Here is a 144,179-nt window from a genome sequence, read left to right as displayed (position 1 = left end):
GACTTCCACAGGCCCCTTCATTCACATGCATCTGCTCACCCAGACATGCAGGTGCATATAATTGAAATCATTCAAAGATATTTAAATTAGATAATGTAAAATCATTTAAAACTTGCTGAGCTGGAAAAGGGTCAGTTAATGATCATTAGTGTATATTATTTGTGTGTCCATACGTGTGTGTGTGTGTGTGTGTGTGTGTGTGTGTGTGTGTGATTTTGCTGGCATGTGCATTTCTGTACTATGTGCATGCAGAGGCCAGCAGTGCCTGCAGAGGCCAGAAGAGGGCGTCAGATCCTCTGAAACTGGAGTTAAAGGTGGTTGTGAACGGGTGAGTCATCATGCCAATACTGAGAATTGAACCCAGGTCCTCTGGAAGAGCAGCCAGTGCACTTGACCATTGAGCCATCTCTCCAACCCCCTGGGTGGCCATCCTTGATAATTATTCCAGGTGCATAAAACACCGGAAGACAGAAAGTGAGTGCGATGTGGGACTAAGATTTGCATTGTACTTGCAACCGATAGCTTCTTCCTCCTTCTCTTCTTCCTCTCTCTTTTCTCCTTCCCCCTTCTTCTTTCATGACTTCATGCTGTGTAATTGACTCCCGGGGCAGAAACTGTCAGCTTTGGATGTGATCTTGTCTTCTGAGGCTTTAGTGAGAACGACTTGCCCATCTGAGCGTGTTCTGTGGTATGCAATGTTACCTGCCTTCTACTCAGCTGCTTCTCCCTGTGTTCAAGGAAGCCTAACATGTTGGCACGCCTGCTGGCTTCCATGGCCTCAGATTGGATGGGCGAGAAATCTAGCACGACACGAGGAACATGGCGTCCTGAGGTAGCCTGCACACCAGCTAGCTTCTCAACCCAGTCTTACAGCATGCAAACAAACAGGGCTAGAGGAATGGCCTCAGCAGGGAAGAAAACTTGCTGTGTTAGCAGGAGCACTTGAATTCTAATCCCAAAGATGGGTTTAGAAAGCCTGAAGTGGCTGCAATCCTGTCTGTAACTCCACTGCTGTGTGGGACAGAGACAGGAGGATGGCTGAGACTTGCTGGCTACCAGCCTGGCTCCAGGTTCAGTGAGAGACCCTCTGTCAAGGGAATTAGTGCAGACTTCCAAGATCCTCTTCTGCTTCTCTGACCTTTGTGAGTCTCTAAACTTACCCACCTCCCCTGCTCCCACTCCACCCTCCCAGCACGCACACAAAAACATACACAGATACACAAACACACATACACAGACACACACACACACACAACACACACAGATACACAAACACACACACACAAACACACACAGATACACAAACATACACACACAGTCAGACACATGCAAATACACAGATACACACAGATACACACAAATGCACGCAGAGACACAAACACACACACAGACACACATACAGACACAAACACATACAGAGACACACAAACACAGACACATACACACATAAACATACACACAGACACACAAGACACACACATGCACACACATACATACACACAAACACACACATAGACACACACAGACACACAAACACACACATACATACACGTATACACACATACACAGACACACATGCCTACACACACTCATACACACACAAAAACATACACAGACACACACACAAACACACAGCCACACACAGCCACACACACAAACACACACAGAGACACACACAGACACACACGCATACACACACACACAAAAAACAAACACGGACATACACACACACAAACATACACACAGACACACAAAGACACACACAGCCACACACACATACACACACACACACATACACACAGAGACCAGAGATTTTAGATTTTTTTGATTTTTGTTGTGCACCTCTCAGGACTGAGCATCTCCACTTCCCTGGAGAGATGCAGGGTATTCGAGTCGGGGACTTGGGTAGCTTTTCACATCCAAGCAAGTCTCTTTCTTCACCCCACATTACCAGAGCAATTACTTCATCAAGGTTTCACATCTTTTGGTCACCCCTCCTGACCTCTGAGCATTCGACCCAGACTATGGGTTTGGATTAAGTTGTCACAGGTCTTGATTTGATCAGGGGAAAAGAAATTAAAATGGACAAAAAGAAAGGAGGCGAAGCAATTTTCTCTTTTTCAATCAGCTAAACAACACTTTGTGGAGACGGGGGAAGCGTCCTTCAGCACTGAAGCCTGTACTCATGATTGCCTGGAGAGCCCTGCCTGTGCCTCAGCCTAGTATCATCCTTGGGAATCTAATTGCATCGGCTTTGTCGTGAGTGCCCATACACATTTAAGAAGATTTATATGCCTGCGCTCCAAGAGTTCTAGAACCTCTCCTCATTTCATCTGCAATCAGTCTGACGTTGGCTGTTTTCCAGGCTTAATGGCTGAAAGGTCCCCTCGAAAGGGGGGGAAAGAATTCACTGATAGACTTTAATGATGTTTTGTGCGAGGGCTAATTCTTCATAAAAGCCTGAAAAAGAAAAACTGTCCCCCCAAGATCCAGACACCAACATGACTGCAGACTTTCGGATCTCCTCTTTGCCAGCCTTCCTCTCGGCCTGTGGACTGTCAGCAGTGGATCTGCTTTTGTAAATAGAGAATAGCTTCCTGACAGTTTAATGGGGTTGAAAAAAAGAATTGCCTTTTCTTTCACCCCATGTAGTGCTGATGAACCATAGTGGGGGATTTTCGAGAGAGATAAGATCCTAAATACGGGGCTACAACAAACAGAGATAATCTTACCACATTTCTTGCCGTAGTCTGTCTACCAGGCAACAGCAAGTTCACTTGATGGGGTGGGAGGAGGACCCGGGGCAGATCGCCAGCTGGACAGTCTGAAGGGAGGCGATCTGGGAGGTGGCAAGAGGGGACAGAGGCAGCAGCTGGTGGCCTTTCTTGGTACGCCCGCTCTGCTTCAGTGAGCCCCCTGACTGCCTTGGATGACTCCCTCTCTTCAAACTTTTTCAAGTGCTCTTTGCATCCAACATCGTCATCTGAGATTTGCTTTTGAACTTGGCAGTCCTTCTGTCTGCCTTTGCTTTTTCTGCACACGAAGCAGTTTTAAGCACCCTGGCAAATGCTAAAGGAAGTAGAACCAGGACTCAGAGACATGGATCTCACTCACCAAGAATGCTGGTTCATGCCTATAATCTCGGCCCTTTGAAGACCGAGGCAGGAGGATTTCTGTAAGTTTGAGGCCAGCCTCGGCTACGGGGTGAGGCCGTCACTCAAAACAAAACAGAATGCCCCAAAACAACACCCCCCATTGAAATTATAATTTTGATTACGAATTGAAAGTTTCCCCCAGCTTTAATTATAAAAATGGAATTAATAGTAATAACTTGCATTGAGTACCTGAACACCAAACCACAATAATCAGGGATCGGATGAGATGACACACATGAGTACATTTGAAATACTTTAGATACGTGCAATATTTGGTGGTTAGTACGTGCATCCCAGTACGAAAGATTGGCTTCCTGTTCATCGGTTTCTTCTGGTAACTGAAGAGATACATTTGAAGGTGGCCGCAACGCTTGCTGTCCTACTAGTTCTGTGTGAGGGAGTGCCGGCTAGAATTTAGCCCTGCTCTCAGGGCATCCCAGAACCCAGCACGTCACATTGGGAAGCGACTGCTCCTACCGCTTTAAGGCCACTATTAATTCAGGTGCAAACCAAACACTGCTGAGTTCAGTTTTGTTTCCTTACCCAGGAAAGTGGATTGACAGCCTCAACTGAGAGGAATCATTCAGCCGATTTGAGAAATGCTAAAGACCGAGCCACTTTTGCGTGGGGATGTTGGAGTCAAAGAGCTCCCCCTAACTCTAGCTGCTTTGGTCCATAAGCTAAACTGTGCGATTTGAGAATGTCACACAACCTCTCTGAGACTTATCACATAGCCATGTTCTTGCAGAGAGATTAGTAACATAGCCATGAATAGTCAAGACGCTTCTTATATTCTGGGCAGAATATGCTAGAAATCTATGCAGATAGAGGAAGTCTATGTGGATGGAAACAGAAAGACTAAAGAGAAAGTCACATTACTTTTTGCTATAGAGAGGAAGAAAGTGGGGTTCTGGCTGGCATAATGCAGGCTTAGTGCTTCCAGAGGCAGTATTCAGAGGCTGGAGGGATGGCTCAGCAGTTAAAGGCACGGGCTGCTCTTTCAGAGGTCCTGAGCTCAAGTCCCAGCAACCACATTTTGGATCACAACCATCTTTAGTGTTATCTGATGCCCTCTTCCGGCATATAGGTATATGCATATACAGTATTCATAGACTTAAAAATAAATAGATCTTAAAAAAAAGAGATGTCGCTCTTTACAAAAATGTACACGCAGAGACACACACAGACACACATGCACACACACATACATATACACAAACACACACATACACACACAGATGCACACAGACACACACAGGGACACACAGACACACAGACATACAGACACACAGACACACAGACATACAGACACACACACACACACACACACACACACACACACACACTTATGCAACACCTATGTGAGTGCCGGCACCTGAAGAGGCCAGAAACATCAGATCCCCATGGAGCTGGAATTACAGGTAGTTGCGAGCCATCCTAATGTGGGTTCTGTGGACTGAGCTCAAGGCCTCTGAAAGGTAGTCTGCATGTTTCAGGATGCTTATGCACTTCTCACTGCAGAACTCCAACCATCTTACTCTAACCACCCACATTGCTTAAATCTCCACTCATCAGTGACCCAAAATAGAGGTTCAAGTTTAGCATGTGAGTCTACTGGGAAGCACACAGCCATGTCTGTGCTGTAGCAGGCATTGTAGACCAAGTGCGATGACTTCTTTCTCTAACCATCGCCTCACAGTGGCTTGGTGAGATAAAGGCTACATTTTTCTCTCATGAACGGGCTGTGTGGTGGGTAAGAATGTGCCTAACACATTCTGTCATGCATCTTGGGGTTGGTGAGTTCCCACCGTCCACAGGTAGTCCCTCTGGGCATTCACACCTTCTACTAGAGGGGAAAGAACGTGGGAGATAGTCCACACAAGCATTTCTCCAGAGAGGCACGTGCCCTTTCCACTCATAGTCTGTCTGTCAGAACTTAGTCACATGGCCACACTCAATGCTACGGAGGCTGGTCAAAGACTTCTTGCTTGGTGTCACAGCACATTGTCCCCCCAACCCCCAACACACATGTACTTCATACACTAAGGTCTCAAAGTGAACTTGCTTTGTCTTCCCTGAGTCTGTTCCTTCTCCAGAATTTTCCATCTTACTTAGTGTCAGAGCTGCTCAGTTACAGGTATGAACCCATTTCCAGTATCCAATAGACAGAGTTCACCATCCTAACCACCTGTGCAACCCCTGTTCTTCTTATCCTCGGAGTCGCTGCTGTAATTAAAATCCTTCTGTTGGTTGCCCACAGTGCTACGCTGACTATTGCTGTCTAGTTCTCCTGTGGTCCCCATCATCTTATTTTGATAAAATCTTATTCGGTACAGAAGGCATTGCTTTACATGGAAAATGGAATAGTTCTATTTTTCTACTTAACCTCTTGCTTTCTAGCTCCGATTTTTATTAAATTTGCAAACTCAATGATATATGCTAAGTTATTATGCACAGGTACAAAAATAGGGACTTTGGCCGAGCATTCATACCAAAACTGTCTAATTTTATCCCTAAGCCAATGAGGTGCTCACCCACGTATACTCTGGAAAAATATGAAGAACACAGTGGAGGACCAGGGAGCATGAACAAAATCGGGTATTTTGGAGGGAGGAGATTGAAGTCTGGAGAAAATGACCACATAGGACAAGCTGCCATCTTGTTGCTCTTGTTGCTGCTGCAGTTCTTGTTCTTGCTGCTGCTGCTGCTGCTGCTGCTGTTGCTGCTGCTGCTGCTGCTGCTGCTGCTGCTGTTGTTGTTGTTGTTGTTGTTGTTGTAGGTCTGGAGCAAGGCCATGGAACAAAGAGACAAAATGCCAACAAAAAGCACGGGATCAGCAAGAAAGCTTCTAGGGAATGTGGGGTGTGTGCCAGGGTAAAAAGAGCCAGAAAATAAGAGCTGCAAGTTCTGTGTGTAGTCTGCCCATGTCTCTGACTGAGCCTTGAATGGATGGAGTGGATTTGTTGTGGTAAAAATATAAAAAATAAAAATGCTGTCTTTCATTCCCCCCACTAGGTCCGGCACCATAATGCCCCAAGATACCTGCTAGATATCTTAATTCTTAGTCAGCAAAACCTCTCACCCTCTTTGTTCCGTCCCATATCACACTGCTGAAGGCCTCTCTCTGAGCCTGGCAGCAGTCTCTCTACCTGTCTAATTCCCAAGGCAGGTTTCCATGCCAGAAACACACATCCCAGTTCCACAGCGGCCCAGTGTCTTCAGCGGCCGCCGCATACTTTCCGACACTCAAACCATCACATAAAAGAACACACAACACAATAACCTTTGATCCCATTGATAAGATATAATTGCCCGCCTGAACATACAAAGCCCTGTACACATCCATCCCTTAAGAACATTCATAACAACCTGTAAAGGTACAGCATGGAATCCTAACGTCAGCCTCCATGTTGTCTCCCAAGCTCCTCTCTCTCTCCTCCTCTTCCTTCCCATCTCTTCCTCTCCCACCCATCCTTCCTTCTCGTCCAATGACAGGCCTCCTTCTGTCTTGTACCTGCCTCACCTGTGACATCCTCCACACAGATTGAATACAGACTGAAGTGACACGTGATAGGTTTGCAGGTAGGCTATAACCAACTTAACTGCTAACTAAGAAAAAAGTGTGAGATGTCTTTAGAATTTTTCACAGAGTCTAGAATCTTTACAACATAAAAAAATCACAATAAACAGGACACAGGAGAAAAACATTAATATTCAAAGAGCTAAAAAAGAATGCTTGGCGCCAATCTTAAGAAATCAAGAGATGAGCAGATGCCAATAACAGCAATGTGATCTGTTATTTTGTGATTATATTTCAAGGGTATCGAAGTGGACTTTATGACCATATTCAGGATGAAAAGAAAAATTTTGTTGATACAAATGAAAAGGTAGGGAATCTTATGAAACTGGGGATATAAAATTTTAAAGTGAAAAGTTTAAATTTTGCAGAATTTGTCATCTGCAGTAAACCTACTCACTGGGTAGACTTAAGAACAGAATGGAGAAAGCAAAGAGAAAGAATGTGAGCTTGAGATCAATATACCTTACTCACTTTGAAAAAGAGAAAGAAAACCAAGAATAACACCAATAGAAACATAAATTTGAGAGACAATATAAAATCCTAACATATAGATGTTTGGGTTGTTGGGAGAAAGGAGAAAGAACAGAAAACAGAAAGATATATTCAAAGAACTCATCATGAGGATGAATAGCATCATAAGTGGATCTAAGAAGTTCAGAAAGCACAAACAAGATAAATAAAACAAACCGTGTGTGTGTGTGTGTGTGTGTGTGTGTGTGTGTGTGTGTGTGTGTGTGTGATTTATAACAAAGAAAAATCTTGAAAATAATTAAGAAAAGCAAGGTCACAACACACACACGCACACAGAGACAGAGAGAGAGAGAGAGAGAGAGAGAGAGAGAGAGAGAGAGAGAGAGAGAGGGAGATATTTCACTTGATTGTAGATGTCCCTCCCATCAGAAACCACAGGAGACAGAAAATAATGAGAAACCACTTTTAAAGTGTGTATGTGTATGGGAGTGGGCGTTGCTTTGACAAAGCTAGAGTTATATACCCAGCAAAACTATCTTACAGAAGCATAGGCAAAAGAATCAAATATTTTCAGTTGAAGATAAGCTAAGCAAAATAATTCCTATCATAACTCTTCAAGACAATAACTGCTGATCTTTAATCTGAGGGGAAAAGAGAATTCTGGACTCTAGGAGTAAATTAAAATCAACAGAAATGACAGGTATTTGAGTAAGTGTGGTCTGTGAGAGCCACAGTGGCTCAGGGAAGTCATAAACACTCAAAAGTTCTACACACTGAGGACTGGAGAGATGGCTCAGCAGTTAGGAACTCTTGCTGTTGCTCTGGAGAACCTGAATTTGGTTCTCAGGACCCACACTGGGCTGCTCACAAGCACCTAAACCCCAGGTCCAGAGGAACCGACACTCTTCAGGCATGCCACCTGAACAAAAGCTAAGTCTTTTTTAAATAGTTACACACAATGAAGACATAGCAGAGAGGTTTAAAGACTTAGCCAAGACCATGTGTGGAAGGGGAGGGGAGCAGGGCTTTTATTTGAATGGGTGTTTCTTTATTCCCTTAAATCTCATAAGAGGTTTTCTGAGGTTAAAAGAAGATTTAGAGGAGAGGGCATGCCTGGATTTCTCTCTTCTCCTTTTGATGAAAATCTCAGAGGTGAGGTCAGAGGGATTGGGAAGGGAGCCTAGGGAAGAGGGTAGGAAGCACTATGCTGAGTCGGAGGTTAATGAAACAGGTCCTTGTCAGTAACGAGCACACAGCTTCAGTGTAAAGTATCTTGGGTATCTCATACACGAAGATAGGAGGACTCATGGAGCCTGCTGTCCCCAACACTGGAGGAACTAATTTCTTTGATTCTTTCTAACTTGTGACTTGCTTTTAAGTGATGAAGGCTAGATATCTTAGCATTAGCTTCCCACCAAGGATTCTAATTATCTCCAGAGCATCCCACCACTCACTGGACTGGACTCCACGAGACTTCTGTGTAACATTACTGTTTCCACGAGGCTAAGCTCCACCTGTCAGGCTGAGCTTTCATTTCTGCTTTCCCCTTGTTCTTAGCCCTCTTTCTAGTCTTATTCCCAATCCCCAAACTTCTTCTAACTCTCCTGCCAATCCAGTTCTTTTCACTCTTTAAAGGGAATATCCTGCTTCACTTACTCCAACTGGCCTTTCTTGATTACCCCAACCTGAGAGCACTTGACATTCACAGAGTTTTGGACTTTCTTGTAAAATGCTACAAATGCCTTCTTTTCTCTGTCATGGTGTTTACCATGTACTGGTGACCTACTGTGTGCTGAGAACCATGTTAAAACTATCCACATTTTAAAGATTTAATTTATAGGTCTATGTATAGTTATGTGTCTGTATATGGGTATGTGCATGTGCTAGTGTCAGTCCCCGTGGTGTCCATAAGAGAGACTTGGATCCACTGGAGCTGAGGTTATAGGTGTTTGTGACTGACTTGGCTGTGGGGAACTGAACTCAAGTCTTAAGCAAGAGCAGCAAGCTGAACTGCTGAACCATCTCTCTGTCACACATTTAGAAATTTAATTTTCATAAGGAGTTCATGCTGCCTCCCATTTTCACAAAAAAAGAAGCCGAGGTTCACTGACAGTTGTTCCCTTACTGAAGGGGCCTCCACCTACCTACAGGACATTCTCAGCATACAACTACATCCCAGATTCCTCGTGTATCTAATGCAAGCTAAAGGAGTCATTTCCAGGAAAGTTTTCACACACACTTTACCAAGAGACTGCACCCCAGTTCAGAGGTTCGTGAAGCTCCCTATCCCAATAGTTTTTAACAGTCCCCTGCCCCTTCCCTGCTTTGTGCTGCAGGCCTACTATTCTATGAGCATCCTGAGACCCATGTTCTTGCTTTAGTCATGCCTTCTATCTGTCTGGATTAACTGAATGGGCTTCAGTGACTATATTGTTTAAAGTAAGCAGTTTGACACTCCTTCGGTAGGTCTGATTAAAGACACAAAAAGCAAACATTTCAAATTCAGCTGATCAACAGCTTGAAGTTACTTGTAAAAACGGACATTAGGCTAGATCAAGCTCAACTACTGTGACCAAAACTTTTAATCAAGAACGTCCTGATGGCCTCTACCCTTTGCTCATTTGGCAAAGTTCCTGAGTGCTGGTGTTACGTGTGCACATACATTCTGAGCCAGCGTAACAAACAAGGGCGGATCCCTAATTACCCTCAACACCTGAGGGAAGGAATGCACGCCGATTCTCTTCTAGGCCACGGATGAGCCCAGGACAACTGAAACCAAGATGAGAAAATTTCAAATATGGAAAAGTTTATTAGTCTGGGCAGAAAGTCAAAAATCACGAAATTTCCCTACAGACATGTTTTTGAGCCTCCTCCTTGAAGGTTTTAGGCTCCAGCTCACGCTGGCCTCTGTGGTGGGCAAGAGGCTCATTAATTTAGTTTTACAAGACGGACATAATGGCTTGCATTCTACTAGATCTCTGGCTTCCACATCGGGCCTACTTCAGAGATGCCATGGCCTTGTGGCCCCCAGCATGTGTCCACTGTCCCTTTCCTACTTCAAAATGGGCGCAGATGGCGGAGGAGCCCTGGCACCTGACAAATTACCCACACTGGTTGTCAAGTGCCTTCTGTTTGCAAGGAAAAGAGATGGGGTCCACGAGAATGCTGGAGAGTGGGAGCTGCTGTAGAGGATGGACTCCTGTCAGACCTGACACACTGATAAGCACATGCCTTTACCATCCCACAAGCTCCCAAGACCCTTCCTTCCCCCACGATGGTATTTTCTTTCTACTGCCCTAGAAGGCTGTTATCTCTCTTCTTCCTTCCTTCCTTCCTTCCTTCCTTCCTTTTTCCTTCCTTCCTTCCTTTTTCCTTCCTTCCTTCCTTTTTCCTTCCTTCCTTCCTTTTTCTTTCCTTCTTTTTTCCTTCCTTCCTTCCTTCCTTCTTTTTTCCTTCCTTCCTTCCTTTTTCCTTCCTTCCTTCCTTCCTTTTTCTTCCTTCTTTTTTCCTTCCTTCCTTCCTTCTTTTTTCCTTCCTTCCTTCCTTCCTTCCTTCCTTCCTTCTTTTTTCCTTCCTTCCTTCCTTTTTCCTTCCTTCCTTCCTTTTTCTTTCCTTCCTTTTTCCTTCCCTCCTTCCTTCCTTCTTCCTTCCTTCCTTTTTCCTTCCCTCCTTTCTTCCTTCCTTTTTCCTTTCTTCCTTCCTTTTTCTTTCCTTCCTTCCTTCCTTCTTTCCTTCTTTTTTCCTTCCTTCCTTCCTTTTTCTTTCCTTCTTTTTTCCTTCCTTCCTTCCTTTTTCTTTCCTTCCTTTTTCCTTCCTTCCTTCTTCCTTCCTTCCTTTTTCCTTCCCTCCTTTCTTCCTTCCTTTTTCCTTCCTTCCTTCCTTTTTCTTTCCTTCCTTTTTCCTTCCTTCCTTTCTTCCTTCTTTTTTCCTTCCTTCCTTCCTTCTTCCTTCCTTCCTTTTTCTTTCCTTCTTTTTTCCTTCCTACCTTCCTTTTTCTTTCCTTCTTTTTTCCTTCCTTCCTTCCTTCCTTCCTTTTTCCTTCCTTCCTTTCTTCCTTCTTTCCTTCCTTCCTTTTTCCTTTCTTCCTTCCTTCCCTTCTTTTTTGAGACAGGGACACACATGGCTCAGGCTGACCTTCAACTTTCTAAATTTCTACGTATCTGAAGATGCCCCTGAACTTCTGATCATCCTGCTTTTACCCCCAAACGCAGGGTTTGTAGGCATGGGCCACTGTGGCTATGCTCAGTTCACATAGACTTGGGGGATTGATCTTCGGGCTTTGCACATTCTAGACAATCACTCTAGCTACTAACCCCGCTAGGTGCTCCATCCTCCCAGTCATGTTTCTTTCCGGTTTGCAGCAAGACCACAGTATACCGACAGATCAAAATCTACAGAGGCTGCTTGTTTCCTGGAGCAGGAAGCTAACATGATTCCTTCCCATCCCTCAGAGTGGAAGAAACGTCTGGTTCAGGTGTTAAGGCCTGTGCCTTCCATGATCAAGGCTCTAGCTTCATGAAGGGTCCTGAGGTGGGCATTAGACACACACACACACACACACACACACACACACACACACACACACACCACAATGTCCCCTGGCATGTCTTAAGAATCAAATGAATATCCTATTCCAACCCTTCTTTGGGATGTGGGTGACTTAGCTTGTAGCAAGCTTAACATTGTATTTAAGACAGGAGTTTCCTGGCTGTGGACCACACCTTTCAAACTGTCTACCTGATATGGAAGCAAGGACTGTGACACAGCTGCCAGCTGTATCTTCCCTGGTCACGTGAGGACAGCTCGCTTTCTGTTCGTTTTCGGACATAAGGTACGGTATATGGCGCCGCAGTGTATGTTGCAAACAGACTGAGGATCTGGCTCGGCTCTGCTTTCACTCAGTCAAGATTGCCCTTGGTCACCAGCATCAGAAAAGCTGGCTGCCGGTGGCTCAACCAGAAGCCCACAGGGAGGCAGGCTAGGGCCAGCTTCGTGGCTCAGGCGGTCCATGAAGATCAGCCCCTTCTAGCTTCCTGCCTTGAATCCTTAGAGGTTTGTCTCAGGACAAAAATGTAACCCCAAAGATCTCCGTGGAATGTCGTTTATTTTCAGCAAGAGATGCAGTGATGGCGAAATGAAGAAGCAGAGCGCCCAGGGCTTCTCGGTGTTCCCAGGGGGAGGCTGCTCTTGGTTTCAGCAGGGACTTTCCCCAAGCGTATTGCAAAGCAGAGGCACAGGGGGAAAATTGCCAGAATCCCCTCTGGGTCTGCCAAGAAGTGAGCATTCACACACCCACATCAAGAATGACTTTAGCATCCTTGAGGACTCTCAGAGACTGAACCACCATCAAGGAGCGTACACGGGCTGGACTTAGCCTCCCCGTCCCCTCACTGGACATATGTAGCTAATGTGCAACTTGGCCTTCATGTGGGTCCCCTAACAACTGGAGCAGGGGCTGTCCCTAAAGCTGTTCCCTGCCGGAGGATCCTGTTCCCCTAACTGGGCTGCCTTGTCTGGCCTCGATGGGAGAGGAAGTGCTTAGTTCTGTAGAGATTTGATATGCTGCAGGGATAGGGGGAGATACCCAAGGGGGAGCTCTATTCTCTTAGAGGAGAAGGGAAGGGGTTGGAGGAAGAACTGTGGGGGGGGCGAAGAGGGGGCAGTAATGGGGATGTACAGTGAATAAATAAATTAATGGGGAGAGAGAGAGAGAGAGAGAGAGAGAGAGAGAGAGTAAGAGAGAGAGAGAGAATGAATGAATGAATATGACTTGTTCAGGGGATGAATCATTGCTGCTGAGACCAGAGTTCTATACCTGGGCATCCAAATGGTACAAGGGGAGAACCAACCCCTGGAGTTGTCTTCTGACTTCTACATGCAAGACATATCATGGGAGATGTCCCGCCCCCATACACACAGGAAAGAAACTTCAAAAAGAATGACTTAAAAAAAAAATAAGGGCTGAACTTACTTAAACCCAAGTTAAGACTCTCTAAGACTATTTTAAAATATTGTTCTCTACTGCACAGCCATATTTCTGTATCCTAGTGGTGATGGGTACCAAAGGAGGGCAGTGGGATGGGCTAGGGAGGAAAGGCTGCGTGGGGGAGAAGCTATCTGAGTGGAGGATTGACTACAAGGTTGACTGGATACTTGAGTTCAGGAGGTTGGGTGGATGGCGAAGCCATTGCCCAGAATGACGAAGCAAGGGAGGGATTCTATCCACAAGAGATGGGAAAGATGGGAGAGATGGGAAAGAAACCATTTACTTGGGGATACACAGAGATTCTAAGGTTGATTGTGAGCATTTCTGGTGGCTATGCTCATGCTTGGAACTTGAGAGGGAGGTCTTCAGAGACAAATGTGGAGTGACTTCGGTGACACTGAGGGAAGAAGGTAGGTTTTCTTAAATCCCGAGACGGTGTTGCAGCTTTCTGTCAACTGTGGGGGATTCATTCCCTGACCTTATCCACAGTTGGGTATAATAAAAGCTGCAATTATCAAGGGAGCATGAGAACTCTCTGTGGAGAGTCTTCTGAGGGAAAAAATCACAAACTTACCACTCCCTGTGACTGCAGGGGACCTGGGGGAAGGCTGCTAGCTCTGAGTTCCCAGGAGTAAGTAATTCCTTGGCTTACATAATGGTTTAATGTTTTGAGTAAATCACCTTATTTGCAGGTCTTCTGATCCCCGTGAAGAAGGCCAGGGAGGGCTTTTCTATACCAGCAAATGAGGGAAAAGGTGCAGGTGAGCCTCATGGTCTACTGTGTGAACTCAGAATAGGGACTCCTACCAGCCCATCCAGCGCTGTTCCCCACCCTTGTCATGAGAGTGGCATCCAAGCCTGCTACTCCCTCTTGTACGCTAATCTCATGCCTAAATTCAAGACCTTAAATGTGAATTGCAGGACTCCCTCAACTCCATCAAATTCACAGGGAACCAGAGATATGGCCCTCAAGTTTTAGTTCTCCAGAGAAACAATACACAGATTCTTGAGCTCCATCCACAGGTTCTGTTTCAGTATGTCTGTGGGGAGTCTGGGAATTTGCATCTTGCGTGTAATGGACAGATGGCTCATCCACTCATTTCGTCAGTCAGTAAAGAAAGGAGGAGGGAACAAAAGGGGTCTCCTTCCCTCACATTACAGATGAGAAGTTGTTGGATAGGTGAGGTTATGGGACATGGACAAAGCAGTCACCCCTGACAGACACTGTCACTGGCCTTTGAAAGGTCAGATGGCTGCATGTTGTCCCTCCCTCTGATTCTTGGTGCTTCTGAAATGGAGTACAGTCTGTTCAGCCGAGGTCTCCCAGCATCAATCTTCCCGGTCTTGTCTTTTGTTTCTCTCATATACTTTCCTAACTGTGGTCATGACAACTGGTTCCCCTGGACATAAGGAGCAGCCATAGGAGATGAGGCACAGATGTCGAATTGGAGGGTAGAGGGATGACACTCAGATGGGACTGAAAGCTGTCTTTCCTCTCGATGCTGCCCCATGTTGGGTGTGCCTGCGCAGCCACTGCGGGGTTGGTAAGGTCGTAGTCCTACGTTGTTTAAATCTCGTCTCCTTGGTTGGTGGGACACTCAGGAGGAATGGCTAAAATATTGAGTGTGTACTCTGTGCCAAACAATGAATATTCTGTGTGAACTAACATGCCTGGTCTTCAGAACCTTGCAAGAAGCCACTGTGACTGTTGCTTTCTTTTTTTTTCTTCCCTTGATGAAAAATATTGCCTGACGTTTTCTCACAGTGATGGAAAGAGGCTGTGAAGCCAGACTTTAGACTCAGCCTTAAAACCCGCCCTCTTTCCCTGTCCACTTCATTTCTTTTCGTTTTGATTGCCCAGATGAAAGGAAGTCTGGGGTGCTGGCTAGGTTGTTTTTGTTGTTGTTTGTTTGTTTGTTTGTTTTGTCAAGTTGGCACAGGATAGGGTTGTCTGGGAAGAGAGAGCCTCAATTGAGAAGATGTCTCCATATGTGGAAATTTATTATTATTATTATTATTATTATTATTATTATTATTATTATTATTAATGATTGATACAGGGGGACCCAGATCATTGTGAGTGATGCCACCATTGGTCAGTTGGTCTTAGGGGTGTGGTGTAAGAAAGCAGGCTGAGCAAGCCAGTAAGCAGAGCTCCTCCATGAATTCTGCTTCAGTTCTTGCTTCCAGGTTCCTGCCCAACTTCCCTCAGTGATGAAGTGTGATCCAAGAGTTTGAGATGAAGTAAACCTTTTCCTCTTCATGTTGCTTTTGGTCATGGTGTCTCACCACAGCCATAGAAACCATAACTAAGATAGCTGGATACTCATGGAATGCTTGTGCTTTTGGGCATCCTGGACATACACTCTCATGGTATTGTCAAAACTCTGCACAGTGGGCTAGGGAGACTGTCCAATTGGCAAAGTGCTTGCTGCACAAGGATGAGGGCCTGAGTTTGTGTCTCCAACAATCTATCAAAACTGGGCATGATAACAGTTCCCTGTGGTATTAGCTTTAGGGAACCCTAAAGTCAATAGGATTCCCTAGAGCTTGCTGGGCAGCCTACCTAAACAGATTGATGAATTTCAGGTTTATTGATAGACCTTGTCTTAAAAAAAATGTGGCCAGCAATTAAAGAAAGAAACCCAACATATGCACATGTATTTACACACACATACCACACACACACACACACACACACACACACACACACACACACCCCTCTTCACACAAACCAATTCTTAGGAAAGCAGACACAAGACAGAAAAGCCATTAGTTGACTAATTAGACTCCATCCCTTGTTTTGACTTGTTATCTGGGTAACATATTCCTTTGCTTGTCCAATCTCTCCTGAAGGAGAACGTGCCACCATGACTCCCCAACTGCCAGCATTGCAATGTCTACCTCAGCGATTCCAAGACCCGCACAGGACGAACCCTCTTTAGCAATTCCGCTTTCTCTGAGCCAGCTGCCAGAATATTGGTCCCTGTCTTAGAGCAGACTCTGCACAGAAAGAAAGGTTGTACCCTAAGCTAACAGGAATCAAGTGTGATGGTCCCCCATTGGTTTTGTCCTGCCAAAAGTATGCCACGCCTTCTAACATTGGTGGACACTGGCCCCAGCCCAGCGGTTTCCAGATTTTCTTTATGGAGGCAAATAGACTCAACTCAGCAGTTTTTCAGTCTCTCAAGTTAGTACACTGACGTCATTTGGAAGTTGTAAGAATCCACATATTAGGCCAAATTCCACCCTGGGTTCAGCATCCGTCACCCTGCCTCAAATCAAACCCCAAGAGCACAGTGAAGTGAGAGCAGAGCTTGGCCGGAAGCTTGTTACTTTTTTTTTTTTTTTGCAGTTTTAATTACGCATACCTCATCTGCTTGCCCGAATTAGGAGAGATGGTTTGCTGGGGGAAACTTTGCTGATTGGCTTGGTTCAAAGTCTGGTTCCTCCAGTACTTGAGTCAGGAATTCCAAGATAACAGTCAAGCGGTCATGAGCTGACATTTCTACACGCTGGAGCCTGGAAAGCACGTGGAATATAGGGTATCTAGTCTAAAACTCCCATGGTTTTATACCTAAATAAAATAAAATAAACAAAACCCTGGAATCTGGGAGAAAATGTGTTTAAAGTCATACTAAGCCAGCTGATGAGCTAAGCAAAGAAAAAAAAAGAAGAAAGAAAAACGAACCCAGCATCTGCCCCCTTTAGTTAGTATCCTTTCCACAGGCCCAGCGGGAAAAGATGATTGTGCCCAGAGATCTGATCTAACTGTGCACAGCACTGGAAAAGACCCGAGGTTTTAGAGCCAGGAAGACATAGATTGAATCCAAGTCTGACTACTTCCTAGCTGCCTGTGGCTAGTTTCTTAACCTCTCTGAGTCTCGATTCCCTGATTTGTACTGCGAGGGAGAAGAATTTGTGTCACTGTTGGGATGTGTCGACAGTTAAGTGAGCACCTCCTGAGACAAGAAGAACATAGCTGGTATTTGGTGAATTTTGGTCTCTCTTCCTTAGGACTCTTCTGTCTCCAGAAGAAACCCCCTGGGCAATCTATGGATACAAGGGAGTGTGGGAAGTCACTGTAATGTTAGTGTTGACTCTAACTTGAGAGAACCTGAGATCACACAGGAGACAAGCTTCTGGGCATCTGCTCACAAGGGATTATTTAGATTAGGTCAGCCTCTGGATGAGTCTGTGAGGGATCTTCTTGATGAAATTCATTGGAAGGACTCACCCTAACAGTAGGAGGTACCATCCCCAGAGCTTGGGTCCTGCTCAGCATAAAAAGGAGGAAGCAGGAGGATTTTTTTCCCTGCCTGCATTCGGACTATGGCTGCAACATGAACAGCTGCTTCAGGCCCCTATCTCCATGGCTTCCCTGAGTGAATATTGTACTCTTGAGCTGTGAACTAAACCAAGCCCCTCCCCCGAGAACTAAAATAAGCCCCTCCCCCTGGGTATTTTTTCACATCAAAAGGAAAAGTCACTAATATAGTCATCTACAGCATTCCGGGTAGAATTGCGCCCAAGAGAAGCTGTTTCCACAGTGTCCTGAGAAATTACAGCTTTCTTCGACATCAGTGACATTCACCCAAGCTTTGTGTGACAAGATGGCTGTCAGGCGTGACAACGGTTCCTCCTAGAGATTTTAGACCAGGAAAATAAAGAAAGAAAGAAAGAAAGAAAGAAAGAAAGAAAGAAGGAAAGAAAGAAGGAAAGGAAGAAAGAAAAGAAAAAAATAAAAAGAAAGAAAAATGTTTGAAAAAATGGACATGCAAACCCACACTAACCCACGAGACACAGATAAAATAAGACAAACCAATGAGAAATAAACGATCGTGCATGGTTGGAAGATTGGAAGATGGGGCTAAGTGCTTCTGTGTCTTGGCAGGTACTGGTGAGAGGAGATGGGATGAATTACCAGAAAGGTATTAATTGATGATGGAGAGCCTATGCTAGTTCTACATAAAGAAGTCCAGATGCTGTGAACAGGAAAAAGCAGGACTAGCAAAGCCAAGGTCTACTTCCTGTCCCCTTGCCCAAGGTTTGTCATTGAGCAGGGAAGTTTGTTTTCTTAAACTCTGTGTTCAAGGAACATAGGTAGTGCTACAGTTCTTGGGCTAAATAGTAAGACATTCCTGGTTTAGAACAAAGAAAGAGAATATGCCTTCTCCCCTTTCTCACACACACACACACACACACACACACACACACACACACACACACACACACACAATGTTAAACAGAAAAAACATGCATTCAAATAGGGTTTCAAAATGCCATTGGCCGTCGAAGTTGAGCTGGCATATTCTGCAGAAGTGTGATTGACTTAGATAGAATGTTGCATATTAAAAACAAAAACAATCGCAAAATGACTATGACCGAGGACTGCAAATAAGTATCAAGAATGAAAGAACTTTAAACATGTTTTTACCCCAGGACTGTATTGCAAGCATTTCAGCAAACTCAGGGAATACAGGGGTACTTCTCAAGAGCTGCTGGTATGGTTTCCATCTGCTAGGGTGCCCTCCAGGGCTCATAGGTTGGGAGCTTAACTCTCCTGCACAACAGTGTTGCGGGGTGAGGCCTAGGAGCTGGGTCATCTGACCTCTGTCCTTGTGACTAGATCAAAGTTATCAGAAGAGTGAGTTAAAAGCTGGTAATGGTGATATGTAATCATCATCATGGGTAATCGTGACCCGAGGCAGGAGGATTATGTATTAGAGGTCAATGACTTCATGGGAACCTTCTTCCCATTTTAAGTTGTAAAATAAAGGCTAGAGCTCGTGATTGGGCAGGGGAAGGAAGGTGGAGCTGAAGAGTTGAGGGGAGAGGAAAGAGGAGAGAGCAGGACAACGAGGAGAGGGGGACAGCATAGGAGAGGAGCTGGAAGGAAGATGGAGTTGGAGTACTTGGCATAAGAAACCACAGGTTATAAGGGAGCTCATAGCTGGGGGGTACAATAGTGTAGTGGTAGGTCTGCCCAATCTAGGCCCACAGCTTGTGTTCATATTATTGGAGTTGTGTTTCCATTGTACTGGCTTATCTGGGTTGGAGAGTTTACCGCAACACCTGGCCATCCTCCCTTTATCCCTCCTGCCCTTCTGACATTTATTGTTGTGGACGATGCACCATGACTGCCCTCCTTAGCCACTGGGAGTGGAAGAAAGATGTCTTGTTTCTTATAGAGTACTCATTCTTGATAGAGTACTCATTCTTGAGTGTCCTACATTAAGCAGCGTGAAACAAATTAGAGCACTGTCCTCCAGACAAGGTAGGAAGTTGAAATGTAAATTCCAGAAAAGCATAGTTGACAGGTGGATAAGGCTGTGTAGAAAAAAAAAATGTGTTCAATACCCAGCTTCCTCACAGATCCTCTGTGTGACCTTGAGGGATTTGTCCTTGAACTCTCTGTTTAGGCAGCACCAGAATCACATTACATTTTCAAAGTAATTATGAGCATTACGTGCTGTAACGTATTTTAAGTCACTTGACACATGTTTATTTATGTTATGTCATGAAGCAACGATGAAAAGGAACATGAGGTGGTAAGTTGTGTTTTTATTTCCTACCAAACATCTCTTAGCTCCAGTATTCACGTGGGACACACAGACACAGACACACACACAGACACACACACAGACACACGCACACGCACGCGCACGCGCACACACACACACTGCAAAGGCCAGCTGGGTTAATTTTAAAAGTCCCGTGTCTTTCTGCTGCAAAGCAAAGAATAAATAGACATGCTTCGATGGGGCTTGGAAATGTTCTAGCCACCTGCAGTTGCTCTGGGCTATCTGGTGATCTCCTCTTCCAGCCAGAAGCTTCCATTGTGGAACAAGTGACCAAGGACACAAAAACTGGAAATATTCACAACTCGTGGGGAAACAGACAAAGTATTTGGGTCTCTGTGTAGCTCATGCCTGAGACGTTCACAGAGTAAAAAAATCTTTTTGCCTTGATGCTAGTCCAGCTTGGTACCCGTGTGACAAGAAGATAAAACAGGAGAAGCGGAGGGGGATGGACCCATGACACCTTGACTATTTTTGTCTGGGATTTGAGCTCTGTTGTACAGTGTAGACAACATTAAATGGTCAAAATAGCTCCTTCCTGGGGCCACTCATTTCTGTTTATTCTTCTTTCAAATCAGCCAAGCTGCCGGGATTTGGTTGTTTGATTGGCAGTCGGTCCCTCTACTCACTCCTTCTGCTCTGAGTGGGGAATTTTAGTCAACCAGCCTCTCTTTCAACCATTGCCATGCCAGTCAGCTGCCTCGAGCACTCTACCAACACTGTGGAGAAACTAAATGTAAGCTGTAAGGAACCCCCAAGCCTGGGCTCATGGAGCTCCACTCCAGTATCCACCACTCCAGACATCTAGCTTTAGGAGAGTTCATCCCAGTAAGATACCCTTGATGAGTCTTAGATAGCCTTAGATAGCCTCACTCACCATGAAGATGTTGCCGTCCACGATGGGAACACTTCCCAGGTGGCTCAACAGACAGTCACCAGTGGTGCAGGGTCAGGCCTGTGATTGGCTCTCTTAGAAAGTTGTGATCAGTGGAACTGGAAGCTGTGTTGTGATTGGTACACGTGCGTGTCTGCCTGTGCACGAGTGTACACAGTGCGTGGAGGACAGAGGACGGTTTCGAGACTTAGCTGTCTCTTTTCATCACATGAGTTCCAGCAAGGGTCTTTACCCTTTGTGCAACCTTGAAAGCTCAGTGTTACTATTGAGCAAACCGTTGTTGGGCAGGTCAGTAGTAACCAAAAAGGTTTTCTTTTCATTTATTCAATGTTTGATGCAGTGTTCTTTGTTATGTAGGACCCAGTTTCTGACTTTTATCATTTTCCCCCTCTGTATACATTCTTAAAGTTTCCTCAAAGTCAAATGTGCCAACAGTAAATGCCCCTACCTCCTGCTCATTGAAAAAGTGTTTCTCTCTCTTACAGCTGATGGGTGATTTCATATTGGCGGCAGACTGATTTTGAGTACCTTGACTATTTTTCCTTAACTCGCCTTTGTTTACTGTTTAGAGGGGAAGGAAGATGTCAGTCTTCCCTTATCTTTCCCATGGGGAAGGTGTTGTTTCTCCCCATTGGGGTCTTTCAATATTTATCTCTGAACACTTGAGCTTTCACTTACCTAGGTGTCATCCTGTGGCATTTCCTATTGGTGTTTTCTGAGCTTCCTGGGTCTGTGAGAATTGGTTCTCCGGGGAGAAACCTTGGCCATTATTATTTCGAATATGATTTTCCCCACCTCTCTCTCTCTCTCTCTGCTACCCCTTCTGGAGTCATCCAAAGTTATGAGGTATTGTGGTGCTTTTAGTTTTTTCTCCTGCTCAGTTTTGCAAGTTTCTTTTGTCAGATCTCAAGCTTGACTGTTTCTAGTCTGCTTGTGAGTGTGTCTGCTCATCCGTGGTTGGAATCACGGTCTCCCGTTTCCAGCTCGGCAGTTCTTTTTGATCGTCTCTTCAGTCCCCTGGCATATATTATGCATTTGTCCTTCTATAATGTCTTCTTATCACGAGAGCCATTACCTTAACAATCATGCCAACTTGGCTGCCATCTTGGACTCCAGTTCTGATGCTTGTCAGCCTCTTCAAACTGAGTGTTGTGCCCTTTGTTGTGCCTCATGGTTTTCTTTGGAAGGTAGATATGACCTTTAGGACTTTAGTAATGCAATTGTCAGGTGTGTGTTGGGTGTGTTTAGGGGCGTGTTTTAGAGTTCCATTCTTAGCTGTCTTGTTTTTTGGAGATTCTCTAACTCCTGGGCTGTGAGTCTCATATGGATTTATTTTCAAAGACATGTTGTTTTTAAAGATTTACTTTATTTGTAATTGTGCATGTCTGTATATGTTTGTGTGTGTGTGTGTGTGTGTATGTGTATGTGTGTGTGTGTGTGTGTGTGTGTGTGTGTGTGTGTGTGTGTGTGCATAAGGGCAATGGTCACGGAGTTCAGGGGAGGGTGTCAGATTCCTCCTGGAGCTGAAGTTACAGGAAGTTATGAACCACCTGACCTGGGTGTTTAGAACTGACTTCCAGTTCTCTGCAAGAGCTTTACAGATTCTTAACCACTAAGCTATCTCTTCAATTCCCACTTGTACTCCTTAAACCACACCCTTCCCATTCTCAGCTTCTGGTAAAACAAGAACTGGAAGGGTCTGGAGTTTGTATTTCCCCTTCTCACTGGTACATTAGGCTCTAATAAAAATCCCTGCAGACTGGGCTCTGATAAAAGAGTTGTTTGTGAGGTATTACTGAGAACAGAATGTTCTGGTGTACTTCAAGATGAGGGTTCCCCGTTAATGTTCAGTCTAAGGATGTGGTAGGGTTCTTAGAAGTAAACCTTAGAAAGAGTGTGACTGTTAGCTTGTGACTAGGTCCCTTAATGTTTTAAGCTTGTCTGCCTAGACCATTCCTCCAGCACTCCCTCAATAATGTCAGCTTTTCCTGTTCTTACTGTTTCCTGTGGTGCTTTTCCTCCAGCAAGTCATGGCTCTCTGTGTCCACCTGTCTCCACAGTTCTACTGGATGGTTTTTCCTTGGCTCTCATTTCTCAGATAGAGCTAAGGAGCATCTGTTTCCAGAATGCTAGTCTGTCTAGGATAAAGTGCTCCCATCTAGGTCCCTTCCCTGGTGCCTTGGTGGTGGCATAACATTTTCAAAGTCCATGAGACTTGATAGTCTACCTTTGTGAGGTTTGCTGTTAACACTATCAGAAGAATTTAAAAAAAAAAAACCTTTCCATTGTCTGCTTTTATACAATAATTAACTTTCCCAAAGTTTTCTATGATTGTTGCAAGGGACTCAAAACCACCATGTTGAGGAGGCAGGAATGAGCAGCCAGCCCCATTTTGTGATGAGAAAAGGAAGTCTGTTTCCTTCCTAAGGCTCAGAGCTGGCTGCAGTGTTTAGCAGAAAGCCTGTCTCCCTGGTCCTGTGCAGCCATGAGCCCCAGGGAAAACCAGAGGTATGGGTTTATATTCAATGCACTGTTGAGTCCTTGTTGCCTGGCCTTGTCCTACCTAACCTGGGAGATCTTGCACATAAACCATTCTCTGAAAAATAAATAAAAAGGAACCTCCCACAAGTCATGACTATCTGGAGATCAGAGAAGGTCGAGCCTTTAGGATTTGAGAACCGTGGTCCTAGATAGTGTGGGGGAATTCTCTGTGGGGTCTGGTGCCTAGTGAGCAGATTTTTAATAAAAAGACTATCTACAATACTACAATGATGGAGGATGTTTGATTTCATTAGTTTCATTCAGAAAGAAAGGACCCAGAGTTAGAAAGAGAATAGACGCGAAGTTCAGTCTCCATGTTGCTTAGAGCTGTTGACTTAGAGTAGCTCCTCAGAGCCCACTTCTCGGTACTGTTATCTTTGCACCTGCCCTATCTTTTCCTCCCCTGTTGGCCAATACTTTAAGGTTCCCGATCCTTAGTCACCTTCCTCCCACAACAAGAAGCTCCTTGAAGACTCAGTTTGAAGAAAAACTAGCAGCTCTCCTTTACTCCTTACACGGTGGGAGTAGGGCAGAGGGCTTTGTAGACGCGTGGTCTTGGGCTATAGTGTCCCTTAATACTCATCATAACCATCTGCCCCCACCCCAGACATTCTTAAACTTCTCTGCCGTGGCCTCTGTCCTGGCTCTAGCCCAGGCCCAGGTGTGCAGTTGGATGAGTCACATTGGCCTGTGAGGGACAGGTGGGGCGAGCCATCTACTCCTCAGAGCTGATCGGGCATGCAATCCCGAGCGGCAACCTAGAGCTGGGAAAGAAGATACTTTGTTCTCTCCCCACCCACCCCCTGCCTCGCCTCAGGCAGGCTGCTCTCTGCCCGACAGCCAGGGATGCCAGCTTCCCAGATGCCAAACTTGCGTGAAGAGGTATCTTGGCTGTGGCAGCCAGTGCAGGTGGCCTGCTTGAGGAAGACTCTCGGTTTTGAATATTTAGCCTGCCTTTGCCCAGAGCCTAATCTGTTGAGTGTGTCTGTTAGATGAATAACTACCAGGAGCCAAGAGCCATAAGAACAGTGATCACAGCCTTCCACTGAACGTGGGTACTGGCCAGACACTGCTTTAATCACACGGCATAAGTTATTTTGCTGACGTCCTCATAGGAAGATGACAGGAGGTTGGTATAGCAGATAAATTTTACAATGAATAAAACCTACCGCTCAACACAGCTGCGTAAGTGGTGTAGGGACAACATACGTGGTCTTCATTCCATGCTACTAGAAGATGCTACAGATTGGGTAGTTTATAAAGAACACAAATGTAGGTTTCTCAGTCCAAGGCTGGGGCGGGCAGATCTCCGCCCGCATAGTGCCTGCTGTGCAAGTGTTAGGACCTGAGTTTGGATCCCTAGCATGCACATGCAAAGCTGGTTACCATGGTTATGCCTGGTGCCCCACCACTTGGGATCAGGGGAGAAACCCGGAGCTTGTTGCCAGCCTGTCTAGATAATGAGTGAGCTAAGGGGATCATTGGGAGACCCTGTCTTAAAAATAAGGTGGAGAGTGGGAGAAAAAGGCACCTGGTGTTTATCTCCGGCCTCAACAGGTATGCATATATGCATGCACGCAGGCACACGCGCATGTCCAAGATTAAGAGGTCAACATCTAATGAGCTGATAAGGACTTTCTTGCTACATCCTTATGTGGTAGAAGGTGGAAGGTTCAGAAAGGAATAAACTGTCTCTGTGTTGTGGAAGAAAGGGAAAGAGAGTCCATTCATGTGAGTGCTACACCAACCTCTTGTTTTAAGTATACAGAAGTGATAAGTTGTACTTATCACAGCATTTATGTATTTATGGAATATAGTATGATGTTTAGTGGATGTATGCATGTGTCCTGATCAACCCAGGGTCTGTAACTCTTCTGTCTTTTTCATCATTACTGCTGTGTTTGGAGCCCTGAAGCTCCTGCTCTCCAGTTCTTCATGGAGTGCGTAGTGGCTTGTGGTGACCCACAGCCTTGCCGTGTGCTTGCTGCGTCATTCGATGGTCCTCAGTCCGTCCACTGGAAAGAAAACTCCATGACCCAAATGCCTTCCAACACTTGGGGCTGTTTCCGACATATTCATTTTGGGGGCCCATTCAGACCATAGCAGTCTGTGATGGCAAGTTCATGTCAGAATCTGGATTCTACCTCAAGGTCTTTCTGGCCTCCCCCCCTACCCCATGACCACTGTGTCACACAACTTCTCTTTCTTACATGGGCAACCTCATTTGTGTCTGTAGGCACATACTCACTCCTGGATGGAATTTGAGGATGCAGGTTTGAGTGTATGTGCACTGTATCTCTGCAGAGCTTCTGGACCTCTGACCTCACCCCTGCCCTCAGGATATCCCGACCCCTGACCTCACCCCTGCCCTCATGCTATCCAGACCCCTGACCTCACCCCTGCCCTCATGCTATCCAGACCCCTGACCTCACCCCTACCCTCATGCTATCCAGACCCCTGACCTCACCCCTACTCTCATGTTATCCAGACCCCTGCCCTCACCCCTGCCCTCATGCTATCCAGACCCCTGCCCTCACCCCTGCCCTCATGTTATCCAGACCCCTGACCTCACCCCTACCCTCATGCTATCCAGACCCCTGACCTCACCCCTACTCTCATGTTATCTGGATGACCCTTCCTTCTGCTCTCATCGATTTCTTGTTCTTCAACACAGCAGACCTTCAACTCAAGGATATACTATCTTCCGTTTGCCCATTCTGTTACTCATTCCATTGGCTGTTGGCTGCTTCCCTCCCTTTTCTCAGTTCTAATAAAAGCTACAACAGCTGAAAGATTGTCTTTCTCTAACTCATCTCTCTCAGCGCACGCGTGTGTGTAGATAACTACCTACATATTTATATGTAGATATATGGGGATATTTATTTCCTTATATATCTATATATCTCCATATATAGTCTTCATATAATATATATGTCTCCCTCTGCTCTCCCATTCCATAGCCCTGGGACTCTAACCCTGCCACTGCTTCATTTTTTTTTCTTCCTAGCTCTTGCTACCACCTGGTAGCACCTGGTGCTGCATTCTCTGTGTTTAGAACAATTTATAACCCACAAAATACCCAGCGAATAGTTGTTGAATGACTGTACTGGCAAACAGAGTGGCACAGGTGCTCCCATCCAGACAACAGAGCCACTCTCCTATTATAACTTAGAGCAGATGCTGACACGTCAAAGGTAGAAGGGCACGAGTCCGGCTGGTGAACGTGGTAGCCAAGCACAGCAGCAAGCATTTAAAAATGAGAAAGAGTATTTTTATTACATTCAGGTACAGATGGTGGGATTGCCACCACGAGTGAGAAGTGACAAATTTGGGCTTCCACGTCTCATAGAAAACGTTACTTGTTATCCATACGGATGCGTGTACTTAGAGCTCCATTACAGAAATTGCACACTCCTTCTCTCCCGAGTCTCTTCAGTCTCCCAGAGACAATATGGATGCTTCAGAAATAACTGAGCACTTTTCTCTGAGCCTCTCAAACAAATAGAGAGAGCTGGGTCAAAGTGGTTTGAAATACTGCAATGAAGTCCTCCGGATACAAGTTCGAGTCCTCTTTGGATGCAGTCCCTAAAAGTGGGTGCTCTTCATTGTGACCTCAACCTCCATTACCAAGTAAACACCAGAGGATAGCAATGTGTGAGAAATTCATTCCTTAATTCACAGCTCTACAGCACATGGCCGGTCCAGCCCCTTCTACATACACAGAACCAGACATGCAGACATCCTTGATTCTTGGAGTTCATACTTGAGTGGCCATGTCCAGACACCAAATCTGGAATTGGCGCAGTCAAATTAGGTAACAAAGGACAAAAATCAAACTGTATATATAAAGAAATGGGTTGGGTCTGGGTTCTCAACGGTATCATCATCCACAGGCTCGCCCATCCTGTACTTAATGCTATGTATGCCATTGAAATCAGTGCGAATCAGCGCCTTCTGTTACCCGTATTCTAAGACGTCAATTGATATGTTCTTATGATCCAGTTTTCCTTGTTAGTAAGATCTTGGGACATCGGGTGTATTTCATATATTTTTGTTTCGTATTTATATTCCTGGCAGTAGGTAGTCCAGTATTATATGTAGAGAGAGTGAATGGTTAGTTCATAGTTCAATGAAGATATATGTTTATACACTGCTATGTATTCATATTTTGTACACAAAATCCTTTATATTTTTTAGGTCTTATATTCAGTGTTTTATACACTTATATAAGAAAGCAATAAAAATTAACTTCTAAGTACTTGAATGTAGCAGAGCTAAACATTGATAAAATTTTAAATTTATGTGATTTAAATCCAGGGTCTCAGATCTAGGATTCCTGGGGCTGGTTAATGGGAGGCCACGACCTATGACAAACTCAACACACATTTCTTTTATAAATCCTGTAAGTGTGTCTGAGGCTGTAAAAAGCCAAGGAGTGTCAAAGCCCTGGTGTCGGCTGTTTTTCACAGTGAGCAGAGATGAGGGTGGTGTCCACGTGCCCTGGGATCTCGTTTAGTGAGATCATGGGAACTGGACGAGGTTTGTCCCGAGTTCTGAACTGCTCGCCTGAGGTCTGGTGATGTAGTGTTGACATGTTATAGGCCAATTACTCTGCTCTTTCGGCAGCGGAGGGGATGAGACAGAAACTACAGGGGCACATTTGTTTCATGAGCCTCTGCCCAGGAGGATGGCTAGACAGAGTTGTCATTGCTGCCTGGAGCATTCCTACCACAAAACTGCACTTTACTTCAATTCTGTTAATACTCAACATCTATTCCATGTTGTGTACTGTGGGGGATAGAAGACAGGAAGTATGTAATTCTTCCTTTAAAAAATAATCTTTAAATACAGTGACTAGGACTAGGTGGTGCCTGAATAGAACTCTAAACTGAGAACACAGAGCGTCCCATCTATCTGGGAGGATAGAAATGACTTCTGGAGGGGGGTACCATCCATTTCCTATTCTTATGTCCCTGAAAGGACAACAGAGGCGTTTGCACATGGAAAGGGGGAGAGACAGAGAGACACAGAGAGACAGAGACAGACAGAAACAGAGAGAGAGGGAGAGAGAGAGAGAGAGAGAGGCTGAGAGACAGAGACAGACAGAGACACAGTGAGACAGACTGAGAGAGAGTGTTTGTGTTAAAGGGGTATTCCAGGTTGACAGAGGCATGAGCACAGAACTGGCAGAGTGGTTACCTAGGTTACCTCCTCTTCTTGCTGCATCTGTTTCTTCTTCTTGCTCAACATCATGCTGGTAGACATGCTTGAGGAAACAGAGAAGCAACTAGTTGCTGATCAGTCAGTTCTTGACAATGCCTTCATGTCTTATTTCACTTCATCTAGACAAGGGACAAATGCCCAATGTGAACTAGCATGAAAAGAACATGCCGACGATGTCAGCTAATTCATGAGATGGTTACGCCCTGAAGAATTTGGAGAGCAACAGTATTCAGTCCTACCTGGAGCTGTGATCTTCCTTGGCATGTGTTTTCCAGGTTTTAAGTACCAGGCATAGATTCTTCCCCCGTGAAGGCAGGTCTCAAATCCAATCAGAAAGCAGCTGGTTATTCCACAACTCCAGTGTATTTTACAATGGACACATCTTGATTTGAAGGGTGATCTTGTAGATCGTAGAGTTCACAGCTGGGTAAGATCACCGATGCTTTTCCCTCCATAGCCCCTTCCACAGCAATGAAAGCCAGCTAGCAGGGAGGAAACTTGGTGCAGTTCCAGTGCACACAGTGTCCAGCAATAGGGTCTTAATTCTGCAGGACAACCAAGAGAAAACAGCAAGAGGTTGTACTGGTGTGTGTGTGTGTGTGTGTGTGTGTGTGTGTGTGTGTGTGTGTGTGTAGGTAGGTAGGTAGGTGCTCTAAGACCTTTCTGACCAACAACAGCACATAAGGGGGCGTCCCATTTGTGGACTTAGGCTTTTTGATTAATAACCCTCAGTTTCTGAGAGCACATTTTTTTCAAGAGATCTATTGGCTGAAAGCCACAATGGGCAGAGAATGTCCTGGCTTCCCAGAAGTAATGTATATGTCTTATATGTGTTGAGGTCAGTGTTAGGAGCTCTCATCTCAAATGAGGCTCCCTTTTTGCATCTCAAACTAAGATCAGAGATCAGTTGGGAAGCTCAGAGAGACAAATTGACTTATTGTTTTCAAGTTCAGGTAGACAGTTTATTTTTATTTAACTAATTAGTTTACTGCTGAGGCTTCAGAAATTGTGTGTGTATTTGTGTGTGTGTATTTGTGTGTATGTTTGTGTACGCGTGTGTTTGTGTATATGTGTGTATGTGTATACGTGTGTATATGTGTATGTGTGTGTTTGTGTGTGTATGTGTTTGTGTATATGTGTGTATGTGTGTGTTTGTGTGTGTATGTATATGTGAGTGTATGTGTGTGTGCCCATTGGTATGTGTGGGGTGGCGGAGTCCATCTAACAAGGATGCTCCTTCACTAACAGAGCTTCAGACACATTTCTCAGAATCAGATAGGCCTCCTATGTATGTGACCCTGGGTAACTGGATTGTTAACCAATAGTTGTGTGGGGGGACATGAGGATATTTCTGCCTAGCCCAATGTCTGCTTTTATGGATTTGCTCCAGTGTTTAATTCTCAGATTTACATTAAATCTGCTCTGTTGGACCAATGTTACCCTTTGCTTATTCAGTGTTATCCATTGGTTCAGGAATAGTCATCTGACCCAAGCTGGGCCAAGCACAGGTCTTCCTTGGGAATTTAGAAGCTAACTGTGGTGTTGAAACTTGGAGGACTATTGGCTGTTCATTTTTGGGCACATGGCAGAGACAAAAGAAATCAGTCTACAGAGAATGAAGTAAGACTAAACTAAACTCACACTTCGGTCAAACTTCCCTCTAAGTATTTGTTTACACCCACAGACAAACATGGCTCTCAACCTCAGGCAGAGAATTGCCTTCGGCTGAATGCGATGAGTGCATTCTTAATAGGTTTGGCCCTATTAAGAGTAAATGCATCACAAAACAGAACCGAAAGCCGCCATCTTGGAAAGGAACTGGTAACGAGGGCATGGCGCTGAGGCGTGGAGATCAGAGGGGATTGGGTAGGGGTTTGGAGCAACAACCAGAATACATTACATACACGCATGAGTTTTCTAAAGAACAAAATTTATCAATAAGAGAATTAATTAAAAAGAAAGGCTTCTTGACCTTTGCAAATGCAACAGACCATAAAGCATCAGCCCAAAACTCTCATCCGAGTGCCTAGGAACTGAGTCTTAGCAGGGAAAGTGACTCCTCCAAGGCCAACGTGGCCATCACAGCCCAGATTCCCATCATCTGACCTCAGCCCAGGAACGCCAGTGAATCTCCCGATACTTGGCATGCAGGCTCATTATCTTATCCCCGTGGTGTGGCTCCGCATTGCGGATGTGTTGCTCTGGCCCCACCCACACCTGTGCTTCTGTAGACTTCTCATATTTTGTTTGTATCAGGTGTTGACCAGAACCACTGATTTTTAAGATTTTGATAATTGATCCTTAGACCTCACCATCTGTAATGCTAAATCTCTCTTGTGAGTCACAAGTAATCTTTTACCCCCTTTCCCCTTTATAGATGTAGAGGCCATGGGCAAGTAAATATCCACCCCAGCTCATGTGTCTGGGGTGTCTGACTGGTGTGTCTAATTGAGCCAGGATTTTTAACCAATGACCACCTGACTGAAAGCTGACATTCATACCCAGCCACCCAGAGAGCTCTCCCACCCCCATGCCGGCCACCTTTCCCCTAGTGGAAGCCTGATCTCTTGTAGACTAGAAGCGTTGATTGACTGGATGTCCGCTCATTTCCGGAGGCAACCATATCCTCATATGAAAGTAGCAAGCCACTTCTTCTAAAAGAGTCCTTCCTTGTGCCATTGACTTTAATAACACGATAGTTGTCAGGCAAGAGTAGAATAGAAATCCGTCCTGTATCACAATGCGTTCTTTTCTTCCTCGGGGAGAACTGTGCACTTTCTGGACACTACCTTTTTGTCGCTTTCTTATGCAAAACCTACTGAATCCTCAGAACTTCATGGGAGAGGGGAGTCAACACTCTTCCAACCTGTGGCAATGGTTGGATTTCCATATTTCATATATGAGGAAGATAGAAACATCTTTACCCCAAAGTTATAAAGGGAACACTGACAGATTTTAATATTCGCTATGACGTTCCCAAGTGGCTTCAGCAGTAGCTCCCACTCTGGATTCATTTAACCAGAGCGGGCCCAGAGAACATCATCTCGGCTCCTAGGACGCTCTTGGATGGGGCTACCTGTCAGGTTCCTGCACATTACCCAGGAGCACCAGGACTCTCGCCGCTTACTGTGAATTTACAGTTCTTTGTCCTCAGCCAAACTCCTATCATGGTTTTTGGTATGCAAAGGCAATTTAAAAATGGACCATATCTAATATAACACACGGACCCGTTCACCACACACATTCACTGTGATTTGCTCACAGTTAACACCAACGCTTTCATGCCGTTCTCTCTTATTGATTTATGAGGTGCGTGCTCAATGCAAATTGGGGGATAAATCACCAATGACGCTGATTTGCTTACCAGCCCTCCAATAAATGTGGATAATTAATTGTGGGCATGGGACCTTTCTCTGCTAGCAAGAGCCCTTCCCTGGGTCCTTAGCCTTTCCTTTCAGCTTTGCTGCTTCCCTGCTGGGCTTAATGGAGAAGGATGTGGAACAGAACTGTCAGTGGGGGTGGGTGAGGCCAAGCCATGGCTGCATCTGATATCCTGAGCTGCGTGAGCAATTGCTGCCCGTTCCTCAGGAGAGGGGTGGGCGGAGAGGAAGTTTCCACTTGAGCAAGGCAGCTAGTTATTGCAGTGACTTTCTGTAACACCCCAGGAACTGATTGCTTCTACACCGGGCTGGCTGCAGCCTCAAGTGGTCATGTTGGGAAAGAGCTTTAGTGGGTAGGTGTCCTAGGGGCTGCGTGTTGTTTGATTAACAGGGTCCGTTTTGTCTTTCTTTTGAAATAGTTTTCATTTTCGTCTTAGTTAGCCTACAAAGTTGTCTGTTTCATTTTGGCACTCTCTTACGTGTGCATCATATTTATTTGTTCCTCCCAACTTCCTTTTCCCTCCCTCCCTGTTCTCTAAGGTTCCTCTCCTTCCCTAGATAGGGCCCCCTCTGCTTTAAGGCATAGAGTTCCATTAGCTTTTCCTTTTGCCCCTCCCTGCTGCCTTTAGGCGTCTTCTCCCCTCTTACTGCCCCCTTCTACTTTCATATCTTTCTACTTTTAGATGATAGATGATATATAAAGACATAGAGAGATGATGGATTATACATATATAGACAGATATAGATGCATGATGGATGTATTATAGATAATAGATACGTAATAGTTATAGATACATGATAAATATACCATAGATATGTGATGATATATTATAGATAGATGACAGATGATATATAAATACATAGATAGATGATAGATAATAGATACATGGTAGATATGAGAGATGATAGATGATAGGTAATAAATAAGTACAGATAGATGACAGAAAGATAGATGATAGATACATGATAGATATATGATAGGTACATAGACAGATGACAGGGAGATAGATGATAGATGATGGATGATAGATACATGATAGATATATGATATGTACATAGACAGATGATGGGGAGATAGATGATAGATGATGGATGATAGATACATGATAGACATATGGTAGATGATAGGTAGATAGATAGATGATATATATATATACATATATATATGATAGATGATAGAGAGCTAATAGAAAGATAGGTAGATATAGAGATCTATATGTAGAGGATACAGTGAGTGAGCTATGGCAGAAAACACATGCTGTTTGTTTCTCTGAGTCTGGTTCACTTTGTTCAACATGATCTCTAGTTCCATAGACTTCTTGAGTATTCATTTATTCCTTTGTTCATTCATTCACTCACTCAGCGATTCATTCAATATCCCAGATTGTCCTCAAACTCACTCTATAGCTGAAGATGACCTTAGATTTATAATCTTCCTGCTTCTACATACCCAGGGCTGGGATTATAGCTGTGTACCACCATGCCCCCAGTGACTGTAGTTCTAGGAACCAAACCCATGGTTCTGTGCACCCTAGCAATACTCTGTCTGCTGAGCTACATCTTTATTCCCAATATAATACTTCTTCTTCTTTATGGCTGAATGCAATTCCACTGTGTATAGGTGCTGCCATTGCTTTACCAAGCTAATAGTTGGTCTTGAGTCTCAGAAGATACTTATGAATTCTGAACAGTGTTGAGACTGTCGAAAGCTATGAAGTTGGAATGAGGTTTATCCCGAAATGACTATGAGCCTCTGGAGACCAGTGACAGAATATTATGGCTTGAATTGAAACTGTCCCCATCGGGCTCAATGCTAGACGTTTAGCCTCCAGTTTGTGGTGCTATTTTGATAGTTGTAGAGACTTTATGGTGTGGGGCCTGGGTGAAGGGCAGGTCTTTGAAGTTTATACCTGCCTCTGGTACCAGTCTCTGGTACCTGTTTCCTGCCTACCCTTAGTGGGAAGCGCCAACATTTTCCTCGCATGAGCTCTGCCTTGCCTTCCACACTGTGATGTGCTGTAACCCTCTGTCACTGTGAACTGGAATCCACCTTTCCTCCCTCTGTTTGGTCACAACACTGAGAAAGAGATTAATATGAATACTTACTCTGGGCTACCTTAATGCCTCATTATCCTCTGCCCCTCCCTTGTTCTCTGGGGTCCAGCAACGTTAGTTGTTGTCTAGTTCTTTGTATGTGACAAGTCTCGTCTTGATATACATTGCTGGCAGTACTGATTCCTCTTGGAGTGCTCTACCACAGGAGACTCCCAACACTACCTCTCCTCCAACATCGGTGTTTCCACTCAACAGTCCCCTCCGCTTGAAGGTTTCCCTGACCGTGCTCAGAATGACCATCCCACAGTAACTCCTGTACATGTCCCTGTTTCCCCCATCAGGAGTCTTCTGTTCTCCCACTCTGCATAGTTCAGCCTCTGTGGGTTCTAGCATCCTCTATTAGCCTGTATCCCAGACCTGCATTCTGACTACAGATTATGTGATCAGAGCCCTCCACCAATCCTCAATGGATAAGAAGCATGCCCGGAATAAGCCTCGATAGTTTTAAGACATTTAAAGCCATTCTGGGTTGATTTGTTACTGCAGCATGACTAAATGCCTTCTAAGTGGTAACCCTCAGGATAAGGGTAACCCCGAACACAGGCAAGCACTCAGTGGTTGCTGATTGACCGTGGGCAAACTGAGTGAGGGGAATGGCGGGGGTCCGGGGTAGACAACCTTAGAGGCAGCATGAAGGTGAAAATGACTCAGAATAGCCCATCATCCCCAGGATGGTGGCTTCAAACAATAGAAATCCACCCATCTAGAATAACGGTTTCTAATTCTTCTAAAAGATTCAAGCAGGTTGGGGGTTTATGATGGGGTTCAGAGGTCTTGGGGGCATCTGTCTTTTTCTAGGTGGGGGTCATGAGGATCCTGAAGTTTGGCATCACCAGCCACCCTAGGTGTCTGTAGTCTCCTGGGGATAGACTATGAGGATGCCCTCTTGTATCTGGGCTCTTGATCTGATACTGCGTTCTGAGACCTGAACAGAAAATGTTCTTGCTTTCCTGCCCGGTGCGGATCATATGTGGGTTGCTGTTGGAATGGAGCTTGCAGCTCTGGGATTAAATGTAGCCTGAAAGCTCTCGGTAGTAACGTACAGTGGAGTCCAATTCCTGACCGTGTGGCTCCTTGGATGAAGAATGAGAACAATTAGAAACAGATGCCCCCGACAACCACCAGGCTTCTTCTCTATTTCTGACCTCCCAAGCCACACTGCCTTGTTTCTCAGAGTGCAGGAAGTCTCTGGCTGGTGACATAGCAGTGTGAAGGACTGTCGAATTGTTGGAATTCTTTTGTTCTGAGGAGAATAAATGAGTTTCGGTTAAAATAAGATCCAGATTGCCCGAGAATGTCCAAGTCTAAGGACCCGCTGGTGCAAAACAACTTCTAGAGGGTTTGAATGAGAACTTTTCCCAGGGACGACTTTAGCGATGGAGACGCCGCCAGACACTGCATCATTAGCTAAAGATCATGGAAAATGGTTCTGTGTTTTATTGCTGTGTGTGTTAAATGGCAGAGAGCAAGGAATTGGAAAGCTCTAAACTGAGGTATGCTCAGGGAATGGAAAACGAAGTACTCTGGCTGCTGGGTTCTGGGAAGGATATTCAGAAAGAGAGATGCAACGTATATTTGGACCAATCTCAGCAAAAGCTGGGTACTGTCATTCTGGCAAAGAGCCTCTGGCCACCAAGCACCATTCCGTACCTTCTCCCTCAGATATGCCTGATGCTGTGTGCTACTCTAACCTTGGAAAAAGTCAGGGGTGGGGAACACATGGGGGTGTTAGCCTGAGTCCTTTGAGTGATCATTTCTTGTGGGTGTGGGCTTTGCAGAGAGTGAATCTCACAACTTGGGGTTTCTGAAGTTTGAATTTTAAAAGAATGGTGTGTGTGTGTGTGTGTGTGTGTGTGTGTGTGTGTGTGTGTGTGTATGGGGGGGGGTGAACCGTCTCCTCTTAGAAAGAATCCTATTAGACCCCCATTCATGTCTGGAAAAAATCACCAGATGACATTTGCCTGACCCCTTGGGAAATGGAAGAGGGGTGGGGCTTGCCAACCTGATGGCTTCCTTCTTCCTCCACTTCCTGCAGCCTCTTGCTCCAGTAAGAGCCCATGGCTGTCTTCCAGCTGGGCCTGGATCCTTGCTATCATGGACTCCACCCTGCACGTTCGTGTCTGTGTCTGGAGGCCCTGCAGCCTCTGGCTGTTGGCCTAGTAGAGCAAGACAGACTTTCTAAATCCAACAAAGGCTTTGGAGTGGGGAGTTTGTTGAGAACGCCAGAAGCCAAGGGATAAGGAATCCCCAGGTCTTTGTGGAATTTCTAGTGAAAACATGGGTCAGTACTGATTGCCTGTTGCTGTTGCTTTCTGAAAGGGTTCTTGTTTTAGGAATGTCAGATTCCGTTATCCCCTTCGGAAAAAATGATAGAATAATATCACCCCACCCTATTCAGATTTGTTTGTATGTTCATTCTTGTAAAGCCAGCACTCTCCCCTACTGTATTATTTGTACGAGATAATACTACTGTATAATTCGAACACTGTCTTAGGCACTGAGAAGAGGAAGAAAAGTTGAGAAAGGGCCCTGGGGTGGGAGAGGTGGTCAGAAGCTGAGTACTTGCTTCTCTTCAGGGGACTTGTAGTATCCAGGTTCATGGAACTCCAGTCCCTGAGGACTCCAGCACCCTCTTCTTGACTTCCTGTGATACTGCACGCACGTGATGCCCATACAGACAAGCAGAAAATCTTTTCTTAAATGCCCTAAGAGAACACAGCACCTAAGAAGGGAAGTGGGCAGATGGGTGACACTGTGATTAGTGTCACTGTAGAGGTGTGTAGGGGCCAGAGCAGAGTGTGCCAAATCCTGTTCTGAAAGAACATAAAAGATTTCCAGAATCAGTTTTTATATTATTATTCCCCCCTCCCCACTCTCTCATGTGTATGTCATGGTGCACATGTGGAGGTCGTAGCACAACTTTGGGAGTTGGTTCTTTTCTTCCACTATGTGGGTCCCAGAGATTGAAGTTGATGGCAAGTGTCTCCATGTCTTGAAGTCAGATGGGCTTCGGGATTGTTTTGACTAACAGGGGACAATGGAAGAGTGCCATGTGGCTCCTGAGTACAGGTCATAAACGGTGATGCAGGCTCTGCTGATGCAGGCTCTGTTGCACTTTATCTGGAATTCTTCGGAGTCTAGTCTCCGTGTGAGCCACATGGCTGACCTGAGGCCACCATGCTATGAGGGAGTCCAAACCAGTTCAGACCTAGGTACCACACAAAAGGCCTAAGACCCCATGAAATGAATGTTACCTGCTGTCCTGCCGCTGCCCAACAACTGCTCCTGGCCCATGCTCTTCCCACATTCCTTGTCAGACAGCAGCAGTGCAAGACCCAGAGCCAGACTGAACCGAGCTTCTCCCATCTTGCCAACCCACAGACAGTGGCAGAGGTAGTAAGACCATTATTGCCATTTTGAGCTATGGCTTTATATAGTAGTAGAACACAACAGAGTATGGTGGCTCAGCCAGCAGGCTCTAAATGAGATATAAAGCCTGCTCACACACAGTGGTTTTGAAGATAATGTCCTGTTTCACTTTACAGCTTTTGAGCACCTACTATGTGTTGGGATCTATAGAAGACTCAAGAGGGAGGAAGGGACTATCACAGTGTCTAACCTTATGGAGTTCATAATTAAGAATAGACATGCACAGCCACAATGTATGATGCATTCTGATTTCATTCTGCCACTGTCACAAATACCATGACCAAAAACAAGAGAGGAAAGAGCTTGTTTCACGTTCAGGGTCACAGTTCATCATGGAGCAAAGTCAAGACCAGAACTCAAGCAGGAACTTGGAGGCAGGCCTCCTTACCATTCTACGCAGCATTACCCCTGACTGAGGCAGTACATCAGAAATTAAGAAGGAAATGCTGCTTGCTGGATGACTTGAAGGCAAGCTTTATACTCAGCTGTTTCTGTATACAGTTCAGGGCCACCTTCCTAGGGAATGGTGCCACCTACAGTGGGCTGGGCCCTCTTATAGCAATTAACAATTATGACATTCCTATAAACACGCCCATAAGGCCAATCTAATCTAGGCAATTTTTCAGCTGAGGATCTCCTCTGAGATGACATTAGGCTATGTCGAATCGAAAGTTAAAAAACTAACCAGGACATTATGTTTTGCTAAATGATCGTTGGGATAGAGAACAGGGACGTAGTTCCTGGGTTTGTCAAGACATATAGGATGACCCAGATGCATATTGCAGGATGAGTACTGATTTGGGAGACTGGGGGAGGCAGATATCTGGAAACACAGGGTTTGTTTACATGTCTAGGGTGGGAGTGGGTGAAGGCTGAAAGAGGGAACTAAGGTCAACTTTCCAGAGTGTCACGAGTGGAATGTCATATCTGTTAACCTAGATCTGGTTGCCCTTCCAGAAACTTCCTAAGAAGCCAGTGTTTAAGTGTTGCTCACTGGAAAGTAAATTTGAACTCAATCGACACAAACAGTAGTAGCCCAACTGAGTAGAAGAGTAAACATTGGAAATGATCAGATAAGGGTGAGGATTTGAAAACTCTAAGCAAGTCCGTCAAAGTCCCGACCAAAGGATTGATGAGGTTTCTATTTCCAGGGTTTGTCTTTCCACGGAGCCAGCTTATGGGGGCGGGTAGGGGTGGGGTGGGGTGGGGGAATGAAACCATGCGTTTTTGAAAAAGCAAACAGGACTTAGGTGAAATGAAGTAGAATAAACTTTGTGAGTAATGGTTGAGGTTGGGATGGAAAAAAAGGGGTGTCCCTGGGTGGTGGGGGAAAGGGCGTTAGAGGGGTGGGGCAGGGGTGGAAGCCCGTGATTTGGCAACTGAGCTGTATACAGATGCTGCTTGGTCTGAGATTGTCCCTGCTTCTGCTTAACCTGGTTTCCAGTTTATTTCTGTCCAGGGCAAACAGAAGGAAGGGTTCTGACCAACTCTCCAGGCTCATAGATCTTCCCTCATTTGATTCTCTCCAAGACACAGGTGCCGTGGAGTGGAAGTGACTGCCACAAAGTCATACAGCGGGTAACTGGCAGATCCATGTGACACAGATATTCCAACTCCAGAACCGGTGTCCTGTCTGCAAATCAGGGACAACTCTATGGCCACTGCCCTTGTCTGCCATCTCTCAGGCACTCTGGCCTTTCTTTCCTCATCCCCCTCTCTTGTGAGCCCTAGATGATGCCCTAGAAGCTTTCGGACACACCCGAATTCTGCATAAGAGACAGAGGTATTGCAGGAGGTGATACCACCTCTCCTCTACTTTTGTTTCTTCAGCTCGGACACACACACACACACACACACACACACACACACACACACACACACAGGGGCAGGGGGACACCTTGCATATGTCACCCAGGGCAACGTAAGGAAGGTTGTACCATGGCTACTTCACAGGTTTGGGAGCCTGAAAGAAGTGGTTTCCAAGCCAAATTCTCAGAGCCAGCAAGTGGCCAGGATTGAACTTGAGATGAAATCTCTCTAGCTTTCAAATCTATAATCTGCGTATTCTGTGCTGTGTGCACACACAGGCTTATGCATGTGCACACACAGGCTTGTGCGTGTGCACTCCTATGTACATGTGTGGGTGGGCATGCACATGGATGTCAAAGGTCAACCCCGGGTGTCTTCCTCAATCCCCACATCTTATTTGGAGACAGGGTCTGGCTCCCTGAATCTAGTGCTCACAGATTGGTTGGCATAGTTGGTCACTATGAACCAGGGATCCAGCCATCTCTGCATGAGCATGCCAAACGCCACGGCCAGATCCAGCTGATTTTACACTGTGATCTAAACTCGGGTCATCATGCTTGTGCACACTAACCAAGCTGTCTCCCAAGCCCCGCTCTGTGCTTCTGATGTAATGCCATGATGACCGGTAAAGCCGGGCAATTAGCTAATACTGTTTAGGGCTTTCTAGTAGCTTACTGGGGCTGTTGAATACTAGAGGTATTCAACGATGTCATCCTCATCACAATCCCATCTTCTGTTCTGAAGGTGAAAAGTATAAATGAAAAATTAATTGGAAACAAGACTTCAGGCCAGGTAACCTTTAACTTAGAGCCTGCCCACCAACCCTGTTTTGTGCATGTGACTTGGACTTGCTCCCTTGGGTAAGAGGAGGGGGTGTTGGAGAGTCTGGATCCTCAAATAAAGGCCTGTGCTTGCTTTTTTGCACTGTTCTTGATTCCCTTGTTTCTCCTATTCACACCCTCTTCACCTCTTCAAGTTCCTGGCCAGGGGCCCTTTTCCATTCGGGTCTCATTTCCTTACCTCCCTTCCCGCCTTGCAGCCAAGACCTATCTGTCTCTTTGACAGCTGGATCCCTGTGCCAAGAGAAATAATACCCCTGTGCGCTGCATGTCACCTAAGGGAATAGGGCGGGAAGGAAGGGAAGAGTTTCCTGCCAGGTGCCTTGGGGCGGGCAGGGGGTGGGGTGGCAAGGAAGAGGAACGAGGACTGTCCTGAGACACAGAGGGTGCGTGCAGGGGAGTGCGAGAGGTCCTGGGACAGCCGAGAAGGGTGAGGTGGAGAAACCAGGATGCACAGGGAAATAGGAGGATGGCTTTCTTGCCACTTTAAGGGCGGGGTGGGGGTGGGGGTGGGGGTGATGAGTCAGAGGCAAGGAGAGATGAAGAAGGGGGCAGAGGGGAGGAGTGGTGCTAAATTACAGCTGTGCAGCATTCATTGCTTACACAATATTTTTACCTTGCTATATAATACCAAGAAGGCCTCGTGGGGCTACCCATTTAATGGGCATGTAAGCAGAGGTCCAAATACATAATGGGGTAATTAAAGCTATGGGATACCGTCCATGGCCTTGGTGCTTTTTAAAATCTGTTTATTGAAGCTATCCTCAAAACGTAGTCACTGGAGGGGAGATGGGAACAGCTGGCTGTGCTTTTTATAGCTAAAGGAAAAGGCCGTCGTTAGTGTTCACATTTTATCCATATGAGGCAAGCTCTACATCCCAGGGGCCACACAGGGGCTGGGGCTGAAAGAAGAAACACTTATTCAGGGCATACCTGTCCCAAGCATTTTGAGAACATGCCTTCTCCAGACGAGAGAAGCACATTTCATCAGTCCCTGCTTTGTACAGTTAGAGAAACCGAGTCACAGAGAGACAAGGGGGCACATGGAGGAGTTAACTATGTGTGGGGTTGAGTGGAGACAGTCTTTTCACCCGAATCTGTAGCAACTCAAGAAACGAGGCTGTTGTCTTTCACCCCCTACGACTGAGTTTAAATCCTACGCCCTTGTCACTAAGGCAGATAGCCTTGAAGGCTTCCAATAGCCACAGTGAACATCTTAAACCTAGTGTCAAGGACTTGATCGTGGACATTTGATGTTCTGAATATCAGGTGGTCCCTGATACTTGGTATAGGGCATAATATATAACAGAACCCACACCAAGATCTTAATGAACACCTATACCAAGGAAGGTCCCATGGCCTTTGGTTCCCTCCTCTGGGATAATCTGTACACTTGGGAGAAGGAACATAATGAAGCTTAAACGTTGGGCTCAGATAACAAGCCAGGCTTCAGCTCTCAGTTTCCCCATTTACTGGCTTGCGACTTTTAGCCTGGCCTCCCTGGGTCTTGGTGTTTTCTGCTTTAGAACTGCTCACAGGGTAAAACTAGACAGTCCCCGAGCAGGACTGGACTCCACAGCCTGGCGCATCCTTTAGTGAGGAAGATGTGGGGTCAAGAATAAGCACTTGAGCTATGGCCCCAGATTGTATGAGGAGTCTGTTTAAGTACAACTTAACAGGTGCCTCACCAAGTCCGCATATTTCTGGGAAGATGGATGGATGCAGCCAGAGCCTTAGAACCTTGGAGCGGTGCTTCCTTGGAGCTTCCCCCACTGTCTGGCCTTCTCGTGCCGCTAATTCCTCTATCAGCGGCCTTCACAGAATGAGTTCAGTTACTCATGGAGTCAGAGGGACCCACTAGGGCAGGGGGTATGAGGCTTCTGTGGTTCTGTTGAAGGTTCCCACAATGGGGACTTAGGGGAGCACACCTTTCAAGGTAAGATCCCTGCACTCTAGAGAAGCAGTTCTAAGTTACAGATTCTGGGGCTGGCTGCTTGCCTTCCTGCTCCCCTGTGGGCATAGCAGGGACTAAAGTTTGTATGGTTTGCAGAACTCAGCAAAATGAACGAGCCCAGAGCACACACAACACAGACTGAGTATCAATGAATTGATAACCATCAGTCTTAACCATGGATATATAACTGTTCGTTTCCTTTTTCGAGTAAACAATTAACAAAGAAGGCTCAACCCTTTTGGTAAGAAATATGTGAAATCTTTATATCTTATGACTGTCACATGATAGATAATGACCACTACTTCTAGTGAAGGTGAAGTAGATTAATTCATCTGTAAGCTTGTGTGCACGTGTGTGCCAGTTTGTGTGTGCTGTGCTGTACGTGTGTGTGTGTGTGTGTGTGTGTGTTGTGTGTGTGTTTGTGTGTTAAGGGTGGAGGAGAATGGTATTCTAGTCTACCACTCTTTGCCTTATTCCCTTGAGACAGGGTCTCTTACTGAGCCCAAACTCACTGGGTTCCTTTTTTGTTTAGTAGGCTGTTGGCTTGCAAGCTCCAGCTATTGTCTTATCTCTGCCTTCCACAGCTTTGGGGTGACTGGCATTTGGACAGTCATGCCTGGATTTTTACACGGGTGCTTAGAATTTGAGCTCAGGTTCTCATGCTGTACAGGAAGCGTTCATATCTATGGAACCAACCATCTCTCCAGCCCACAGTTCCTGCCACAGTCCCATATCCTAACTTCTTCTTCTTCTTCTTCTTCTTCTTCTTCTTCTTCTTCTTCTTCTTCTTCTTCTTCTTCTTCTTCTTCTTCTTCTTCTTCTTCTTCTTCTTCTTCTTCTTCTCCTCCTTCTCCTTCTCCTTCTCCTTCTCCTTCTCCTTCTCCTTCTCCTCCTCCTCCTTCTCCTCCTCCTTCTTCATCTTCTTCCTCCTCTTCCTCCTCCTCCTTCTTCTCTTCCTCTTCCTCCTCTCTCCCCCTCTCTCCCTATCTCTGAGACATATTCCCTTTTCATCTTGTCTATATTCTTTCTTTGACTCCCCCATTTTTACATTATTGACTCTCTGGCTGTCTGCTGCCCGATCCCCCCTCCTCATCCCGCCTCCCGTGCTGAAGCCTGAACTCAGGGCTTCCAGCATTTGAGGCAAGTGCTAGACCATCGAGATGTCCCTCTAGCCCTACTTCATGTGAACACTTACTTTATGTGAGGAGATGGACACTATTCACCCAGGTCCTCTGCAGCCAGGAAGGCTGAGTCCTAATGCAGTGTAATAGCCAGCGTGACAATGTAGCTACTGACATCTGCCGAGAACTGAGAAAGTGAGTTAAGACAGGAAAGCTCAAGATCTGGTGGGGTGTGTTCGCTCTCCCCGCAACCTTCTGAACTGTTTGTAACAAATCCAAGCTCTGAGAGGTTTTTATTTAAATGAATCATCTAAGACATCCTCTGTGGGCCCCGCTGTTCCCAGGACCCGACATTCCAGGCAGAAATTTGGGGGCAGGACCCATCCTGCATGTCTGAGCGTACACTTCAGATGCGGAATGGAATTTGGAGTCGCTTATTTTTTTTCTACCCTGAAAGCTTACACTCACTCTGGCTTCCTGAGTATGTACGCGTGATGTGAGCCGCGGCAAGCCCTCCTCCATGTCCCTCCCTTTCTTCTGTTCCTTAATATACTCTGCACTGAGGCATTGGGGTGTTGCTGGTCATGGATGCGAAGGAGGTCTCTAATCGGAGCACACCTGGCCCTCACCACTGCTTCCACCCGACTGACTCTAAGCTTCTAATTGTGATTTAATTGCATTAACAGCCACGCCCCAGCACACCATTTTGCAAGCCTTCATTGTGACCAAGCACCTTCTGTAGAGTCTTTCCCAAAGCAGACTTTTTTTAAATTTTGATGAAATTTGAATGCTTTATTTCTCCATTTTGAACATGAATCGTCCAAAGAACTCTCCTCTAAGTCTTAAGTCTGAGAAATTTTTTTCTCTTTTTTTTCCCCTAAAAATTTAAAAGGTTTGTGCTTTATATATAAAGACAACCTCTATTTTTAGTTACGTTTTAAGCAATTTTAATTCTTAGGCTTGGATTATAGTTCTTAAGCTATGTATATATTTTATGTGTATGTAGAATTCTTTTTTTTTTTTTTATTAACTTGAGTATTTCTTATATACATTTCAAGTGTTATTCCCTTTCCCGGTTTCCGGACAAACATCACCCTCCCCCCTCCCCTTCCTTATGGGTGTTCCCCTCCCAAACCTCCCCCCATTGCCACCCTCCCCGCATAGTCTAGTTCACTGGGGGTTCAGTCTTAGCAGGACCCAGGGCTTCCCCTTCCACTGGTGCTCTTACTAGGATATTCATTGCTACCTATGGGGTCAGAGTCCAGGGTCAGTTCATGTATAGTCTTTAGGTAGTGGCTTAGTCCCTGGAAGCTCTGGTTGCTTGACATTGTTGTACTTTTGGGGTCTCGAGCACCTTCAAGCTCTTCCAGTTCTTTCTCTGATTCCTTCAACGGGGGACCTATTCTCAGTTCAGTGGTTTGCTGCTGGCATTCGCCTCTGTATTTGCTGTATTCTGGCTGTGTCTCTCAGGAGCGATCTACATCCGGCTCCTGTCGGTCTGCACTTCTTTGCTTCATCCATCTTGTCTAATTGGGTGGCTGTATATGTATGGGCCACCTGTGGGGCAGGCTCTGAATGGGTGTTCCTTCAGTCTCTGTTTTAATCTTTGCCTCTCCCTTCCCTGCCAAGGGTATTCTTTTTCCTCATTTAAAGAAGGAGTGAAGCATTCACATTTTGATCATCCGTCTTGAGTTTCCTTTGTTCTAGGGATCTAGGGTAATTCAAGCATTTGGGCTAATAGCCACTTATCAATGAGTGCATACCATGTATGTCTTTCTGTGAGTGGGTTAGCTCACTCAGGATGATATTTTCCAGTTCCAACCATTTGCCTACGAATTTCATAAACTCGTTGTTTTTGATAGCTGAGTAATATTCCATTGTGTAGATGTACCACATTTTCTGTATCCATTCCTCTGTTGAAGGGCATCTGGGTTCTTTCCATTTTCTGGCTATTATAAATAAGGCTGCGATGAACATAGTGGAGCACGTGTCTCTTTTATATGTTGAGGCATCTTTTGGGTATATGCCCAAGAGAGGTATGGCTGGATCCTCAGGCAGTTCAATGTCCAATTTTCTGAGGAACCTCCAGACTGATTTCCAGAATGGTTTTACCAGTCTGCAATCCCACCAACAATGGAGGAGTGTTCCTCTTTCTCCACATCCTCGCCAGCATCTGCTGTCACCTGAGTTTTTGATCTTAGCCATTCTCACTGGTGTGAGGTGAAATCTCAGGGTTGTTTTGATTTGCATTTCCCTTATGACTAAAGATGTTGAACATTTCTTTAGGTGTTTCTCAGCCATTCGGCATTCCTCAGCTGTGAATTCTTTGTTTAGCTCTGAACCCCATTTTTTAATAGGGTTATTTGTTTCCCTGCGGTCTAACTTCTTGAGTTCTTTGTATATTTTGGATATAAGGCCTCTATCTGTTATAGGATTGGTAAAGATCTTTTCCCAATCTGTTGGTTGCCGTTTTGTCCTAACCACAGTGTCCTTTGCCTTACAGAAGCTTTGCAGTTTTATGAGATCCCATTTGTCGATTCTTGATCTTAGAGCATAAGCCATTGGTGTTTTGTTCAGGAAATTTTTTCCAGTGCCCATGTGTTCCAGATGCTTCCCTAGTTTTTCTTCTATTAGTTTGAGTGTGTCTGGTTTGATGTGGAGGTCCTTGATCCACTTGGACTTAAGCTTTGTACAGGGTGATAAGCATGGATCGATCTGCATTCTTCTACATGTTGACCTCCAGTTGAACCAGCACCATTTGCTGAAAATGCTATCTTTTTTCCATTGGATGGTTTTGGCTCCTTTGTCAAAAATCAAGTGACCATAGGTGTGTGGGTTCATTTCTGGGTCTTCAATTCTATTCCATTGGTCTATCTGTCTGTCTCTGTACCAATACCATGCAGTTTTTATCACTATTGCTCTGTAATACTGCTTGAGTTCAGGGATAGTGATTCCCCCTGAAGTCCTCTTATTGTTGAGGATAGCTTTAGCTATCCTGGGTTTTTTGTTATTCTAGATGAATTTGCGAATTGTTCTGTCTAACTCTTTGAAGAATTGGATTGGTATTTTGATGGGGATTGCATTGAATCTGTAGATTGCTTTTGGTAAAATGGCCATTTTTACTATATTAATCCTGCCAATCCATGAGCATGGGAGATCTTTCCATCTTCTGAGGTCTTCTTCAATTTCCTTCTTCAGTGTCTTGAAGTTCTTATTGTACAGATCTTTTACTTGCTTTGTTAAAGTCACTCCGAGGTACTTTATATTATTTGGGTCTATTATGAAGGGTGTCGTTTCCCTAATTTCTTTCTCGGCTTGTTTCTCTTTTGTATAGAGGAAGGCAACTGATTTATTTGAGTTAATTTTATATCCAGCCACTTTGCTGAAGTTGTTTATCAGCTTTAGTAGTTCTCTGGTGGAACTTTTGGGATCACTTAAATATACTATCATATCATCTGCAAATAGTGATATTTTGACTTCTTCTTTTCCGATCTGTATCCCCTTGACATCCTTTTGTTGTCTGATTGCTCTGGCTAGAACTTCAAGAACTATATTGAATAAGTAGGGAGAGAGTGGGCAGCCTTGTCTAGTCCCTGATTTTAGTGGGATTGCTTCAAGTTTCTCTCCATTTAGTTTAATGTTAGCAACTGGTTTGCTGTATATGGCTTTTACCATGTTCAGGTATGGGCCTTGAATTCCTATTCTTTCCAGGACTTTTATCATGAAGGGGTGTTGAATTTTGTCAAATGCTTTCTCAGCATCTAATGAAATGATCATGTGGTTTTGTTCTTTCAGTTTGTTTATATAATGGATCATGTTGATGGTTTTCCGTATATTAAACCATCCCTGCATGCCTGGGATGAAGCCTACTTGATCATGGTGGATGATTGTTTTGATGTGCTCTTGGATTCGGTTTGCCAGAATTTTGTTGAGTATTTTTGCGTCGATATTCATAAGGGAAATTGGTCTGAAGTTCTCTTTCTTTGTTGTGTCTTTGTGTGGTTTAGGTATAAGAGTAATTGTGGCTTCATAGAAGGAATTCGGTAGGGCTCCATCTGTTTCAATTTTGTGGAATAGTTTGGATAATATTGGTATAAGGTCTTCTATGAAGGTTTGATAGAATTCTGCACTAAACCCGTCTGGACCTGGGCTCTTTTTGGTTGGGAGACCTTTAATGACTCCTTCTATTTCCTTAGGAGTTATGGGGTTGTTTAACTGGTTTATCTGTTCCTGATTTAACTTCGATACCTGGTATCTGTCTAGGAAATTGTCCATTTCCTGAAGATTTTCAAGTTTTGTTGAATATAGGTTTTTATAGTAAGATCTGATGATTTTTTGAATTTCCTCTGAATCTGTAGTTATGTCTCCCTTTTCATTTCTGATTTTGTTAATTTGGACGCACTCTCTGTGTCCTCTCGTTAGTCTGGCTAAGGGTTTATCTATCTTGTTGATTTTCTCAAAGAACCAACTTTTGGTTCTGTTGATTCTTTCTATGGTCCTTTTTGTTTCTACTTGGTTGATTTCAGCTCTGAGTTTGATTATTTCCTGCCTTCTACTCCTCCTGGGTGTATTTGCTTCTTTTTGTTCTAGATCTTTTAGGTGTGCTGTCAAGCTGCTGACATATGCTCTTTCCTGTTTCTTTCTGCAGGCACTCAGCGCTATGAGTTTTCCTCTTAGCACAGCTTTCATTGTGTCCCATAAGTTTGGGTATGTTGTACCTTCATTTTCATTAAATTCTAAAAAGTTTTTAATTTCTTTCTTTATTTCTTCCTTGACCAGGTTATCATTGAGTAGAGCATTGTTCAATTTCCAAGTATATGTGGGCATTCTTCCTTGATTGTTATTGAAGACCAGTTTTAGGCCGTGGTGGTCCGATAGCACGCATGGGATTATTTCTATCTTTCTGTACCTGTTGAGGCCCGTTTTTTGACCAATTATATGGTCAATTTTGGAGAAAGTACCATGAGGAGCTGAGAAGAAGGTATATCCTTTTGCTTTAGGATAGAATGTTCTATAAATATCCGTTAAGTCCATTTGGCTCATGACTTCTCTTAGTCTGTCTACATCTCTGTTTAATTTCTGTTTCCATGATCTGTCCATTGATGAGAGTGGGGTGTTGAAATCTCCCACTATTATTGTGTGAGGTGCAATGTGTGTTTTGAGCTTTAGTAAGGTTTCTTTTACATATGTAGGTGCCCTTGTATTTGGGGCATAGATATTTAGGATTGAGACTTCATCTTGGTGGATTTTTCCTTTGATGAATATGAAGTGTCCTTCCTTATCTTTTTTGATGACTTTTAGTTGAAAATTGATTTTATTTGATATTAGAATGGCTACTCCAGCTTTCTTCTTCTGACCATTTGCTTGGAAAATTGTTTTCCAGCCTTTCACTCTGAGGTAATGTCTGTCTTTTTCTCTGAGGTGTGTTTCCTGTAGGCAGCAGAATGCAGGGTCCTCGTTGCGTATCCAGTTTGTTAATCTATGTCTTTTTATTGGGGAGTTGAGGCCATTGATATTGAGAGATATTAAGGAATAGTGATTATTGCTTCCCGTTATATTCATATTTGGAAGTGAGGTTATGATTGTGTGCTTTCATTCTCTTTGTTTTGTTGCCAAGATGATTAGTTTCTTGCTTCTAGGGTATAGCTTGCCTCCTTATGTTGGGCTTTGCCCTTTATTATCCTTTGTAGTGCTGGATTTGTAGAAAGATATTGTGTAAATTTGGTTTTGTCATGGAATATCTTGGTTTCTCCATCTATGTTAATTGAGAGTTTTGCAGGATACAGTAACCTGGGCTGGCATTTGTGTTCTCTTAGGGTCTGTATGACATCTGTCCAGGATCTTCTGGCCTTCATAGTTTCTGGCGAAAAGTCTGGTGTGATTCTGATAGGTCTCCCTTTATATGTTACTTGACCTTTTTCCCTTACTGCTTTTAATATTCTTTCTTTATTTTGTGCATTTGGTGTTTTGACAATTATGTGACGGGAGGTGTTTCTTTTCTGGTCCAATCTATTTGGAGTTCTGTAGGCTTCTTGTATGCCTATGGGTATCTCTTTTTTTAGGTTAGGGAAGTTTTCTTCTATGATTTTGTTGAAGATATTTACTGGTCCTTTGAGCTGGGAGTCTTCACTCTCTTCTATACCTATTATCCTTAGGTTTGATCTTCTCATTGAGTCCTGGATTTCCTGTATGTTTTGGACCAGTAGCTTTTTCCGCTTTACATTATCTTTGACAGTTGAGTCAATGATTTCTATGGAATCTTCTGCTCCCGAGATTCTCTCTTCCATCTCTTGAATTCTGTTGGTGAAGCTTGTATCTACAGCTCCTTGTCTTTTCTTTTGATTTTCTATGTCCAGGGTTGTTTCCATGTGTTCTTTCTTGATTGCTTCTATTTCCATTTTTAATTCCTTCAACTGTTTGATTGTGTTTTCCTGGAATTCTTTCAGGGATTTTTGCGATTCCTCTCTGTAGGCTTCTACTTGTTCTCTAAGGGAGTTCTTTATGTCTTTCTTGAAGTCCTCCAGCATCATGATCAAATATGATTTTGAAACTAGGTCTTGCTTTTCTGGTGTGTTTGGATATTCCGTGTTTGCTTTGGTGGGAGAATTGGGCTCCGATGATGCCATGTAGTCTTGGTTTCTGTTGCTTGGGTTCCTGTGCTTGCCTCTCGCCATCAGATTATCTCTAGTGTTACTTTGTTCTGCTATTTCTGACTGTGGCTAGACTGTCCTATAACCTGTGTGTCAGGAGTGCTGTAGACCTGTTTTCCTGTTTTCTTTCAGCCAGTTATGGGGACAGAGTGTTCTGCTTTCGGGCGTGTAGTTTTTCCTCTCTACAGGTCTTCAGCTGTTCCTGTGGGCCTGTGTCTTGAGTTCACCAGGCAGGTTTCTTGCAGGGGAAAAATTGGTCCTACCTGTGGTTCCAAGGCTCAAGTTTGCTCGTGGGGTACTGCCTAAGTCCTCTCTGCTGTGGCAGCAACCGGGAAAATCTGTGCCGCTCCTTCCGGGAGCCTCTGTGCACCAGGGTTTCAGATGACGTTTGGTGTTTTCCTCTGGCGCCTGGATGTGCACAGAGTGCAGTCTCTTCTGGTTTCCCAGGCGTGTCCGCCTCTCTGAAGGTTCAGCTCTCCCTCCCACGGGATTTGGGTGCAGAGAACTGTTTATCCGGTCTGTTTCCTTCAGGTTCCGGCAGTGTCTCAGGCGCAGGGGTCCTGCCGCTCCCGGGCCCTCCCCTACGGGAACCCAGAGGCCTTATACAGTTGCCTCTTGGGCCAGGGATTTGGGCAGGGGTGGGCAGTGTTGGTGGTCTCCTCCGCTCTGCAGCCTCAGGAGTGCCCACCTGATCAGGCGGTGGGGTCTCTCTCCCACGGGGTTTGGGAGCAGAGAGCTGCTGCGGTCCGGGATCCGCCGGTGTGGGACTTCCGGTAAACACAGGAAGTGCCCGGCCTTAGAGGAATTTTGCCTCTGTGTGTCCTGAGTTCACCAGGCAGGTTTCTTGCAAGGGAAAAGTTGGTCCTACCTGCAGTTCCAAGGCTCAAGTTTGCTCGTGGGGTACTGCCTAAGTCCTCTCCGCTGTGGCAGCAACCGGGAAGATCTGCGCCGCTCTTTCCGGGAGCCTCCGTGCACCAGGGTTCCAGATGGCGTTTGGTGTTTTCCTCTGGCGCCTGGATGTGCACAGAGTGCAGTCTCTTCTGGTTTCCCAGGCGTGTCCGCCTCTCTGAAGGTTCAGCTCTCCCTCCCATGGGATTTGGTTGCAGAGAACTGTTTATCCGGTCTGTTTCCTTCAGGTTCCGGCAGTGTCTCAGGCGCAGGGGTCCTGCCGCTCCCGGGCCCTCCCCTATGGGAACCCAGAGGCCTTATACAGTTGCCTCTTGGGCCAGGGATGTGGGCAGGGGTGGGCAGTGTTGGTGGTCTCCTCCGCTCTGCAGTCTCAGGAGTGCCCACCTGATCAGGCGGTGGGGTCTCTCTCCCACGGGGTTTGGGAGCAGAGAGCTGCTGCGGTCCGGGATCCGCCGGTGTGGGCTAGAATTCTTATTATAGGTATGGTTCTAGCCATACGCCTGATAGAGGATTGCTATGGAGAACATATAAACTCCCCAAACCCAAACAACTAATCCACAAACGGGTGAACGGGTTTGAGCAGACACTGTGTTTGAGCAGTGTCTGCTCAAAAGGCAAAACACAGATGGCCAACAAACACGAAACAAACAAACAAAAGATCGCCCAACATCCTTAGCCTGGGGAAATGAAATCAAAGCCACATAGAGACCGAATCTTACTCCAGTTGGATAATTATGTCCTTAAGGAAACAACAAGTGTTAGTGAGGTTGCTGGGGCAAGGGGACATTTATCTACTGCTGGCAGGGCTGTAAACTAGAAGAGATATAAAGAAGTAATCATGGAGCTTAAAAAGCTGAAAGACCAAGTATCATGGGACCCAGTGTGCCCCTCCTGGTTTATGCCCAGAGGAATCTTACGTCAACAGATCACTTACATATCACAGAGACACTTACATGCTGGTTCACTAATGACAGCCAGGCTATGGAATCAGCCTGGGTGTCAGTGAACAGGCATAAGGGACAGTTTTGGCTCAGGATCCCCAAGACTGAGTTCTCAGTACAAAGATTTATTTGACCCAGAGGGACAGAGAGCAGGGAATAAGAGACAACGATAGGAGATAGAGGGTGAGGGAGAAGGGGAAGGGGACAAGGGAGACAGGGGAAGAGTATTTGTCCTGAGGACAATGGACTGCCTCTGGTTGGGGACAGACATGGCCTGTAGGAAAATGGCAGTTTATAAAGGTACGAGGGGAACATTCTCGTTTGGACGAGGTGTTTAATTTTTATTGGACATGCTACTTAAATGAGCCGAAGGGGGCTTTGATTTCTGGACTCCAATACTTTGATAGCTGGACCTTGGTAGTCAGCCTCAGGAGGAGGAGGTAGCCAAATAAGAGAACACACATTGGTGGCTGGCTGTAGGGTGTAACCTAACGGCGGGAGTAGAGAAGGGCAAGGCCAGCTGGAGCCATGTTTGCCCCACTCAAACTACATAGGTCCACACATCATTTACATATAAAGATCACACTCTTTATATATGAACATGCTCATTTGCATATAAAGATCACATGAGGATCATGTGTGTTACATAGGTACATGAGTCATTTGCATATAAAGATCACATGAAGATCATGTATGTTACATAGGTACACGAGTCATTTACATATAAAACCACACAAAGATAATGCATGTTATATACGTATAGGAGTCATTTGCATTTAAATCTGTGCTTTATGTATCACATGAGAGCATATATGTGTACACACACATATATGGCATGAACGCAGGAATGAGGATGTCAAAGGTAAGGAAGAAGTGGGGCAACAAGGAGGAGTAAGGTCAACATACAGGACTACAGCCATCACGATGGATGATGAGAATGTGCTAATAATTGTTTTTTAGCTGGGAGTGGTGGCACATACCTTTAATTCCAGCATTTGGGAGGCAGAGGCGGGTGAATTTATATGAGTTTGAGGCCATCCCGGACTACGTAGTGGGTTCTAGGCCAGATAGAGCTGTGTAGTGAGATCTTGTTCCCCACTCCCCAAAACCAGGAAATCTAGAAAATAATGCTTCTACTTAACCTGTGACATCCCTCTCTGTCCCTAGTAACTTCCTTTGCTCTCAGATCTATAATCTGGCAGTCGACACCTCGATTTCTTTAGAACAATGTTTGCACGGCATATAAACCCCCTCCTTTCCATTTTAAGCTAGCCCTTTTACTAGATTTGAAGCAAGCTTCTTGTCAACAATGCTTCAAGCCCATCCACCACTGCAAGGTGTAGACCATTGCGTTTAGTGCATTCCTGATGCATTAAAGCTTAAAACCACCACTTGATTTTTTCTATTTCTTTGTGTTCTGTTTTGTTCTCTTTCTAGAAGGTGCTCTTTCTTTCTTTCTTTCTTTCTTTCTTTCTTTCTTTCTTTCTTTCTTTCTTTTTTGCACGCTGTTACATGCCTCTGTCTTCCTCATTTAAAATATAACTGTCTTAAATATGTCCGTTGAAACAGGCACGTAATGTTTTTGTTCCAAGGTCATCTTCCCTTTGTCCTCTCCCTTTTGTACCCGAGCACGTCCGTTTGGTTCTTAATTTGGTCACTATACAGTTTGGTCATCAAATTTCATTTTTAAAAACATGTTTCATTTTCCCCTCCAAGATTTTCTTTTTGCTGGTGTTTACATTTTTAAAACATATCTCTAGAAGGTTCCTGATTGGCTCTTTCCTGCATTTTTGTAACAACATATTACAAACCTTCTCAGCTAGTTCTGCTGTCTCTGCCGTTTCAAGCTGCATCTGTCGACAGCCAGGTCTTCTTTTTTCTTTGCTTAATGAACGTTGTTTGACTCAAAACCTGGACATTGAGATGTTGTCACAGACTCTAGATCTTATTTAAGCGATTTATTTTAGCAGGAACCCTTGGACACTATGTGGGGCTGGGTAGAGCGATGCAGCCTCGTTACTGGTAGATTTGGTTAATGTTCGGGCTGGTCTTTGAACCCAGAGGGAGTAGTTTCCTCATTATTGCTGTGTGGAGGTATATGAAGACATTAAAGTTCTCTACCAGGCCCCTGATGATTTTTGTAGTGGAGAGAAGGCGCCTCATTATGGTTTCTCACTGTCCATGTTGCCTGTTGAGGGAGCCCGGGCTCAGTAGACCAGTGCAGTGGCTTAAGCTGACTATCTGCTGGGCCTCTTTTGCTACCAGGCCTAGAGGAAGGGGATTGGATTGTTTTGATGCCTGGCAAGAGCAGAAGTGCAGACTCTCTGGATGGTATTAAGCAGCACAGGAGGGATGGAGGGCCTGTTCCTGGCTGCCAAGAAATGAAAGCCCTGGTTTCCTCCTTAACAGCACTCTGCCCTGGACCTTAAGACCCTGCCATAGCCTGCAATGCAAGTCCACCATTAATCTATTTATTTGGATCTGTTTCCTTCAATGCAACAGCACTAGGGAGAGAAGACAGCATAGTTTCTCAGAACCACAATGTCCCGGTTCTACCAATACCGGTCTTGGACCTCCTTTCTTCCCTCAGCCTTTCCAATAGCAAATCACTCTTAGATCTGCCTATCTGCCGAGGACCTTGTCTATGCCCAGCTCACGCCAGGTCTCTGGTTCTGTCTCCTTTCTGCACACTTCAAATCTGTGTCTGATACGCTCTAAAACGGGGCAACTAGGCAATAGAATAGATGTGAAGACTCCATTAAAATTCTGAACTTGCCACTTAACTTGTTCCTGTGCTGAGCCTCTTTCCCCATCCCTCCAGAATCGCACCACACCAGATACTTCTGAGCATGAATGGAGGGGAGTCATGACACCACAGAGTGTCCGTGTTAAATCACAGCAATAAGGTCTGGTGTGGATACTCTCATAGAACCCAGCAGGACTCTTTTCCCACAGGGAAGTTATGTCGTCGCTGCTAGTTTTAACCCGATATTTGGTATCTGTTTTTCTAAGTAAGGCACTTCTCTGATTTGAGTAGGTCTACACAGAGTAAACACTGAAGGTTTCGAGCCTCCCTTTAAGTAAGCATGGCCAATGGCATGTAAGCAGAAGCAGCCTCCCATGAGTATGTCTTAGGAGGAAGGAGAACGTTACCTTCCACCTCCGTTTAGTTCTCTTGTGCCGAGTGGAATATGGATGTTTGCAGCACTTGTTGCAAACAATGAAGATTATTACCCTACTCTAAGAGTCTCAGAGTGAGTGGAAGTTCCCTCACAGTTTCACAGGATTACCGTATTTGACCTGGATAGTTGACCTCGGATGTTTGCAAGAGCCGGTCTTTTCAAATGGAATTGCTGGGTTTGGTTTTCCCGGTTTCCCCTTTCCTATAGTTAAACCCAGTCCAAAACCATGCATAGTACAGTCCTGTAAAAATGTTAGGTTTAGAATTGGCTGTCTGTGATTGAAGTGAACGTCGTTAGATGTGCATCTCACAGCGCTGGCCAGGGCAGCATGGCTAGAAAGCTACATCTTTCTGGTGTCTCCAACTCTTCTATCAGGACCTTCTCAAAACCCGATCAGAGAAACAACCGACAAAGGAACAACTTGGGGGAGCCATTTTTTTTGGTTCTTTTTTTTTTTTTTTTTTCGGAGCTGGGGACCGAACCCAGGGCCTTGTGCTTCCTAGGCAAGCGCTCTAACACTGAGCTAAATCCCCAACCCCAGGGGGAGCCATTTTTAAATGTTTTTTTCTCAGCAGCTCTCCCACCCTATTGCAGATGGTAGAAATGGATCTAGAGAAATGGATCGCAGATCGTACAACCAAATTCTCACAGGCTTCTTAATTATTACAAATCTCGGGAACCAACTTAAATATTGACCCCTATCAAGAAGCAGCCAACTGCTTTGTGAAGAGAAGACAGGAATGACATCTTAAGGGTTCTTCGGAAATCAGACGGTCTCCATACATGGAAGTTTCATGGATATGAAAGAGCAAACACATATGAGCTGAGTTTCCTTGCAGTCCATTTCACCCCTCTTTGCTACCAGGAGACTCAGAGGCTGCTGTAGCCATGGCTCGAGATCATCCTCTTACTTCTGAAGCTTGGAGCAGAACATGGTGCCATCTACATAATGCTGGCTTGGCAGGTGTGAATAATGCAAGAATTGCAAGGACATATAGGCTTCCATCTAGAGTCCAAAGAAGGCTCGGGGGACTGGGTAACCTATAGCAGGCTTAGACTCCCTGCAGGAAGGCCATGGGAAGGCACTGCATGAAGCCACAAATTTGTCTCCTTACCTTTACTGTATATCTCAAGATTTGGGTGGTACCAGGAACATGGAACATGCATCTGAGGGAAGCCCCAGACACTGGGTGGAGCCAAGCCAAGGCAAAGGCCTTGTGAGCTTCAAATGACAAAACAGGAAAAAAGCTTCCTAAGGCTTTGGGGGCTCACATCACAATGCTACACACGCTGGATGCCAGACACAGATCTGCTCGGTTTAGTATTTGCCCTGCTGGGTTTGGGGCCATTCTTTGATAGGATCTTTCTTTATCATTGTCTCCTTCACTACCACCACCACATTGGGAAAGCCACCCCCCAGCTCCGTGCCCTTCAATTGTGGAAATAGTGGGTTTTTCTTCTTTTTCTATTTCTTATTTAACAGGAACTATCATTTGTCACATGTCTCCCAGGGGATTTGAACTTCTGACTTTTTGAATGCTGAACTGTTAAGAATGTAGGGAACTCTCGGAGATGGACTCAAAGCAGTTTTTATTACGGGATGGCCAAGGGCAGGATATTATTGCTAAATATGAAATGGATCCCCACGGGCCTGCATTCACTGTTTAGTTGCTGTTTATGATGCTAAATTGGGAGGCTCTGGATACCTTAGGAAAGAAGGCCCAGTTGGAAGAAGCAGGCTGCCGAAGGCATGACTTTGAGAGTGTCATGGTGTAGAATCCCTTCTTCCCACTCTGTTTTCTGTCGGCTATTGAGGTGAAGAGCCTCACATGGGACCCCTGGGACCCATGATATCAAGTGGGTACCGAAACTGCTCCAGGATGGGCAAAACACTGACAGATGCACTTCTGTGATGCTCTGCCAAACACGTGGGACCAGCAACCATGTACTGGATGAGCCCCGTGCAGCTAAGCAGCCAAGTCAGTCCCCATGCCTTCAAGTTGTTCTTTCCCTCAGGTATTTGTCACGGAGACAATGAACTATCACGGATCCCTTGAAAGTCTGTACTACATTAGCGAGACCTCACTAAACACAAACCAGCCCTTCCAAACCTTCAAATACAACTTCAACTCAATCCTAAATGTTTTGTAGAATTTAAGACATAATAAGATGCGGCACGTGACAAGATCTGACCTCAAATAATGGGTGAACGGACTAATACTTTTAGGTTTGTTCAGAGAGCCAGTTTAGATCTGACTTTGATAAGTTAAATATTCTTTTAATAAGTCCTAGATAATAGCTGAACTAATAGTAGAATGATAGTTTATTGATACTGGTAAGGGGAGATGCTGTAATCATCACATAACTTAAGAGGAAAAAATGTGGATAAGGGGATATTTTTGTTGCAAGAAGAAATCAAGTGACATCGGTTGTCGTGAGAATCCCAAGTGGACCCTCCGATTCAAGCACATTGCACACAGGCAGACGGCCAGCAAAACATGCTGAGGAGACAGTAACAAGCACACTTTAGGAAGCAATGTGCAAGAGCCAATCTACTTGGAATATACAACTCTACCATGGGGGACATCTGGTAATAGATGACTAATCCACAGGTCAGGAGGAAAACACGAAAAATCAGTGATCCAAGGAGCGTCTACCGGGGTTAAAAGTTGCATTATCTTTAGAATCAAAGAAAAAGTGTTTCCTTTTTATTCAAGTTGTACTTGTAATATTCACCATTTGCTTACTTATGAGATATGGGTTATCGATGAGGGACTCGAGTCACTCAGAGGATGTTCTCTGACCATGGGAGAATTAGGCTAGGAATTTAAAGATACCCAGAGAAAGCTCAGTGTCCGTTGAAAATTAATCTGTGGTCAAGTCGAAGTTGTGCTGGCGATGGCGTGCTGTGTCTACTGCCTGACCACTGGCTCTGCTTCTCTCACTGACCCGAAAGTATTAGCCTGGGGATGGGTGTGCCAGCTGGCTTGAGAAGCAGACCTACATGAAGACAGGCTCCTAGAGTGGAGGGATGAGTGAAGGGGGTGTGGGTACGGGGAGGCAGGGCTGGGATCTGCAGAGACTTAGGAAATGGAGACCCAGGGCATCTTCACTAAGAGGATTCCACCTCATTCTCTCTTTCCCTGATATACATATAATTTTATATATTCATATATTTACATTTAAAATACATATTATGAGAGAGACAGACAGACACACACACACACACACACAGAGAGAGAGAGAGAGAGAGAGAGAGAGAGAGAGAGAGAGAGAGATGCTAGGGCAGTGTTTAGAGCTGCAGACTCATACATTATACTACGAAGGGAAAAAGGCCAGAAGCAATGGTTCAAAAGCTGTCTAAAAATTAGCAGGACAATAGCAAATTGGATTAGAAGAAAGCAGAGAGGAGGACACAATAAAGACAGGGCAGAAATTAATGGGATGGAAAGGAAACCTTCAAGGGAAAATAATTAATGAATGTAAATTCATTCCCTTAAATAGACCAACAAAATGAATAACCCCCAGAAAAATTAATAGGGAACAGAAAGACAAGGCATGAGTTTCCACTACAAACAGAGAGGGGTGTCAAAGAGAGAACAGTAGTTCCTACAAACATTTTAGACGAGTGAACTTAGCAGGTGATGGATACTGATGGCTAAATTCCCAGAAACAGGTAAGAGGGCACAGGCACCTAAGTAAGTCTAATAGGAGCGATAACTTAAAAAACAGTGGATTCATGATGCAAACCTGCCACAGAAGCACCCAGCTGAAGTGGTCTCAATCTGACCAAGTTTTATAGCCTAGAAGTTGAAGGCATTCCTCAACTTCATAGGCAGGCTTTTGTACTGGGAAGGGTATTCATCAGTGTTGTCACCTAAAGTTAAGTACATATTATGTTTTATATACATCTAGGCTCTCCTCTATCATGTCGCCATCAACTTAGCATCAGAAAATTACCAACATGGGCTGGAGAGATGGCTCAGTGGTCAAGAGCACTGACTGCTCTTGCAGAGGTCCTGAGTTCAAACCCCAGCAACCACATGGTGGCTCTCAACCATCTGTAATGGGACCCGATGCCCTCTTCTGGATTTGTCTGAAGACAGCTACAGTGTATTCATAGAAAGTCAATAAACAAATCTTAAAAAAATAAATTGACCAATACAATTTAGCACATTGATAGAAAATCAACTAACCCTATTGATAGATGATGGAAAATATCCCATAAAATTCAACATTAAGTAGCTACTTAATAAACTGGTAGGAAACTATTGGTAGAGGTAGGAGATGACTGCGGTTAAAGCTCTTGCCTAAGCATGAGAACTTGAACTCAGACCCAGGACTCATGTGGCGGCCTGACTCTGCAGCGCTTGCTACCTGACATCCTCACACTGGGAGCAGAGGCAGGATCGTCTCTAGGGCCAGCTCGCCTGGCCAATCCAGAGAGGGAGGAACAGTTTGGACCTCATACACTGCTGGGTATCAAGAATTACAGAACCATAGCAAGTGAACACCACAACATAAGCACGCACAAACAGGGCTCAGGGACAGCTCAGCTGGTCCACTGCTTGCTGGCGACCTGTGTTTGGGTCTCCAGAAGCCAACTGTGGCATCCTGGCCCTATGATTCCAAGGCTGGGAGAGTGAGGAGACAGAGGGATCCTCCGATGCTCCCTGGCCAATGGGCATTGCCAAATTAGCAAGGTTCAGGTTCAGTAAAAATGTGTCTCGAAAAATAAGGTGGAGGGCACTAGGGGAAGATGCAAGACGTGACCTTTGACGCTTACACATGCGTGTTTGCACACGCAGCAGCTCAGCATGTACACACAACATACATACAAGCATGTATGCACACATGCAAGAACTCATACATATGCAACACACACACAAGGTAATGCAACGAAACAGAGTACAGACAGAGATCTTCTCCCACACACATGGTACTGCTTTATATAACCAAGAAAAAACATAGACAAACCTGGAGAGAAAGTCTTCCGATGAGACTCCGTCCTTTTCATGTGTGAAGAAAAGGATATTGAACTGCTGTCTTGTGCTTTGCTAAAATATAATCAAAATGCATTGTGGATCTCAACATGAAAGAAAAGCAATTCCTGGATTGCCAAATTTATGGAATTGAGGTAGGCAAGAATTCCTGAAATCAAATATAAAACCATTAGCCATAGTGAACTTGATTGTTAGCCTTGGGTGTATGTCTTAAAAATCAGGAGATATTCATTGTTCAGGCTGTGAAAATGCAAGCCACAAATGGAGACCTATTTTAAATACATACAACACACATGTGTCCAGGTTTATAAATCAGACTTTAAAAGACAGATAAACTAATCTAAAAGCAGGTAAGGCAATTAAACACTATATTAAAAACCATATTGTATATCACATGTACTATATACGAATAAAGCTGTATACATATATGTTTATGTGTGTATGCATGTGTGTGGTGTATGAACATTAAGCAAATGACAAACAATAAGATCAAGGCCATCTGGGGGTGACAGGTGCGATTACAAATTGGTATCATTGTGAACCAACTAGAACGACACCAGCCGTGGGTGAGGAAGTGGAGAAACTGGAAGTTTCAGAAATGATTGGTGGGAGTTACCTGTTGCGGCCATGTGGGAAGAGTGGACTTTTTGATAATCTATGACCCAGTGGTTCCATCCCTAGACACATGCCCCAGTACACGCTCACATATGGGGGTTTAGAGAGGTAGATCAGTGGTTAGCGGCACTTGATGCTCTTACAAAGGACCCGTATTTGGTTCCCTGCATCCAAGCTGTGTGCTCACAACCACCTATAAACTCCAACTCCAAGGGATGATGCCCTCTTCTGACCTCTGCTGAGTACTGCTTGAACATGAGCACACACACACACACACACACACACACACACACACACACATGCACACATGCACACACATATGTGCCCGTGGGGAGCACGTACACACCAATCAATAAATAACTCCTTTCAAAAATGCTATCATATGTTTGCCAAAACTTCCAGCAGGTGATGCTGTGTCATTCAGTGTACACAGCATTGCCACTAAAGAATTCTCTCCCAGACACTTAACCCAAATCTCAATGGGCTTGTAAACCTAACTTCCATTTACAGCAAATTCAGGATAAAGGAAAATCATACGTCATGAGAAAATGCTCAGGTAAATCCAGAATGTTGGATATTATACGCACTGGTCCGAACTCTTCTAATACTCAGATTAATGATAAGATTAAAAATAAAATAAAAAGAATCCCAAGTGCAATGGGTGAACCAAGATCTTAGTTGAGGAAAAACACCCTCCAAATGACCCCTGTGACACTCAGGGAGCTTATAAACTAGATCGCAGATATTATTAAATGCTTATTTTCTTGAAGGGTGGAATGACGTAGACGTGTGTCTTCACTATTGGGAGCTATGAGGGATGCATCTCGGAGGGAAGTGATATGGGAGCAGACTTAATGGACCAGTGGGCGTAGAGGCCGATTGTAACAGACAGTGGGAAGTGAGAACATACCAAAATGATTGTCATTTTTATCTATTATTCTCACTTATTTTTGTGGCATTGGGGCTTGAACTTGGGTCCCCACACAAGCTAGCCAGAGTGTTCTAGTGTGAGCTATAGCCTCAGCCCTAGTTTACCCTTGTCTTTAGACAAGAGTCTTAGTTAAGTTGCCCAGGTTGGCCTTGAACTTAACCTGTAACTCAGGCCACTCCATCTCTTGTCTCAGGCTCCTAAGGAGATGGTGGCACACATGTGCCACCTGGACTTGTTTATTTCAAAATATTTTTTAAAAATTAATAATGAATTCTTTGGATAGATTTTAATGGAATTTCACACCCGTGCTACTTCAGAAACTGCAAATAAACTCCACACAAGGGAAACAGTAACTGGAAATCCTGGACTCGACGTTGGGGGTATAGTTGAATTAGACAAGATGCTGAAGTCCAGGGAGCATAACACAGAATTCCTTGGCTCTCGTCCAAAGATCTAGTACATGGACGTATGTTTTCACATGTCTGATTAGAATGAAATACATCTCAATGTACACATCACTCCTTTAGCTATGCCTTCCCGACCAGCCAGCCAACAACTCGTGCAGAAGGATGCTAAGCAGGGCATCCGCTCTACTCTTCCTGTGTGGGAAGATTGCGGCATCCAGTCCACAGTGGGTTCAGTGGTTAGGGTCAGACCATCTTCTGAGCTGAGACATTTGGAAGTGCTCTTGGGCATCCAATTGGTAAGAAGGTGAGTCCGTTCTGGGCCTCTGGTGAAACCCAGACAGCAAAATGTAGAGAAAAATTGAACATCCAGAAACAGAAGAAGGTGGGGTTACAACCTTGTCCAGCATTTCTGTATTAGTTTGCTCATCTGAAATGGAGAAGTCCACCTGGCAGTGACATAGACAGACAGAGAGGTCCACCCAGCACTGAGACGTCCACCCGGCAGTGACGTAGACAAACCAAGAGGTCCACCCCGCACTGAGAGGTTCACTCGGCAATGATGTAGACAGAGGGATAAGTCCACCCAGCAGTGACATACACAGACGGAGAGGTCCACCCGGCACTGAGAGGTCCACCCGGCAGTGATGTAGACAGTCCCTCTGTAGCTACTGTGAACAATGGACAACAAATGCAGGAATTTTGCATCATGTGTAGAAAATCTGGCAAAGGGCAGAGGGCATCAAAGCTGGATTGTTACTGAAGATGCATAAGAGAAGAGGCTGTGCTCCCAGGTCAGGGCTGTGTAACTCAGGAAGTCCGTCTGCAGACGCCCCTTGAGGATGTCAAAGGCCGGGCTGTGACACTATATACCTCAGTGTTACGGGCTCTCTGAAGATCAGGTGGAAAGAGAAAAGCCATACTTAAATTCTAACAGCACTGGGTTTTAAACCATTCTTAGATCCTCCGGGCGTCTTGAGTAACATGGCATCACATGGGGGCGCTGCAGATGAGCCAAGAAGAGCAAAGTCCTCAGCAGATGTGGGGGAAAGAGGGTGTGTTAACGAAAAGCTCTTGTTTTTAGTTTTATCACGTTTCTTTACAAGGACCCACAGAGCTTCCAGTTGTGTGTGCACAACATTTCATGCTCAGCACGCGCACATACATGTCTGCATGCCTGTATTTATGCACACTGCACATTTGGGAGCTGAGCAGGCACCGGAGTAGGCAGGAAGAAAAGTCGATGAGAGACAGAAAGGGGACCTCAGACAAGAGGTCACTCCTGATGATTTTGTTTTTGGTTCTTTTTTTCGGAGCTGGGGACCGAACCCAGAGCCTTGCACTTCCTAGGCAAGCGCTCTACCACTGAGCTAAATCCCCAAGCCCCCACTCCTGATGATTTTGAAAGACAGTTTTCTGCTTTGTCTTTAAATGCCTCCTGCTGGTTTTCATAGTCTCCCAGACCGGAGCAGCGGCAGGCGGCAGAGAGCAGGCAGTATGATGCATCTCTCTGGCTTTGCTTTGCAAGAGTTCATTTGGTCTGACCTTAAGGAACCCCGCCTAACCACCTTCCTTCAGGACCTGATGATGGATCAGGCACCCTCTCCACAGCTGTCCTGTGAGGCCCAGACCCCAGAAAAAGCAACCCCAATTACAGGTCAGTCACAAAAACAGGGATCAAAAGAAGCAATGGGTAGGAAAGGGCTTGGTTTTCTAAGGGTTTGATGGGAGCTACAAGAAGCTGGGTTTTAGCTTCTGCTAACTAGTTGAATAATACTGGGGACTACTTTTATTTTCTGCCTCCCCCCTCTCTTCTTACCTCTCCTCAGTATAAATGGTTAATGGGCCATTTTGAGTTCCTCCTTGTGGATGCAGTAGAGGAAATTTACTTCTGCCCCCTTTCACATACAAAATGCTACTCTGGAGGCTGAAGGGCTGTATCGGAGCCCTCGTGACAGGTGAGTGATGAGGGGAATTGTCCCGGCAGCAAGGGCAGTGGTATCATCATGCAGGCACTCAGACCACTGAGACCAGGGGCCACATTGTTGGATCCGATGACTTGCTCTGAAATGGTTCAGTTTACAGCGCTCAGGTGTCCAGGCACTGCGTGTGCTGTTTCACTGAAAGACACAAATGCAAGCTACTCCAGGTGTCTCTCTGACCTCATATCTTCACGCACATATGTGCGCACACATGCATACACACATGCATGTGCCCACGCACAGACCTTCCTTACCCAAGGCCCTGGATCGTGAGAATGAAAAGAATGAGACTGAGGATGTCCTCGTAGAGCTGACTCTGAAAGCTGTTTAATGACACTGATATGAAGAGTTGGTTCCACAGTGGGAAGGCCAGCTGGATTGGCTGGGCTAGCCGTGCTGATGAGAGGGACTTCTCAAGCCTGTGGAAAATTCAGTTGGGACAATGTAGCAGGATGGTTTCAAGCTTGAATGTGTAACCCAGAGGCAGGAAATGACTAGAACATTCCAGATCAGGGCACTGGTGTGTTCTGTGAGTGGAAAGAGAATGCTCCCCCTTCCTCAACCCCCAGCTCCCAAGCTTGATGTCTTTCCTCTGAGCAGCTGCAGTTTCTTTGAGCTCAAGGATATACTATCTACACATCTCTGGGGCTTAGGTAACCAACCTTTCAGTCTTTTTATGCGACCTCTGAGCTTCCCTTGTACACTGCTTTGGGTCTCATTTTGGAATTTTACAGAGCCTTGAGGTCTAACTTTAACACAGTGAGTCTTTTTTCCAGCCTCCAAAGAATGAACTCACACAGGTGCTTCTGAGAGGAGACAGGAGAGAGAGATTGAGAGAGAGAGAGAGAGAGAGAGAGAGGGGGGGGGGAGTTGTCCCTTGTATACCACAGTGTTTTGCAAATACATTTAAACCTTTAAGACTTTGGGTGTGGATTTTAAAGCACACACATTTCCACGCGCATGCCCACGCACACATGGAAATGCAGGTACACATGAACTGTGACGCCCATATTGAGGCTGAAAGTACAATTTCCAGTCTCAGGCTTTGCCTGTCACCTTGTTTGAAACAGGGTCTCACATATTTTTGCTGTGGAAGCAAGACTAGCTGGCTCCTGAGCTGCTGGGGAATCTGCTGCCTCCACCTCCTGCTCTCTTGTCAAAGAACTAGGACTATAGAGCAGCGATTCTCAACCTGTGGGTCACGACCCCTTTGGAGGGGTCTAATGTCCCTTTCGTGGGGGCCGTTGGGAAACGCAGATATTTTCATTATGATTTATAACAGTAGCAAGATGGCTAACATCACAAAAATCATAGCAGTAGCAAAAGTTAGGAAGCAGCAGTAAAAATAATTTTTATGGTTGGGGGATCGCCACAACATAAGGAAGTAACTATATGAAAGGGTCCCAGCATTAGGAAGGTTAAGAACTGCTGATTATCGACTTTTATGTTATGTATCTGGCTTTCATGTGGGTTCTAGGGATTCGAACCCAAGTCTTCATGCTTGTGTGCTAGGCACACTTTGATTCACTGAGCCATATTTCCAGCCCTAAAGCAGAGTTTCAACTTCATTCTTTCTCTTTCCCTTTCTCTCCCTTCTTTTCCTCTTCATGCCCTTTTCTCTTTCTCATCAGTCCTCTTTGTCCCTCATGTTAAAGCGTGGCTCTGGCTTTCATACTGTGCGGCCCACAAGCAAGCAAAAAGGCGAAATGGATTTCCCAGCCATCTTCTATTTGGCCTTTCCTCACAGTGATGGGCTCTTCCTTGTGGAGTGAACTTGTCTTCTGTATTTTTCTTTTGGAAAAAAAAATTAAACAAAACCCAAAGTATGATCAGTGTGAAAAACTATAAGGAGAGACTCTGCAAAGAGATATTTATGCGTCCTCTTAACTTAGGGCGGCAGTTCTCTACAAACTCATTCAAGGCTGATTTCACGCAGAGGTAGAAAACGCGCATGCTCAGAATTGACAGTCGGCCTCATGTGCGGGATTTATGCCTTGTATTTTGTGTGATGCACCCAACAGTGTAAATAATCACACGAGAAAACCCTGCTTGGCGCTGGCAGACAAGAACACTGGTTATTTATGTACAGGCAAAGGAGGGAGGAGAGAATTCTAACCTTGGAGTTCTCTGCCTATTAACTGTTCGGGGACTTTTCTCAAAGCTAGATGCATGTGGGTCTTTATTTTGGTCATGTTTAATATCTATATTTTTCTTCAAAGGTCAAGAGAGCAGAAGAGAGGCTTGAATTTTCTAACATCCTGAGTCACTTCTGACTTAATACAGCGAGTTTTAGAGTGGGTTCAACTTTTTTTTTTTGGTTCTTTTTTTCCGGAGCTGGGGACCGGACCCAGGGCCTTGCGCTTCCTAGGTAAGCGCTCTACCACTGAGCTAAATCCCCAGCCCAAGATGTGGGTTCTTAAGAGTCTACCCCATAAGTTTTTGATACTGCATGTCGTACTGGGCACAAAGCTACTTTAACTGGCACTCCACCGTGGTCCATACACTTCTAGTCTGGGGAGTGCACGCTTTATGCGACTCCGGTGTTTCCCATACTCGATTTTGTACAGTTAGTTTTCTCTTTTAATTTTGCGAGCCAGGGAACTCACAGGCTCAGGAGCATTGTTATCCTGGGTGAGCTCTGCTCTGTAGCATTCTAAGTATTTCACCTTACGCAACCCACCCCATCCCCCACCCCGCTCACTCTAAGGTACAGCTGTGATTTCAAGAGCTGTGACCCAAGGCTCACGACTCTGAAAGAGCAATGGCGCCGCAGGACTGCCCTGAGCTCAGTGACCCATCTGCCCTACGGATCAATCCTCATTTCCCTTACCGTGCACCCTCAGCCAACCTCTCCTCCCATTTTAGAGAGCTGCTCGCCATATCCCCCAGTTTAAAGGAAAGTAGGCGAGGGCAGACACGCTGACATTTGTCCCTTCTCTTGTCATCTCCCACATCCCGGTTCACCTGCCCACAAGTTTTCCTCCACTTCTCCACCTTTCTGACTTTTACTTGGCATGCGGAGCTTGGCTCTGGTCTCTCTGGGAAGTTCGCCTTCGCCATTCTAAGTTCTGATTGGTCTTTGAGGACCGCTTCCTTCCCTGGAACACATCTGAACTGCCCCTTCCTGTATCTTCTCCCCCGGAAATACTATCGGTAAGATACACCATCAGGAGCAGGAGGTGACCAATCACAGTGCATCAGTGCTCAGGAAGCGGAGGACAGCGAATGCTCATGCTTGACTCAGTTTCTCCTCTCTATTCAGTCCAGGATTTCAGCACATGTAATGGGACCGCGCACATGTAGAACGGTATTCCGTCACCACCTAACCGGACTCTCAGTAATCGCCCCCACACACATGCCGTAGACCTCACCTGGATGGCAGCCAAGACGAACCATCACAAGCAGACAACGCGAATGACTTCTAAATCCAGGCCAGGGATGAAGGAACTGTATCTCAAACTGATTCTGCCTAGGTCTTACTTGCCTTTTCTCCTACAGCTCTTGCCACCATGCTGTCACAGCATGTGTCGAGATGGCCGTTATCTTTCTGAATTGTAAATCAAAACACTTCTCCTTAAGTTGATTTTGTCCAAGTTTTTTTTTTTTAAATCACAACAACAGATATATCACTAAGGCAGTAGAAATATAAAGCAGATACTCAAACATTTACTGGTGATAAATCATAAAGAATTTATTTTAAAACAATTCTTTTGTATAACTTTTAACATAATACATAATTTATTAAAGGCTAAGACAATTTGGCACACCAATGAGATGGTTGGGCTTGTTTACTCTCATGTGAGGAGTTAAATCTTAGCTGAAAATTTGACACTGCGGGGCAGAGGTCAATGTTTTCCCCCGGAGCTCATTGATGTTTTGATTTTATAATCGTCAGTGCTGAGAAAATTGCGTTGTACAAATAAGCGACACGAAAGGCAGAAGTATATTTAGGGACATTTCCGAAACTGTTGGAAATGCCATCCCAATACCAAGCCAAAATTCATTCAACGATTCAAAAGAACAAAAGAAATGAAACCCAAGGCAGCAATTCAAACAGAAATGCTTAAAAGAAAACATTTTATTTTCATCTAAGGAGAAAGGGCTCTGAGGTTCTGAGCACTTGCTGTCTTCCAAGGGTCCCAAGTTTGACTTCCAGAACCCACTTGGCCATTCACAACCACTGAGGACTTCAGTTCCAGGGAATCTGATGCCCCCTTCCTTCTCCCACAGGTACCAGGCACTCGTGTAGTACACAGACACACATATAGATATAAATCACCCCGACACCTTTAGCTAATTAATTAAACATTCTAATCTGACCCGATCCAAAGATATACCCATTCAATATTTACATATTGAGGAACAGCAACCATAGGGAAATCCTAAATCTTTATTTTCTGTAATTTAACGGTTCTGATTCTTTTAAGTGTAGAAAGCTGTGTATGCAGCAAAACCCTGCCGTTCCCAGTATACAGCAGTCTAAACTGTGTGTTCAGGTATTTCTGGCAGTGTTCCCTGGCATCGCATAGGATACATCACATGGTATGACAGCGTGTGCTTGCTGTATGTTCAGAACCAAGGCTACAGTGGAGCTGCAGGGTAAAACGCAGGTAAGCACTGTCCGAGAAATCTTGGGTTCATTACGTACTTGATTTAGAATTTGCGTATGGCAGCTGTAGCACCCCTGTTGCTAGAGTTTTTACAGCTCTCACATTCAGTAAAATTGTAGGTGCTGCTTCTCCTCTGACAGTGCGCATAGAACCCTTCAGCGCTCTAAGAGCTGACCAGTGGGGGCAAAGCTTCCAGACTGACACCCTCTGGCCTCCTCGTGTCCTATGACTCATGTATGTGATGTGTTCAGCGATAGACATACACAAACACGCAGGGTCTCACCATAAAGTTCTGAGAGGTAGCTCAGCAGGAGCCATCGCCTACGCTGCCTTTTGAGGGGACTCTCCGTGTTCTCACTAACCAACAACTTTAAAAGACGTGACGCATCCATGGGTGGTGAGCTTTTCTTAGAGAGCCTGTGGCATCTGGGGTGAGACATGCCCCATGTAGATTTTAAAGTCTACTCATCCCATCCAAATGCACCCCAGTTTAAGAAAAACACTTCCAACTGTGCTCTAACAAGGATGGGAAGGTCACTCTTATGAGCCACTAAAATTAAGAATAATTTTCTCTGTGAGGTTTGAATGAACATTAATCTAATTAGAGGAAACTAAAATATGTTGACACGGAAAATTCACCACTGAGGAATAACTCCTTTAGATGAAGTGCCATGAACTTGGGGGTAGTTAGAGAAGCAGGGGCGTGTAAGGTCTATGCAGGCAGGAATGACGCTTTGAGGTCTAGAGGTGATCTTCATATATATATATATATATATATATATATATATATATATATATATATATATATGAATCCCAAGCTTTGTTATTTGAACTGGGTGGCAATGGTCTTAATTCTAATCAAGTGCGGCTCTTGAAAGGGCTCGTGGTGAGCAAACTGGAGAACATAGCTGGTGCCCTGCTCAAAGGTCTTCTTAGTCACTCTTGTTTATTGTAGATAGTTTCTGAAAACATCAGACTTGATGGTTGGAGGAAGGGACAGGAGAAGGTTTTCAACTACCTAGACCTGCTACCCATTCCATTTTTCATGCAGAGCCCAAACCGGTTCATATCCAGACACAGGAGACACAGCAGAAACAAATTCATAATTGAGGCTAATCATATTTGATGGCAAAATTAGCACCAAGCTGTTTTTAAACACAGAGCCAGTGGATCAGGTCACGCAACTGCCTTAACTGTCAAGAGCACGTGTAGATTGTTGTCTGAGAGCCTCTCACAGCTGTCATGGTTCATTCCAGCCCCTCCTGGAAAATTCTAAACGGAGCACACATGTCCCAGATACTGGATGACCTACACGTCCTGATGCTCACTCCTAGGGGACAAGCTGACTTTATTCAGTGACAGAGCCAGCTGGAGCCAAGCTACTTTAAAATTAGATTTCCCTTGTTAAGGCAGGGAGCTTGCCTATTGCCTATGATGCTTGAATCTAGAAACGTTTACATGGCCTGTTACAGGAGCCCTGTTCATCTTTTGCTTATTTTGTTGGTCTTGTTACACGTAAGGATGATCAGCCCCAAAAGCAGGAATCAGAAGATGGGTGGTTTTATCCTTCTTCCTCTCTGAGCCTTTTCTCAGCCTAATTCGCTCTCTCTCTCTCTCTCTCTCTCTCTCTCTCTCTCTCTCTCTCTCTCTGCACGTGTGTACATGTGTGTGTGCATGTGCATGTGTGTATGTGTGTGCACACACATGCATGTGTGTAGATGTATGTGTGGATGTGTAGGTATCTGTGTAGAGGCCATAGCTCAACTCTGGGTGTTTGCCTCAATTGTTCTCCACCATATTTCCTGAGACTGGGTTTCACACCGATAAGCTCGCTGATAAGGCTGGATTGACTGGCCAGCAAGTTCCAGGGATCTGCTGTCTCTTCTGTCCCAGTGCAGGGATGACAAGGTCATGCCATCAGCAGCAGCTTGCTAGCAGATGTTGAGGATCAGAACCCAGCTAGTTCCAAGCACTTTACCCACTGAGCTGTACACCGTTTGTCAGCCTTCAAACGGACTAATATCTATTGGAGCAGGGCCTCAGCTCTTGATGGTTGAACTACTTATTGGTTGAGCTGGAGACAAGAAGAAGTTTCCATTCCAAGGCTGTAGGTATGAGATCAAGAAAACAGAGTTGAACCTCCTGGTTCAGCATTAATTAACAGGTGGGTGGGGGAGTGAGTGTGGGACTTTCTGCAACACCCCTGTGCCTATAGATTGCTGATACATAGATCTTGATGTAGCTACTTTCTAAATTGTATGCTCTGATATATTAATCAATTGAGTCCCTCGTTTTGAGCCCATACTCAGCCTCAGGGCTCTTTACCTATATCACTCTAAGGAGCCAATACGGAGGGAGTCATATCTAGAACATCCCCCCATTTGCTAACCCTACTCAGTTACTACTGGGACCTGTGTCATCCACAAAACCATAACTGTTTTCTGTTAAAGTAGCCATTTCTCCCTCCGCCTTTAAGATAGGGAGGTAAGACTTGTGGAGAGACAATACTCTGAGTTTGGACTATCTGTTTGATTATTATTCAAAAGATGGGTTTATATATTATTTTGGAATAGAGATATTTTAACTTTAAAAAAACAGAACCATATTTTGACTTTGAGAATTGCAGAACTGCCTCCTGAGTTCTCTGAGTCCAGAATTCAAGACCATTTCTGTGTCTTGTCTTGTTTTGTCTTGTCTTGGGGCAGGTGGATTATACTGAGCAAAGAAGTTACAAGAACCATGTGAGTAAAGCCTCTTCTCTATCCTGCACGTTTGTCTGACTGAGTCTCATTTCTATCTGGAGTTGCCACAGGTATACCACAAGATAACCATGGAGATTCCTGAACTGTGGGAGCACTTTGAGAGAAACAGAGGCGGGGCAGGAAAAGAGAAGGGTGTCATATATCATAAGAATAAAAAGAATCTTGTTTTGCAGTATAAGCACAGTAGCCGTGTTAAAGAGTATTTTACAACTACAGCCAGCCTTACTATCCAAATAGGAAAGCAAGAGGGAAAGAAAAAACAAGATGAAAGAAAAAGATAGAAACCCCAGTGAATTGGTCTTGTGCAAATGTGCTTTTATATACAAATGATGTAATTTATTAATCACATTTGAAAGTGGAAGGGGCTCTGTTAATAATGGCACTAGGGTAACAGGTACAAGTTAGCCCCAAATCACTAACCATACACCTTTTGACGTGGTGTCCCCCTTAGGCCTCTGTCTCAGTCAGGGTTTACTGCTGTGAACAGACACCATGACCAAGACAACTCTTAGAAGGACAACATTTAACTGGAGCTGGCTTACAGGTTCAGAGGTTCAGTCCAGTATCATCAAGGCAGGAGCATAGCAGCATCCAGGCAGGCCTGGTGCAGGAGGAGCTGAGAGCTCTACATCTTCATCTGAAGGCTGCTAGCAGAAGACTGACTTCCAGGCAGCTAGGATGAGGGTCTTAAAGCCCACACCCACAGTGCCACACCTACTCCAGCAGAGCCACAGCTTCTAATAGTGCCACTCTCTGAGCAGAGCAGATACAAACCATCCCGGCTTATATGTTTGAACATGGTCCCCAGTTGGCGGTGCTGTTTGGGGAGGTTATAGAAGTGGAGCCCTGATCGAGGAAGCTGGACACTGTGGGCCTCTGTTGAGGCCTTAAAGCCTCGTCTCACCTCTTTTTTTCTCTGTGCTTCCTGTGTCGGGATGAAGTAGGACCGACCAGCTTCCTGCTCCCGCCGCCATGTCATTCTGCCTCGTGTCTGCCGTGTCTTACCCAACTGTGATCCACAATGTTCTTTTGCTCATTAACTTGCGCTTGACAGGGTATTTTATCACGGCAACGGGAAAGTAACTAGTGCCCTTCGGCAAGAGAGCCCTCTGAGCTGGGTGGATCATAAGACAAAAGGCAGGGGATCTGTGCCTGTGCCACGTAAGGGCGTCCAATCCCAGGCAGGATGAGTGATCAGGGAACTAATATGGTATCCACAGCTGTATGAAGCCTCAGAGGCTGAGGGGAGTCCACCGTGTAAAGATTTGGTGGAAGATTAGATGCAGATGTTGGGAGACTGAGAGGTACCAGGAACTTCTGCCGGTAGGAACATAGATGTCGGGTTGGAAGAGGGATTGGTAGGGCTGAGAAGGGTGGAACACCTCGCTTGGAGATTCTTCTGAAGGAGAAGGGTTTGGGGGTGTTTAGTGCAACCGTGCAAGAGGGATTGGTAGGGCTGAGAAGGGTGGAACACCTCGCTTGGAGATTCTTCTGAAGGAGAAGGGTTTGGGGGTTTGGAACATTTCGAACAGAGATGAACTATCACCTCATTTTCCTTTGGGGAATATTATTCTGGTGGTAGTGTTTGGAAGAGATCAGCCGAAGGGAGAGACATGGGAAGCAGTTGGAAGGGTAATTGCTGTGCTGGGTAAAAAGGTTTAGAAGGCTTGAGCCAACCGATGGCAGTAGGATCAAGAAGAGAAGACACGGTTGAAATATTTATGGGGGGAGGGAAAGTAATAAAAATGACTTATGGGATGTAAGAAAAAATGGGGATCAACAAGGCATTGCTTTTCTGAATATTCTGGCCTGGGAGGTGCAAACCGCCCACATTCTGAAAGAGGCCGGTTTATGAAAATTTATGAACAGTTAAAAGGTATCCATAAAAGTAAAGCTTTTTAAAATTAGAGACAAAAGTATTCTTTTTCTTGTTTTAGTTTTTGTTATTATTACTTTTTAGTGTTTCTCTCTATTGACTAAATTTATTCTTTGACAAATACATCCATATATACAATGCGTTCTGATTGTCGCCCTCTCATCTGCTTCCTACCCATCATCCTCCCTTCCTTCCTCCTTACAAATCCCTTTCTTGAATTCTTTCCTTTCCACTTTGCTTTGTGACCCACTGATGTTAACAAGGATTGTCTGGGTGACCCTGGGTTTGGGACTCTACCGGAGCCTGGTGATTCACTGGTCAGTACCCAACCAAAAGGTAATGACTGACCTTCCTTCCGAACCCACCAGTAGCTGTTAGTTCTACAGGAAGTGTAGGCTCCACGATCCTCTCTGTAATCCAAAACTGACTGTTGTCAGCCCAGTCTTGTGCTGTCCTCATGCAGGCAATGGCAGCCGCTGGGATCACGGCTAAAATTGCTAATCCCAGCTCTCGTGATAGCCCAGACCAGCCCTTCTTCCTGTCTTCCAGCTCTCATATCACTTCTGCTCCCTCTTGACAGTGTTCCCAGAGGTTCAGAGAAGCTGGTGTAAACGTCCCGCTTAGAACCCAGCACTCAACAGTCCCTTCTTAAAACAGAAACGAGTTTCCCCATCCTCCAGTGTTCAACTCGAAGAGAAGGTTCTCTGATTTAAGACCGAGAGCAGCATTTGCTTATGGCTACAAACATAATTTTGCAAGGCAGTTTGATGCATGTCAATTTATCAAAATGGTTGTAAGTCCTCCCACTAAGGCCAGTGGCCTCCACAGCCATGGGTATTGAACCTGGTTTACAGTCTGAGGCATGACTTTCCTCCTGGGGCATGAGTCTCGAATCCAACCAGAAAGCAGCTGGCTGTCCCCGTAACAGAAGGGCCACTTTTGTACCAACGGGCAGATTTCGCCTGGTACATTGGCGTCACACTTTGTAAGGCTTACGGCTGGGTAAAACTTGCTACCTTTCTTCTCCCAGCAGCCTGTGTTGCACCTTCTCCTATTATTCCTCATTGAGGGTCATTCTGGGGCCTCTACCAACTCCTAAGGGTGTATCCGCACATGGATATCTCACGGAACTGGAATCACTGTGTAATGAACTTTAGGAATGGCGAAAATGCTGCTGTGTAGGAGGGCGTTTTTACCTTGGGTCCAGAATTTAAATTTCAATCCTAGCAAATGTAAATGTCCGTCATTTCAATAATATGCTCTCTGTGTCCGTCACTTTGCTACAACAAAATACTTAGCACAGGTAACTTAAGGGCTTATCTCGGCTTTACCGTTCCAGGAGGCACAGTCTGTCATGGCAGGGAGGGTATGGCATCAGGACCAGGAGCCACGTTGTGTCCACAGTCAGGAGGCAGAGAGAGCAGTAGATGCTGGTATTCAACTTTTCATTCCGTCTGCACCCCAGACGGTAAATGAGGTGCCACCTTCATTTAGGAGGGGTTTTCCCACACAGTGTAGAAAATTCCTCACAGATGCACACAGGGATCTTTCTCATGGTGATTCTACGTCTCATCAGGTTGCCAGTGAAAGTTGTCCATGACACCCTCATGTAATGTGACACTAGGACAGAGCCTATCTATGTGCTGTCCCTGTCAGGGGACCACCTTGGAGTTTGCATTCTTACTATGATGCTGCCACCCTGTGTCATTGTAGGCTTTTCTATCCTTCGAACAGAGAAGACTACTTCTTCTTCTTCTTCTTCTTCTTCTTCTTCTTCTTCTTCTTCTTCTTCTTCTTCTTCTTCTTCTTCTTCTTCTTCTTCTTCCTCTTCTTCTTCTTCTTCCTCTTCTTCTTCCTCTTCCTCTATTTATTATATAAGTACACTTATAGCTGTGTTCAGACACACCAGAAGAGGGCATCAGATCTCATTACAGATGGTTGTGAGCCACCACGTGGTTGCTGGGATTTGAACTCAGGACCTCTGGAAGAGCAGTCAGTGCTCTTAATCACTGAGCCATCTCTCCAGCCCGAGGACTTCTTCTTTAAGTCTCAGTGGTGGTAGCACATTCATTTAGCCCCAGAACTCGGGAGGCAGAGGCAGGAGGATCTCTGTGAGTTTGAGGCCATCCTGGTCTACAGTGAGTTCCAGCGAAGCCAGGGATGCACAGATAAAAATTGTCTCAAAAAAAAAAAACCAAAACAAACAAACAAACAAAACCACCACCAACAAACCCCATGAATTTCGTTCTTGAACTAATTTTTTCTTTAAACTTGAGATGCCCATTGTGGGGACAGTGGAGTATACCAGGAAATTGGTAAGATCCAGTGGGTAAGCTCAGCACCCAGGTACCCACCTGAGATGGTAGGCATCTTCCTGCTTCCTACTAGATGCCTGGCCTGGAACACGTGACCACATTCCTCACTTCGATCTTATAGCCCAGAACAGAGTTCTTCATGCTAATGAGGTATCTAGAGCCCTGTTACTCCTTCCTGTAAAAGGTATTTAATCTCTGGTCCACCCTGAGAAGGTGGTGTGCATCCATTTTCCACAAAGAACAATCAATAAACTTTTGGGAACCGAGGACTTTCTCTTTCATCAGGAGCCTCAGTGGGGGAGCATGGAGAAAACCTTCAACAACAGAGCCACAGCCTAAGTCTCTCGCAGAAGACTCCTCTACACTCACAGACATCCACTCTGAGCTCTTTGGTGTCCCCTAACTCTGTTCCCACCTCCCCATGACCCAGTGGCACCTGGTTGTCCAGGAGTTTGGGAGCCCCTGGTCTCGGGCTCCTCATCGCAGGCCTGTAAGCCCCTGACTCCTGGTTTCTGACTCCTCTGTGTGGTTTTCCAGCGGAGACTCAATGCCTGGGAGTCAGCGGATCCCAGCTTTGGCCTCCCACATCTTAGCCTGCATTTTTCTACGTCCTGAGCTGTGTCTCAGCGTGGTAGCATGGTATAAGTGGTGTTTCCTCTGGAGGGTGTGAGATGTCACAGGCACTTAGACCTCTGCAGAGCCACCGGACTGCAGCCTTCTCTAAGACACTGTGGCTTTCTCCTTTGCTGATCCTGTCAGCTCCAGGCTCTCCCTCACTCTCCCTGCATTTTCATCCCCTGTGACTCGGAATCAGATATGCTCTTAGAATCCATCCTGCTGGGTCAGTGAACCCTTCATGCACTCTGGAGTCCTGGTGTTTACGCCCAACCACACCGCATGTGACCTTCTATTGGCTGCTTCTACTGCGTGCCTGTGATCTCATGGGGGACAGAAACTCATGTTTCCTCCATTGAGAATAGAGTCTAGATACTAAATAAATGGTGGTTTAATAATTGAATGATGGCTAGGCATAAGGATTGAAAGAACCTTTTCTAGGAAGCAACCTCAAAACAGTTAATCTCGACTCTCTCCATACAGCTTTGGTTGGGTGGCACTCACGTGGCGGGACACGCGTGCGTGCGCGCGTGCGTGTCTGAATTAGCATATTGTTTTACTGACCATGTGCAAGAGTAGACGTATTTTTTATTCTTAAATTTAAAATTGTGCGTGTGTGTGTGCGTGTGCGTGTGCGTGTGCGCGCGCGTGTGTGTGTGTGTGTGTGTGTGTGTGTCCCTTTAGAAACCAGATGAGGGGTCACTGGATCCTCTGGAGCTAGAGTTACAGGTGGTTGCAAGCCACCCAGTCTGCTGGAAACTGAGTTTAGGGCCTTTGCGCTATCTCCACCCCCAGGAATATATCTTAAAGACTCACATTTATTGATACATCCACATCGGCAGTACCCATAACTTAACCTCAAGGGCCTACTGGGCTTGCATTCAATCCTATAGCAGAGGCTGCCAGTTGTCTACCAACACCCAAGCTCTTTGTTTTATCTCACGGAACTCACTACATTGATGGTAATTTTGTGTGTGTGTCATACTCCTTGGACTGGAGATGGCCTGTAACCAATGATGCTGGGAATATATATGTGCCACATGTGGGGCAGGCTCTCTCCTGAGAGACACATCCAGAGCATGTCCAATACAGAGGTCAATGCCAGCAGCAAACCACCGAACTGAGAACAGGACCCCCTTGGGGAGAATTAGAGGAAGGATTGAAAGAGTTGAAGGGGCTCGCAACCCCATAAAAACAGCAATGCCAACCAACCAGAGCTTCTAGGGACTAAACCACTACCGAAAGACTATACATGGACTGACTCAGGGCTCCAACTGCATATGTAGCAGAGAATAGCCTTGTTGGGGCACCAGTGGAAAGGGAAGCCCTTGGTCCTGCCAAGGATGGACCCCACAGTGCAGGGGAATATGGGGGAGGGCAATAAGGGGTATGTATAGGGGGAATACCCGTATGGGGGAAGGGGAGAAGAGGGGATGGGGGCTTATGGACAGGAAACTGGGAAGGGGAATAGCATTTGAAATGTAAGTAAAGAAATATATCTAATAAAATTTTTTTAAAAAAAAGAAAAGAAAAAAACAAGCATGTAGGACATTTTCTTAATTGTTGGGGAAGGGTCCAGTCCATTATAGGTGATGCCATCCCTAGCCTGGTGACCCTGGACTCCAAAAGCTAACTGAATAAGCCATGAGGAGCAAGCCAGTAAGCAGCATCCCTCCATGGCTCCTGCCTCCAGGTTCCTGCCTTGTTTGTGTTCCTCAATGATGGACAGTCACTGAAAGTGTATGGAGAAACAAAGCCTACCCCTACCCCCAAGTTGCCTTGGTCATGGCGTTCCATTGTAGCCACAGAAACCCTAGGGTTTCAGGACATGACTTTGAGGAGACCCATGGCAGTCAATTGATTGCATTGACACGTCCAGGGGGACCATTTTGTACTATTAGATTATTTTGAAGATGCAGTCTGGCTCTCAGTTGACAGAGGCCGAAGGAAGTTCTGGTGTTCCCATGGCATTCTGAAATCAGTGTATTAGCAAGGGCCAATCTTCAGGCTTCTTTAAGGGCAGCTAAGCTGTTAGTATTTTGTTTTTTCTAATAAAGGCATATGGAGTTATTCCTAACAAGGGTAGGTATATGAAAGAGAATATGTTGAGCAACACAGTACCCTTCCTCTGCATCTCATCACTAGAAAAAAACCTGAGGTTTCTGAGGGTCTTAGTGCATCTCGTGTTGCTATGACAACATACCTGATATTGAATACTTTGAGAAATAATGTATATTGAGTTTGCATTTTGGAGGCAGAGATGACGAGAGTGGGTAGTTCTATCTGCCCACCCCTGAATATGGTTCTTCTGGCTTCATGGTGGAATTGTGTATGGTGAAGGGATGCGTGTGTGTGTGTGTGTGTGTGTGTGTGTGTGTGCATGTGCGCATATGTGCTTGCATGCACATGCAATGGCATGCATGTCAAAGGTGAAAAAGTTAAAGGACAGCTTTGTGGAGTTGGTTCTGCCTTTATTTGGGTGTTAGGATGGAACTTGTGTCCTTAGGCTTGCACAGCAAATGTTTTATATCTAAGCCATCATGCTGGTCTTTCCAGTGTCTCTCAAAGGAGTGAAGTCTTGGTTCAAGTCAAGTCTTGCTGGGACAAAGCACACTCAAGCCACAGCACAGACTAAGCCTATTCTGTGTTCGTGTGGCTTGAAGCCTGCCACTAAATGAGTGTGCATTGTTGATTTGGTATATGTCTATGTTTTTCTTTAGATAATTCTTCCTCTGGCATCATTCAACCATTTGGCTGTGATCAGTGTTCACAGTCCTACAAGAAACCATCACTTTTCCCTAAATGTTTGCTCCCAGAAGGCTCCAACAGAGGAGATTTCTACTGCTCTCCTGGCATCTGTGTTATCGGGACTTTGGTTTGGAGAGACACCAGCTTACTTCTCTCATGAAGACCTGGGAGCAGGGCCGGGTGCCTCTGTGACTTAATGAGTGCCTCCCTCAAGTTAGCTCCCAGAAGAGCCCTTCCGAGGACACCTGCCACTCTGCTTCCTGTGATCACAATGTCATGTTGGACCTCTCTCTATCTTGCCCGGGGAGTTTTGGGGACCAACGTAATCCATGATGTCTTGTAAGGATTTTACGACCCAGAGAGACCTCTGTAATACTCTTCTTTCACAGGGTCCCTTCTCGTTCATGTCTTAGTTCCATAACACATAACTTCAGTGAACTCTCAACAAACAGAAGCGGCAAGAAGAATGTTACAGGGCTTGTCTCTCCTCAGATTTGGAGATCTGAAAGGCCATCCTACACGCACACTTTCTCCGAACCCCACCTGCCCCATCTTAGGCGTTTTATACAAAGGACCACTTAATTTCTAAGCGATATCCCTTGGATTTTAGTCTAAGATGTTAGGCTCAGACGTATCCTAGCCTTCACGTCCTATAACTCTTCCTACCTCTTAAGAGGATTGTCCCACTGTGCACATTAGTGACCAAGCCTCCTGGCCCCCATTTCTGCTCACAGCAAAACGCTGTAGTGAAGGACAAAAGGTCCCAATGCCCGGAGAGTCCAAGCTTGCCTGTGGCATTGCCAGGCTACCCAGAGACCAAAAACACTCAGCCTAAGGGGTTTCTCTCCCATGTCTCTCTGCATGCTCGCCCACTCCTACTTCAGACAGCATATCTGGCTGTAATCTCTCTCCTACTTCAGCTAACCGCCCTTTGTGGTAGCATGAGGCCAGGGACCGGGGAAGGGGGTGCAGGCTCCTCCAGCTGATGATGAAGTATCAAACCACAGAACGATCACATACAGGCCATTGTTCTGTTGCAGGGGAGCCAACATGTTACATTAATTTTCAATTGCAGGAAATACAACTCTCAGACAAAGACCCACATTCCCGACAAGGCACGGCAATTAATTTTCCAAACGTCCTTGATGCAGATTCGAGCAAAGGGTTTCAAGTTCTTTCAGAGAGACTTTTATAGATGTCTCACAATTACTCAACTTCTGCAACTTTTAGAAGCATTAATGTTCTTAAAAGAGCAAACTCCCCACTGTTTGGTTTTTTTTTTTTTTTTTTGGTTCTTTTTTTTTCGGAGCTGGGGACCGAACCCAGGTCCTTGCGCTTCCTAGGTAAGCGCTCTACCACTGAGCTAAATCCCCAGCCCCGGTTTTTTTAAAAAATATCAATCAAGGTTTTAATTATGTCCTCATGCTTGTGATTATTTGTGCAGTGTCTGCCTCATGAATCCAACTGTCCACCTTATGGAGAAAGGAATTTGGCCTTTGTTTGATCAACACCATATCAATGGTACTTGTGTGTGTGTGGGGGGTTGGGTTGGGGGGGCTGGCACACAGCAGGTGTTTAATAAATCTTTGTTGGTTGCATGCATGGATGAAATCTCAAGGTTATAGACAATTCTGCATGCATGTTTGGAATGCCATTTTAGTGGCACATAATCAGAAGCAAGGAGAGAGAAGAAGGGAATTGTAAAAAAAAAAAATCAGTGAAATTTGGTGTTGAGGGACTGGTCTAAACAGAAGACTTTATATATGGCGGTACTAGAGACTGTTTGTAGCCACCTGAGCAGTGTGAACAGCAGATGATCAGGGTTGGTGAACTGGGATGATTACCACAGGCAGGGTTAGGATCAGTTACTTTTACCACATAGCTTCCCTATATGCCATACATTCCCACTTCACAGATAAGAAAATTGAGGCCTCCACTTATGAACTGCTTTCCTACAGTCAGTCACATAGCTAGAAAATGGCAGAGCTGGAATGAAATTTAGGACACCTGTATCCCATATCTCTTGAACGACCCCCCCCCCCACGCATACACCACACACCCTATTGACCTCCTCTTGTCTCCTTTCTCTTTCTTCCCAACCTACTCCTCTCCTCCCTCCTCTCTCTCCTCCCTTTCTTCTCCATGGCGTACTGATAGCAGATACTTGGCCTGGTCAGGTTAAACTGCCAACTTGCTATAGCTAAGAGTCACCTGAGAGGAGACCCTCGCTTAAGCCACTATCCGGATCACATTAGCCTTTGAGAATTGTCTTCAGTTTTAATGGGTGCAGGAGGGCCCAGTCCAACAGTAGGGACCAGAATCTCTAGGTGGATGCTCCTGACTGTACGAGAAAACTAGCTGAGTATAAGCCAGTTTGGAAGCTGGGTAGCAGCCAGCATCCTCCATGGTTCCTGCTGTCTTTCTTGACCGTTGTCACAGTTATGCTTCTATTGCTGTGATAAAATGCCACCACCAAAGCAACGTGCAGAAGAAAACCCTGCAGTCCATCATTCAGGGAACTGGAGGGGGAGCTGATGCAGAGGCCATGCATGGGGGAGTGCTTCTTACTGACTAATTCAGCTTGCTTCTGTATATCATGCAGGTCAAACCCCTCAGGGGTGATACTACGATCACAGTGGACTGAGCTCACCCCTATACACCATTAATCAAGCAAATACTACAGACTTGTCCATGAGCAAATCTTATGGAAGCATTTTTGCCATTGAGAGACGCTCTTCCCAAATGACTCTAGCTCGTGTCAGGTTGACATGAAAATAACCAACACAGCTATGAAAGGAGTTCCTCAGTCAGAAGTAATGCTGTGTGGAATAGCAAGTGAACCTGCCTCAAATTCCCTGCATTGACTCCCTTCAAAGATGAGATATGACCTGGACTTACAAGCCCTTTCCCTCCCTGCAAATTGCTTTTGACCAGGGTGTTTTGTTTTAGGAGCAGAAAGGAAACCACAATAATACTCTAGTCCCTCTGTCTTCTCCTAGACACCTTCCCCTCCACTTTCCTTTCACTAAAGACTACAAAATATAAGAATTTATTTCCCAGCATCCTTTGACTCACAGACAGTCATGTGATACAGCCTGACATCTTGGCTTGCAGCTCTCTCCTGCTATGTGTTCTTTCCCCCTTGGCTTGAGTGAGCGTCTCAATTTGAATAGAAAGTTCCCAGCCTTTTAGGGGATCAGTTTATTCATCTGTAGTATGGTATGAGTTAATCCTGACAACCCATTTCTGCACATCATGCAGTTCACTCATTCGGTGTGTTAAGTACGACATTGCAGGACAGCGCTTCTCAGAGTGCTGTCTCGTTGGCACTGTGGATCCATGATTTTCAGAGGCGAAAATGATGACTCAAGTTAATTCGTCTTCATTCACAAATTTGAAGTATAAAAGAATTAGAGCCCACTGTTTTTGCTAACATTCATTTAACTTAATAATATATTGTCACCCCATTTGGGCATCCCTGTTTGCATTTGCTGAACTCTTGCGGTTCCTATCTTTATTTTGTGGTTTTCTATCCACCGTCTCCTCCACCCTCAATTTTTTTGAGCCAATGTTTCATATAACCCAGGCTAATCTTGAACTTGCTAAGTAACCAAGAAGGACCCTGCACACTCAGTCATTCTGTCTCTGTTTCCGAAGTGCTGGGATCATACCAGACATCACTATGTCTTGCCTTTTTAAAAAGAGAATTTCACAGTATATCGCAAGTCTAGAACTCATTGTGTGGACTGGTCTCAAATGCTGAAGATTACGGGTGTGCACCACAAGGCCAGATTTATAGCTTTCATAAATAGTTCAGTGGCTCAGAGATGATTTATGGAGCATAATGTTAGTGATAAAAATAGCCATGTAGTGACTGCATCTCAAAACAATGTTATAGACATAAATAAGGAATAGGAGTCAAGTGTGAGTATGTGTATGCTGAGACCACTGGCTCTGATCCATGTTTGGTAGTCCCTCCCCTACACAGCACATGCATAGGAAGAAACAAATCAATTTCACTATGGAAAAGCACAGAAAAGTCATTGTGACTTTAGAAGAAAGGAATGAATGAATGAATGGATATTTGAAACAGGTTATCTTATGCAAGAGTAGCAAGGCTACTTATGTAAAATCCAATAACATTTTAACTCAGGTGTGTGTCTCTTTCTGTGTGTATACATATACACATGCATTTGTATGCAAGTATGCATGTATGTATGTTTGCATGCATGTATGTGAATGGGTGTTTTGTTTCATGTATGCCTGTGCACCGCATGTGTGCTTGGTGCCAGAGGAGTCCAGAAGAGGATATCTGACCCCCTGAGAATGGATTTACAGCCTGCCATGAGCTGCTGCCACCTGGGTGCTGGGAATCCAACCCAGGTCCTCTGGAAGAGCAGCCAATGCTCTTAGTGGCTGAGCCATCTCTCTAGTACTCTCTCTGCTAGTTTTAAACAAAGGCTAAGAATCAAGCTGCTACCTTTGATTTTTTTTTTCAAGACAAAGACCAAGTCCTGCTTATTGAGTTTTAGTCAGTTCTTATGAATTGTAATGCTAAATACTGGTCATACTGGTCATGGTTGCCTCAGGGATGAGGGGATCCTCAGATACACCAAGTGATGCTATGTAACCTTGCCCTCCCTGCCAAGTTACCCCTGATTAGTCAATAAAGATGCCTGTAGCCTACAGTTGAGCCAAACAGAAGTAGGTAGGGTTTCAGTTCTAGGGCTTGGGGTCTGAGGCAGGATCACAAGAGGGAAGAGAGACAGTGGAGAGAGGAGAAGAGGCCATCGGGTAGGCGAATCATGAAAACATGGCCACAAGTGGTGGCCAATTGAAATAATAGAGACCCAGGCAAAATACTGCAAATTTTATCTCAGGGTTATTGATAAGGAAGTAGGCAAAAACGCTTAGAGGGAAAATATCTGTCCAGCTCAAGAACTTTTTTTTTTTTTTGGTTCTTTTTTTTGGAGTTGGGGACCGAACCCAGGGCCTTGCGCTTCCTAGGCAAGTGCTCTACCACTGAGCTAAATCCCCAACCCCCAGCTCAAGAACTTTAAGGGCTTGTTATACCTATAAAGGTTGTATGTTTTTTATTTGGGGGCTAAATGATCCAAGTGGGATGGAAACCCCCAACTAATACAAAATACTCACCACAACAAATGCTTTCAGATACATAGTTGGTGAACTGGTTGCGTCTCCAAGGAGACAGAAGCTCTCTCGTATTCCTGGAATCAAGTGCATCCTTATCTCATTCGACTAAGGCAACTCAGAGACTGCCCTCAGGCCTGTAAAGAAATATTATTCCTGAAAAGAAAACAGTGTGCCACTGTGGATAACAACCGGCAGAACTGAAGAGTCATTGGTAATAGTGGGAAGAGGCAAGAGGCTGCCTTGATCTACTGTTGTGTGGAGTTAGCGATAAGCAGAGGATAAACTGGTTCTTAGCTTTTAAGCAAGACATTATGAGGGGAACGTACCATTTACATGCTTAGGGCTCCTGCCACCAACCAGAAAGAGGATGGTTTCCATGCAGCCAACACTTACTCTGTGGTTCCCGGGCAGGCTACACAAGGTGGTTAAAATCCAGAGTGAAGGATTACGCATGCTTTAAAATCAAAGAACAAGCCCTGTCTGCCATTCCACACGCTGCCGATTCAATAAGAGCTCCCAGAAAGCACATCAAGGAATGTTGCTGACACAGTGCTGTAGACAGAGACGAGCCAGACGTTACCCCAAAAGTCGTGTGCCACAGCGACTCTGACACTGCCTCCTTGTTCTAGAGTCAAGGTTAAAAAAGTGAAAGTCACAGGTCTAGACAGCAGTATCTGAAGACAACATGCCTTTTCTAGCTCTGTATCAAAGAAAGCTTTCTGGCTTAGGCTCACGTGCATGCTAGCTGCTGAGGAAGAATGTGCTTTTCAACAATTTTTTCCCCAAATGAAAGATAAGAATATTTTTTTAATCCCTTAACACTAAAACACACTTGGATAAAGCCCATCTTAAGTGGTTTGCTCGTGTGAGCTCTCTCAACAGTTTGCACTTGAGTCTCAAGATGCCTTGACGTTTACTGCAGGGAGGATTAGATGTTATGATAACTTTAAAAAAACAAACCAGAACAAAATCTTCCACTGATGGCTGGGGATGTGCTTCCTCCCTATGACTGAAGGTTATCTTCATTTCCTGGAGAGAGTCTTCTATAATACACTCTTGTTTGTCCTCAGAGCCACATGGATGTGCTACATCTGTCGTGAGAAAACACCCCCGAGACCAGAAGACAGAAAAATAGACAGATTAGCAAGGAATTCCCTCACTAACATCTCCTAAGTTGGAAAAAAAAGCGCAGGTTTTAGCTATTAACTCTATTAACTCACAATCTAAAACGACCAAGTTCAAGATGTGACCCAAATGTCTTCCTCTGTCAGAGAAAACCTGGATTCTTTCTCATTCTTTTTACTAGTCAAAGGGTGATTTAAAACATACATTTTGTTCTAAAACTTGCTTTCTTACCTCAAAATAGAACCTAGGTAACTCTCCAAAAGACATTAAAACATATTTTTATGTTGTGGACGATTGAAACAAAAAAAAAAATTGGGAGTTGTTCTAGGCAGAAGTTAAAAAAAACAAATGGCTGAAGAGATGTGTTGTGGGATGTCGAGAATGACTGTGGTTCATACCAGAGAACCATGTCCACAGGAACTGCTCTATTCCATGTCAGGGGACAGGCAGGAGAGCCACAGCTCTTCAATTCGTTCTATATCACTTTATGTCACTAATCTTTTCTTGAACTCTCCACATTTTGAGGCCATTTTATACTAGTTTTTTATTTTTTCTGGAAAGAAATCTGGCATCACACTGCATTAGAAACTCCCAGCTTAATGATAATTTTGAAGGGGTTAATATTTCCATTTCATTATACAATATTCTGTGTGACATCCATTTCCTGAATCTTCCTACCTTCTAAGGTGTGGCCACTCCCCCAGCCCCTTTCACTCCCATCTCCCCTCCCTTGCCCAGAGTTCATACCTGCTGAGGAGCAGCCTTGGATTGGATAGGGGTTCCCAAGGAAGGGGTGTTTGGGTGTGGCAAAAGAAAGATGTTGGTCATGGGTATAAGTTGATAACTCTGTGTTCTGCTTCTTCTGGCTCTCCAGGAAGCTCACCTAGACAGCTCAGCTCTAGAAGACCAAAGCCTGGTCTTTTATTTATATATCAATTCAATTGTTCATCCCAAGTTCCCTTTTGATTATCCCACAAATTAACAATTTATGACATTAGCCCCTAGATTCTTAAAAAAGACAGTAAGTACATTTTTTTTAGCATAGCAATCAAACTCAGAGATCTGTCTGCCTTTGAAATCATAGACAATATTATAACTGGGTGGGATCTTGTTCCGAGATCACTGGTCCTACTATGTCTGGCCTTGAACTCAGGAATCTGCCTTTGCAAGCACAAAGCATAACTTTAGCTGGATGGGAATCTATCCTGAGATTGATACTCCCTAAATCTCGTTATATCCTTCCTGAGTGTCTTTCTGACAAGCTAGCCCATTGAATACCCGTCTCTGTTCCTTTAGGTCCACGAAGTCTCTCATACAATTTGTGTTGTATCCTTATATCTTGCATAGTTAAGAAATCCTTTATATATATATATATATATATATATATATATATATATATATTTTAAACTCATGATTTCAGAGCTCTTTCCCACAGCCTTAAGGGCTGTCCTGAAGGTCACAGCATTCACCATTTTGCTGAGGAACATAGACACACTCTCAACTCCCAGACTCATACTGTTTCTAATTTTTGTAGCCATTAACTTTGGCAGGGAGAACATCTCCTGAAGGAGGAACATAAAGTAAATTATGTACATTATTATACAAACAAGTCTTACTTCTAGCAACTGCTAACATTCATGGAGGCCCATGCCCTGCTGACTCTGCTCCAAGAGTGGGAACTGTGTCACGCTGGCCCTTGCGCATTCATACAGGACTCAGTGCATACCTTCTTAGCACCCACATCTGTCTTTGGGCATTTCCATCATTCACTATTTAGCAAAACCTTCCTAGCATCCCTCTGGCTCACACATCTCTACAAAATATTTAATAATCCTGATAGTGCATCATTATACTGCAAATAAAACAAAAGCCTGTCCAGGAACCGGAATCTGTAGAATGAAATACCAGATGTCCTTCTCTTTGTTACACATGTGATCAATGAGCCTGCAAGTGGCTATCTGTGAAGGGGAAGGAAGAATTAAATGGCAAAGAGTCATGGGTACCTTCTAGATTTCTTTTCTGAAGGATCAGTTCTGCTGCTGGCAGCAAATCCCTTTTCATTCTCCCCACCAGCTATATTTGGAAAGTTCAAGAAGCATAGAACTGGAAAGGAATGAACTGTAAGGGAAAGCCAAGCTGGACGGTGGAAGGGAGGCAGTTGAGTTGGGGAATTTGCAATTCTGTGTCAGCTCTGCATTGAGGCAGTCACTGAGTGTTAACCAGCTCTGGAGCTCTGGTCATACTACAGCATGAAAGTAAGGATGTATCTTCCCTAAAACAATTAACCTTTATTTCCCTCAAGTGTGGACTCCTGGGTCATCTGAGGTTTTGCTGAATTCATCGGGTCGTGCTTGCCCTTAGCTGATTGCCTTGAGGATTATTCTGACAGGAACAACCACACAACATGTACACACTTTAACCTTGTGATAGAAGAATACAAGGAACCAAGTCAGGTGTGTGAGCTCATTTGTAAACTCTCCCTGTTTCGTGGCTGCTAATTGGCCAGGTCACATGGCAAAGCCAGCAGGAGGTTGTAGACACACCTACTTTGCCTACTATAGTAGGTGGGAAGTCTTTGGCATAAAAAACTGGGAAGAGTCACTCAGTGTACCACACGTGAGAAATTGATAATGTACAACCGGAGTTGAAAACTAAATAATTTACACTAGACAGTGGAAGCTGCAGGTATATTTTCTCAACTATTCCTACAGCATAAGGGGATTATAGAATGTCACGCCTGACCCTGGAACCTCAGACAAAGCCACTTTGTAGAACCAGGGAAGGATACAGAGAATAAGAAGAAAAATGGGAAGTTAGGACCAAAAATATAAAAGATTTCAACTAACAAAAGAACTTTCAATTCAATTTCTCAACAGTCAGCCTCTCATGGTTTCCCATCACTTCCCATCTCCTTGTTATTACCAAACAAGAGGATGTGGGCTCAGGGCGCAACTCACAAGGCAGAGAGAGGGTTTACTGCATATACACAGTCCCTGGGCCTAATCCTCACAACTGCATAGACTGCGTGTGGTGGTGTATCCCTGGAATCCCAGCATTCCAAGAGGCAGAGTCATGAGGATCAGAAGTTCAAGGTCATCCTCATCTTACATAGTTAGTGCCTTTGAGGCTAGCCTGTGCTACATGGGACTGAATTCCCGCAATGAAAACAAAAACTAACACACACAATGGAAGAGAACCGAAATATCTGCAGAAGTCTGATCCCATTTTCAACCAACTTGATTCTTTTTTTTTCTTTTTCTATTTTTCGGAGCTGGGGACCGAACTCAGGGCCTTGCGCTTGCTAGGCAAGCGCTCTACCACTGAGCTAAATCCCCAACCCCAACCAACTTGATTCTTATTATAATCCAACCAAGCATTATACAGAGGCACAGTGGAGTGAGTGTCTTCAGTTCTAAGACATACATACGTAAAGAGAGGCTGCTCAGCGTTCTGCAAACTTCCCAATATACAGACAGGCATCTGTTTGAACAGAGCCTATGCTTACTATGAAGCATCTCAAGTATATCATTAAAGACACCCCAGGGCCAGCTGTGCAGAACGATGCAGGCCAATCCCTGTCTGACTCATTACTTTCCAAGCCCTGGGAAGACCCAGACCACAGCTGTGCAGGATTTTCCATAAAATGAAACCATAATGGACACTGCACAAATGACCTAGTTAAGCTCTGGGGTTACTTGCAACTAGGAACGTTGGACAGATTTCCCTGAGTCTTGGAGTAGTGAAGGTCCACTTGTTTTTGCACACAACTCAGAATCGGGTGAATGGCTCTACATGGAAACTATTCTCTCGACTCATTTAGCACCAACAGCAGTGTGGGTGGTGGACTCGGTGGAAAGCCATTTGCAGAAAGGGCAGGTTTTCCTTCTTAGACACAGCTTGAGGAGAAAATGAGAGTCGTTCACATTCACCGAGCAGCTGTTTCTTCTTTGAGAAACGTAGACAGTCCATCGATGAGGTTGGAGATCGTCTACATTTGCTGGTGTGCAGTGTCAGTTATCAATGGGTCACCAGTCCTGTCTTCTGAATCAAGCCTTAGGAATTTAAGAATCAATGTGAGGGGCTGGGGATTTAGCTCAGTGGTAGAGCGCTTACCTAGGAAGCGCAAGGCCCTGGGTTCGGTTCCCAGCTCCGAAAAAAAGAACAAAAAAAAAAAAAAAAAAGAATCAATGTGAACTGATGCCAGCATCCTTTCTCGTCTTCCCACCCTTGCCCATCTTCAGGCGTGGCTCTTCAGTTTTACGTCTTCTCATCGCTGACCTACCTCATCCTCTTTTTACTCTCTCTGGCTCTATTTTCCTGCACTTTGCATCACTAAATGCCCCCCATTCTTTTTGTGTCAGAAGGCAGTCATTCTAGTGGAAGGTGTTTGGTGACTCAGTTTGGATGCATGGGGCTTTCCCACTGCATCTGGTACTTACCACTTTGTGCTCTCTCGTTGCCTTTGACCTTTCTTTCCTCCCAGGAAATCGGCTCCTGGCAGGTGTAGAGTTTACATCCATCCTCGGTATAACCTTGGTTTGTAACTTGGTCCAGACTTGTGTGCCCAGTGATGCCTTGTACCTGCTTGTTGATTGACTGCCTTCATGTAAGGTTCCTTTCTGAGGGATATCGTAACTCCCCAAGGAAGGACAATCTGTAGTGCACTATGGAACTGAAATGTTAATTCCGAGTTTAGAGATCAGACGAATTGGGAGGTCGTTAAGCTGGTCTTTCAAGAGTTTCATCTGACTGATGAAGGACTGACGGTTGAGGGAAGAGCAGAAGCATCCCTCCTGGCATGTCCTGGAGATGAAAGAAGTGTTAGTTTTCTGGGGTGGTCAGACTCACAATGAGTGATAGGAAAATTAGCATAGGAGACTTGGCTAGATCATGGAAAGTACCAAAATACACCAAGGCACTGGCTCTGAACCTGTGGTCCAACAGTACCAGAATCTCTGAAAATCTAGAGAAAATGAAGATTCTTAGGATCCACCCTAGGTCACCAGATTTTAGTTCTTATGTGGGTTAGCATTTGAGGGTTGCTAATGCAACTGAGGCTTTTCTTTCTGAACCAGACAAACATTGCTATTGGCATGCACTATAAAACATCTTCCTCAACTGTCCGTATGGGTACTGTCTTTGAGGTTAAGTTTTCCAGGTAAATGACATATATGTATGTATGACATCAGACAGGTTCAGAGAAATCTGATTTCAAAATTCACCCTCACCCCCTAATTCCTACAGCAGAACATTGCAGCCTCTCTTCCCTTTCCAGGTTTATCCATGGGAAATCTTCCCCTCCCTGCAAAGGTATATGTATGGTTTCTCTTCCTTGGGTTACCCAAGAGGAGAGACATCAGACATGGTGTCATGGAGAGACATCAGACATTCAGAAATGGTATATGTTCACAGATTTGGGTGTGAGGTTTTAGAACACTACTTTTATCAACTTGGAAGATCCAGGATGCAACGATTCTCAACCACTTGGTGACCACATAAGTCATTCAGAGAAAGTTATCTGTTTGCCAAAGGCACCCAGAAGTCAACCCTCTTCTCCAGTGTCAAGACCTAACAGGATGAGATAGATTAGACAAATGGTCTATTCGATCTCTATCCACTGGCTTGACTCCTTTCCTCAAGGACACAACTGACTTCTTTGTATTGTGGACCTTGTGTTCCTTTTTTCCCCCAACATAATGTTTTTATTGATTCTTGGGGATTTTCACATCATAAGCCCTGATCACCCATTTCCCTGTCTTTCTATGCCCCCCACTACATAGTGTTTTTGTGACCTCCCACCCAACAGCAACAAAAACAAGCAAATAAGCAAAAGAAAAAGTTCAATTTGAATTACCTACATGCTCACTGGAGCACAATCCTTAAATGATTCTACTCCATTCCATTATCTTCTGTCATGCTTGTATTCCTTTCTTCCCATCCTAAATGCCTCTTAACTACTTAGATGTAGGCCCTCATAATGGCTGACACCTTGATTTGAAATTGCTTATACTATCTATTATATATTATTATTATCTATCTAATCTATCAAATTATCTATTATTTATCTAGTCTGTATCTATCCATCCATTATCTATTCATCTTTCCATCTATTATCTATTATTAATATCTTATCTATCTATTATCTACCTAAGCAGTCTGTCTGTAATCAATATCTATGTATCTAGGCAGAATGTCACTGTGTAGCCTTTGCTGACTTGGTATTCTGTACGTAACCCAGGCCATTCTCAAACTCACAGAGATCTTCTGCATTGGATTGTGACCTGCACGAGGTGAAGGACCACTTATGACTTGCTCCTTGCCACAAGCAGAGCCTGGAACACGGCAAGAACTGGATAATAGTTTTTTGTCTTTGTGATTGTGAAGTGATATTACTATGTAACTTACAGAAGTCCATCTCTTAGCAGCTCCATGCCCAAAGTCATAAGAGAGCCGGCACTAAAGAACTGATTTTTGGTATCTTTGCAGCATCTCCACCCACTGGACTGCCTGCCTTTTACCCCTTAACCTAAAGACTTTTAGCCCTTCGAGATTCTAGATGCAGTCCCTATGGAAGACCAGAGGGTTATGCATTTCCCAACTCTAAGGACTGTGCTCAGACTGTGATGTCAGGAGCTCTGGTGGAAGGTGTAAATGTCCCTGCCTGCACGGAAGTCTCCTGCACCAGGAAGCTCTTTTGCAGGTGGACTCATTCCATGGGGCAGGGATTTGGTCTCACCCAGTACGTAAAACAGTGCCTGGCTTTTAGCAAGCAAACAGTAAACATGTATTAGATGTACAAATGAACTTCTCTTAAAATGGCATTTCCCTCCACAGTCCGCACTTGTCTTAGTTTCCTGTCAGGTGACTATTCGTGTGGGACCATATTAGTAAATGCTATCACAATTATTACCTAGTTTTTTAGTGATTCTAGAACTTGATTCTCCTATCTCCCTCCCTCTGTCCTTCCCCTTCCTCCTTTTTCTCCCCTCTTCTCATCCTCATCCTCATCCTCATTCTCCCTCTCCCTCTCTCTCTCTCTCCCTCTCCCTCTCCCCCTCCCCCTCCCCTCCCCCTCCCCCTCCCCCTCTCCCTCTCCCTCTCCCTCTCCCTCTCCCTCTCCCTCTCCCTCTCTCTGGAATGTGAGAGAAGGGCATAAGTTAGCCTGTAATTATAAGATTGAAGGCTCCAGGCTGCTTCTGTACCCAGGTGGATCCACTCTCCATAAAAATATGTGGAAATTGCACACACCCATGTTTTAATGTGGCCTGAAAGTTTTACTTTGGGGCGTGGTACATGCAGTTTAGGCCACAAAACACAGTTTCTGGGAAATGCTGTTTTGAGAAAGAAGGCTCTGGAAACTTGGATAGGAAGTGTGAGTATACTCCAGTGGAGGACAGCGATGTTGAGAGGCTGCCAGGCCCTCTGCGAGCATTAGTCACAGCCGGGCACCAGGCAGGGCTGGCTTGACTGGTATGGAAAGGTGGGTTTCCCTGTTCTGTGCCACAGCTTACGGTGAATAGACCGCTGTGTGTTTTCAGTAGAGCCATCTGAGGTAAACGGAGGTACATTCTGTTTATTTCCGGAGCTGAAGAGCTCAAGACCCCATTTGTAAACGCGTCCTGGGGTGTGGCCTGCAGAAGTGGTCAAATGTGCTTGCAGTGTTATGTTTATGGCAAATATCATCAAACTCCAGCCCCTGGGCCAAATGCAGAGTTTGTCTGATTTTTATAAATGAAGCTTGGTTTGAATACAATCATACTCATTGTTAACCTGTCCGTCTAAGGCCATTTTCACTATATAGAGGCACAGTGGGGTAGCTGAAAACGTCTCTGGTCCACAAAACTGAGAATATTTACTCTCTGTTCCTTTAAGAAAGAGTTTGCCAATCCTTGATTTGGGAGTTGAAATTCCCCTTCGACAATGAGGAGTGCTGTATCAAGACCGATTTGTTTGACTGCTGTCTGCTGATTTGTTTGAGTGTTAAATATTAAATTTTAATTTTTTTTGTATTAGAGTTTCGCTCAGCTCAAGCTGGGCTCTAGTCACTGAGTAGCTGAGGATGCCTGAGAACTCATGATCTCTTCATTCCCTGAGCTAGGATTGGAGGCATGTGCCAACACTCTTGGCTTATCAATGACCTATTTAAATATAGATTTCATTATTGCTTCATGTGTATTTATTTAATGAAGACTTTTATTTCAGAGGTGTCCCCATAACGATTTCTTTTTTAAGTCAATTTATTTTTATTTAGATATATTATGTATTTACATTTCAAATGTTATCTCCCTCTCCCATCCCCCCTGCTTCCTTGGAGATGCTCCCACTCCTACCCACCCACTCCTACCTCAATACCCTGGCATTCTGCTACACTGGGAAGACAAGCCTTCACAGGACCAATGGCCTCTCCTCCTACTGATGCCACACAATGCCATCCTCTGTTACTTATGTGGCTGGAGCCATGGGTCCCTCCATGTGTACTCATCGGTTGATGGTTTAGTCTCTGGGAGTTCTGGGGAGTCTGGTTGATTGATATTTTTATTCTTCCTATGGGGTTGCAAACACCTTCAGCTCCTTCAGTCCTTTCTCTAATTCCTCCCTTGGAGTCCCTGTGCTCACTCCAATGGTTAGCTGCAAGCATCCTCATCTGTACAACTAGGGCTTTGGCAGAGCCTCTCAGGAGACACCCATATCAGGCTCCTGTCAGCAAGCACTTCTTGGCATCAGCAATAGTGACTGGGTGGATGCATACGGGATGGATCCACAGGTGGGGCAGTCTCTGGATGGCCTTTCCTTCAGTTCCTGCTCCACTCTTTGTCCCTGTATATCCTCCCATGAGTAGTTTGTTACCTCTTCTAAGAAGGACTGAAGCATTCACATTTTGGCCTTCCTTCTTGAGCTTCATATGGTCTGTGAATTATTTCTTGTGTATTCCAAGTTTTGGGGCTAATATCCATTTATCAGTGAGTACCTATCACGTGTGTTCTTTTGTGACTGGGTTACCTCACTCAGGATGATATCTTCTAGTCCCATTCATTTGTCTAAGAATTTCATGAAGTCATTTTTTCTGATAACTGAGTAGTACTCCCTTATGTAAATGTACCACATTTTCTGTATCCATTCCTCTGTTGAAGGACATCTGGGTTCTTTCCAACTTCTGGCTATTATAAATTAGGGTGCTATGAACATAGTGGAGCGTGTGTCTTTGTTATAGGTTGTGTGCCCAGAAGTGGTATAGCTGAGGCTCCTCAGCTAGTACTATGTACGATTTTCTGAGATACTGCCAGACTTATTTCCAGAGTGGTTGTACCAGCTTGTAATCCCACCAACAATGAACGAGTGTTGCTATTTCTCTACATCCTCACCAGCATCTGCTGTCACCTGAGTTTTTTATCTTGGCCATTCTGACTGGTGTAAGGTTTCAGAATCTCAGAGTTGGTTTGATTTGCATTTCCCTGATGACTGAGGATGTTGAACATTTCTTTAGGTGTTTCTCAGCCATTCGATATTCCTCAGTTGACAACTCTTTGTTTAGCCCTGTACCCCATTTTGATGCTCTGGGTCTGACTATTGAGTTCTTTGTATATATTGGATATTAGCCTTCTATCAGATGTAGGATTGGTAAAGATATTGTCCCAATCTATTGGTTACCATTTTGTCCTAATGACAATGTCCTTTCCCTTACAGAAGCTTTGCAATTTTATGAGGTCCCATTTGTTGATTATTGATCTTAAAACATAAGCCAGTAGTGTTCTGTTCCGGAAAATTTCCCCAGTGCCCATGTGTTCAAGGCTCTTCCCCACTTCTTCTTCTATTAGTTTCAGTGTATCTGGTTTTATGTGGAGATCTTTGATCCACTTAGACTTGAGATTTATACAAAGCGATAAAAGTAGATCGATTTGCATTCTTCTACATGCTGACCTCCAGTTGAGCCTGCACCATTTGTTGAAAATGCTATCTTGGGGCTGGGGATTTAGCTCAATGGTAGTGCACTTACCTAGGAAGCACAAGGCCCTGGGTTCGGTCCCCAGCTCTGAAAAAAAAAGAACCAAAAAAAAAAAAAAAAAAGAAAAGAAAATGCTATCTTTTTCCACTGTATGATTTTAGCCCCTTTCTCAAAGATCAAAGACCATAGGTGGGTGGGTTCATTTCTAGTTCTTTAGTTCTATTCCATTGATCTACCTACCTGTCTCTGTACCAAAATCATGCAGTTTTTTAAAATCACTATTGCTCTGTAATACAGCTTGAGGTCAGGGATGGTGATTCCCCCAGAAGTTCTTTTATTGTTGAGAATATTGTTCACTATCCTGGGTTTTTTTTATTCCAAATGAATTTGCAAATTTCTCTTTCTAACCCTGTGAAGAATCAAGTAGTAATTTTGATGAAGATTGCATTGAATCTGTAGATCGCTTTTGGCAAGATGGCCATTTTTACTATATTAATCCTGCCAATCTATGAGCATGGGAGGTCTTTCCATCTTCTGAGATCTTCGATTTCTTTCTTCAGAGACTTGAAGTTCTTGTCATACAGATCTTTCACTTGCTTGGTTAGAGTCACACCGAGGTATTTTATATTATTTGTGGCTATTGTGAAGGGTGTCGTTCCCCTCATTTCTTTCTCAGTCTGTTTATTCTTTGAGTAGAGGAAGGTTACTGATTTGTTTGAGTTAATTTTATATCCAGCCACTTTGTTGAAGTTGTTTATCAGGTTTAGGTGTTCTCTGGTGGAATTTTTGGGGTCACTTAAGTATACTATCGTATCATTTGCAAATAGTGATATTTTGACTTTTTCTTTTCAATTTATATCCCTTTGACCTCTTTTTGTTGTCTAATTTCTCTGGCTAGGACTTCAAGTACTATAGTGAATAGGTAGAGAAAGAGTGGGCAGCCTTGTCTAGTCCCTGATTTTAGTGGGATTGCTTCCAGTTTTTCTCCGTTTAGTTTGATGTTGGCTATTGGTTTGCTATATATTGCTTTTACTATGTTTAAGTATGGGCCTTGAATTCCTGATCTTTCCAAGACCTTTATCATGAAGGGGTGTTGAATTTTGTCAAATGCTTTCTCAGCATCTAATGAGATGACCATATTTTTTTTCTTTGAGTTTTTTTATACAGTGGATTACATTGATGGATTTCCATATATTGAACCATCCCTGCATCCCTGGAATGAAGCCTACTTGACCATGATGGATGATGATTTTGATGGGCTCTTTGATTTGGGTTTATGAGAATTTTGAGTATTTTTGTATCGATATTCATGAGGGAAATTGGTCTGAAGTTCTCTTTCTTTGTAGTGGTTTTGTGTGGTTTAGGTATCAGTGTAATTGTGGCTTCTATGAACAAATTGGGTAGTGTTCCTTCTGTTTCTATTTTGTGGAATAGTTTGAGGAGTATTGGTGTGAAGGTCTGATAGAATTCTACACTAAACCCGTCTGGTACTGGGCTTTTTTTGGTTGGGAGACTTTTAATGACTGCTTCTCTTTCTTTAGGGATTATGGGACTGTTTAGATGTTTATCTGATCCTGATTTAACTTTGGTACCTGATATTTGTCTAGAAAATTGTCCCTTTCATTCATATTTTCCAGTGTTGTTGAGTATAGGCTTTTGTAGTAGGATCTGATAATTTTTTGAATTTTTTCAGTTTCTGTTATGCCTTTCTTTTCACTTCTGGATTTTTTAATTTGGATACACTCTCTGTGCCCTCTGGTTAGTCTGGCTAAGGGTTTATCTATCTTGTTGATTTTCTCAAAGGACCAGCTCCTGGTTTTGTTGATTCTTCGTATGGTTCTTTTTGCTTCTACTTGGTTGATTTCAGCTGTGAGTTTGATTATTTCCTGCCATCTACTCCTCTTGGGTGTATTTGCTTCTTTTTGTTCTAGAGCTTTCAGGTATGTGGTAAAAATATTCGTAGTGGGCTGGAGAGATGGCTCAGCCGTTAAAGGCTAGGGTCACAACCAAAAATATTCATAGCAATCCACAAATACATTATTCAGGATCTTTTAGTATCATTGTAAAACTTAGCACACTAGCAAAATAGTGAACTCTACAGGGGCACCCTAACAGAGTGCCACAGGCTGGCTACAGCTTAAATCACAGAAATGTATTTCCCATAGTTCCAGAGGCTGGAACTTTGTTTGCTTCTTTGTTTGATTGTTTGCCTGGAACCTCCTGATGTTGCTTTCATGTGACCATCTTCTTGTTGTTTTTCTTTCTCCACTCTGTGAACATTCATGGTTCTTCTATGAGTAACGATTTTCTTTAAAAGCACATGGGCCAGACTAGGTTGTACTCACTCCAGTCTGGTTCATCACTTAGTTACCTAGGTAACACCTATATCATCAAATGTTGCCATTTTCTGAGGGACTGAGTGGTAAGACTCTGAACTGTATGAATCTTGAGGATGACAAAATCCACCCTACAGTGTGCCCAGAGGTGTCCATGCCTGTTCCTTTGCTGCAGATCCTAAATGCTGGCATAAAACCACGTGTGAGGAAATTCACAGCACTGTTTGGCACAAGTGGTGTAGAGCTCCCTGCTCATTCACAGTTATTTATCTGTCATCAACTCTGTCCTCTCTATCATGGGAGCCACAGTGCAGAGGTGCGATGTATTCTGTCTGTCTGTCTGTCTGTTTTGTTGTTTTTCATTTTCAGAATTCAATATTCCTTGTCCTATTGCTTTCCCACCCTCCGGCCCTCAGGGCTGGCTCACCTGTAGGGCTTCAAGTCCAACATCTCGCCATGACACAAAAAACCAACAGGAATTCCATCGAGGACTCGATTTTGATAGAGAAGCTGAAGCCAGAGGGGAAAATCCAGACCAGTGACTCATTGCAATGAACATTTGCAAATGAAGAAGTGTGGACAAAGGGTATAAGTGAGACACACTTTGGCACACTACAGCTTCCACGATGACATTTATTTCTTTCGTGGGGGAGGTTGCAAGGGTGGAGGGTGGATATGAAGGGACAGGGAGATGAATGGGATCAGAAGGCATGGTGGGAAATTCACAAGGAAAGAATACAAAAATTTAAAAAATCTTAATCTAATGAATGCCAAGAATTTACGCATAATGTTATTCAAAAGCAAACCAGTGGGTTGTGTAAACAGAAATGTCACTGCCACTAAGCCCTAGGTCTGGTCACTGGGGACTCTGACTCTTTGGAGGAGTCATGTCGCCTTGCTTTCTCATGCCTCATGTGTGTCTAGGCTGTGATTTGTGTCTGTTGGTTTGGATGATTTTTGCAGCCTTAGATGGGGGATCTTCCTAGTGACCCACCTGCTCCTAAAGCTTAGTACCCAGCAGGTCGATGTAAGAGCAAAGGCGTGGCTTCATGCAGGACACAGAGCCACAGTTAAAAGCATTACATGGCCATAAAATAGAAAGCGGGCCAACTTATACAGATGTGCTCGAAAGGTCGGAATTATCTAGGGTACACATGGTGTTAGCTAATGGCTGAGATGAAGGATGGAGACAGGGGGTTGAGGGAAGTGGGGTCAAACAAGAAAGGAAAAAGAAGAAAAGGAACAAAGAAAGTGTTATAAAGGAGGGAAGAGATTACAAAAATGAAAAGGTAATTGAAAAAGAGAAATATTTCCTGATGAGAAGATGTGTAACCAAACTTAAATAAGTGTGAATAGGGGGATAAAAAGGATTAAAGTCAATTAAATTAAATTAAAAACACCAAAAGATAAAGTCAAAATATTGCTAAAGGTGTAGAAAAAAAGAAGGGGTGGGGAGGAACAAAGGGGAGGAAAACAAAGACCCCTCAGCATACAGAAATGAGCACGATGTGCAAGCAAAGGACTGTGGGGATGGAGAACAAAAGGTAAAAACGTTAAAGGTCTTAAAAATATGACAAAGTAAAAATAATACTAACAGCGAAATTTTCTAAAGTTAGGAGAAGGGAAAAACAGCAAAGAGAAACCCGAAACAACAAAACCCAGATAAGCTTCTTTCTAGGCCTTCGACTATTGGAGACTGCCAGTTAGGAGCATGGGCCCGGGGCTGGTGGGGCAGCCATTGAGTGTGTGGAGTGTCTTTCTCAGTCTTGTGCTGCTGGTCAGGTGACTGGCGCTCACTGGAGTTCTCTCCTCTTTAGTAGCATTGTTCTTGCATATGGGTGTCTCTGCTGGCCACACTTTGCCTTCCAGTCTCTGAGACAGACAGCTTCTCTGACTTGCTGCTTTCCCCAGATCACGTCTACTACCTTTTAGGTTAGCTAATGCTGCAGCTGAAGGGTGTTTCTCGAGCCTACTGGGAGTTGAAGAAGTAGTCACGACTCTGAGATCTATGTGGTTTGGGGGACAGGGCAGTGGGGATGGATAGCAGCGCCTGTCTTTGTACCTGCCAATAGCTTGTTCACAGTGCAGAAGGAAGGCATCTGGAGCTGTTGGGTGTTCCATGAGCACCTCAGAGTTCTTGTGCTCCACCACAGTGGACTGCAGACTGGTGGTTCTAACCTTCATCTTGTTGGTAGCTTCAGGCTTGTGCAGAACAAACTCCAAAGTTATTTTTAGTAGAGGATACCTATTCATGGCCATTTGGGACATGATCGACTTTACTACTTGAGCCAAGCACCCTCTGTCGCCAGCATTTTGGTGTGTCAGTACCTGGTCCTTGTCTCCCAGTTGACTCCCAGAGCTGTTGTCACCCGAAAAGTGTGGCAGCCTGTGATTAAGATCCCTAACCGTGATCACTTTACCTTCTCTGGTGCCCAGGGCAGCTCAGCTGTAACAGCAGCAGGTTTCCTCTCAGGACGGTGCCACTGATCTCACTGCTCTGTACTGCATGACGGCACGAGGTTTCTCTCCACTACTGACTCATCTGTCTCACCATGATTAGCAACAGGATTTGAGGCTTATGAGGCTTGTGGGCTTACATCAAGGGTAGCCCTGCCAGGCTCTTGTCACTTGGGGGGTACTTGGCTCCCTTAGATGAAGCACTGTTTCTCTCCCCCTTCATAGGTCACATCAGGTCACAGAGTCATCTTACCCAGAAGTCCCCGTGACATAGTCTTCTTAAAAAGTCTGGTGATACGTTAGTTACTCTTCTAGACCTGTCATAGAAACAGCTTAGGGGGAGAAGAATTTGTTTTAGCTCACAGTTTAAGAGATCACAGTCCAACAGGATGGGGAGGCTCAGTGGCTGGATCACTTGATTTGTGGTAATGGGAACGTGATGTACCTGGACACACCACCAGAGCAGAGAGGAAGCACAGAGCCAGGAGCAGAGCTGCATGAAACCCTCAGAAGGAGGCAGAGACAGAGAGCCCAGAGCCCTGTCCCCCAGGTTATTCTAGATCTCACAGTCGAGACCAAGTTCCACAGGCTTTCTGTCAGCAGGCGCTCCAAAGTCATGGCACTTGAACGATGCCTGGATTCAAGAGGGGATGCTAGTGCTTGGAGGCCCCACGGGGAGAACATTCCATGAGAGAGGGCATCGGGTGCTGAGAACATGAGGTGGGATGTTGTCTGAGTATGTGAAGAATCTCAGGGGGCCGGGGTGGCTGGAGAGCTGTCAAGCAAGCAAGAGCTCCAGTGTCAGGATAGGCAATCACTATGAAAATAAAATGCAAGTTCAGGGGAAAGTGGCTCTAAACTCATGGGATTGTAACTCTTCAAGATGTCTTCATTCTCCTCCTCCCGGTTATCTGAATGACAAATGTCTACTACATATGTGTATTACCTTAGGAAGGAAAACACAAACACACATGCACACATCCCACATGCACACATATATGCATACATGCACATGCATACATACATAGACACAGATATGCATTACCTTTGGAAGGAAACACACACACACACTAAACACATGTACACACATACACATACAGATCCAAATAGATACATATATGTGCTTTTCTCTGAGGAAGAACACACACACACACATGAACACCCCCTCATATGCACACACATACATACACACATGAGCACACATACCCCACACATGCACACATATGCAGACATAGATACAAACAGATACACATGTGTGCACTACCTTAGGAAGGAAACACACACATATGTATACCCCCACATGCACAAATATACAGACATGCACACAGACATACACAGACAAAACCAGATATACATGCACATGTGCATGTACATACACGTACACACAAGTTTTGGCATAAGACTTTCCCCAGATCATATTACCTTTGCCCTGAAGTTGTCCTTGACTGCAGGTGCCAGGGTGTTTGGACAGCCACCGTGAGTATGTCTCCTTCCAGTAAGAGAAAGAGCCCTGGCTGGAAACCTAGAGGGGGGTGTTTGCTCAGATGGTCTCAGACAGGCAAGGCAGCCCTGATTTATAGGCAGTGGTGAAGGTGTTAATGTCTCCTCTCAGGGGCACCTCTTCTCTATCCTTATTTGCTGAGTCTATGATGACCTATTTGGCCACAGAGACAGGAGCAGATGGCTCACGTAATAAGACGCCTTTACATTCAGGGATGACCCCTCTTGGGCTTAATTTCAGTGCTGTGTGTGACCCTGTCATTAATCAAACATGCGCATTGAGCCTGCTGAGGCTACTGCATAAATAGGCCAAGTCATGCTCAGACTGGCTCACTTTGAACTCTGACTTAGGCCCTGTGTTCCTGCCTCCCATTAAACACATGTACACACACACACACACACACACACACACACACACACACACACACACCACATAAAAATTAAGAGCTTTATGTGCATCCATGCCTGAGTAATTCTAGTAGCTAGACTTCGCCCACTCACCTTGGCATGAGTCCCTGGTGGTTTGACAGTTCCCCACACTGAGTTGGATCTCTCTGCTTCTGACCTTTTGTTATTAGCAATGGGAGCTGTGTGTGGACTCGTCTGAGGGTCTACATGTCATGGAAATGAGGCCACAGACTTCCACGTTTGTGCAGATGAGGAGCAAGGGGCTTTGGGAGAAAACACTCTTTTCCTTTCTGTTGAACGTGCCACCATGGGGCAAAGTTAAGGTCGTGGTTATCAGCTTTTTAAAGTCAGAACTGACACCAGTATACATCAGGGGCTGTGACGAAGTGAATCATGATGGCCTAAGAAGCCTGGGGTCAGAATAAAGACTGAGGCCAGAGTCCCAGGGGAAGAGACCATAAGAGCTGAAACCTAGAGAGGTCTCTGTGCTGCCACCTCAGTCATGAAGTCCTGAGGTGGGGAGTGAGGCGGGACACAAGTTCTGTGGACAAATCAAATAGGTCAGTAGGTCAGAGGATTGTGGCCCAGTCAATACAGTGTGTGTGTTAGCTCAGCTCAAGCGACACTCCTGAGAAAGCAGTGCTATTTACTGTGCAGAATATAGCTGCTCTCTGAGGAGAAGCCTTTCTCTGTCTCCAAGTTTGGATACTTAGCACCTTGTGAGTCCCTAATAAAAGAAGAAGAAAAAAAGCTGGATATTTTCAGGGTCCCAGCAGCCTCAGCAACAGTGAGTGCAGTTCTCTGAGTCAGTGCTTAGCTTCTGAACCCGGGGTGGGGGGCGGGGGGGGGCAGATGGGCTGAAGGGTGAGGTGGAAAGTCTGTCAGCACAATGTCCCTGGATCTGGTTGCTTCCCTCCCTGCTCTATTTTTATTATTCGGTGATTCCGGGCTATTTCCTGTTGTTATTACACTTATTGTTGTCAGAGGAAGCCAATTCGTTTTGATATTAGCCAGAGCTGAGCGTAATCAGGAAGAAAATCCGCTACCAGAAAGGAAACACGGAACACGGACTGCTGCTTCGCATTACAAAGCCGGAGTTCAGATGAAAAACACAGAACAGCAAGAAAGACCAAAGGGATGGCAGGCAGAGTGCCTCCCCCACCATAAACACTGGCACCGTGGATAACACACACACACACACACACACACACACACACACACGCGCGCGCGCGCGCGCGCGCGTGCGCAAATGCACGCACACACTCTACATACACCACACATACATCTGACATATACCACATCACACACCCATATATACATACACATCATGTGCATAACACATGTAATACATACTTCATCACACCATGCACACACACACACATCACATGCATACAGACCATATGCACACTGTGTGTGCATTATGTACACACACAACACGCACCACACACACACACAGCATACACATACACCACAGAGACACAACCTGCACATGCGGCACACATATACACCACTCGCACATTGCCGACACACACGCCATCATTCGCCCATAGAAATTCTGTCTGCACAGCGTCTGAGCATCCTTCCAGGTCAATAAAAATGTTGAGTCACCCCAAGGAAAAATTGTCTGAAAACTAAGTGATTTACCAAGACTTGGTTCTGTACTTTAGTTTTAGAAGGAAAAGCAAAGAGGAAAGGAGAAAGTCGCACACACACACACACACACACACACACACACGCACACACACACAGACATCCTGTAGCCTGAACATCTTCATCTTCACACGACATCTGGAGCACCTCCTCGCCTGAGATCCCTCAGGACTCCAGGCTGCTCTGCGCATCTTGCCTTTTGACACAAACCCAACGACTTGCAAGATTCATCCACGGATTTAAAGTTTCTGTCTTCCCTCCTTCCTACTGAAGCAGTTTCCTCCAAAGGAGCTTGATGCCCACCGTCCACTCCGGGTGGAAGGGCGGGCATTTTCTGCTGTGCCTGGCAGTGGTGGGAGAGAGGGGTGGGTATAGAGAAGAGGGAAAAGAAGGTTGTCCCTGCAGGTGGACGGCTGCAAGCTTTTGAAGGCCATGCTGTCTTTCCAGAGCCCATTTCAGGCACTCAGCAGTCAGTGGTGGCAGGTGGTGCTGGCATCGCTGCCCCGCCCAGGGGCAAGCCAGGCTAAGAAATCACACATGCAGAATGTTTAAGAGGGAGGGTTTAAATATAGACATGCCGGTATTCGAAACCACAATCCTAATGTACTTCATTTAAGGTTTTTTCATGTTCTTGGTCACAAATTAGAGATTAACCCGAATTTTGCCTTTGCTATCCCTGTAGTTTATTCTTTAAGTGGTAGCCTGGAAGATTGTTCCAATTAGGATTCCACTTAACCACCAGAAACAGAGATAACTGTCTGGAGACAGCCTTAATGGGATGGCATGAGTCTCCTCCCAAGGACCTCTGGTCTAAGCTTCTTGCCATCCAGGGAAGATGGCCCTTGCTTTCATAATCCGCTAGAACAGGTAAAGATCCAGACATGCTGTCTGCGTTCCAGGTTGAAGAGGAAGGGCTAAAACAGAGAAGGAAAACATCAAAAGCAGCGGTGAATTTCTCGGAGCACACACCGTTGGCTAAATTTGGCCGCCTGGCTTATGCCCGCCTGCAGGATGAACCGGGATAGAGAGTTTTTAATGATGCCGTGTGCCCAGCTGGAAGTGTGGGGTTTTTATCGGAAGAGGAAAGAAATGAATATGGGGGAGCAGCACCCCCTCTCTGCCAGAACGACCCTTCAAAATATAAGCCATCCCTAATCTACGCTGCTTAAAACTGTGTTATCCTTCCCGTGCAAGACAGAAGCCAAGGGCATGGAAGCGTCCCCCAAGACACCAGGAGTCTAGTTCTTTCTCCCACTCTGACCTCATTTCTTACCATCCCTCCTGGATTACTCTGGTAAATCTCTTGCTTCCTCAGGCTATGCCTGCAGGGTTGTCTTAACCTCAGCCCCCAGCCTATTATAGCTAAAGGCTGAAATATTACTTTAGCTGGGACAATCCTACAGAAGCAGTTGTCCCCTCCCTTGGGACTCTGCACCCCTTACCTGGATTGCCTTTTGTTGGCTGCTGTCATGACCTACTCTGCTGGGGGCACTCTTGCCTTTCATTATCAGACTCAATGACTTTTGGGACTTCATCTGCTGTGGCCTTGTCTAAAGCTGTGGGAAATTCAAACGTTGGCAGGGATGTTACTTGTGACCCTAGAGGTCAATGACAGGCTGCATAAGGTCCGATTCCATCTCTATTCCAAAACAGGGGAGAGAACGCACCAGATACCGAGTCTAAAAGGGCTTCCTACAGGGGAGGAGGTGGCTGGGGTTCGCCAAGCTGCTAGTCAGCGCCCATCTGTTAGCTGAAGAATGAAGCGAGTGCTGCCAGCCATGACTGCAGGGAATGCTGGGAAACAATCTCCAGTCACTTTCCCCAAAGCACCACGACTATTTATTCTCAATCCTTTCTTCTCTGCCTTTAGTTTTGAGCAAGAGTGTGGCTTGGGGCACACATCCCCAAATTCATCACTTTGATGGTTTATTGCACATTAAGTAGCATAGAATTGGAGTCTGGAGCTAGAGTGGGCCCATTCTGGGTTCTCTTTTCTTCCTTTGTACCCTCACAGTGGGAGGGGGGACTTGCCTGGCTGTGCTTGGCCAAGTTAAAATGAGGAGACCAGATGGTCAGAAAGAAAGGAATTTGGGTCCAGGTTCAGGAAAGGGAAAGTGCTCTCTCTCTCTCTCTCTCTCTCTCTCTCTCTCTCTCTCTCTCTCTCTCTCTCTCTCTCTGTATGTTCATGCCTGTGTGTGCATGTGTGCTCGCGTGTGTGTGTTTAGGAGGGCAAAGCAAGACTTCTGCATGGCTTTCGAGCAGAGATCAGAACATTCAGTACAGAGGTGCATTTCTGAGTGGCAGCAATCCCCTGCAGGGGTGTGCAGGGTGAGTGCTTCCTTCTATGTTAATCTCCCAGGACTTAGTGCCAAACCTCAAATTCATTTTTTTTGTGTGCTGGAGTTTTAATTATATGTGGCTTTTAGTTTTGAGAACCAGAGCACACTGATTTATGTTAAACGACACGGGGGGAAAAATCGGAGAGGTGAATTGGAGAGGGCATTTGCTTTCGGCAGGAAATGTTAGGAAGAAAACAAATTGCAAGATCTGGGAAAACAAGTTTCAATTAGAAAACAATTCTGGAGGAGACACCCCTCCCTCCACAGAAAGGCTGGGGCTACAGAACTTAGCCTGTTCCGCACACACAGAGTTGAAAGGAGCTGTCCCTGCCTCTTTGGCACTGTTGGAAAGTCAGCAGACAGGGGACAGGAAGTCAGACAGCACCAGGTGGCAGGGATCCAGACAGGAAGCAGGCTGGGTGTGAACAAGTGTCTTCATGGCAGGGACAGATGGGGACAGAGTCTTCAGCACAAAGCTGCTGAGAAAGGAACAGCCGGGACTCCTTTGTCCTCCACTAAGCCTTGCCTCATGACTGGGAATGGCGGTGTTATCTATACACATGACCTCTGTTCCTCGGAGCCGGAGCCTGGTTTCAGTATGACCTCTCTGGCACAAGCACAAGACACTGCAGGGAGAAGCAGAGTGACAGCCAGACTGGCTGCCTGGATATTTTCAGATTCATTCTGACTTTCCCTGGCATGGCAGGGACCTGAGTCTCAATGGGGCATACATGTGGCTGAGATAACACACATTATCACACCAACTAGCTAGCTTACATCTAGCTCTGTGGTGTAGGCATACAATGAGGTCTTTACTGCAGCAAGCAGGAGAGGACTGGAGTTTGGAGGAAGGGATGATTGGCTGCTCGCATCCTTCAGCTAGTGATTGATAAAACTGACCCCGCAGTGGGTGAAGCGCTTTGGGACACAGGTGTGACGACTAGTGTTAAAATCCCCGGCACTTACGTAATCGTTGGGTGAGCATGGAAGCCCGCCTATACCCCAGTGCTTGGGGGAGGTCAGGACGGACGAATCAAGCTGGTAGATAGTTTAGCAGGATTGGTAGACAGGAGACCTTGCCTCAGGAAATAGTGGAGAAAGGTAGAGGGAGACAGTGATGTCAACCTCTGGGCTCCACACATGTGCACATATAAGTGTACTTACGCACATCCATACACATGTGTCCACACACCCATGAACATCTGTACACATAACATATAGACAAGCAAAATGATGACGATGACGAGATGGCGATGATGACGACGACGACAATGATGATGATGATGATGACAATGACGATGACGAAGATGGCAACCATCAATAACAAAATGGAACCTACCCCTTGTCTCTCTGTCAACACATTACCTCTTCAGCATGGTATTCATTCAAGCTCATTATCTTTTCTAAGTGAAAGAGAGCTTTGTGGATGCCTTTGGGGACCTCCACGGCATCCTCCTTCTCCCTCGCGTGTCTGAGCTAAAAGGGAGGAACTATGTACAGATTTGGGCCAAAGGATGCATTTGGCTGGAGAGAAAGGATTTGCTATAAGATTTGAACAGTTGTCAGAAAAGAAATTAAACAGCCCAGGGAAATCTCCTAAGGGTGATTTTTTTTTTTCTGCTTAGATAATATTACTTTTCAGGCGCCTTCTAGCTGGAGTCTAGATCCAGAGAGCTGTCTGGAAAAATTTACCCTAACGCTGTTTGGCTTCCTTAGCATGGTGCATGTCAGACCGTGAATGGCTGTCTTTTGGAAGGTAGGAAAAGCCTTGAGTCTGCATGACCCCATCCAAATTAAGGATGCTGGGGTAGTTAATCTTAGCGTCAGTCAACTTGATAGAATTTAGAGTCGCCATGGAAACAAATCTCTGGGCCTCGGTTTAAGAGGTTTTCTAGATTAGGTTAACGCAAATAAGGAGACTACCCTAAATATGGGTGGTAACATACTGTGGGCCGAACAAAGGGAGAAAGAAGCTGAATGAATACAAGCAGTCTTTGCTTTCTAACTGGACACAATGCCACCAGTCACCTCCTGTCCCTGCCACCGTATCTCCCTAACATGATGGACTGTGCCCCGGGAATGGTAACCCAGAATAAACCCTTCCTTCCTCGATAAAGATGCTTTATCGAGTATTTTGTTACAGCATGAGACACATAACTAATACCAATGCTAGGGTAGCAGAGGAGAGATGCACAGCACCCTGAGATGAGGACTTTGACCTTGGGCCTCCTTATCTTCTGTTCTAGGCATGGACAAATGCTTTATGGAGTCCTCAGGATCAGAAGAGGGCATCCTAATTTCTCTTAGGACGCCACCTTCCCCAGGATCTACAGACTTGGCTTGAAGCACTGCTGGGATCTCAGCGACTCCTTCATGTAGGGGGTCCTTGTTGGACTACCCAGCATAAACCATGTAAGCCAATATAAGAGGTCTGCTTCGTGCTAAGTATTCATTCTACTGACTCGTATCCATTAGAGAATCCCAGCTAGTCTCCTGTGTATCAGTTTCTGTCTGTCCCCTAGACCACCAAGAGGGACAAAAGCCCATTTCTTGAGTTTTCAAAAATACACATGTGTGACACCAGGAGGTTGGACCAGTGACAGAGACAGACTCTAATGCAGGGATCCACTTTCAGAAATTTTACAAACAATTAATCGCTCTTTGACCTCCCTGCCCAGCTGCAAGGCTGACTCTGATGGTAAAGAGAAGAGCTGTGTGTTCGAGACTACTTCTAGCTAAACACAGAATCTATTTTATTATTTTTTTCTGTCCTTATGCTAAAAGCAGACTCAGTAGCCTGTAATCCTTGATGTCATGCTCCGAGAACATTTACACCCTGAAAGCATTGTGTGTGTGTGTGTGTGTGTGTGTGTGTGTGTGTGTGTGTGTGTGTGTGTGTGTGTAGGGAGGCTTGGAAATCTAGCCAGGCTTTGCTCTACCTTTGGTGTGGAGTTCACATCCTTTGACAATGACTGAGCCTGGTGCAAAACAGGCCAGCTAGTTTTCGAGTAGAGAAATGAAAGGTAGTCAGCAGTGAAGGCGAATCGTATAACTTTGAGATGGCAAACCAGACCAAACGAGAAATATGATTGCCTTAGCCAAGGCTGGAAAGGCTACCGCAAGAAGGGTCAGAGGTCACTTGTGGCCATTCAGGAGGGACCAAGTTCACAGTTCACTTATGACTTTCCTTTGGGTTCTTGGATGGCTGGCTATGAAAGCCATGTCTTAGCTGCCATGTTGGACATGACTAGCATCCTTCAGAATGCTAAAAGATCCCAACCAGAAGGGTAAATACCTTTAGAGAGAACAATGCTTAGGGGGAAACAGCTTTTTAAAATAAGGACCTGAAGGATTCTGCTCATTTCTGGCTTCTCTTTCAGTCCCCGTGGAAGGTTACTGACACCTTTAGTCTTACTCTGCAGACCCAGGAACCTTCTCATCTTTTCTTGAAGCCACAGATATGATTCTATCATAATGGTTTTGCGATTTTATCTGCATTGTGGATTATATTAGTTGGGGAGGGGGCAATAAAGAGAGTAGACCCAGAAGGAAATTATGGGGATCAGCCATTCCGCAAATACGGAAGAAAGTAGGACTCAGAAGGAATGGGAGGGGAGGGGTAATAGGAATAAGGAAAGAGTTATAACCCAGCCCTTCTAAAATGGGCATTCATTCATTCAATCATTCATCCGTTCATTTGTGATGGACAGAAATAGGGTTACTAGTCATCTAGAAATCTACAGAAAGGGGATGACTTGGGTAGCTACTGACCTGTGAGTGCCAGGATGAAAGTTTGGGTGTTCACCAGGTTAGCACTTGAGAGTAAGATCAGACATAGAGCAAGCAGAGCTGGTGGGAAGGGCGAACTCTGACTCATCCGGGATATTTATTCAGCACTGTATGTGGCTGAGACAGCGAGTTGCTAAGAGGGACGGACCTGGCTTGACTTCTGCCTCCAAAATCTTGAACAGACTCCCCTTTGGTCCAGCTCTGAAGCAGAGCTAGGATAAAAAGGGAAGACGACTGGAGCCTGAGGATGTGTGGAACACCGTTGAGTGGACAGTTGAGTGATCCAGATCAACATCTTCTATTCATTTGGCATATCTTTTCTTCTTCTAATTAAAACACTAAAGGAAAGTTGTGTGTGTGTGTGTGTGTGTGTGTGTGTGTGTGTGTGTGTGTGTGTGACACATGTGTACAGGGGTGCCCACAGACCCAAGAAGAGCACATCCATCTGCTGGATCTGGAGTTTGGGGCCTCATGTAGGCCCTGGAAATCGAATTGTGATCCTCTGCAAGAGCACCCTTAACCACTGAGCAATCTTTCCAGCTTTAACAGGGTACATTTTTACTTTCTGTGTTTATTTTCTAAATAAAGACATAGGAAAAATCATCCTTGTGCCTGTCACAATACGACTCTCAAATGGGATCAGCCTCGCCCTCTCCTAGACGCCGTACAGGTGTCAGTTCACTTGTCTTCAGGATGTCACCGCTCACTGGCATCAGACCCCTTTTAGGTCCAATAACTTAAACACCAATATGTCAAATGCCACATATTTACCACATTTTTATTACACAGCAGATGGCTAGAAACAGGAGAAAAAGAAAGAAAAATAAACGGATCCATACACACATCTACATATATGTAGTCCACACAGACCCATCAAAGTAAAGAGCAAACACTCATGATTACTGTAATCACCAGGTCATACCATCATAGCTCGTGATGACAGTTTCTTCCTTCCATGTTCTTCCTGTTACTTTTGCTGAGGGGAAAGCCTTAACTGATCCAGCTCCTTTGCGATAATCCAAGACCTTATCTCTGTTAACGGTGCTGCTACTGTTAACGGTGTGGCTTCCCTTGGATTTTCATCCCTGTGCGACCTTTATAATCTGCAGTCCACTTTCCTCAATCCTGTCCCCAGGGTGGAGTACTTGGTCCCTTTGCTAAGATCAGTTGCCCCAGCCACACGAAGGGTTCAGGTGGAGGCAATAGTGCCTAAGTAAGGGAACCATTGTCTTCCTGCTCTGGATTCCCTGTCAAGATCGCCCCAAACCTACTCATGTTTTCTCAAAGCCACAGACAATGTTCTTGGATTTTCTTTTGAGCAGCTTCCCAGTTCTTTCTGAGCCATGGTCTTGGAATTCAAAGCATACTAGATCTTTCACCCTCGATCTCCCATAATACTTGGAAACCAAAAAGGAGAAAAAGAAAATAGGAGGAGGGAGGAGAAGGGGAAACAGGAAGAGTAAGAAGGGAGGCGGAGGGAGCAGGAGGAGGGCATAGGAGGAGGGGAGGAAGAGGGGGATGGGGAGGAGAAGGAGGGCAGTAAGATTGGGGGGAGGAGGAGGGGAAAGGAGGGTTGGGAAAGGGGAAGGGGGAGGAGGAGAAAGAGAGAGAAGGGGAAGGAGGAGGAAGAGAGAGAAGGGGGAGGGGGAGGAAGAGAGAGAAGGGGGAGGAGGAGGAAGAAAGAGGAGGAAGGAAGGAGGAGGTTTTGGGGCAGGGGGGAAAAGAGGGAGAGGAAGAGGAGAGAGGAGAAGGAGAGGAGGAAGGGAGGAGAGGGAAGAGAATGAAGAGGGGGGCAGATTTCTCCAGAGAGAATTGTATTGAAGCAGCTTCCTGTCCTAGGCCTTCTGGCTGTCCCCATTCATGTAGTTCATAGAGGTAAAGCTCTTTTGTGACTTCACATGTTATATAAAAACTAACAGTGAGCCACCCTCACGGAGGAGCAGTGTAGTCATGTGGTTCTTGGGACCTGGAGCTGTGTGATTTCAAAACTGAGGAATCGTTTTGTAAACATGAACAGAAAGTTTTCTCTCCAAATCCTGTACAGAACAGATTGGAGTCATGGTGGAGACACATAAAGGACTGATGACCTCTGCCCTCTCGGCCTTTTCCGCTTTCCTGACAACTGCTGCCAAGCTCCTGACATTCTGGGATGGAAGATTTGGAGGAATGATGGGCCGCATCATCGTGGAGGTTGGGCAACCGGAAACCTGAAGATTTTCCCAAAGCTGTTTCTTCTCGCTCTGGGATATGTCAGCCATGCTGGACGAGCTATGCCCCCATTTTCCTGCACAACGAGAAATCACAAGGATTGCAAGAAACCTCTGCGGTCACCCCAAAACAGCAATACTCCGAGCACTTTGGCCACCATCACCAGTGCAAACTCCCTCAGCTGCAGGTAGTTGCTGGCACATTGCAGTCGATGCCACTGTTACTTACCTGGTCCTTCCGGAGCCTCACTCCCTGGACTGGGAGCCAGCCCGCTCGGTCAGCACCTGTGTCTCTTTACCTGTGGTGTTTCTCCACAGTCATCCTGCCTTGCCTACTGCCCGATGGAACCCTAAGGAGTCAGAGGTCATTGGAAACAGGACCTCTGTCACGAGAGGTGACAGTTTCCTTAGGAATGCTGTGATTGACTGAATCCGTGATCACCTTGGAGATGAACCTCGGGATATATCTGTGAAGAAGTATCTAGACAGGGTTATTTAAGGTGGGAAGACCCACCCTCAATATGGCCTACGGTACCATTCTACCAGCTAGGGTATTGGACTGTATAAAGAGAGCAGAAGGAGCCAAGCACTAGCATCCTTGTCTTTTGGCATCCTAACTGCTGACACAGTGTGGCCCTCTTGCCTCATGCTCACAGTTGCCGTGAGTGCCTTGCCAAAGCACCCAAACTAAAAGCCAAAGCAAATCCCCCCTTATTTAAGTTGGTTTTGTCATGTATTTTGCCATCATTACGAGGAGTTAACTGATAGGAATGTCCACTCCCCTCACTGTAGAGTAAGGAGCCCTGAACCATGTCTCTGGTTCACTTCACAGTATCCCTGAGAGACTAGCTACAGGGCCCAATAGCTGCCTTGATGGCACATTGATATATCACCTGCCCTGCCCTCAGGACACCTCCTGAGCCCCTCCGCTGGTTCCTGGACCACAATACTTCTGAGAAAGCCAGGCATCAGTCAGGCACTGTCCCAGGGGGTTGTTGACTGGGGATCAGCCCATTTTGAGATTTCAGGCACCAGCGAAAGGCTGGTGGGAGGATATCAGATGAAAGCTTGTGAGTCTAGTATAATAACTTACATCATAGAATTAGTGTGAGGCTTAACCTTGTAAAACTCTGAAAATAGTGTCTGGCATATAGTAGCAACTAAGTAATTATTAGTTATTATGTTTATTATCATGATGAGCTAAGGCATTGGATGTTTGGCAGTTCCTTGTTTAAAGATCAGTTCCCAGGCAAAGGTAATGCATTCAACTCCAGCTGGCCACTGCTCTGTAGCAGGAATCGACTGTTCAGGTAAGCTTTAGTCACAGTGCTGGGCTTTAAAGAAACAGGACAAAGCAAGGGAAAGTTTGCCATGGGTCAAGGAGGAACAAGAGCTGATCAATGTAGAAAGCAGGAAGGTGGGGCCTCCAGATATTTACTCCTGTTGATAGGGCCTGGCCTAGACTACATGGGTGTCAAGTCATAGCCTAGAACTGATGGATCCAGAAGTTTCCAAGTCTGGAGACCCCAAAGAAGAGAAGGGGTACCACAGATTGATACTTCATTCATTAGTTGATCACTTTGGTGCATTCGTTAATCCCATTTTTTATTAATAGTTTCAGAGGTTAACGGTTGGTTCCGGTGGGAGAGAACATGCCTACAAAAGAGTGACATGCCATCAAACATTGCAAGTGCTTTGGTAGAACGTGTGTGCTCAGCATGACCCTTCCACCCCAGGGGGCAGTTTACATTTTGACAGGCAACAACCAGATAGCCTACATCCCACCAGTTCAAGCCATCTTGCTCCCTGGAGGTGGAACATGGGAAAGTCACTTCATTTGGACTTAGTTGGGTTTTCATCTGAACATTAGGATCCTGCTCCTACGGTCTGAGTATAATGTAAGGGTCAACACAGGAGCCTGGCCACGGTTCTTCACATGCCTCTTCCCTTCCATTTGCCTCAGTGAAGTCAACCCCAAATAAGCCAGAGGCAGCTAGACAAACCGCTTCTCGGCCTAAGGACCATTGGGGCTTGATCAGTAACACACAGTTTTGATGGCAGAGCCAACGTCTTTCCCAAAGGTATGAACTCTGGAGTCAGATAGCCTGAGTCTAAATCTTGTTTTCTTACTCATTCATTGTGTGATCTTGGGTAAGCTCCTGGACACTGAGTTTCGATACTCCATCCATGTAACAGGAGTGATAATATTAATCATTTCTCTATTCTAGTGTTGTGAGGATGATAAGAGACAGTTTCAGTAATGTGCCCACAGTAAGCATTCAACACATATGCAAATTATTTTGAAAAGACTATTAACAGGGTCCATTATTTGGCAGGTTCCTGCCTCCATCTCTTGAGGGCTGTCAGTCAACAATCAAGGGTTGAATGTGAAGGGTCAAGACATAGACTTAGAAAACTTGGTATTTTCACTTGCTGGCTGTAGCTATAGACAGTGCCTGGCCCATGTACCTTGGACTGTCTTCTCAATATGCTGAAGGCTCTTTATTGTGCATGCCTGAGGTTCTCTACCTAAAAGGATGAAAACTTGATTGGCAAACCTGACTTCTGAATCTGCCCTCCATCAATGATAGAAAAAGAGATAGATTCACGCCTTAGCTTCCATTCTTTCTTGTTAGAAGTGATTCTGGGATGGACATTGTCTTAGTTGCTTTCTTATTACAAAATACTAGACACAGAGCAACTTACATCTTTGCTCCCTGGAGGTGGAACATGGGAAAGTCACTTTGGGACTTTGTGGCTCACAGTTTGAGGGGATACAGTCCCTCATGGTGGGGAGGCATAGTGGCAGCAGTTGGGGGATTCTAGTCACACTGCAGCCACAGTCTGAACGCAAAGGACAAGCAGAAAATGAGACCCAGCTATAAAACGTCAAGGCCTAGCTTGCAATGGTCCTCCAGTGGGACCCTACCTAACTAAAGATGCCATTCCTTTCCCCAATAGTACTACTAAGTAGAAATGAAGTGTTTCAACACATGCATGGGTCTATAGGAAACATTCACATTCAAACCACAGTCACATGCCAGGATAAAGTTCCTGTTACCCGTGGTGCTAACTGGCTGAACAGCATACCTCCTCTTTTCTTTTGTGCCTCACACTTCCCATTTCCCTGCCAGCAGACCCTAGGATCTCAAGGAAACTGGTTTCACAGAAACTCCTCATTCCCCATCTATTTCTGGGGAGCGCAAACCAAGCCATTCATTGACACGTGCCTCTGAGCGAGTCCAACACGGGCCAAATGAAGTGCAAGGTCATACAGCTACCTGTGCGCAATCAGAGCCGTCTAGACAGCCAGCTCAGGTCTAAGCACATTTTTGCTGGCTTGAATTATTTGGGTTGGCTTGCCCAGACAGTTCTGGATTTCCTCCAAAATCCTTCCAGCCCCCGCTTTCCTTTAGTCTTCGAGATTTAACCTCTGAAGCTGGCAGGCTCAGATGGGAACAGCAAAGAATTCTGTGAAGGGCGAATGTGGGCTGCTCCTGTAAGCAAGCGAGGGTAGAGGCGTAGCCTCTCTGTTGGTTTACTGCTTAGACACCATGGCTCTCTGGTCTCCTCTGAGCTCAGAGAGGCGTCTTGGGCTGGCATTTCCCAGGAATCAATACCATTATGCAAAGTGAGGTGTAAACATGGCTTTGGAGGTCTGTCTGGAAATGGAGCAAGAACACTCACAGGCTTACCTTGGCCTGTAACCCAGGCTGTTCTTCCAGGCTGTAGAGCTCTGAACAATGTGTGTACCGTGGTGCCCAGGTCGTCGGAACGCACCTCCCAGCCGAGGTTTGTCAGCCCCTTTAGTTCAGAAAAGGGGAGAAGATTCAACCATAGGAGCCTTCTCCCTCTTCCTTGGTACCTGTCAAAAACGGAAAAGGGGGAAGGGGCCAGGAATCTAGGATGCCAGACTCCAAAGGGACACCAGGCTTCTGGAGAAGAGATAGGCTCATGGGAGGGTGAGGAAGGACGAGAGTTTACAGAGGGCGTCCCCTACGCTGTGTGCTGAGCTAAGCAGGCAGCGTAGCGAGGATACCTCCCCATTGCTACCCTCATTTGGAGATGAGGATGGTAGTAAGGTTTAGAGAGGAAATAAGGTAAGCTTTGAGCGAGGTGGATCTGAGCCTGTTTGTATTCTCACCCATCACAGGGGGAGCGCTGGACTCTGACGGAGCATCGGGGCTGGGATCCTCCTGATGTTTCTTATGCTGTCACCAGCATTCACAGATAGGGTGACCCACTCTGTGTTGAGTATTCCATGGAAGGTACAAAGGCAAGTTAGTTGTGTACCTTCCCCCCTTGAGGTCATTGTGACTTTTATCCCGTTTGCCCTTTAGTCACTACAGTCCATTATTCGACAACTTCTACGCTGTCATCCAAACACTGTTCATCTTCCACTTTCTCTAGTCCATAGGGGACAGGATTACTCATTCAGCCTTTGCCTCCTGCTGTTCTCCTGCTTTCCCTTTGGTTTGCTGGGATGAACTTTGGGAAGGTGCCTTCTGCAATGGCTTCTCAAGAACGAACGCTGACGTCATTTCCTCCCACTGTCACTGGAGCAGAGATGGAGAGAGGGTAGGATTAGTAGGTGAGAGATCCCCAATCTTACCCTCATCCTACGGCTGCTCACTGGGCGACTCTGACCAGGCGGCTCCTCTCTTTGGCCCTCAGACCTGTTAGCAGAAGAACAAGGATTTGGGATTTGGATTCCTTGCACCTGTTCAGTGGGATCTTCGCAGGATGTGTTCATTCCCTGATACAGAGCCACTACTAGCAGCCAAGCAAAGCTTTGAGACGGAAGGGTCATCAGTGAGTGGAAACCTCTCACTGTTTTTGCTTTCTGGTAAAGCCAATATGGATGTACATATTAGAATAGTGTGGGGGGGATGAGAACTAAGCTGACCGAGGAGATGTTCACACACACAGACATGAGCACACACCTACACACTCATATACACACAGGCATTCACACACCCTCACACTCACTCACTCACTCACTCAAACACACGTACACACTCACACACGTGCACATATACACATACTCGCACACTCACACACACTCATACATGAACCACATACATTCACTCACTCATACACACATACACACACATATACAAACACTCATACACAAACTCACACTCACACATGGTCACACACTCACATGCACTCATACACACTTGCACTCCTATATACACACTGACACACACTTATACACATTCACACATTCACACACACATACACTCACACACTCACACATACACTTATACACTCACACTCATACACACTCACAAACACATTCATACAATACACATTCATACATTCACACACATACACACTAATGCACTCTCATACTCATACTCACTCATACACACACACTATACACACTCATACATACATTCATACACTCACACACATATACTCTCACACACACATACTCACAAACTCTCACACTCATACATGTACTCACACTCATACACACACAATATATACACTCATGCACAAACTCACACATTCACACATGGTCACACACTCACATGCACTCATAAACACTCACTCACACACACATACTTATACACTCTCACACTCATACATACAATATACACACTCCCACACAAACTCTCACACTCACACACGCTCACACACTAATACATACTCACATACACACTTACACACATGCATTCACACACACACACACACACACACACACACACACACACACACATTTTGATTCTCCTTCTTTGATCAGAGCTGGTGGCAACCTGGAGCAGGTTGACCTGTGAGTGCTCAGACATGGGGTGACATTGACAGGATTTTCTGGCAGATCAAATGTGGAGTGGGAGAAAAGGAGAGGAAATTTAAGGCCTGGGAAGGTAGAATAGTTAATTGCTACTTACAGAGATGTGGCATTCTGAACAAGGAAAAAGAACAAGCAGATCAGAGAAGGGAGCTAAAGACTCTGGCTTTGGTCATGCTGAACTCAAGAGTTAACGAAACTGCGGCAAAAACTTCGGCTCCTGAGTCTAGAGTCATGAAATAGGTCTAGGGTACGTCAGAACTCTTGGCACTATATAGAGTGCCAAGATCTTCATATAAGTATAGAATGAGATTTTTAAAAATGCTTATCCCTGTCCAGGCTAACAACCACCAAGTTCTCTCAAGCTGTAGTAAGCTATGGTTTTTTGTTTTGTTTCGTTTTGCTTCATTTTGCTTTGTTTTGACTGCTTATCCAGGAAAACTCTCTGTCTACTCTGAAATTCCCCAAGTAAGAGAGCTACGCGGCATCAGCAAGTTCTAGCATGGTTCCTGGAGTCGAATTTGAAAAGACAGAAAATTTTGGTGACTAGAGGAAGCTTGAATCCATTAGTAGCTGAGTGACTCAAAGCAAGATGCTGAGTGTTTATTTCCGCATTTTTTTAAATCTATAAAATCGAGAGTGACAGAAGGATGCAGATGTCGTAAAGCTCACCAGGATGAATTAGTGTTTTCACAGCACTTCGAAGAGCAACGGGTATCAGTACACTTGTCTGGGTGAACTCAGCAAAAGAGAAACGATCTCAAATCGGTATTCAAGACGGAGGCAACAGCATAAGCGGTCAGCAAGTGGGAGTTCAGCTGTTATCTATTTTTCTCCTGGTCTTTTGTTGTCCTAAGTGAGCAACGAATTCCTAGGGTTTTCCCCACCATTTATTCGCACCTCGCTGAGCAAATTGTATTCGTCTGGCTGTGTGCTCACATCTCATGTGTGTGGGATGCACTGAATCGTTCTTACAAGCAAGGCTTGTGTCCGGGTCCCAGGGTCCCTTTTTTACTCTCTCCGTGAGCCTTCTGCCTCTCACATCCTGGGAATGAAGTGTCACATCTGGCTCTGTCACCCCATCACATTCTGATGGTGTGTGGTGCTGAGGAAAGGGGAAAGAGCAGTAAGGCAGTGGCCTGCAACTCTTCCTCCAACCACGAGCCTCAGATGAGGACCTTCATCTTGTTTAAGCCCTGATTTATTTTCCTAGGTTGAGGCCCTGGTGTCAGTGTCTGGAAAGCAAGTTGCGTGCAAAGGGTGGTTAATGTTGTCCAGAGGAAAAATAAGAAGTTGCCATCCAGACCCGACTGTGGGGTGTCTCATATCCTGACTCTAAACACCAAAAGTTCAGGGGGAAAAAAATTAACAAAAGCAACAGTGTAGAAATAAGCGAAGTTGCTCACGGTGATTCAGGGTCGTATTATCATCATCTAGATGTGTGTCCCCTTCCCAGACTGCAGCTGAAACTCGATCTCCAATGTTGTATGTTAATGTATGTGGAAGTCGAGCCGTTGAGGTGAGAGGTCTTAAGGGTGTCACCCCATGACAGCAATTATAAGAAGAGAAAGAACTGGGGGTTGGTGATTTAGCTCAGTGGTAGAGCGCTTGCCTAGCAAGCGCAAGGCCCTGGGTTCGGTCCCCAGCTCCGAAAAAAAAAAAAAACAAACAAACAAAAAAGAAGAGAAAGAACCAAGGGAAGCTGCTCCAACTTGCCACATGGCGCTCTGGCTTTGCCATGCTCGATGCAGCAAGGCTCTTATAGGTGGCTTCCCAGAGTGGAGAGCCTAAGAAGCCCCTCTTCAGTGCCATGAACAGGAGCTGGACTCAAAGAAGAGAGAGTAGCCACTTGGATTTGTTATGCCCACTTCATTCTCTGCTATCATACTGCAGATTGCCTTTTTCATTTGTGTGACATTTTATTTATTTTTATTTTATGCATGTGAGGGTTTGCCTGGATGCGTGTCTGAGCACCGTGTGTCTCATGCTATGTCCAAGGAGGACAGAGTAGATGTAAGATCCCATGGGACTGGAGTCCCAAATGGTTGTGAGTTACTACATGGTTGCTGGGAAAAGCCAAGTTCACTGCAAGACCAGACAGTGCTCATAACTGGGGAGATGCCCCTCTAGACACATACCTAGATTTCTAAAGATTTTATATGGCTGCTCAAGAGGAGCGTGTAGAAACATGTCGCTCAATCACCTACCTGCTGTCACTCCCTTTCCCAAGATGGCCTTGGCAAACAATGCCAAATCCTAACGAATGTGTTCTACTTGAAGGGGGAACACCTCTGTTTTTAATGGTGCTGTGATCTGGGCTAATGCCAATGTCTGTTTGGTTCTGCCCCAGTTAAAGTCCCAGCTGCCTGGCTGTGCTGTATCCAAGAGACTCAGCCTTAAGTCTCCACAGACATTTGGTCTTTGGGAGCTTGCATTTTAGCCACTGTGCTTTGGGCTCTGCTCACATCCCTCCAGCTTTTCCCAGATTCAGCCTCCCATCCCTATTCACTCTACTTCGTGTCTTTGAAACAAACCAAAACCAAAACCTTTCGAGGACCAAATGGTGCCGCCCCCCCAAATATTCTTAGAGGTATGGTCTTTCACTGGAGCATGGGTAACCAACCAGGGCTACACCCATAAAGACGATGACCTTTCCTCTCAGCTAACAATTGTCACTGGTTCCATGGCTAGGGGTGGGACAGTGTGTCCATCTTCCGTCTCCATGCTGGGACATGGTGTGGCTTGAGCTTGCACAGACTTTGTGCATCCTGTCACAAATGCTGTGAAATCATATGTGTGGCTTCTCTTCTAGTCATCTACTGTCTCTGGATCTTAGATATTTTTTTGCCCTCTCTTCTGTAAAGTTCCCTCAGCATTGTGTTTATGCAGAACATGTATGTATATGTATATGTATATGTATATGTATATGTATATGTATATGTATATGTATATGTATATGTATATGTATATGTATATGTATATGTATATGTATATGTATATGTATATGTATATGTATATGTATATGTATATGTATATGTATATGTAGTATATGTATATGTAGTATATGTATATGTAGTATATGTATATGTATATGTATATGTATATGTATATGTAGTATATGTATATGTAGTATGTGTATATGTAGTATATGTATATGTATATGTATATGTATATGTATATGTATATGTATATGTATATGTATATGTATATGTATATGTATATGTATATGTATATGTAGTATATGTATATGATGTATATGTATATGTATATGTATATGTATATGTATATGTATATGTATATGATGTATATGTGTATGTATATGATGTATATGTATTTATATGTGTATATGTATATGCATATGTATTTATTGGCTTTAGGGATAGTCATTTTGAAGTCTCTTATTCTCTACACGTTGACCAGCTGTGGTCTCCGTGTTAATCACCATCCTCTGCACATAGAAGTTTTTCAGATGAAGGCTGAGAGATACATTGATCTATGGGTGTAACAATAAGTCAGTTTAAATCTCTCCCCATTTAGCAGTTTCAAAGTAGGGTTTACATGTATCTTATGCACTGGTGTAATTTGTCTTTATTGGGCCCGATGTGTCGAGCTTACTGTCCCCGACTTGACTGTTCTTCACTTTGCCTCCTCAGGGACATTTTAAAGATCTACCACAAACACATACTGATATTTTATTTATATGACTGCTATTCCCAAATGCTTTCTAAGGTATATAAAGATGTCAACATTGACAGCTCTTTCTTTGCTGCGGCGAGAGATAATAATCAAAATGTTAGACCAGGTCTTAATTGATCTATGTGAGAAAGGGGGACATTTGGGCTGCGATGGGAGGAGGGAGGCCTGATTCCTTAAGAAAGATCTACAGTCAGGTTAGAGAAAGATGAGGACTCGACTGTCAAAAAGGGGACGGAGGTGTGGGGAATCTGGGAAGAGGTCTTCTGTGTGCCCTGAAATGTGGCGTCCTTTTTAGCTCTACCCAGGAAGCCTTCAGATTTTGCAGTCATGTAGGAACGCCTTCATTGTACAAATGCGGAGAAATCTTCCACCTCTCGCTGTGTTTGGGGATGGGATTGTTCTTTGGGGAGACATGAGGAAACATTGAGTCATGCAGCAAGAATGGAATGAGGCAAACCACACCACGGCAGGATCTGGAGTTCACCAGTCTGCAATGAGCAGATCCCAAGTCTCTGACGAAGTCTTCTATGGACTGACAGCCCTCGCGGTATTGAGGGGGTTCAGAGTAGTTAGGACTTGAAACATGTTAACAAGGATTACCATTCATAAACCTATCTTACAAACACTGTCTCCAGACATGCATACTCCACATGGAAACACACACACATGCACACACACACATATGCACACACACATGCACACACACATACACACACATGCACACACACATGCACACATGGAGATGCATACACACACATATACACACATACACACAAAGATACACAGTCACGTGTTCCATATGCACACAGACACACAGGCACACACATGTAGACCATATTACAAAGCATACCCACACATAAACACATACACTAATACACATACATACATATGTGTACATGGGCATACATTTATAACATACACATAGATGCACACACAGATACACACAGAGATAAGAACACATATACATATATACATGCAGACATAAATACACACATGCACACAAAAACACTCACATCTACACTCTTTCAGTCTCTCTCTCTCTCACACACACATACACACACATGCACACACACACACATGTTCAAGAGAAAGCATGTACCCTTTCTCCCCAGAACTCTGTGCTATGATTCTTACAAGGATTGCTGGGATGAATGTGCTGTGTCACCCTGACAAATCTCTTCTTTCCATCTAGCACACTAAGGAATACCCTCTCTGAGCTCCACTCAGTGGGCAGTAAGAGTTTCACTCTTACTGTGTCATCACTGGGCTTTCTGTCTGCATCAGGTCTCTATGGAACATTTCTGGTACCCAGCAAACGGAAAGGCACTGAGCTTGGAGTCTCATGAACAGGTTTATCGACTTTGTCGTGTGCCTTTTCCTGGAAAGATGTAAACAGATCGAGGAAACAGTTCCATCCAAGCCCAGCCTGGTGAAGCAATGAGTTCGCTGGGCTTACTCACCATAGCATGAGTGAGGGACTACTTTCTGAAGTGTGGGTGCCTTCGAAATATAGAAAAGCCCCACCCTGCCATGGGTGACGGTCTCCTGACATCTCGCTTCCCTAGTGGCACCTCCGGAGATGACACGCAGCTTGAGAAGAATTACGTGCAACAGAGGAGGGAGAGGGTCCATGAAATCCCAGGCTGTACGGATTCTCTCCCCTCCTTCTATGTAGGAAGCTCATTACTAACGGGCCTCATCATGCGGAGGGCCTCCTGTGGTTAACTGAAGCGGCTATCCTTAAGATGGTGTGGTGATCTGAAAGAAGATGGCCCCCATAGGGAGTAGCACTATTGGGAGGTGTGGCCTTGAAGTAGGTGTGGCTTTGTTGGAAGAGGTGTGTAACTAAGGGATGAGCTTTGAGGTCTCAGCAGATCAAGCCAGGTCACTTCCTGCTGCCTGCAGATCCAGACGGAGAACTCTCAGCTCCTTCTCCAGCACCGTGTCTGCTGTGTGCCACCATGCTTCCCACCATGATGATGGGGACTAAACCTGAACCTGTAAGCCAACGCCAGTTAAATGTTGTACCTTATAAGAGTTGCTGTGGTCATGGTGTCTCTTCACAGCAGTAAAACCCAAACTAAGATGGTAACAGTATGATATGTCCAATGGATGGAGTCTCACAACAGACTGTAAGAGTAAGGCATCGAAGAAAAATTACCGAGGAAGACAGTAAATTTGTTACTTTTCTTGTCATTGTGACAAAATATCTGACAAAAGCAACTTAAGGGAGGGAGGCTTGACTAGGCTCGTGGTTTCGGGAGTATCAGTACATCATGCATGGTAGCATTGGGACTCTGTCTATAGTGTTGGCAGCTTGTGGTAAGTCTTGTCAGCAAGGTCAACTTTTAACCCTCAAAGGACCAGCCCTAGTGGTTTCCACCCATCAGCCATAGAACCCATGCTAAAGATTCCCAGATCTCTCAAAACAACATCACTATTTGAGGACCAAATGTTCAAATACAAAATCCTGTGAGGGACAATATACATTCAGATCATAACTTTAGGGCACAAAATCCCCAAATTCAGTCATAAAAATCTATGATTTAAATTCACATACAGCTTGGGCTACCCATGAATCACAAGTTATAATCTTTGGAAATTGTACTGTGAGACTATTAATGCATGTAAAATATGTAATGAACAGTGCTTGGGGGACCAATCCCTGAAGAAATTTGAGCCGAGATGCTGGCCAAGCATGCTGGTCATAGCTTTACTCATTCCACAGAAGCCCTCAAGCCAGAGCTGATCTTCCAGCGTGTTTCTAGTTGGACCAAGATGGCGATGCTTTAAACTCCCATGCAAAGTATTTGAGCATCCGTTGTGTGAGTGTGTGTGTGTGTGTGTGTGTGTGTGTGTGTGTGTGTGTGTGTGTGAGGGCATGATCTAGAATGAAACTGCGCCATGAAGTGGTGACAGTTTGCAGCCCAAGTCTCTTCCAGATGCAGTCCCAGGCAATGAGACGTTCAACCAAAAGAAAGTGTCCCTGGATAGTGAGTTCACTCCTGTGTCCACTATAGTACCCAAGACAGAAACATTCTTATTTTAAAGAAGAAAGAGTCTTAACAAGACTCAGAGGGGTCCTGTGTCAGGTTTAGAACTACCTAGACAGAAATCGAAGAACAGACTCTTAAGAAGTACAGATATAGTGATGGCCTTAACTCTCATAGCCCAGTGGCTCCTATCTCATGGCATCTGTCCTTATAGGGATCTTTAAACAGCCACTCTGAAGAATGTCCCTAAAGTCCCTGTGTCACCTGTGTCGCCTTTTAGGTGTTTGTTGTACACACTATGTTCACAGTCTCGGGGTTAAAGATATTCTGTGTGTGCTTTAAAATCCATACCCAAAGTCTTAAAGGTTTAAATGTATTTGCAAAACACTGTGGTATACAAGGGACAACACACACACACACACACACACACACACACACACACACACACACACACACACACTCTTGCAAAAGAAGAAGAATTCGGAAACCCATTTGTGAATTTGAAGTTGCTAAGGTGAAAGAAAGCCTTTTTAAATCCGTCTTTGTGTCTCCCACACCCCTGTCCTTGTCCACCCCTCCCCCACCATTTTGTTTTTAGAGTTTTGGTAATTCCCTCTGAAAATGTTCTTAAACACAACCAGAGGTGAGCTTTACGAACCTCAGTCAAGCTGACAATCAAATTTGTTGTCATTAGTCCACACCTTGGCAGCTTGACCAAAGCCTCCCCTTAAGCCATCGTAATCAGCAAGCATTCATCTTTACATGCTTTCATTATGTAAAATTTTATGATTTTTTTTCAGGTACCAAAGAGAATTAGGCTTCGTCTCAATCAAGTACACTTGAAAGGAGCCTCACGCTCAAAGCATGAGGTCTCACATCACCACCCTGTCCTTGGTACAAGAAGTACCCAAGTATGAGGAAGCTACTCATTGCCACAAAGCAGATTCATGACACCCAACCGCTCCCCACAAAGATTCTTATTCCAATGCCCACCCCAGTACTCCCCCAAACGAAACAATAGGAATTTCCAGATACAACAGGGATAGCCCATATTGTCAAAATCCGTGCATGAACACAGTGGCTGTCAGCACCTTGAATGGAACCATCAAGGCCAATGCGTACATGAATGCCTTCTTTAGGAGGTGCTCTTCCACCGCAGAAGTAGATATGTGTAGAAGCCACATATTCTTGTACCTTGATTCTGCTGCTAGAATTCTGTGGTTCTCTGTCTCTCACACACTGCTGGTCTTGTTTATGGATGTTTCTGCTTCTTGGAGTGGAAGAAACTTTGCAAGTAAGTAAAGAAAGTTCAAGAATAGCAACTTCAAATACTCTTCAATCCTCCCCAATATAGAGTTGGTACCTTTTTTTTCTTTCAGAGATGGGGGTGGCACCTTCCAATGTTTGGGAAGAGCCTTATTGCTATGCAACCCACATACCATCCTATCTCCTGCTTAACGACTAAATGGCTTCATCCGTTAATTACTTTAAATTTTATTTGTATAAGCATTTTCCGTGGTGTGTGTGTGTGTGTGTGTGTGTGTGTGTGTGTGTGTGCGTGTAAAAGCCTGTATTACCTGATGAGGCCAGAAAATAAAGTTGAATCCTGAGACTGTAGTTACAGATTGTTGTGAGCTGCCATGTATGTTGGCATCAGAAGCTGCCTCCCAATCCAGCAATGATGTCATCCCTAGGTGACAAGGACCTTTGTGGGTCTGTTGCCATGGCAATTGCCGCACATTCCCAGCATGTACCTCGACTGTGCACCTTACCCATGCTTACCACTTGTGCATGGTGGTACATGTGATTATGTCATGGCCGGAATAAAAGGCAGAGAACTCCAACCCCTGGCTGCTGCTGCTGCTGTTGCTTCTTCTTCTTCTTCTTCTTCTTCTTCTTCTTCTTCTTCTTCTTCTTCTTCTTCTTCTTCTTCTTCTTCTTCTTCTTCTTCTTCTTCCTCCTCCTCCTCCTCCTCCTCCTCCTCCTCCTCCTCCTCTTCTTCCTCCTCCTCCTCCTCTTCTTCCTCTTCCTCTTCCTCCTTTCCCTCTTCCTCCTCTCCCTCTTCCTCCTCCTCTTCTTCCTCCTCCTCCTTCTCCCCCCATTCTTCCTCCTTCTCTTCCCTGATTCTCCCAATAACCCTCTTCTCATGGAGCTGTTCTGGCCTGGTGTGGTCTGTCCAGATACGAGCTGCCTTCTAACACAACAATGTGAGTACTGGGAATCAAACCTGAATTTTCTGGAAGGATCCAATGCTCTTAACCATGGAGCCATCTCCAGCTCCCAGTTAAATGTTTTCTGCATAGATGCAGAGTTCTAAACCATCACAGTCAATTGTAGGCTATTTTTATCACTCCGAGAGACACTCCTTACCCCTTAGCTATAATCTCAAATCTGTCTCCCCCATTCCTACAAAACCACTAATCTACTTTATGTCTCTGTAGGGTTTCCAGTTCTAGACATTTTATGTAAGTGAAATCATATAATGTGACTATGCTCGCCCAGGCCCTGCATGTTTTCAAGGTCCATTCATGCTGCAGCAGGCTCGAGATTCCGTGCCTTTTTATGAATGACTTAACTCCCCTGTATGGACATATCAGGTTTTGTTTGTCTGTTCGTCCTGTGGTTTCTACTTTTTGGCTGATGTCATCTTTCTCTCTGAGTATGTGCATGAATGATGGTGTTAACATACAATTGTTATTTTTGCAATTTCTCATTGGTAAATATCTAGAAGCTGAAATATCGTTGCCAAATGTTGATTCTGTGTTACCTCTGATTTCTAAAGTGGCTGCCTCTTCATAGTCCCACCGGTAACATTACTTCTTTTTGCCTTTTTGTGAGGGGAAAAAATCCTTAGAAGAAATGAAGATGAAATCCAACAGTCATCCCACACATGACAGGCCACAGAACAAGCAACCAACTAGCCAACCAGCCAAACAAACAAACTTGATGTAGAAATTGGAAAAGAGCAACTTGAAGTACCTGGAGACCTAAGGTGCATCAAGGGACAGGCAGAAACAAAGTGTCAAACATCAGTGAAGGTAAATTGAAAGGTTTTACTTCGGGCAGCCAATGAAAATGCGTAGTTCTTGACATTGATGCACAGAGGGGACAGAGCAGCAGATGGTCCCAAGGGGGTGAAGAGTGCTGGCCTCCCTCACTTCCGAGATTCAGCAATGATGAACCCCTTAGGATAGGGGGGGTTAGCTTGGCCACGTCCATAGAGGCAAGGAGGGGTAGTGATGACATGTTTGTTACGCTGAGGAAGAAGCTGTGAGTGTCTGCCTCCCTCTGTGTAACTGCTATCGCCTTTACAGAAGCTGGACTCCACTGAGCAGTGAATACAGTCTTGAGCTGTAACCACTGTTCCTCATGTTAGGTCCCTGTGATAGTTGTTAGATCGTGTGTTGTCTTTCCCCACCACCCTCAAGTCACCTTCCTCACTGATATGCCAGGAAACATCCTGTCCTTTCTTAAAAGCTGAAGTGATAGCATGCACTTCCCACAAGTCCTGCCATTCCTGTCACTAGAGCCGATTTCCAAAGCCTACTGAGACTTTCCTTGGAAGAGAAGGAGAAACCCCATCGCTTGGGCTGGCAGCCCACTCCCCACAGCCCCCGGCTGATAGCAAAGGCATTTTAATCAATTCCAGCCTAGGAGGGCAGGTTTCCTTACACTGACTCCAACTGATAATTAGCCACAAAGTTTGACAAACGCAGAAAGAAATGTTCGGCATGACTACGTGGGGTTTAGAATCTAGATTACAAATTATGGGGGTGGCGAGAGGAGGGGGAAACTGCACTTTCAGGTGGACGGAGAACCTGTGGTGTAGAACACCAGGACACCTCTGGGTCCTGGGCAGGCACTGCTTCTGAACGCCTATAGTCACGTAGAGCCGCTGCATCCTCCCGCTGCAGAGAAAGACCAGCTCTCCTGAGTTCTGCATGGGGCCTCTCACTGTTCAAGAAAACTTAATGCCAGGAACTTCCTGAAGTCCGTGGCTCCATTCACACTAACCAGGTGTGGAGCCTGGAAACCTTAGCACTGTTTGGCTTCCCACTGAGGGACAGGACGGTAACAGGTTTTGGTTTTTGTTTTTGAAAGAGTTCTTATGTAGACAGCGTTTTGCCTGCATGTACGCCCTCAGGCCAGAGGAGGGCACCAGATCTCATTGTAAATGTTTATGAGCCACCATGTGGTTGCTGGGAATTGAACTCAGGACCTCTGGAAGAGCAGTCAGTGCTCTTAACCTCTGAGCCATCTCTCCAGCCCCAACATAGCAGATGTTTTGCTTTGTTGTTGTTGTTGGTGGTGGTGGTGGTGGTGGTGGTGGTGGTGGTGATGGATATGTGTGTGTGTATGTGTATGTACGTGTGTACGCGTGTATGATGTGCTCATGTATGTGCATGGACATCTGTGTAGAAACCAAAGGTTAGTGGTGGGATGTCTTCCTCAATCCCTATTTATCTCGTTTTTAATTATTCCTTTTATTTCTGTATATGCGCTTGACCAAATATGTACCATGCACGTACGCATGGCCAAGAAGGCCAGAAGAGGGTATCAGATCTCTTGAAATTGGAGTTACAGGTTGATGTGAGTTACACAGCATAGGTGCTTGTGGGTTGCGGGGAACTGAATTCGGGTCCTTTGCAAGATTGAGTTCTCTTACCTCTCTGCATCTCCATAGTCACCTTATTTTTGGGGACAGGATCTCTTGCTGAACTTAGAGCTCTTTGATTTGGCCTGCATGGCGGGACAGCAAACTCCGGGACCTGTCTGTTCCACTGCCCCAGTGAGAGGATAACAGGTGTGCACCTGCATAGCTGGGCTTTTGCATGGGGGCTGGAGATCCAGACACGGGTTCTCACCCTCATGCCCACAGGGCAACACTGACTGTGCCATCTCCTCAGCCTGTGTGAATATCCATCTTTAAAGTTCCCATGGCTAATGCGGCCCCAGTGGTTCAAATGAGAACCCCGTGTTTATTGGGAAACAAACATACCTTTCTCAAGCTCTGTTCTCCTCTGCTCAGAAAGTGCTCCTCTTAGAAACTCTGTGAAGCAGGGAGCTGATGTTTCTCCCTGGGTTGTGCAAAAAAGGGGGCGCGGGGCAGCCATTTCCCTCACTCAGAGCTTCTTCCGGACGGACACGCTGCCTTCCTGCGTCGTCAGGCCATGGTCTCTATGGTTCTTCCTCCCTGCCCTCTGACAATCTACATGTCGCCTTCTACTTCTCTCTCCCAAGTGTGTTCCCAAAACCTCCTATCCCAAGAGGTGCACTAAACTGAGGTGACCCACGCTAGTACATTACTGTGGCTGTCATGAGGATTTTGATTTCCAGAACTCTCGGGAGCTGACTGGTATGAGAAAACACGGGGATCCTGACTCTCCGTTGTTCTCAGGCTGAAATTGTTCAGAATAACAAAATTTTAAAACTCTGTAGCATAGTCGTCCCTTTTGTGGGTACACTGCACCCTAAAACGAGTTTCAGGAGGAATCATTTCCGTATCTCTTCTCCCAGAACCTCATAAGTAGATGAGACCTACCCCTGACACTCAGCTATGCAGGGGAGAAAGCCGAAGCCCAGAGAGACTTCAGCAGCCAACTTAGGCTCAGGCACCGTGTGGATACCAGGGTATGAACTAAAGCGTAAATCTGCGCATGTCCGGTCCTCAGCGTCTTCTGCCGCACCTCAGTTGTCTCTGTCAGAAAGACAGTGCTATATCCCCAGAACGCTCTCTCCAGTGGTTGACACTCGAAAGATGTGTTCTTCTGAAAAAAAAAATTCATAGAATATATGACTCAAGACCAACAGAGGTCTCCGCTCTAGAGCGCGCCATTCAGTGTGCGGAGGGGCTGACTTTGAAAGAGCCTCATGAACCACGCTGTTGCCTCTGTCTCTGCGGGTTTTAGCCAAGAAGGATGAATTGAGTTGGGGAATGGAATCTTTTTCCTAGGGCTTTTTCAGGACTGGAAACTGATTGAGAGCCTGTGAGAAATAGCTGATACTTTAAAACAAAACAAAACCAAAACTGATTGGGAATAGGATATGAAATGACAAGTCTTTTTTAAATTAATAAATCATAAAAATGATGTTGCCACATCGAGAATATGTTTCTATAATCATAATTTCAGGACTAAAAGGGGCAGAAAATAAAACAACCAAACAAAAATTCTCTAACTCTCTTAAGAGTCACCACTAGGACCAGCTATGTATTCTTCCCACGTTATCGTGAAATGTGTAGCTCCCCGTTCAAAAATCAGTAAGAATCAAGAGAGAAGAGTACACAGCAAACCAACGGTGACCCACTCCAGGTCCCAGACCTGAACAGCCATTCCGGCTTGCGGCATGATCGCTGTCAACGTCTTCCGTGCCTATAGCAGCTTATGGCTTGCCTCGGCTTTTCACGGATAATTGAATTTGAGTTTCAGAACAGTTTAGTGGGATAGAATAAAAGCTGTCTGCATTTTAAAACGCTTACACATATGATTGAAGTTTATCAGCCATGACGTTCTGACAGACGGAGAGGGTCTCTGCCCTTGCCATCACGCTTGAGTAATATGTTGTTCATGGTCTCTTGTAGATTTAAACAGGACCCAGTTAATTTGCTCATAGATTTCCATTCAACCGACTCATTAGCGCTACGAGCTAAGTACCTTGATCAGCATTTCTGACCTCTAGCTCGAGTTTCACAGTAACTCGGCAAAGGATGTGGATTAGCCCTCCCGGTGTACCTCTGAGAGTCAGAAGCAAAGCTGGACAGCGTTAGTGTTAGAGACAGGGAGCCAGATACTTCTGTGACTCCCTTTAAAAGGTATCATGGAGGTGGGGTGTTGGTACATGCCTTTAGTTCCAGTGCTTGGAAACAGAAGAAGTCAGATCTCTGTGAGATCTGGACCAGCCTGGTCTACATGCATTCCAAACCAACATGGTGAGATCTAGTCTCAAAAAAACAAACAAATAAGCAAGCAAACAAACAAAAAAACAAAACAAGAACGAAAAAATGTTTCTTTAAAGCAGTATTACTGTCTATAAAAGGGATACGGATATAGATGCTAATGACGTATAAGCCAAACGAACTAGGATGCCTCTGACTTCCTCCTCCTTGCTTTGCTTTTCTAGTCTTCCGTTTGCTGCAGCTTCTAGAAAGCCCATGATGAAGGGCCTACACGTCTTACATCCTTTCATTTCCCTCTATGTGCCTGTGTAGGGCAGAGACCAAAGTGGAGTATCATTGTCTATCGCTCTCAACCTTGGGTCTCTCAATGAACCCGGGCCTCACTGATTCAGCAGGATCAGCAGGCCAAGGAGCTCCAGGAATCCCCCTGCTTCCTCCTTTCCAGTGCTGGGATTACAGGCACATGCTTGTCCAGCATTTCACAAGGAAATCAGGCAAAGCAAATGGTTGGATTACATAGGGAAGAGTGGCCCAGCTCCCTGGGTTGGGGAGTTTGGGGTAGGGGCAGGGTATGCCAGTCAGGAAGACCCTGTAACAGAAGGACTGAGGCATGCTGGGAGAACCTAGTGGCCAGTTCTGCTCTGGTTAAACAGGCACCCCAGCCGTTCCTCCCAGGGTCGAAACCTAACAAGGATGGATGTTGAGAATATTAATATAAAAAACTCCAGCTCTCAGCTCGAGAAAACTCAAGTACAGAAACAAGAGAAAACCATTCCGAGCGTGGCAGGGGAGGACCATGCTGTTTCAGAGAAGCTCCCCACCTTGACTGGAAGGGCAAAGGTCATGAGGTCCATTTTTAGGTAAGGAACGGAGATTTCCATAAGTTAAAACAGTTGCCTAGTATGGTCTTCTCGGAGTATTGGGATTCCATTGGTCACATACAGCAGTTGAGCTGTAGCCATGGGTAGCTGAAGGATGGGGGAGTCTTTCTCCTAAGTCATGTGTCTTGCTTCGCCCTTGTGTGGTCATCGTAGAGTACTCACACCAACTGAGGTGTACGGTTACTCTGTACGTAATCTCGACGTGGCGGACAGAGCCTAGGGGCCTGCTAGTGTAACAGGACAGACTACTTCACATGAGAAATCTGTAGAAAGACACCATAAGATAACAAGAAGTTTAGTTTAATACATGACCCAGTCACTGTTGGCTTACAGACCGTTTCACTAGGCCCCTCCTAACAGCAACTTTGCAAAAGCTTGCATCATTGCCTGCCGCCATTGCCTACGTGCCAGCCAGGTGCACCAGTGATATATAAAGAAGACTACTTGTTACCCTAGCCCCCTCTCCTCCTCCTCCTCCTCCTCCTCCTCCTCCTCCTCCTCCTCCTCCTCTTCCTCCTCCTCTTCCTCCTCCTCCTTCTCTTCCTCTTCCTCCTCTTCCTCCTCTTTCTCCTTCCTCCTCTTTCTCCCTCCCTCCCTCTCTTTCTCTCTCTCCCTCTTCTCTTTCTCTCTCTCTCCCTCTTCTCTTTCTCTGTTCCCACATGTTCCCTTCCCAGCCAACCTCTCCCTCTTCCTCTTTCTGTCCCTCTCTGCCCCCTTCTTTTCTCTGCCTCTGTCCTTTTTCGGTCTCAACTCCCCTCCCTTCCCCAACAGCAAACTTCCTTATGTCAGATCTGTTGCATGATGTGATTTCTCAGGGAGACGCCTTGGCATGGGCCTGCCAGGCCCTGACTCCTGCTTCTCATTAATATTTCACAACAGTCACACCATCATTTATCATTACTATCTAGTAACATGCACTGTATATAATTGTGCCTGCGCATGTGCATGTGTGTCTCTCTGTGTGTGTGCGTGTGTGTGTGTGTGTGTGTGTGTGTGCATGTCTGTGCGTGTGTGTGCTGTATGCCCCTAAGCAGAACAGCTGGATAACAGCAGTATTCTCCAAAACAAGTGAATCTTTCCTTACACCCACGAATTAGGTGCTGATGCTGGCACTGGGCAAAGGGGATCTCGCTGTTAACATCTTATGAGACCACCGTTGTTCATGTGGTTTGCCACAAAGTTGCTGTTATACAGTGTGTGGTTATTGGCTCATGCCATGGGGCATCATAGGGTACAGTATGTGATCAGGCATCCAAGTGGCTCATCTGTGTCCTATCCTGTTCTGGGCTGTTTCACATTCTTGAAGTCTGTCCTCCACGAAGAGGAGCACGGTTTTCTGGGAGACACAGGCAGCCATGATCTTTCTGGCTAGTTGCCCGGACCATCACTAGAAAGATTCTAATTGGCCCTGCATTGTGGCCTTTGCCAATCAGTTACTACGTCAAATGGGACTGCAAGTTCTGATCACATGCCTGCTGCTGTGGCAGGGGCAGGGGTAGCAACACATGGCACAGAATCTCTGTAGTAGGGAGGTATATTTCAACCGTGAAATACAGGGACACCACCCTCTGAAAAGAGGAGACATGCTCTGCACCCTTCCTACACATTAAAAATAAAAGACAGCCAGAGCACCCTTCCTTCCTTGTGAATGGAAAAGGACGATGGAATATCGGTGCAGAGGGAAAGAAAGACAGAAATGGCTCTGGAAGGTTGTGACAGCAAGGAAGAAATGAGAAGAGGGAGAAGGAGTGAGATAAAACAGAAATAAGGGGCCGGGAAGCACCAAGGGCCAATCCTGCTGAGGTACCTCCCCAGGAATAGAAGCCGGAAGCCGGAAACCGGAAGCCGGAAGCCAGAAGCCGGAAGCCGGGGTTATACTTCAGAAAATTTTCCCCTTCTCCCCAGTGAAGAAGCTGAGGGACAAATGTCCTGTTAATCTTTCCAAAAGCCACTTCAGCTTTGTCAGATAGAGCCAGGCATGTTGGCTTTGCTTCCTCATTTTCCTTACCAGAGGCAGTGGGATTCGTCAAACTGACCCACTTACTCACTAGGACAACAGAGACCAGTAGCTGTTACGCAAGTAACTTGGCTTTACAAAGAAGACTAGCTGTCAGTCTTGCACCTGAAAGGCCCTCTTGTCATTGTACACTGAGCCAGACAGACTCCACTTGTTGGTTGCTTCTTGGTTGTATTTGTGGTAACCAAAGAGAAAGCTGTAGTTCGGTTGGTTTCTACCCTGTTAGGTGGCTGCCCTGGTGCTAGGCCAGGGTAGTTTGAGGGCTAGGATAGTTTAGTGGCATAGGCAGAAAATGGCCATGTGGAAGAAGAACACAGAAGACAGTAGCATAACTTTAAAAGGCCACAAAGGAGACTGTTCTTTCCTGCCACACCTCTTATGAAAGTGTTGCTTGGGTGATGAGGGTTACAGGCATGAATCTGGTGTGGTCTGTTATGGACCCGTCCTCTTATCCATCTCCCTGTATCCTCTGTATAGAAGGAGTCTGGCTGATGTGAGACGGTTGGATGTTTTCAGCACCCCATCCATTTCTAGGGAGACAAAGGATGAGCAAAGAATCCATTTGTAAAGACAGACATGTGGACAAGACACTTGCCAATATTAAAGGAGGAGGCTTGTTGGTCTCTGGTCCTCCAGGCTGACTCTTTGGAATCACTGTTAAGTAGGCTAGACTATTGGGTACTGAATTGTGTCCTCCCAAATTTCCGTGTTCTGGCTTCCTAATATCTCATAAAACAATAAAATGCTTGTACTTGGATAGACGGCTTGAGGTGATCTCTAAGGCTAACCCAGTGTGACTGGTATAGTCATAAGAAGAGGAGACGGGGACATAGACATACTCTGGATAAACATGTTGAGACTCAGAAGATGGTCACCTACAAGCCCAAGGACATATTTCAGGAGAAAGCATTCCCACTGCCACCAGCCTTTCAGACAGACAGCTTCCCGAATTGTGAGGTCTGTTTTGTTTGTTCAGACATGAAGTATGCGCTGTTTGTTACGGCAACTCAAGACACTATTAATAATCTTGTTGGAGATGAGCTAAGAATAAATGTCCAGGTGGGGCCTGTAAGACCCAGGCCAATCTGGGCATGGAGTTTAGTTGGTACAATGTGTGGGTATATGCCTTGTGTTTCAGAGGTCCTGGTTTGAACCCTGGCATGACAGGGGTTTGGGGTGGGGGAGAAGGAAGAGGAGGAGGAGAAGGAAGAGAAGGAAGAGGAGAAGGAAAATAGTTTAGCATGATGGTGGAGACAGCTCATTGAGTAAAGTGCTTGCCTCAAAAGCATGATCACCCAAGTTCTATCACTGTCATCTGTTCTTAAATGATATTTAATAACTCTATTAGTTCTTAAGATGACCCAGTTAGCCCCCTATAATGGAGTCTGAATGCTATTTATTTGATCAGCTTTATCGCAATTATTGGGTAATTGCCCTAAGAATATTTTTCTACTCAGACTGGCCATTCCACAACTGCACCCCCCCCCCCAGTTACTTGCTGTTTGAGTCTAGCCCATGTTATTGGTCCATCCCCTCTAACAGAGACCTCTTGTTCTCTCTGTCTTTCTCCTTCTTCTTTCTCCCCCTCCCCCTTCATCCTTGTGATCTCTACCTGCACCCCACCCCCCAGTCCTGTAACGGAAGCCCTGCCTTCCTCTATTCTCCCCAGCAATTGGCTGTCAGCCACTTTAATTTAACCAGTCAGAGAAGATTGATGGGTAAAGTTTACACAACATCTTTTGGTGTAAGGGAGAATCTGCTTGTTGGGACTGCAACCAGATCTTAGGGGTTGGGGGTGGGGGACAGTATTTAGCATTTGTATACATACCAGCACCTCCAGATCAACCAGCAGCAGCTGGCAACAATTACCCACTTAAAAACATCAGGTGAGGTGATATGGGTCTGTTGTCTCAACACAGGAGAAAGAGAGACAGGAGCATCCCTGGGGCTTCCTGGCCAGCCAATTTAGCCATATTTTGAGCTGCAGGTTCAAGGAGAGAGCCTGTATCAAGAAAGTAAGGTAGAGAGGAATTGAGGAAAACTCTCAATCTCGGACTTCAACCTACACATAGAAGCATGCATACAAATACTTGCTTACACAGATCTATTCCCTCATACACATAAAACTTAACCAGGCCATACTCCCCACCCTCCATATTCTTCACTCTTCATGAAGGAGCATGCTTCAGTCACAGTGTCTGATTAATAATACATTAATAACAATCCTATGGTCTTTGCCTCTATCTTTCTCATTGGATCATTCGTTGGTTGCTGGGCGGAGTGAGGAGAGTCTTGATTGGATTAAGTCTATGCTGTAGTGATGAATAACCTCTAGCCCTTGGGGACCTAACAGGAGCACTAGACAGTTTCTTCTTCACACTCTTGTCCATCTACTGGGTGATGCTTGGATTCCACAACTCACCCAACTCAATGGGCAGACAGACTGCTCATTCTGGTCCCTCTGACCTCAGGTCACCAGAATCTGCTGTTACTGATGGCTGCAATGCTGGGAAGGAACATGGTGACTGGCACACAGGCTCTTATGTCACCTCTCAGAAATGACACACATTGTTTACTTTTGATCATTTAGTCAGGCAATCGGGTCCTGTGATCTTGCCTACCATCGAAGGGGACGCTAAAGGAGATATGTGAATGCTTGTCAATGACCAATGACCATCATGAAGAATGTAGTGCCTGCCCTTAGGGACAGCATAGAGAAGGATGACTAGCTGTGGGCATGGTGTCAATCTTTTGGTTTGTCTATTTTAAATTGTCTGTATATGTTTCTATGCCTGTGTATGGGTTGTAAATGAGTGCAGTATCTGACGGGGCCAGAAAAGAACACGGGATTCCCCCTAGAGTTGGGGTAATGAGTTGTTGTGAGTTGCCTCACCTGGGAACTGGTAACTGAAGCCAGGTCTTCTGTAAGAGCAGTCTGAGCTGTGTTGACGCGTCTCTCCAGCCCTCAAGTTGCTGACTTTCTGTGAGGAGATGACCCATCTTTACTTCAGTCAGTCTTCTGACAAGCGATCTTGAGAAAGGACGATGGTGGCCCTGCTTCTCCTTGTGCACATAAGCAATTCTGCTTAACATATGGCAAGATCCCAGAGGCAGGACCTGTTCTGGAGCTTGAAATCCTACCACCAAGACGCTGGTAGGAGTTCTCAATTACTGCGACAGCAGAGAGTTCCGAGAGTGATCCCGTGGGAAAAAGGGTAAAATCGTGGTGGAAACGCACTTTTTTTTGGTTGTGTTAACTCTTGTCTTTTTGTGGTAGAAGAAAACTGTGTTGTGTAGGGGTGAAATTGATTTCTTCAGTCCATGTGCTTGAGGCCAGAGAAATAGGATTTTATGCTGATGATCCCAAAATGAGTTATAGAATGCTAGAAGCTAACAGGTTCTTTGTTGGAACTGGTAGGAGCCTCAAAGAACCACAAATTCAGGTCTCTTATTTTGTTTCGGAGAGCGTTTGGCACCCAGTTGTTGGAAGGGCTATTTCTATCGGGGCCTTGGCCATCTATGATAGAGTTGTTATGCTTCATCCCTATCTTGTCCTCATTGTCTTCTCTGTCTTATCTCAAGCTACCGGAACACAATACCATAGACCAGGGGATTCATAAATGAGCAGAATCTATTTTTCACTGTTCTGAGGCCTCGAAAGCCAAACCATTCTAGTGAGAGCTCCACTCTGGCTTGCATACAGCTCACTTATTGTGTCCTCACAGGGTGGGAAGAGGAGGCAAGAGGCTGCTCTGAGGTCCTGTGTTGGTTATGCTTTATTGTCAAACTGTCACAGCCTAGAGCAGAGGGAATCTCAGTGAGACATTTTCTAGGTCAGGTTGTCCTATGGGCATATCCGTGAGGCATTGTCTTGATTGTTAATTGATCCATCCCACTGTGGGCAGCTCTATTCCCTAGGCAAGGCTCCTGCTATATATATATATATATATATATATATATATATATATATATATATATATATATATATCTGAAAAAAGCAAGCAAGCAAGGATCCATTTGTTCCTGGTCTTGACTATGAACATGTATGATCAGCTGCTGTAAGTTCTTTCTACCCTGTCCCCTCGGTAATGGACTACAACCTGAATTTGCAAGCCAAAAACCCCTTTCTTCCTCTAAGTTGCTTTTGGTTATGGATGCTTTATCCTAGCAACAGAAACAAAACTGGAGCGGGTTCCTTTTGTGAAAGCAGTGATACCAGTCATGCATCTTCATGACCCATGACCCAGTTCCCTGCCCAGATGGCCAACTCCATTCATTAGGTTGGGGACTGGGACTGATGGAGGGAAACAGACCTTCAGGCTGTTGTACCTCTCCCCAGTAAAACTGACCTCTAAAATGTCTCTAAGACATCTGCCTGTTCTTGTATTAGATTTGGTTGGGTGGAGGCTGAAGTAAGGCAGGGGCCGTAAGTTTAAAGAAGAGAAAGAACAGAGGACTTGCAAAGATTCAGGCAGTGGACTGTTAAAATGGGGGCATTCAAGCTGCTGGAAAAGAACCACTAGCACTGTAGACCTCTGGGCACATTGAAGTATCCAATGACTAATAAGACAACTTGAAATCACCGGCAGGTGCCTGGAGGTGGGCGGGGCTCCCACGAGAGTGCCACACCGTGTTATCATTGCCAATCGTATTTACAGTACAGTTTCTAAAAGCGGCTTCCCAGGAGCCCATCGGACCTGTTTGAGATTGAGAACTGGAACTGAGTCATAGTCATTGTCAAAACTCTGCTGGCTTCCTCTTCCTTCTTTAGAAGGTCAGCCTAGCTTTTAGGAGGATGAGGAAACATTTACTTCCCTGGAGTGGCTAGGTACTCCAGATGGTTCAATACCTGCTCCCACATCTCAGCTGCAGCCTGACAATTTACCTCATCTAAGGCCTTAAGCGGGGTTTCAAGCCTTAACCCCAGAGGCAGAATTGAAAACCATAAAAAATACCTCCCTGTTCAGCTCCCTGGAGGGAAAGCAGCTGTTGTCCGCCTAAGTGATTTTCATAGCCGGTGCAGCTGCCCTAGAATTTCCAGAAATGACTGGGGTGGTTGCAGGTACCACAGAGATCTGGTAGCGGCAGCTAGCCTTATTTCTGTGTTAGCAGCATCCTGTCTTGCTGGGTTATGGGATGTTTATCGGTGGTACCAGGAAGTGGAAAGCCAATCTCTTCGTGAGTCTCTGCTGGTGCGAGCACATGGACAAGCCTAGCGCTGAGTGGAGAGGTGGGCTGGGAATTGTCACTCCCTTGTTTGCCACAGACTCTCACACACACATTTAGGAAGGAAGTCCAGTGCTGTTCTAATGTTCCTCCGGGTGACACTTTTTTTTTTTTAACACTATGTGCAGCTGTATTAAGCAAATACGTCAAGAGGTGTGGACATAATGGGGCGGATGGTGCATTTTTGTCTAAGGACATTGTGTTCTTAACATTATTATTGTGCCAAAAATGTACAGACTGGGCCCCCAAATGCCAGCTGGTAGACACTCTGTCATCTTCTCAGGTCTAGGAAGCAAAGGTGAGAGGACAAAAGTTCAGAAGTCTCCTATAAACCTTCTAATAGAGGCAGCCTTATTCTAGTTTTTGATAACCAGAGAAAGGGAGGTTTGTCTGTTAGATGCAGAAATGCATCCTCTTTATGCAGGGCAGAGAAATGGCTGGCTTTATGTATCTGCTTGGCTGGATTATAGCAGACAGGAGCCATCCCTTCCTCTCCAGCCTGCTCTTTAGCTCGCAGAGCTCAAATGCTGACGTGTGTTATCTGTAGTGACATGAACCAGCTACTTACAGAGATCACCTTTATAGATAGATTGATGTATCTGCTACACACACACACACACACACACACACACACACACCACACCACACACACACACACACCATACACACATATACCACACACATACACCACACCTACCACACACTACACACACCACACACACCCCACACACACACCACACCACACATACCACACACACCAAACACACACACACACACCATACACATATACCACACATACCACACGCACACACCACACACTACACACACTCACCACACATACACACACATACCCCCACACACACACCACACATACCACACACTCACCACACACACACATACACCATACACACAAACACACACACCATACACACACACATACACATACACCATACACTCAAACACACACACACACCATACACACACCCACCATATACACACACACATACACCATACACACAAACACACACACACAGCATGCACACACACACACCATACACACACACACCACATACCACACACACTCACCACACACACATACACACACACCACACACACACACACTCACCACACACACACACCATACACATACACATACACACACACTCAACATATACACACACACCATACACACACACATAACCATACACACAAACACACACACACCATGCACACACACATAACCATACACACAAACACACACACACCATGCACACACACGCACACACACACGCACACGCACACACGTCCATCAGAGGTGGGGTTGAATCTGGCGCTCCCATTTGGTAACTGTGTGGTCTTGAGTATATTGCTTTAGCCTTCGGCTCATTTACAAATGAAAGTGAAGACTGGTGGTGGTGCAGGTCTTTAATCCCAACACTTGGGAGGCAGACAGATGTCTATAAATCCAAGGCCAACCTGCTCTATCAAGTGAGTTCCAGGATAGACAAAGATACACAGAGGGCACCATCTCAAGAAACAAAACAAAACAAAAAAATCGAACCTTTCAGTTGCTTCGTAGAGCTCATGAGATTCTGTGAGCCCTCTTTGTCTTGAGGTCCATGGGCATTTATGCATGTTGCCACCATGCCGTTACGAAGTCTCTGACCAGTGAGGACATAGATAGATAGGCCTTACCCCAGGCTGTTTCTCCTTGATCAAGACAAAACCTTAAGGAGGGGGCAGGGCCAGGCAAATTCCTTGAGTAAGAAGCTGCACCAATGATCTCTATTGTACTTGGGCCTAGGATGACATCATTGTCCCTGTCTCAGCACTTGAGGACATGACCATGGCGCTTAGCTCCCATGAATCCTGAGACCCTCCTCCATGCTGAATTTACCAAGAGGTTTTCTGCTCAGTAGAAGCCATAATATTCCTATCTTAGTTCTTCCAGTCCCTAAGTAGGTCAAAGCCATGGGGTTGTCTGTCTTCAAGACTCTCTCTGCTTTCGAGCCTGTGTGGCTGTCCCACACTGTCTCAGTAGGGCCCACTGTCCTGACTAGGATCCTTATTACCTGAGGATGGAATTCAGCTCCACTCCAACCACTGGTGAGTCTTTCTATATGAGTTCATGTGTTGTCTTGGTTTCTGACTCCAGAATCGGGGTCAAGGGTTTTCCTACGCTGCTTTACACCCTTCTGTTGGACACTAGGAACACTGATGTGTCCAAGAACAGGATGGAATTATTTCATAATAACCCACAAGTCCTCAGTGTCCTACCACAGACTGGCCTTTTTCTCACTATACACCAGATTCACAGAGTCCATGATTTTCTCCCAACCTTCCCCACCCCCCAATCCCCACTCTATTAAAGATTTAGGTTTCTTTGGACCTAAGCCACACAGGTGAGAGTAATTTATAGTCCCTTTCTGCCTTTCCATCCACCCCTTCTTTCAAATACAAGCTGTGGGGACCCCCCAACCCCTCCCCCAGCTAAGGACTCTGGGATGCTTTAAATATTTCATGGAGAGTAAAGAGCATAAAAACCTGGCTTCCAGGGCTTTATTCTCTGGGGATAAAGCAGTGAGGGTTGGCTGTGGAGAGGGCATTGACAAGAATTGCATGTTGAGCAATATATATACTTTAGACCTAGAGATCTTATCAACCGTTACTCCCTTTCATTAAAATGCATAAAAATCTTAGAATACTTTTTGCTGTTGCTACCTATTCAAACAAGTCCTTTCATAGCACCCAAGACCAAAGGCAATAGAAGGGTATTGTGTCCCAAATCCACACAATCCTAGAGCTGTCTCAAAAAAAAAAAAAAAAAAGATCTGCAGAACGAGGCAGATACGTTGCTTTCTCTGGGGCAATTCAGAAGACCATTATGGCCTTCAGCTGTGGCCACCCGTTAGGCATGATCTTATGGTCTCTAAATCTATGTAGTTGATTTTGGCAGAGTTTGATGGGTGTCTTGGATAACTTCATTGAATAACTGTGGTTGGACACTCATCTCTCTCTCTCTCTCTCTCTCTCTCTCTCTCTCTCTCTCTCTCTCTCTCTCTCTGTGTCTGTCTCTCTCTCTGTCTCTGTCTCTCTCCCTCTCTCCCGAATTATATAGAATTTGGGTGATAATGGGCATTTGGACTATGACCTGGAACTAGAGAATACAATAAACAAATAAAGCTCACACACACACACACACACACACACACACACACACACACACACACACACACATATTTATATATATATTCCATTCCCCAATAACATTGATTTTTCCATCCAGCATAAGAAGTAATCTACTTATTTATTTATTCATTTACTTATTTGTGCATATGTGTATGTTCTTGTGTGTACATGTGCATGTTTGTCCATGTATGTGTTGAAGTCAGAGGTCAATTTCAGGTGTCATTCCTTGGGTACTGTCCACATGTTTGTTTTGAGACAGTCTTTTACTGTTCTGGAATTCACTGGCTAACCAGAGGGTGCCAGGCATCTCCCTCTCTCTGCCTCCCCAGTGTGTGGATTATAAATATGTGCCCTCATGCCAGCATTTAAAATGTGTGTTCTAGGAATTGGGTGCAGGTCCACATGTTTGGACAGCAGGCATTTTGCTGATTAAGCTCTCTCCCCAGAAGCATTTCCTCTAGAGAAGTATTAACCATGCCACCCAGTGAACAGAAACTTTTCGTGATGATAACAAACTTAATATTATCTTTGGTGACATTCAAAATGGTCCTGACAATCCACTTATCCAAAGTCCTTGCTCTACTTTGTAGAGCTATTAGAAATGATTTCTGTCTTCCACAGGACACCATCAGCTTAAGAATCATGTTTCCTCTTGGGTTTATATCCCCCATAGTTGCTTTTGAAATACTTGAAGTGGCGATTATTGTACTGTCTTAGTTAGGGATTTACTGCTGCGAACAGACACCATGAGCAAGGCAAGTCTTATATTTGGACAATATATTTGGGACTGGCTTACAGGTTCAGAGGGTCAGTCCATTATTATCAAGGTGGGAGCATGGCTAGATCTAGGCAGGCATGGTGCAGGCAGAGCTGAGAGATCTACATCTTCATTTGAAGGCTGCTAGTGGAAGACTGGCTTCCAGGCAGCTAGGATGAGTATCTTAAAGCCCATGCCCACAGTGACTCACCTATTACAACAAGGCCATACCTCTAAATAAAGCCACTCTCGGGGCCAAGCATATTCAAACCATGAGAGTACACATTAGGTTAAGTCAGGTAGAGTGGCTCTCAATTTTGACACAGTGAATCGTAGCTCTCATAGCCTTCCTGTCTTCCTTTGATTACCTTTAAAGCTGGGGTTAAACCACAGAGACATCCAGAGCAGGTAGCACAGGTAAACCTGGCCCAAAGGAAGATGATCATTGGATTTAAGCAACCTGAATCAGATCTTAATTCCAGGATGTTTTAACTCTGACTTGGTTTGAAGTCCTTACCAAGCCCAATCGAACTGACAGAAAGTTCTCTTGGGTGGCTTACTCGTCCAAATTGCCCGCACATCTGCGATCTATTACATGGTGGTATATATTTCAGCCTATATTTCTGCTAATGCTTCAGCAAACAGAAACCACATGAATGTTGACTGTTCAAATACAGTAGCTGCTGGTCTGCCCCGAGTGGGGTGCAATGCACAGCTCAATGTTGCGGGGGTGAAAAAAGTGGGTCCAATCTAAGTGGAATTCTCACCCCCAACTGTGTTTGAGATGCTTCTCACAGTGAAAATAATGTGTTTAACCATTTCCTACCACTTAGAATAGTGAAAAATAATTAAATCTACAGAGTTCCTATTTTTATGAAAGGCAAGTTTATCAACCTGGAGCACATCTGGCTGTTAATATCAATACACGGATCTCCCAGTGGAATCAACTGCTAGATGGCTATTTGGTTGTGATTCTCTGTTTCTTCTATAGAAACCTTAGTTCAGGGCCAGTATCCCAATGAGACTCTTAGTCTTGGTGTCATGACTGTACAAGGGTACTCTGCCCACAGGCATTGAGTCCTCATAGAAAGAGTAAGGAGGCAGGAGCAGGGACGTGGCACATGTGCCCTCCCTCCCATCTTGGTTTTTAGTTGGAAAGATCTAGATAAGTTTCCAGAAAGGCTGAATCCTTGAACAA

Source organism: Rattus norvegicus, chromosome 7, assembly GCF_021556685.1.
Source record: "Rattus norvegicus strain SHRSP/BbbUtx chromosome 7, alternate assembly SHRSP_T2T, whole genome shotgun sequence".
Taxonomy (NCBI): Eukaryota; Metazoa; Chordata; class Mammalia; order Rodentia; family Muridae; genus Rattus; species Rattus norvegicus.
The sequence above is the reverse complement of the archived record's forward strand: the minus strand, read 5'-3'. Positions refer to the sequence as shown.